The 104,296-nt window shown below is 39.6% G+C and overlaps 3 protein-coding genes across 8 annotated transcripts; 1 reads left to right on the plus strand and 2 right to left on the minus strand.

Annotated features, from left to right (window-relative positions):
- Nucleotides 1-6,811: 6,811 nt before the first annotated feature.
- Nucleotides 6,812-46,746, minus strand: LOC104058401 (uncharacterized). Of its 2 annotated transcripts, none has more exons than XM_054053988.1 (13): nt 46,607-46,746; nt 38,965-39,056; nt 35,509-37,983; nt 32,949-33,131; nt 29,682-29,849; nt 28,791-28,892; nt 26,708-26,818; nt 23,280-23,458; nt 13,553-13,710; nt 12,252-12,294; nt 9,362-9,548; nt 7,574-7,709; nt 6,812-7,063 (listed from the first exon to the last, which is right to left on the minus strand). In XM_054053988.1, the coding sequence occupies exons 2-13, from the start codon at nt 39,020-39,022 to the stop codon at nt 6,964-6,966; spliced, it is 3,900 nt and encodes a 1,299-aa protein (XP_053909963.1). In that variant the 5' UTR covers nt 39,023-39,056; nt 46,607-46,746; the 3' UTR covers nt 6,812-6,963. The 2 variants fall into 2 exon arrangements, with proteins under 2 accessions (XP_053909963.1, XP_053909964.1); XM_054053989.1 differs by having other exon boundaries at nt 38,965-39,053; nt 46,607-46,725.
- A 4,099-nt stretch (nt 46,747-50,845) lies between these two features.
- On the minus strand, nt 50,846-60,910 carry NUDT12 (nudix hydrolase 12). Of its 5 annotated transcripts, XM_054053990.1 has the most exons (8): nt 60,734-60,775; nt 60,303-60,439; nt 59,694-59,907; nt 57,166-57,761; nt 56,106-56,273; nt 54,180-54,293; nt 52,195-52,394; nt 50,846-50,984 (listed from the first exon to the last, which is right to left on the minus strand). In XM_054053990.1, the coding sequence occupies exons 3-8, from the start codon at nt 59,897-59,899 to the stop codon at nt 50,874-50,876; spliced, it is 1,395 nt and encodes a 464-aa protein (XP_053909965.1). In that variant the 5' UTR covers nt 59,900-59,907; nt 60,303-60,439; nt 60,734-60,775; the 3' UTR covers nt 50,846-50,873. The 5 variants fall into 5 exon arrangements, with proteins under 5 accessions (XP_053909965.1, XP_053909969.1, XP_009558185.1 ...); XM_054053994.1 differs by lacking the exons at nt 60,303-60,439; nt 60,734-60,775 and adding an exon at nt 60,778-60,910; XM_009559890.2 differs by lacking the exon at nt 60,303-60,439 and having other exon boundaries at nt 60,734-60,828.
- Nucleotides 60,911-92,127: 31,217 nt separating this feature from the next.
- Nucleotides 92,128-93,759, plus strand: LOC128850322 (probable serine/threonine-protein kinase kinX). Its single transcript, XM_054053407.1, has 2 exons — nt 92,128-93,510; nt 93,637-93,759. The coding sequence occupies exons 1-2, from the start codon at nt 93,288-93,290 to the stop codon at nt 93,708-93,710; spliced, it is 297 nt and encodes a 98-aa protein (XP_053909382.1). The 5' UTR covers nt 92,128-93,287; the 3' UTR covers nt 93,711-93,759.
- The last annotated feature ends 10,537 nt before the right edge of the window (nt 93,760-104,296 follow it).

Below are 104,296 nucleotides of genomic sequence, written 5' to 3' on the forward strand. Positions count from 1 at the left end.
GAATGTTTGCTTAACAGCTTTTGGGATCTCACGGGGGTCCTGTAGGAGCAGCTCTCCCCATCTTCGCATAAAGTCTGCAGAGGAGTTGTCAAGGTTTGACTTTATGATCTGATGTCTGTTGCTTGCTGTGTGATATTTGTACCAATGAAGGATGGCATCAGAGAGCCTTCAGGGGCTGAACTGAGGGTCCAGCACTACTAGTGGTTCCCAGGAACTTTGTCAGCTCCAGTTTATCTAGCTTGATAGAACTGAACCTATCTTAGCAGCAGAAACAATGAATCACCTTCCCTCTGATAAAATAGATGCATATTCAGTCTTTTGCAGTGGATAATGGATCCTCTGCTCTAAGATGATGTGTCAGTATACTGCTATACTTTGTCAGGTTCCCACTACAAGCAGGCTGATCCACCACAGCCAGAGACTTGCCCCATCCTTGTAAATCTCTCTGTAAGGGTTATTCATGCAGTGATTCTTCTGCTGCTTCTGTGTATTTGTTTGTGCTTCTCTGAGAAGAAAAGAGCCTCCTGCTGACTCTACTTTGTTCACTTGGTAAGGATCCTTCATTCAAATGAAGATCCTTGATCTGATTTATTTTTCTGTTTGATAAAGAGAGATGGCTGTTCTTGCATTTCTTTCATACTGAATAGATTCTGTGGGATTGCCTTGCTTGCACTAACCTGTTGTGGGTGGAACTCCTACACATCCACTCATTGTCAGCTCAAAGTGACAGTGTTGCCTTTCACTTTTCTGCTGTATTTACAGCCTACATTTCTTACCACGGATGGTCTCTAGAATGATCTTTAAAAGCATCTGGCCATATTTCTTCACTGTTATTAATGCTTATTTATACTGTTGGGATTATGCTGTACTTGGCTTGCAACCTAGACAAAACTATTAGTGACTGAATGATCTAACAGAGTAACGGCAAATAAGCAGCCTTTGCAGCAGTGATTGCAATCTGAATGCACAGGAAGACAGTCTATTGCATAAATAGGTAAACTTTTGGTTTGCTAACACAAGTCTTTACAATCATAAAGGCATACAGATTGGAATTCAGTTTCGTGTTGATTATGGGTATTTGTTCTGATTTCCAACTTATGCCTGTAGATGCCAGCTTATCTTCCGTCTGGTAATACTTAAAGTCAAACCAGGAGAGATTTTCCTACTCCTGCAATAACTACACTGTAAGAATCCTTCTCTCTCCTCATTGGATGTTTGTGTATCCACAGTCACTGTGTGTACTGCTGCTGTTTATTTAGTATGTGGTGATTACCTAATTTAATTTCTTTTTCCATCTAAGTTTGCAGTGTGGGTTGTAGCCAGGATATTTTTCATTCCAAGTTTCGTGCTGTCTCCTTGACAGTCGGTTATAATGAATGTAGTTTTGGCTTGGCCTACTTCTTGGGTTCTTGCAGACTGAGTTTAGAAATTTGTTTTCTGATGGCTCTTACTGTTTCCATTGTTTCCCTCATCAGATTGCTTTGCTCTTTCCCCAGAGTGAGGTCTGTTTCATCAGCAAAATCTAGGGTGTTTTTCAGACTTGTTTGTGAACCACAGCTGTTGTATCTCTCTCATACAAAGAAACACAAAGTACAAGTTTATATCCTGGCTTTCATGTGATATTGTGTGGATGCACATTGGACCTTGCTTCCAGCAGTCATAGAGCCTTACGCCAGTCACAATGCTACTTCCAGTAGTCAGTTGTTACTAGGTCTCATGCCTGCTCCCTTGTATGCGATTGATATACATGTAGGCACATACCCTTCCAGATCCACGCTTTTCCCTTCATGAATTTAGTACCTCACCTCCAATTAGTGGTTCCATTTGTGTTTCAAACCCATCTTTGCACGAGTAATGGCAATTGCTTACTTGGAGAAGCAGTTTCAGGACATTTACTTAATTAAAATTTACATGGTTTATGGGGATTTTTTCAGTGCCCAGTTCAGTGGGCCATCAGCAAGTTGTCTTTTTGCTCTCTGTAATTTGACCGACGCAAGCATGATGCCAAGTTTCTTTATAGGAAAGTCATTATCCGTGCTTATTGATCACTGGCAAATAGTAACATATTCAATATAAAATGTAGTTGTACATAAGCATGAAAGACCTGTCCTGTGGCTCGGCAAGGGACCTAGACGAAATACCCCAAACCTCAGTAGTTAAAATTTTCTTCCACTGAGAAGAATTTATTTGTTTCACTTCAGCAGAGAGTCCAGAACAGACAGCACCCTGTTTTCCCTCTATGGTGTATTCACTTTTCTGGGCTTCTTGTCATGTGGGGAGTCTGAGGAAGAGAGTGGCAGCACAGTGTATCCACTGATCTTTCTGTAGAAGTACTTCAGGTGTGAAGAAAGTGGAACCACACTTCATTGAGAGGCAGGTGCAAACTGAGGGAAGAAGTTGCCTGTGCATTCTTTAGTGGCTGCCCTCGGTAACTGCCCTTCTTTATCAAAAACTAATTTTCTTATTTCTCCCTGTGTAGACGAAAATGTCTTAATTGTAAGAACAGTCCCATGGAAGCTGACAAGTAGTAAAATAATTGGTTCATAATGGATCTGAGTATAATTATATGACATTATATTATCTTAGAACACCCATTGCTGTGGCGACTGGAGGGCAGTGAATAGTAGTTCTTGCCCTGTGTTAGGGAAACTTACTTTTAAGTTGAGAAAATGCAAATCAAAATAGTGAACTGAATTTGTTGAATGTAATGGTAAAGCTGCTAACGTCCTGAGGGCAGCTGTAAGTTCAGCAGCTATTCTGTATCTATTGAGTTATAGGTGTTTACCAGATTTTGCATTTTATCATTAGAGATTAGCTTTTAAAGAAAGAATGCTTAGCTAAAAATTCAGGCTGTTTCTAAAAATGTTGCATATCTTCCTATTTCAGAATTTGGAGCAGTGACACCATTTCGAAAAACATCCCAGCCTAAAGTTCAAAGATTTAAAAAAACCCAAGTAATTGATTGACATATTTACTTGTCAGTAATATTACAATTTTTGTTTTTCATTTCTAGATTGGACAAAGGCAAGTACATTTGAAACTTCTTGCAGAATAGCCTCTTTCAGATATTTGTTTCAGATAATTTTCATTTAGAAATGTAGAAATTAATCTATACTTGAAATATTTTATTATTTTTTAAAGTGTAAAAAGGCCTGTCAATTATTTTTTATTGAAATATATCTTCTTTTAAAACAGGTTTTCAAATATTTTTTCTGAATCACTGTGGCTGCTCTTTGTTGTAATGAAAACAAGATATTTCATCTGTTACTAGATAACAGCTGTACTCAGAGGTGTAAAATTAAGAATGCATGGTATTATACATTGCTACAACAGACATTTTATAATCTAATCTAATTTAACCTATGTAATATTAAAATGGAAAGAACACCAAATATTATTTTCAAATCCTCTAGCTGCCTTAGAGCGTTAAGAAAACACTTTGGGTTTTTTTCCTTTAATGTTATTTTCTTTAACAGGAAATCTTCTCCTAAGTAATGAAATCTTAGGAAATAGCATTTTTTTCCCCCAGAAAAATGAAAGTATTTCCTGGCTCTATCAGCATAAGGTGTTTTTCATTATAAAGTATCTGGCTCAAGTGGTATAAATTTCTTTTGGAAAGATCATCCTGAACAAGAGATGTTAAACTCTACACACTGCTGAAATTCTTCCCCTGTGCTCAAAAAATTAGCATATAGCATTGTGAATAGTCACAATGTCTGTGGAAGGAATTAGGCATAAGCATTCACATATTTGCAAGGCCTGGGCAATAGGCATTCAGTTTTCTGTCCCAGAGTGCTGCGTTGTTTCAGCTGTGGCTGATGTGTGTGTCATCATGGCTGTAGTTGAAAGGTGAATTAACTCTGGAAAATTCACAAATATTTTCCACTAAAAGAACTTTCAGCTTCTTGTAAATGAGTTTTCAGGGTCTGGGATAACAAAGGGGAAAAGTTAACTCTATCGCCTCTGTCATTCAGGAACACGATACAAAAAGGGAATTAGGCACTTCAAGAAATTGTTTTTGTTGCCTTGAAGTGTTTCCTGCTGAATAACTCAGTCATACATGGAAAATGCCTTGGTGACCTGTCGCTTTGCTTCTGCAGAATTTTGTACATAGTTTCTGCTAAGCAGGGTAGAAAAAAGCTCCACTTGGAGTGCAGCAAACCATCTGAATCAATCATGCTTCAAGTACGTGACCCGATTTCTTCTCAGTGGAAGATCATACTCTGCTAATGCAAGTATTCTGCTTTCAAATATAGTTCTTTTTTTCCTGGCAGTGAAAGGAAAACCTTGAATGCAGATGTATCTAGCAATAAATATAAAGCCTTCAATGCAAACAAATGAGCGATGGTGAGATACAAGCAATACAGTGATAGTACAGCTGTGCTGAGGCGTTGCTAACATGAAAAAGCAATAAAGAAGCATACCCCAGTTTCACCTTCCATGTATTCTTTTGAAGGAATTACAACAGAGGCTAAAATGGGGCTAAAATTTAGATTCCAAAAGGGAATTTTAAATGAAGTTTTAAACCTAAACTCTTCTGCCTTTGGATGACTCTGGATTTGGAGATGTCATGGCTGACTACTATTACTGTGTGGTAACTCAAAATTCTGTTCCATTTCATAGAAAAATATGTAGTTTTTAAAAAAAATTATATTATTTAAGATATGTCTAATTTCTGGGGGGTATCTCATCATGATTCTTGGGGAATATTTCCACCCTGGTTTCTTGAGTACCCATTTGAATCATTGAGGTTTGTTGTGTGAATATATATTTTTAAAACAGAAATAAGATTTGATTCTATTTTGTATAGATGTACACTTGCAGAATTTTTTATACATTTTTGACTTACACCAAATGGGAGGAAGTACATACCTTTTTAAGTTTTTGTACTTGTTGCTTACAACACTGAATAAAGTGTTGCTACATATTGCTACAGTAACACTATTATACTTTGAAAATTATTGCAGTTATGGGGGAAAATCATTTTAATTTATAAAGCACTTCATAACCATGAAAATTTAATGAGACCATAAAAGAAAAGACTCTATTTTGTAACCTTTGCACACATTGGACAGTTCGTTTCTTTTTGCACCTTGTTATTGATGTTAATGAATCCTCTATGGCTGTCAGTTCCTTTTGCTTTATATATTATCATATGTGCTTTGAAATGTTTATAAGAAGAACCTATTTGGTGTTCATGTCATTCTGTCTGAGGGTAGCTGCAAGGCCTTTTTTTAAAGGGAAAAACATGCTGAGTAAGCTAGTAACAACTGAAGGAACAACTGGGTATAAGAGAGATAACGGTTCATAAACTGCATAAAGAGATTACCATGGGGTGACTAATCTGTGAAAGGATCTGCTTATTTAAATATTTAGTTGGGGTGGTTTTAAATTCTTATTAAAAAAGATAGGAAGCATATTTGTTCTATTTAATTTTGTTTGAATTTGTTTTACCTGTTGCATGCTTTTCTGCTTCCTAGTTCTGAACTGTCAATCTGAATTGGATAACTGTTCCTTAGGAAATGTTAACAGTTCCTAATCTCATGTCAACAGTGTTTGTACTTGACGCATACATGTTTTTCTCTTCAGTGTGGAAAAGAGTAATAGTAAGAAATAGTTTATACCAACTTCATTACTTGTTCTCAGAGTTGTTAGCAAAAATGTGAATTTCATCTCTGAACATGACCATTTCAAAATTCTTGCAGTAAACGTAGAATGCAACTGTAAAGCTGCTTGCTTTCGAATGCGATTATACATTTTAGCTCAAAGCAAGTGTGCTAACATATTTGGGGTTGGAGGCCTACTTTCAGAAAATGCTTACACTGTTTAACTAACCATTCTTATTTTTTAGTTAAATTACTCAATTCATTGTAGCATGCCATTTGGACTGTTTAGCAGTTTTATTTGAAATACTATTACTTCAAGCATCTAAAGCTCTAATGAGTTCATCTCTTAAAAAATGCATTTGTGGTGGTTGGAGGAGTGCCACTTGCCTGTTAGCTTTTTATGACACTGCCATTAGTACTTTCCAGGCTAATAATAAAGGTAAGAGAGTAGCTGAGATTCTGATGTGTTCAAATGTTCTCAAGGTCTGAGGACCAAATATTGAAGTCTTTGTAATAAAACCTTACAAACTGTCAATTCTGTTTTTTATCTGTATTGCATGCTGTACTTTGCTGCAGTATTAAACCGTGAATTTCTTAGGAATAGATATTTAGTTAGCACATGACTTCAATAAATGAATGGAACTAACCTTTGTTATTTTACTTACAGTAGTATTTTGGGAAGCTTGGAAACTCAATACCCAGATTTATTCATAGGAGGAATTATTTTAATGTTAGAGAATAATGTCAAACACTATGTATACAACTAGCTGTAATAAACACAGATGTCTAACCAAGATGAAGATTGATAGTGTTGTCTTTTAATGCTAACTTTGGAAGAAACAGTGTCTTTGATTCTTGAATTGATTTCTCTCCACAAATGTTCAGTGCTGTGATCGCTAGTAGCCAAATCAAAACCACATTAAAATTAAAGTGTATGTTAATACAGAATGTACAAGAACAAACGTATTCATCCATATCATACAGAATTACTCCATTCCCTCAGATATGCTCTAAATAGTATGTAGCTGTGAACTTTCCAGTCATCCCAGCCTGTCACTAACTTAAGCTCCACGTAGAAGATTAAACCCACATATGAAAATTCTGGATGAAAAAGCTGTTGATGTCAGTTCGTTGCTATAAAACAGACTTCATACATGGTCTGAGCTAAAGTAGAAATACAAATTGAAGACATCCACAAAGAAGGCAACGTTGCTTTATGTTTATTTACTAATGCTTGCATGTATAGCAGTGCTAAACTGTACCTACAGCTAGAGCATCTTTTCAGATGAACCGTAAGACATAGTATAGAATTATAAAAGGAATACAGAAATTCAGGGGAAAAAAATGAATGTTCTTCTCACATCCTTGTTTCCTCCAGTGGTCTATTCATAAAATCTTGGATTGCCTGATGCAGGGGTAACCATTTACTTATTGAAGATTTCAAAGCTGTAATCCACCTAGAAGAAATGAAAGACCAACAACTGTCTCCAATCAAGTATTATGCATGCATTTTTATATTATTTGAAACACATCTTTTATAAATGGTGTTTGTACAGATGAGTTGCTACATACGTTGACAGATTTTAATTGTAACAGTCATTGTTCAAAGCAAAAAATTTTTAGGAAGGAGAATAGATATACTTCCCATTTTCCCTAATAAGAAGTACCATAGATTTTCTATTTAATGTAATCACCCACACATCGTTATGGAAAGCACCTTATCCAGGTTTTTTTCTGAACCCCTGCAAGCCAGTTTTGCTGTAGTTTCAGTATTGTCAGCAGAAGAACTGATGACTCACACGTGCCAGCATGCGGTACTGTAGTTTGACTAAAGCTATAATCAAAGGGAAATCTAGGGGGACAAGTGAAAACAGAGTGAAAGGTTGTCACTATATTTTCCCCAGCTTCGGTGTCCCTATTTTGCCCTTGTCTGGCAAGTAAAGCTGGAAAAAAAAGAGTTTGTTTACCTTTTGTTTTCATTTACATTTTCTGCACATAAATAGAAAGTTTTAAATTCTTCAGATGGAGGTTTGAGTTCAATTACAGATCTTTTGGAGCCTAGAGACTGTTCACTCACAGTATACCCCTGTAGGTAAAGGCCACCTGGACAGAATAAAATAACAGGCATCATGTATATTGCAGATACTGCTTATGAAATTACTGCCAGTTAGAAGCCTACCAACAATCTTGAAAAGCTGTATTTCACAGAGTTGTACAGAATCTAACACATACAACATATTATAAAATGTGAAAGTTCAGATGTTTTCTTTTTTTCTGCAAATTGATTTGTAAGTAGTGTAAAAGATGCTTCCTGTCCAGCAGGAGTATAATTTTACTTAGCTTTTCATTAAATAAGAAATGGCAAAATTTTTTTTTTTGCTTTTGATATTCTTTTTCTTTCCTTTAAAAGCTAAAGGGATACAATTTTTAACACTAAAAAAAAATATCCTGGAGTCAGCATTGATTCCCCTTGCTGCCATTAGTAATTGGAATGTCATTGCAGGCTACCCTAGCCAGCTCTGATGGAAAGGTGTTAGAATTTGGTCTTCATGACATTTTCACTTTAGCTATTTGTCCCCCTCTCTCCAGCATTAAGAACAATATCAAGGAATGAGAATTAGTAGTGAAATTGGAAAGAACAGTAGTTGCTATAACAACAGAAAACACTACCATATGCAAGAATTTGTATATAGTAGAATATTTGAACTCCTCAGTGACATATTTAGCAGTAGGACCTTGGGTGTCATAAACACATAATACCTAGTTTTTGTATTTCCACTAATTCATTACTTAGCTCCAGGCAAGTCTTAGCTTCAGTTTTGTGTAGAGGGGAAATTACTGGTCAATGCATATGTATGGTCCTAAGCAGATGAAAAGTGCTGTGTAAAAGGAATGTCTCTTGCCTGATTGTGTGGCAAATAGCATAAACTGTAAGAGAACAGTTTTCCTTTTTTTACTGGAAAGCTGGCTAGTAAGCAAGTGTACAACAGCATTTTCTTTCTGCTTCTTCTGCCTGCCAGCTTCCTTAGGCCAGGGAGTACATATTTGGAGCTCCTGACCCATCCTTTCTTCCTGGGGCATCTCTTTTATAAATATTGTCTTTCAGAGTTGTGCTTGCAGGGTCTCTTTAGTGCCTGAAACTCAGCTCCTCTTGCAATTGACCCTGGTAGCCTCATGTTCTTGCCTTCAGAGAGTTCCTCCCGTCTTTTGGTATGGGGAGAGCTGCTACATAGCTGCAAGTGACTATGGCCAAGCCCTGGAGCATGAGCCTCTGCTGGAGCAGGGAAGGTCTGCCTATTGATGGGTGAATCATCTTGCCATGTGAAAATCTGGAAACCTGGTAGTGGCAGAGAAACTAGTCTGAGTTTTTGATGTTCCTCCCTCTGAAGGTGCTACTTAACATGCAGGAGTTTTCAGCAGACTGCCATCAGTAGGACTGGCTCAAGGCACTATGAAGTGCTTTGGAAAAGCAGCTCTTGTCGCTGATGCTTAATCCTGAGTTAATGAGCACAGATCCTGACTAGCTTCATTCCAGAAAGAAAAATTCAGGCCATGGGAGGAAAAGAAAAGAAGAGGGAGTGAACAAGGTGACTATTTTATGAAAAGAGAATGAGTCTGGTTTTCTTTCACTCTTCTTAGCAGAATAGAGTGAGTTTCATGGTAAGAAACTCTCATTAATAGCAAAATTTCTGTTTGGAAACTGCTGTATAATGTTCTGCTTTAGTAATCAATTACAATACAGCAGCTGTACCTACCTTGGGCAGGTGTAGAACGGAGAGTGGCATAAAAGTACAGACAGCCATCCTTAAGAATGCAGTAGTGCTGAATCCAAATGTCTTTGCTTCTGTCCAGCTGGTGGAGGAGCCCCAGGCACTCTGGGTTTTTGATAGCCAGTGGTGGAAGTGTAGTGTTATGCAGCGTGACATCTACCCACACGTGGTTCTGTAAAGTAAGCACGTAATGACAACTTCTGGTAAGGAATTAAGTAGGACCTGCTAGCATGAAAAGACACAAGCTCTAGTCCACTGCCTTAGCAGCAAATTAGATTTTGTTGTGAAAATAGTTTCTAATCTCAATGCTGAAAATGCCACTAGAAAAACCTATAACTGATGGTGGATAGTGACCAACTTTTACTTTCTTTTTATAAGAAAAAGAATATTTTCTGGATCTATCTTGCTTCTCACTATACATTTTGCTAGTAGAAGCAAGATTATTTCAAAACTGTATGAAGAACCTTTTTTTCAATGAATTATCTTGCTGAATGACTGACTTCAGCAGACTTTACCGTGTGTAATCTGGCAAAATAAGGTTCATCGTGTACCCTTTGGATTCCAGAGAAAGTGTGGTGGTATCTGAGGCCAGAACACAGCAATCAGATTTGGATGGAAGAACTACTGCTCACACAATATTTAAAGATGTCTTCCCATTCCTTTCCAAAAAGCAGAGTCTTTTTTGATATTAAAATTATCTTACTGTCATTTACAGGTGAAGAAAAAGCTGAGCCCATGACACACTGCCATTGTATAGGCATTCAGAAAGAAAATCAGGAAAATCAGGTTGTTGTTTAATGACAACAAGTTATCTAAAGTGAGATTAAAGCATTTTTTCTTTTCCTTTAAATCTGAGACCTGTTAGGAACTCAGTCTTTTCTGATGTGTTTTCCTTATCTGCAATATCTATTTTAAATTCTACATCAATCAGTGTCATTGTTATTTGAAATCCATGGGGAGAATATGTGCAATATCAACAGCCTCCTGACCATTTCTGGAAATTTCACACTTATTTCTGATATTTCTTTAGTATCCTTGACAAAGCAATGACAGAAAAAAAGACCTGGCACAACATAACTAGCTGTAGTCTTTGCTATAAATGGGAGACCTGCTGAGACTTACTGTAGCAAAGTGCGGAAGAGGACCTCAGTAATGCTAGGTATATTCACAAAACAGTTATCCTTGTAGATTCATTAAGATGTTTGTCAAGTCATATTAAGTCAACACATGAAATCAAACATTTCTTTTAGATAAGTACATTATTTACTCAAAGTAACCCCTAAAATATAAAGCAGACAGCAATAAGATGCAGAAGGACAGAAAGGAGCCAGTATACTGTGTTGTTAAGGAGTGAATGCATGAGAGATTTTTCTGTATATATGATGTCAGAACCTTTTATCCAAGAAGTTATTTTTGCATGTTACACTAAATAATTATGCTTTTGATGTGCTTTCTTATGTGTATGTGTGTATTGCCCTCCTTTTTGGCTCAGGCTATTTTATTTCCTTTTGGCTAGGAATGACACTTTAAATTGTTAAATTTATTACTGCTGTTTTCAGATATGTGAGTTCTTTTGTATTCTTTCATGAAATACTGCCAGGTAGAATATACTTGGAAACAAATTTGGTTTTGCACTTAGAATCTCATCTGAAAGCTGAAGTCAAAAGAAATATTGATCAATTTTATTTCAGTGGAAAAGGGGGAGTTGGAACTAGGTGATCTTTAAGGTCCATTCCAAGCCATAGTGTTGTATGATTCTATGAAAAGGAATTAGAGTAACAACAAACACTTCCTTTCACTGTTTGGAAATCCATCACTAAAGCACAATGCTGAAGGAATCACTTTTGTTCACTGGGTTGAGAGGAAAAGGAAAGTGAATGTCTTTTTTATCTTTTTGTTTCTTTTGTTTTCCCCACTGCATTAATGCTGGTTATAATTTGTATCTTGCAATTTCCTTATTTGTTCACTGTTGATATTATTTTACCTGCAAAAAAGGTAGACTGATACTTGCTCTGCATTTGAGCCTCACATTCTTTCTGCTAACAAACCGCTGGTTCAGTAACTAAACATTTCTTAAAAAAGATTTTACAGATCAACATCATGTGTTCATAAAAGTGGTCTCCCTACTGAACGAGAGAATAAAATCATGGGGCCAGGAAAGGGTCAAAGGGTCAAAGTGGCTTTGACCTCTGTGCTTCCAACTGTTGAAGCACTATGATTAGGTTTGCGGTTCCCAGTTCAAGAGTCAGCCAGGAATGACTCATACTAAATTATGCTGAGCTGAGAAAGGGCTCTCTACAGCAGCTCAAGATCAATTATGACTATGTTTCTCTCAGCCATAAGGCCCAACAAAGCATATTGTTGTATAAAGAGACAGAAAGAGAAGTCCAATTTTATCAGAAAACTATTTTTTCATGTCTGAAAACGCAGAAAAGAACTAAACTAAAACACACACACACACATACAGCCACTGCGTAATATTCTATTGGAAAAAGCAGGTAGCTTGAAAACAAGGCAGATTTGCTGGGTATACTTGAGAAGTTATAGCCCTTCTCTGCCTTTAGTCCAAATAGTATTGCCAGAACAAGGCAGAACACCCCCTGCTCTCATTTTGGGTTATGTTTCTGAACCAGCTTAAAGCTGCTGATATCTGGAGAGGGAACACTTTGATTCATTCCACCATATGGCAGCAAAACATATTTGCTGAATCACGATAGTGTCTGTACATGGCTTTTAGACTGGAGCTGATTCACAATCCAGCAGCCTAGAACAAAAGCATGCAGCTTTCACGGTTGTTGCCTGCACCTGACCATGTACAAATATATCTACTGTCTGTCAGTCATCTGTACAATCTGCTATATAAATAAAGCTTTACCTGATGGACAGGATGCACTGCTTTATCCATTGCCTCCAGCCACCTGTAATATGAAAAAAAAATGCAAATAACTTAGTTTGATAGAGCAGAATAAATGTGCTTCACTGCCTCTTTTCACTGTTGTGGACATAGCATCTAAATGGATGTGTAATTTTCAGGACACATTCAAGGCTTCGAAAGAGAAAAGTAGTGAATTAAATCTGATTAAATAAATATTGCTAACTTTCAGAAAAGTAAGGCTCAAAGCTTGCTGTGTAACACATAATAGATAAAAGCAATATTGTAGACAATGGAATATTTTGAATATAGTTCAACATGTCAAGCTAAGTGATCACTCTAAATTCACTTTTCTTCTGAATTTGTTATAAAGTAGATAAGTTATCTGTAGGAAATATAAAGAATCCTAAAATCCAGAATAAAGCATGCTATTTGTTGGCAAAGCTATTCTTTCTGCCTTAAGAATAGTGCAGAATTTGAAAGTGAAAAATGTTTTGATAGTACAGTGGTAAGTGCTACGTTAAGTATTAAGACGTTACAAAAATATGGGTGGATAAGTACCAAATATCTACTTCATAGCTTTGTATTTTTGATAATTCACAATAAACTAAAGAGGAACATAACATTAGATTTTAGTATATTTTTAAAGTAAAGCTGAAAATATTATTACATGTGGTTTTGGTGATTTTTAATCTCTATTTTGTCATTTATAGTCTTTGGGAAATGCAAAAATAATACTTTTTAAGTCTTAACTGTGAGTCAACCCCAAACTTATTGCCTCTTATCAGTATCAATATGCTTTCTCGTATGACTGCATTTTAAAATTTTAAAATCATAACATGACAGAATGACAAAAAAGAAAACGAAAGCTGAGATTGTATTTATTAGTATTTACTGCCTTTGTTGGGCAGAGGAGGGATCATCCATGTGAAATGACCAATAAGCAATTTTACATCCACAAGAAGATCTACACTTCACTTTCAATACAGTAGTGGAGAGAAGGCATGAGAGTATGGGTGAAGATGTTTTTCTGAAAATAAATCAGGAATTCAAGGGTATCTTGAGCAAAGCATGACTATTAAAGACTTTATGAAAAAAAATACAATAAAAAAAGATGAAGCTGAAAATAATTTTTGAAACTCCTGCAAATGAAAACTCAAAACACCATCTTCCCATGGTAGCTGAAAGATTTTTTTTCCTACTGATTGAGGCAGGTATTGTGAAAAAATTGTGTAAAAAATTCAGACTACCTCCCCTTAAACTGGAATAACAAAATTGATCCTCTTAAATGAAAGATCACTTACCTCTTCATTTCTTGGTTGGAAGTTGCACAGAAGTAGAAAATCCTGTTTCCACTTTGAGGTATGCATTTAAAAACAAATGGTTTACCCAGACTGGTGTCAACACCAATTTCCGCTCCTTCCAGCTTTGTTACTTCCAGTGGTCTGCACTTCCCTTCATCCTGCAGTTAGAGAGAATGAGTGACAAAGTTCAGAACTGATATGAAACTGATCCCTGTGAGATGGAGATAAACTCAGGGAATATTCAAAGGAGTAGAAATTAATGATAAGCTCTTAGGCTTTTAGAACTATTCCAGTCATCATATGGTTTTAATGATCAGCAGCTCAGAAAATACAGTGCTGTCACAAAAGATAAACTAGTCAAACAATCTCTGAATATAAATCTCTATTTTTGATCTCTTAATTGGTTTTGGTTCATCAGAAATCTTATCTACATGCAGGAACTTTGCTAGCTATTTGTAAATATTCCAGCTTTTGAGGGTAAAGCAGAGCAAAACTGGGACTTTCAAAGTACACTTGAAGAGTTTAGGAGCCTGAGTCTGTTTACTAAGCAACACTACCTGCAGTCTGTGTTGACGCTGAAAACCTCACTTCATATCTGCAGATGGAGTGATCAAAGGCTTACATTCAGAAAAGAGGGAGCATAATTTAAAAGGCTGGATTTCAGTTCCTTTGCAAAATTACCCTAAATACCAGTATATTCATAACCCATCCCATTCATTTCCAACAACTTTCAATGGAGAATGTTTCAAAACTTTTTCTACCATATTTTTCATGATTGAATTAAAACTCTTTGAGATGGAAGGCTATTCCAGTGTCTTTCTCTCTGTTTGGTCATTAGAAACCAGTGAACTCCTTAATGTAAGTATGTAGGTGAAGCAGTTCCTCCTCCCACTTTCCCACCCTAGATTCTCTCCTCTCAAGTACATGTCTTAAAACAAAGGTTCTGGACAGTGAACTCTAGCTGTGTTTTAAATGATCTTCTTAGCCCCCTTGCTTTGAAAAATCTATGTCATCAAACTTGGCAGCAATAAAATGGAAAATACAAGTTACTGTGGGGACATATGGAAAGCATTAGTGCCATTTGCAAAATACACAGATGGTGGAGTCTCATAGAATACAATCAATTGATTACTGTGAGTTAACCAAACATCAGTACGTAGGAGGGCCACAAAGAGGGCTGGAGCACTTCCAGTGTGAGGACAGGCTAAAAGACTCGGGCTTATTCAGCCTAGAGACAGAAGGCTCCAGGGAGAGCTAGCAACCTTCGAGTACTTAATGGAGACCTAGAAGATAGCTGGGGAGGGGCTCTTTATCAGGGAGTGTTGTGATTGGACAAGGGGCAATGGTTTTAAGCTGAAAGAGGCTAGATTGAAATTAGATGCTAGGAAGAAATGTTTTGCTGTGAGAGTGCTGAGGCACAGGAACAGATTGTCCAGAGAAATCGTGGAAGACCCGTCCATGGAGGTGTTGAAGGCCAGGTTGGATGAGATGTTCAGCAACCTGATCTAGTGGAAGGTGTGCCTGTCCGTGGCAGAGGGGTAGGAACTAGGTGATTTTTAAGATCCCTTCCAGCCCAAACCATTCAATGATTCTATGATTCTCTGATCAGTAGGAGTAAACATCTCATGTGATGTTTTTCTTTAGCCTAAAAATAAACATACCTATCCTTCCATAAATAAAATATGCATCTGTGGGTATTAAACACTTAAATTCTTGCTTTTGTGCTCCCTGGCACACGTCATTATTCCTTTGTTATACATTAATTTTCTGTAGGAATAAAATAACCCCTCATAGTGAAAAGCAGTGTAAATAAACTTTTATTAATACATTTCCTAGAGTCTTCTGCTTCTTTTTTCTTTCTTTTTAAATGCAAAATTAACATCAGTACAGAAGATAAAGGTAATCCTAAAGTCATGAGTGCTGTGTGACCTACTTTATTTATAGTGCCTTCTGATACAAAACTACATTGCGAAGACAGCATAACCAAAACATGTATTCAGGCTCCAAATATCATTCCTAGTGTAAAGAATAGCAAGTGCTAGGTTGATAAAGTGTCCTAGGCTAATCCTGTCCATAGTCAGGGTTCTGACTGGCCTAGCCTGAAAGACAACAATCACTGCAGATAATGAAATGGCTGTGTGACAGCTATGTCTATATACTCCTCTCCGTGCTGTCTAGAATGAATGTAGATAGAACTCTGTGACATCTAGAATGATTTATGTTCACTCAATTTCAAATGAACACATGAATGGAATAAGATGAATCTCAAGTGTTCAAAGTGAGACCAAATATCCTTCATTGACTAATAGGCGCCATTTTCCTGTAAGTCTGATAAGACAAATGCAAGGGGCATTTCTTTTCACTCATGTGGCTTTCATAAACAGTATCTTGAGAGCTTTCGTTTGGTTAAACATCCCTTTACTACAAGAAATGGCAAAGATATATTGCTGAAACTGATTATAAAAGCAACTTCTTATGCCTGTGACTGGAGAGTAACCCACTGACAACACTACGACTATAGAACATAATATAACTATGTGATGCTGCTTGAGTTAGTGATACATATTGCACAGTTTTAAAATAAACTAACTGAGATTTTAGCTACTGTTGTTCCATTTTGCACTTAAGTAAAAAAGATTTTTCTTTCTCTTAGGGCTGCTTTCAGCTATTAAATAGTTTCTTGGTAGTCTGCAGCCTCCAACATGGATGGAATCCTCTGGGCAGAGGGCAGAAATTGTATACTGCTTTGGTAAATTCTATTCTAAGAATTGTAGAAATATCTGAAGTAACCCTTCCCTGGTTGATAGTCTTCTTAAGATGGCCTAAGTTTTAGGATAAAGGTTTCTGCAAAAAAAATAAAATATTTAACAATGTATAAATGTGAGAGATCGAAGTAAGGAACAAATAAGAATATTTATTGTATGAAATAGTCATTAAGGTGTTGCATATAGCCTGAGACATTCACAAATCAGTCCTATTTAATTTGGCACAAATACTTCAAGAAAATAAACAACATTCATAGCATTTCCTGAATGATTCATTGTGTTCGAAAAATTTTATTTGAGCAGAGTCGTATTTACTATTCTAGTTAAGCGTCTTTGCCTATTAGAAAGGAACAACTGAAAATATATATGAAAGTTTTGTGCTTTTTGTAGTGAATGAAATAAAAACCATTAACAGGAATAATTTTGAAGAGAGATTAAAATTAAGCTACACAAGACACTGCAAGTACTACAAAAATGGGATAAAAGTAACTTTATGGAGAACAAGATCAAATCCCAGAAGACAAAATAGAAAAGAATCTAAAATGCAGTGTGAAAACTGAGCAGTGCTAGAGAGCAGAAATGAAAGCCTGGCTAGCTCTGGAGACTGGCAGTAAAAGGTGTAAGGCAGTCACCCTTAGGTCACTGGTTCAGATTGGTTTCAGGTCACTAGTGGCATGACTGAATTTTTTACTGTTATTCAAAGATATCTTTCCAGATGTGTCCCTGTGTTCTTAAAATAAACACCTCATGAGACAGGAAAATGATTTTTTTTTCTTTTGGCTTCTTATTTATGATCTGTCTAAGTTGCTCCATCACAGCCATGACTCTCCCTGGTACTTAGGCTTGCAGCGTTTTCACTATCTGTTCTATCCTGGTTTTCTCTGACCAGCTTCTCCCTGAGGTCTGATGCTGCTTGCTTAGTAGTATCTCTAAGATCTTCCTTTTCCTTTTTTTTTTTTTTAATCACTGTGTTTTGTGGTAGGCCCATTGTTCGAATATTTAGAAAATTATAGCTAGACTATGTTTGCATTTCTTCTTTGAGCTGGGTACATTGGTGGAAGAGCTATTGATTGGATTAAAATTTTACACAACTTGAATCAGGTCAAATAATACATCTGATCATGACTCTTTCACTGGGTTAGGGTATGCAGTGTGTTAGTAGTCCAAAATCAACTTGCGTATAATATAAGCCAGTGTTATGTTTCATTTATTAACAAATATAATACAGTGGAAGTATTGGAAACCTTGGACTCAACAGCTCCTTAAATATAAATTGAAAAATATAACCTGGAGTCAAGGAAGTCATGGAAATCAAGAAGACATCAGATTATATACCAGGTCTAAATAATGTGGCAGCTCCCAGACTACGATGATAAAGTCTAAGCGAGAATGAAGAATAAACAGAGGTGGTATCTTTATGAGTGACGCAGACCTAAACCTATTTATAGCTAAGCCTTTTATATAAGCTGCTTAGGCTTAGAGATGAACACACAGGCTTGCTCAAGAGAACAGAGGACCGAATGTCATAGATTCAAATGATCTGAAGGGTCCACAATTGGCAGGCAGGGTTTTTCTTTCTTCTTATACTATTTGGACTCTATATACTACAGAAAGTAAGATGATTTGAAAATACTTTCTTCCCCTCTCTATTCTGTTCTACTGGGAACAGTCTTAAAGGTGAACACAAGAAAACAAAGCACGTATTTTAGTGTCTGAGTTACAGCATTTTTGTAAATACACTTTCTGTAAAATGTCCTGTTCCCATATACAGAGAAGGCAGATATAGAAAGTAAAGGGAAGATTTAAATCTGCATTTACTTATTTTTTTTTATTCTTTCTTTTTAATGGGTTTACAACTCCAGTATTTTTTTCACCCTAAAGGCTGCAGCATGTTGTAGTTTCCAAGTTAGCAGACAGATTCTAAAAGCCACTTGGTGATGGTTCATTGGAGATCTGTGTTAACTCCTCTAAAATGCTGAGTTGCTGCTCTACTGCTGAGACTATACTGCTTTTGTTATCTTACTGGTCTCATGTAAAGCTGATTAAGGATTCCCTATCCTACACTGCAGTCTTCACTCAGTCCAAAGAACAAAGCACCTAGCACTTTTGCAGGGAAGTGCGTGGCTCTACAGCACATGGCTCCACAGATAAGCACACCAGAGAGCTCCAGAGATGGTGTGCGTGTATGACATAGAGACCCTGCGGGAAGAGTGCACAGGAAGGACATAGACACCCTGCCAGCTTGAGAGATGAGTGCACTTGGTAGTCATCACCATCTTGGAAGCAGCCCAGGTATGGTATCTACCAAAAGGAAAGCTTTGCCCTCTGTACTTGCCAGAATGGGCGTGGCAACCCAGACAAAGGCCCCAGGTAAACATGCAACAGTCAAGGTCTCAGGCTGCTGAGAGTTTCTGAACTCCTCACTGGTATCAGAGCAGACAGCAGGCTGTAATTAGTGCCCAAGCTCTTCTCCCAGGGAAGAAGTAAGTACCTGCACAAGGTGTGCACAGGTGAGTGACCTGTTGCATCAAGTGGCTGAGTTACAGGAAGAAATAACTAGGCTGTGCAGCATTAGAGAACTGAGGATGAAGCACCCTGGACCCTGGTGTCCCACAAATGCAGATCTCCATCAAAGTCACCATGCTCCAGCATCACAAATAAAAACAGACTTGTAGCTTTAACAGTAGACACCCACAAGCAAGACCTCAAAGTCGCAATGGAACAAACCACAGATGGCAAATATGTAAGCTCATTGTCAGGGACTCTCTGTTAAAAGGCACTGAGGCACCCACCTGCTAACCAGACAGGGAGTCACGTGAGGTATGCTGCCTTCCTGGAGCTAAGATCTGGGATGTTGCTGAAAGGGTGCCAGAACCTGTCAAGAGCAAAGACTACTATCCACTGTTACTCTTTCATGTGGGCATGAATGACACCATAAGTCAAGAAGCGGAAAATTACCCCTTGAGAATTACAAGGCCATAAGCAGGATATGCAGAGGTGCAATTGGAAAAGCAGAAGTTCAGCTTGAGCTGCAGTCGGTGAGAGGTGTTAAAAAGTTCAAGAAAGGGTTCTTCAGTTATGTTAATAACAAGCAGAAACAGGAGAACGTTGGCCCACTGTGAAACAGGAGAGATGAACTAGTCTCCAACAATGTTGTAAAGGCAGAGGACCTCAGTATCTTCTTCACTTCTGTCTTTACCAGCATCGTTGGGCCCCATGTCATGGGAATAATCATCCAAGTCTGACACAGACCCACCATCTGCAAACAAAGAGTTACTGTGTGGACTATTACAAGAGCTTGATCTGTACAAATCCATGGGGCCAGATGCCACCCACTCAAGAGTGTTGAGAGAGCTGGTTTGTGTTGTTGCAAGGCCACTCTTCATAATCTTTGAGAGATTGTGGAGAGCCAGGGACATCCCCAAACACTGCAAGAAGGCTAATGTCATCCCTCATCCATAAGAAAGGCTCCAAGGAGGATCTGGCTAATTACACACCCACCAGCCTCATTTCGGTCCCTGGGAAAGTTATGGTGCAGATAATACTAGTAACTGTTACAAGTCAGCTGAAGCACATGACTGGAAAAAGCCAACATGGATTCACTAGGGGCAGATTGTCCTTAATGAACCCTATGTCTTCTATGGCAAAGTGAACCAATCAGTTGATGTGGGGTGAGCGGTGGACATTGTCTACCTGGACTTCTCCAAGGCTTGTGACATGGTTCCTCACAGTCTTCTCCTAAAGAAACTGAAGTGCTACAGCCTAGACAAGTGGTGGGTGAGGAATTGGCTGACAGGTTATACCCAGAGGGTGGTGGTAAATAGTTCGTTCTCAAACTGGCAAGCAGTCACAAGCAGGATCCCCCAGGGACTGATATTGAGACTGATGCTGTTTAATGTCTTCATAAGCAAACTGGATGCTGGAATCAAGAACATCCTCATGAAATCCGCAGACAACATCTAAGTTAGGTGGGGAGATTGTCATTCCAGAGGGAAGAGCTGCCCTCCAGGAAGACCTGAACACACAGGAAGAGTGGGCTAGCAGGAACTTTATGAAGTTCAGTGGAGGGAATACAGAAACCTGGAGTGCAGCTCAGACTGTGTTCCACCTGGCTAGAGAGCAGCTCTATGGAGAAGAACCTCGGGGTCTTGGTGGACAACAGACTCAACGTGAGTGAACAGTGTGCTGCAGCAGCAAACAAGGCTAACAGGATGCTAGAGTGCATCAAAAAAGGCTTCACCAGCAGACATAAAGTCATTATCCCACTCTAGAGCTTGTCAGCCTGTACCTGGAGTACTGTGTTCAGTTTTGGTCCCTGCTATATAAAAAGTATGTGGAGAGGCTGCAGAAGATCCAGAGATCAGAGCCACTGAGATGATCAGAGGACTAGGAAACCTACCATATGAAGTAAAGCTGAGAGAACTGGGTTTGTCCAGTCTTGAGAGGAGAAGTCTTTGGGGACACGATATTACCATGTACCAGTACATAAAGGGTGTCTACCAAGAGGATGGAGACTTCCTTTTACAAGGAGTCACATGGAAAAGACAAGGGGTAATGGGTATATGTTTCTTCTGGGGATCCAATTGGGTTCCAGAAGAAAATTTTTCAACATGAAAACAGTTAAAAATTGGAATAAGCTCCCCAGGGAAATGCTAGATTTCTCTACACTGGACATTTTTAAGGCTCAGCTTGACAGGGTGCTGGGCCATCTCATTTAAACTACAGATCACCTAGAAGGTTGGACCAGATGATCCCTAATGTCTCTTCCAATCTGGCATTCTGTGATTCTATGCTATTTTGTGTTGACTTTGCTGTCATCTTACTGTGTTGGGTTGCAAATGCCAGTTTTAGAAGAGGAAACACTGCTATTTGTAAAGAAAGGATCAATGCTTGAATATGCTGATACGTTTTCAGCTTTCCCTGAAAAAATATGTAAGTTCAAGCACCAGAAACTTGATTGTTTATACTTGCCTCAGGGTAGGACCTAAGTGTACATCATTGTTCATCATCTTCTTAAAATATCCAGACATCTTTGCTCTAGGAAAGAAGCTAAGCACCTTGGCAAAAAAGGAAACAGCACGTTTGAGAAGATCCAGTGATCTGAAAAATGGAGGATCAGAACTGTAGCACGTACAGTGGTGTTACAATGCTGCTAAGTGTAGGCAAAAGTACTATACATCACTACAGTTCCACTGATCTCAGCAATTTAGACAATACAAAGTTCTAACCTGATGTGCCAAATATTTCTGCTATGAGATGACAAACATAGCTATGTCCAATGAGTAAAAGATATGTTTTATTTACTTGTACAGATTGTAGAGTCAAGGTCAGAGGCAGCATCTCTATGAGGGAAAACAAAATCACCTTGTATGCAAAGTAACCAAGTCTGTTGCAAAAGCTATCACTTCATCAATATGTGATTGGATACAGATGAGTGTGACAGAGCAGCAATTACATGAGTGAGTCGATAGGTAAAAAGCTCTAGAAATATTGATCTCTTTTTTTTTTTTTTTAATATAGTCAGGAAAAGGAAACCTCAGGATGGATAGTTTCTGCTTCTAAATAGCAGTGATGGGGAAACACAGATCTCTGTGTTTGTTGATATGGACTAAAGCAGAACATGAAACACTTTTTCCTTTCTCACTGACAAAACATTACATACACCACTTTAGGCACAAATAGAAAGCCAGGTTGTCCTCTTACATAGATGGAAATCAGGTATGACCATGCTGATGTCACTGGAATTACGCCAGTGTAAGCTGCTTTTCTTAACGTCAGAACTGAGACCTGAAAAATCGATGACTCCAGATAGTTTGTTGGATACTGACATGCAGGTTATCGCAAAGTAATTTATTTCCCTGATTTATTCTTGCCTTCAACAAACTGTTTCAAAGAACATCTTATATCCAGTAAGTGGAAAAATTTTTCATCCTGAGTGACGCAAGGCATGGAACATTATATTTCCAGCTTAATAATGCAGTTGATATTACATAAATGCTGTGCTAAACTAGGGACATTATTTTTAATTCTGTTAGAAAAGAAATCGAGATGAGCAGCATCTGTATGCATTGTTCTTCTTAAGTCCTTATGGAAATCCCACCAAAACATAGAAATGCCAATGAATCTAATTCAGTTCCGTCTTACATAATTTGGGCAGGTCATTTCTCGCATGATGGAGAACGAAGTGCTGGGCAACGCTACTCTGAAGAAATCGAACCTTCTCAATAGCTCTCTTTAGCTTAATCACACACACAAAAAATTTCATGGCCATGTGTATTTAAGAAAATACATGTAACAGTAGATGGAATACAGAGCTCCTACACATCTGAAACTACTTTATCTCTTCCAAAGCCTGCTCAGAGTCTTCATAGACTTCTTGATGATCAGAAATAAGAGATTGAATATGAATCCACAAAAGCCTGACAGTGTCTGTGTCCCTGACTAGGACATAGGAAGGCAGAACTACGCAACAAGCCTCCACTATACACCACATACAAAAAAATCTTTAGGGCTAATGTTATTCTGTAAATATTACAAGACAAGATAATGATCTGCAAATTGGAGTACAATATTAGAATCATAGAATCATGAAATGTTTTGAGTTGGAAGGAACCTTAAAGGTCATCTAATTCTAACCCCCCTACCATGGGCAGGGACACCTCCCACAAGAACGGGACGCCAAGGCCCAGTCCAACCTGGCCTTGAGCACTTCCAGGGAAGGGGCATCCATAACTTCCCTGGGCAACCTGTGCCAGTTGCTCACCACCCTCATTGTGAAGAATTTCTTCCAGAAGTCTAGTCTAAATCTTCTCCTTTCCAATTTAAAGCCACTCCCCTTAGTCCTATCACGATATGCCTCTATAAGAAGTCCTTCCCCAGCTTTCCTGTAGACCCTCTTCAGGTACTGGAAGGCTGCTACAGTTCAGGACCCAGATTACTTCCTCATCAGCCTCTCTCCTTACCTTCTTGTGTTTGTAATAGTGTAGGTAGCCATCATGCTTCAGCACAAACCACCTCTTTCTCCAGCCCTTCAATATTGCTGACTGTGTTCGTTTGTGTAAATATCCTCGGCAGGTAGGTCTGGGGGTGTTAGGGTAACGGCTGATATCTGATCCCACCACCATAGTCAGGATATCAGGACCTAAAATATTACATGAAGAATGTGAAAACAGGTCAAAAATATAACCCACTCTGCCTAAAGGGTATGGAGCAGGAGAGCTGTATTCATAGAATCATAGAATTTTTTAGTTGGAAGAGACTTTTGAGATCATCAAGTCCAACTGTACCTGTCCACTACTAAACCATATCCCTGAGCCCCTCGTCTATCCATCTTTCAAGTACCTCCAGGGACGATGTCTCAACCACCTCCTTTGGGCAGCTTGTTCCAGTGCCTGATAACCCTTTTGGTGAAGAAATTTTTCCTGATGTCTAATCTGAATGTCCTCTGGTGCAACTTGAAGCCATTTCCTTCCATCTAATAGCCTGTCACTTGAGAGAAGAAACTAACACTCACCTAACTACATCCTCCTTTCAGGTATGTGTAGACAGTGATAAAATGTCCTTTCAGCTTCCTTTTCTCCAGGCTAAACAGCCCCAGTTCCCTCAGCCACCTCTCATAAAGCTTGTCCTCCAGCCCCTTCAACAGCTTTGTAGCCCTTCTCTGGACCTCCAGCACCCCAATGTCCTTGTAGTGAGAGGCCCAAAACTGAACACAGTATTCGAGGTGCATCCTCACCAATGCCAAGTACAGGGGCATAATCACTTCCCCCATCCTTCTGGCCATGCTGTGTCTGATAAAAGCCAAGATGCCACTGGCCTTCTTAGCCACCTGGGCACACTGCAGACTCAAATTCAGTCAGCTGTCAATCAGCACCCCCAGTCCTTCTCTGCCAGGCAGCTTTACAGCCACTCTTCCTCAAGCCTGTAGTGCTGCATGGGCTTCTTGTGTCCCAAGTGCAGGACTCAGCACTTGAACTTGTGGGATCTCATCCTCTTGGCCCCAGCCCATCAATCCAGTCTGTTCAGATCCCTCTGTAGAGCTTCCCTATCCTGAAGGAGATTGACATTTCCTCCCAGCTTAGTGTCATAGAATCATAGAACGAGTTGGAAGAGACTTTAAAGATCATATAATTCCAACCCCCCTGTCACAGGCAGGGACACCTCCCGCTATATCAGGCTGCCCAAGGTCCCATCCAACCTGGCCTTGAACACTTCCTGGCAGGGGGCAACCACAACTTCCTTAGGCAAACTATTCCAGTGCCTCACCACTCCCATGGTGAAGAAATTCCTCCTTATGTCTAGTATAAATCTGCCCTCTCCAGTTTATAGCCATTGCCCCTAGTCCTATCACTACATGCCCTTGTAAAAAGTCCCACTCCAGCTTTCTTGTATGACCCCTTTGGGTACTGGAAGCTCGCTGTAAGGTCTCCTCGGAGCCTTCTCTTCTCCAGGCTGAACAACCCCAACTCTCTCAGCCTGTCCTTGTATGGAAGGTACTCCAGCCCTTGGACAATCCTTGCAGCCCTCCTCTGGACTTGTTCCAGCAGTTCCATATCCTTCTTATGCTGAGGGTTCCAGAACTGGACACAATACTCAAGGTGAGGTCTCACCATTTCCTCTTAGATCACTCTGTTCCTCTTTCCCTTCCCTGTCTTCTGGCTCCAGAGGCTGAATACCAAGAAAACATCTTAACATACTATTAAAGACTGAGGCAAAGAAGGCACTAAGTACCTCAGCCTTATCCTCATTCTTTGTCACTATTACTCCCCGTGCAACCAGTAAAGGATGGAGATTCTCTTTGGCTTTCCTTTTCTTGTTTATTTGTAGAAATGTTTTTATTATCTTTCACAGAATTGGCCAATATATGTTCTAGTTGAGCTAGATTGATTTTGATTTTCTCTCTGCATGATCACACATCACCCCTGTAGCCCTCCTAAGGCTATCCCACACACTTCTCTCAACGTGCCTTCTAGAAGAAACAAGGTGCAAAGCAGCCTAGGAAATGAAGAATTAACAGGTTTTGGCCTTCTTTCAAGAGAAATTCAGGAAGGAATATTGTGTTGAAGGCTAGTAATGGAGCTACCTATCTGAAGGTGCCTCTTAAAATAGTTTTTGTGACCTACATTTGCAAGCAGCAGCTTAGGTGCTTGCATATTGTATCAGTTTAGAGAAGTGGCTGGATTTTATTGCTCAAATGGATGTACATAAATTGAGATCTATACAAAAACTGCTGAGAATGCTCTTAGGGACACCTTCAGTCTCTATTGTTTATGTATGCTCTTGGTTTCTTTTCCATGTCTTGGAATCTACTAATACTTCCTGCTATCTGCGTCCCTCACTTGAGGGAGTTTGCTGTCAGAGACTAAACTGTGCTGAAGTTGTCTACTTATCATTTGCAAAAGGTAACTGCTCAAAGGAGATGTTAGGTTGCAAGATTGTCTGAAAATGCATTATTGTTATCAACAGTGAGGTACAATTTCACAATATTGACTGATGCTATCAATACAAAGAGAACTGAGAAATGTGACTATGACATATTTCATTTGCAAAACATTCACTGAACTTCCCATTTGGGGACATTTAACTCTGGGCATGCTGTCCATGTGCCAGGATTTAGGCAATGAGGTCTTCTCTAAGGAGTTAAAAATACCAGTAATCAGAGATTTATCTGCTAAAAGACTCAACATATTTGTAAATATAACAGTGTGAATGGCACCTCTATAATTAAAGAACTTTGTATGTGTCACATTAAATTTATCATTGTCTGGTAAAAGCATTTTAACTTATTGAATTTCCTGTGAGTCCTTGTCAAATCCATATCTGGGGTAAATAAAAGAACTGCAGTAGATTAACTTTCAGCATGTAAACCTGGGTGTATTTGGGTCTTAGCCATCACAATTCTAAGAAGAATATGTATGATTAATATCACTGACTCCTTGTTTCTGTGGTGCTACAAAAGGATGCTTTATGAAACAACACCTCTAGTCTCCTGACTAGACTTCCAGCCTTGGTGACACAGATATAACCACTGGGTGCACTGAACCAAGCTGTAAAGTCTCTCCCTGAGGAAGCATGAGGCATAAATAAGGCACTGGGATCTCTGCTTTCACTTTCAGTACTTTCATAGTCACTTTCTTCAAGGCAGGAGTGCCAAAAATGTTGCTGTCAAATGTGCTCTTTGTGAAATATTTTGTATCTCCACTTTCTACCATGTTCCTAGCAAGGTCTAGATAAAAAAAGTGACAGGCTATACTACTATATTAAATGCTAATGCATTAAACTGTTAATTAAAACTTCCATTGTACCAATCACACAGCTTGTCTGGACATATTTGGAGCACTGTATAACAGTCCTGATCCACCCATTTAATTTATTGTGATCACAAACTTACCTTTCCTTGCCAAATTGGCAGCTTCTGAATGTGGCATGCTGGTGACATCAGTTCCATTGACTGCTATTAGAATATCCCCGATCTGAAGCCCTGCTTCTTCAGCTGCACTGTCTGGAACAAACAAAACCCATTATATTTAGAGTTAGGTTATCAAGCTTATCTATGTGACCAAGATTTTCTAGCATAACCCGTATCTGTCCACCCAGTCAACATTATACTTTGGTTCCTTTGTGGCATCAACTTCGAGGTGAAACAACTTTTTCTGGGCAACTTGTTAGTTGTCTGTAAATGAAAATTCAGGATTCAGGTACTGGTTCAACACTAGATAATCATTGACAGCAGAAAAATTTTCTTGAAAATGTCATTAGGACTTAAGTGCTTTAAGATACAAATAGGCATTTCAGTATTCGAGGGTTTTGGCAAAGATCTGGTGTAACGTTCAGTAAAGTCAGTAGCATAAAACACTATTTTGGTGAATAAAACACCATATTATAGTGAGCTTTGGATTTAAGAACAAAAGATTACTTTCTGTGCTGATGTTTCTCTTGATGGTTTCAGATGTTTTTCTGAAATTCAGGGTCCTGTCTTTACTCTTAGCTTGACCCATATCTCTCAGGACTGCAAACTCCACCAGTGTGTGATGGCTACATGCCCGGCAGCCTCCAACTTTGATGTTGCCTATTATTTCACTTGCACTGGTGATCACCAGCTTAAGTGTTATGCCTCCCTGGGTAGAAATGTCTATTACTTGGCTTTAAAAGTTGCCTTCAATGAATTCCACGAATCTCCTGGATTGCTTATAGCTTGCTGTGATATTCTTTCAACAGATGTCCAGGTGGTTGAAGACCCCCAGCAGGATGAGTGCCCGTGAGTGCAATGCCTCCTGAAGCTGGAGTAAGAAGGCTTCATCAATTGCCTCCTCTTGATCAGGTAGCCTGTAGCCACTCCAGACACTAGGTTCCCTTTGTGACCTTGGTCTCTGACTTTTAGCCATAGGCTTTCAACCTATTCACGGCTATTTGCCAGAGACAGCTCTTCATACTCTATCCATTCCTTGATGTAGAAGGCTACTTTTCCACCCCTCCTTCTTCAGCTGTCTCTTCTGAACAGCCTGTAGCCATTGATAGCTCCACTCCAGCCATGGGATTCATCCCATCAAGTTTCAGTAATGGCAACTAGGTCATAGCTTTCCAGAAGTACAATGGTTTCCAGCTCCTGTTTTGTTGCTGGACTGTCAGCTGTGAAGCCTTCTTAGAGGAGCAATTCTTTGTTCCTCTGAGATATTTCACTGGTTTCCCTGTTGAATAGTGCTATCTCAGCACCGCCTGTCTTTGAGTGTTCTGCTGTGCCCTGAGTACCTTTCTGAGCAGCAGGCTGAGGGCTCTTACTAGCACCCTGTCCTTTTAACCTTGACTTGTCCTCCCCCATCTTGTTGTGGCTAAGCCTGATATTTGCCTCCCTGCTACTTCCAATCTAGTTTAAAGACCCTCTTCCCTTTTTGAGGCAGGTGAATCAAATCTGAAGCTAGCAAGCCAGGCACTGTGAAGGCCTTCTTGTTGTCAAAAAACCCAAAATTCTGGTGGTAACAGCAGCCATGGAGCCATGTAGTAATAAACTGCACACATTTGTTTCTATCAATGTCACTGCCTACAACTTAAACAATAGAATATAAAATAACCTGTGCTTTTGGTTCCTTAACAAACCCTCCCAAGGCCCTGAAGTCCTTTTTTACTGTCCTCAGACTGACTATGCATTGCAGCTTTGTCATTACCCACATGGAAGAGCAGTAGTGGGTAGTACACCAGGTGCCTCACCAAGCTAGAAAGTTTTCTAGTGATGTCATTTACCCAAGCCCCAGGTAGGCAGCAGACCTCTCTTTGAGGAGGGTCTGTCCAATTCCGTTCCTCTGTTCCCCTCAGAAGTTATGTATACTACATTATACCACACAACTACACATTATGGTAGTACATGTTATTATATTATATGTTATTATATTTATTATAGTATAGTATATTACTAAATATTATATATTTATTTTCATGCATTTTCATAGGTGAGGTTAACTAGTACAAGCACGACTTACTTGTGTCAACTTCAGTCACAAGGATAGGCTTTGAGAACTGTATCCTGAAACCCCAAGGGTAATTGCCAGTTCCTTTAGCGATCTTCACTGTTCTTTCACGAACTGAAAAAAAGACATTCCTCATTCTGTACAAGTCGATTTCAATTTAACAAGCAGCAGCCTGTTTTAAAACTTTTTATCTTTAGGTACTGGGAGTTACTGATGCTGCAAATGACTGGGATGCTTTCAGTATCATTCCTAGCTGTTTGGTGCTGCTCTTCTGCCAGTGTGCACCCATCTCAGGCCACATCTGGTTGAATGTCATTCATGTTATTGTAAAGACAGATAGCATCAATGATGTGTATCAGCAGTTTAAGTTAAGTGCCTGTGCTTTGTAGTGAATAGGTGGAGAAGCATTCAGATATTCTGCTCTGCTGGTGGGGTTCTGGGAGAGAAAAGGGTTCCAGCTTCCTAAGTCAGTCCTCTAAGGTGCAAATACAAAATACATGCTAAATCCTCAAACGAGTTTAAACCTGTTTCTTTTATTTGCATTATTTTTAAATTTTAGAAGGTTTGTTTGTCCATAAATAGATCTCTATGATTTTACCATGCTTAAAGGGTCTATGCAATTACATTGCTTCTACCCTTATCAAGCAGCAAGGGATGAGATTTAATTATGACCTTCTAGAGGTATAATATTTTTTCAAGTGATCGTGAAATTTCAAGGCAGTAGCTAACTCAGAACTACCTATTTACATTTTTATAATCTTTTAGTTGCTTGGGTTGTGCTTTTTCCTGTCTTCAGCATGGGTGTTTAGCAGCTTTTCCAAAATATTGATCCCCTGGAATCCTCAGAGTTCCCAAATAAATATAGTTTTATGAATTTATTACCTTTCGCTTTAGCCAACTTACTTGCCACTGGTCTAGGCCTTTTGCTGAGACATCTAGGACTATTATCTGGAGAGACATCATCTCCTCTGAAAACCCAGGAAGCAGAGTGAAAGTTTTCTGTATAAAAACCTCTGTCTTCATTTTCAGAATGTAGTCCCAGATCTACTGACCGAGCATCCTCTGAATTTACTGTTCAGATAAAATGAGTAAAAGTAATGTCAGTGGGAAAAATGCATGAAGAATAACAGACCTCAGTCAATTAGCTGATTGATAGTATTGGATGCTCTTGCATGCTGTACTTGAATGCCAACTGAAGTCTTTAATGCAAATGGCCAAAACAGGAACTGTGCCTGGCTTTAGCCAATTACTAAAATTTTGTATGTGGCTCATTCAATCAGGCAACCAATGAGTTCAGTGCATATGGAACGACAGTTGAGGAGCTGAAAAGTAACTGGCATGGCTCAGGTATCAATGACCATATTTGCTGTTTGCTTAATATTAGCCCTTTCATACACGGCTATATAGTTACATTAAAAAGGAAATGAAATAATGTATATATATATAGATATTAATACATAACATCTGGCTTGTCCTAGGCTTTTGAATTTTGTATGATGATACATTTTTTATCATGAGGATTTTCAGATTGATATTTTGTATCAATTTACATTCACAATTTCTTGCAGTGAGTCCACTGAGTCAAGCCATGTCACCCAAATTGACCTGGGGTGGGAAGAGAACTCTATTTCTCTGTTAAAACAAAAAGCAGTTATGTTCAGTCTCACAAGGAGATAGGACAACAGGCAGCTGGCTGTGTGACAGAAGTATGACTGTGAAGAAAAAGGTTATGCAATAGCATGACAACTTCCCAAGCAGACCAGGAGCTGGTGGTTCATAAGTAAAACAGGGTGATGAAAGGTATATGAAAGTATAAACACCAGGGACTGCATAACACATGGATTCTTTCTACAGCTCTGTTAAATCCAGCTGCATTATACCAGGCACCTTGTACTGAAAGAAGCTCTGAGACAATTTATACTGAAGTGCTTTTTCAGTCTGTTTACTTCTTTTTATCCTGTGTTTGATGTGGCAATTATGCAGAATGATTTTCAGTTTCAAACCAGGTAAGACAAAATTGAACTTGATTTAGTTTTGTTTTCCCTTATTATGCAGAAACTATGAGATGGCATGATTAACTATATAAAAAGATGGCATGATTATCTGCACAAAAAGCTACTATTAAACAAATAAAGTTAAACAAACAAATAAATACTACTATGCTGATATGTTTAAAGCACATCTTAGCTTGCTACCATGTATTAGTAAATTAAGAAAATCTAGACTACGATCAAGCAATTCAGTACAGTATGGTATTTTGACAGTTTAATACTGAACTGTAATAATTTTAGTAGAGCTTAAAATGTGACAAGTAGGCAAAAGCACAGAAATAAATACCCCAATGCTGGCATCATGGAGTTATGCCAAGACATATCTTGAATGTTTTTTCACTTCTCCCCTCCTTGATCTTTTGGCACAGATATCAAACTGAGCAGTTTATGGGTGTCAGAGCAAACTGCACTTAGGTTCTCCATGGCTGCTGGAAATAAGCATGTAAAGAGGTGCTGCTTCTAAATATTAATTAGAATTGTCTGAAGTCTGCAAACAACAAGGAACAGCCTTGCTTCCAAAACAAAAGGAACAGAATTCTCAGGTGTGTAGCACATTATAAAAAATTATTAGATGCTAGGATTTGTGACAGAATTGTCTGCTCACTCGCCTGTCCTGGAGGCTACTTCAGGTTTATGCCATGTGCTACCAAAAGCTTTGTCTCAAGGAAAGCAATTCTACTTCTTGCAACTTACTCTTTATTTGTTTCACGTTTTTTGTTTGTTTCTTTGTAATGTATTTTCTCTATGAAACCAGTATGTCCCTCATCTAGTAAAATTTGTGGTCCAGCTTTATATTCAAGAGAGACCTTACTGTTGAAATCAATGAACAGTTTATCTTGGTGTAGGTTTTTTGAGATCTGGAGGTTTTAGATGGTGACTTTCTCTCCTTGCTGTGGTCTTGAATCTGTCATAGGAGCAAAGAATGGAAACTACTACCAATAAACAGCTTTTCCTGTGTGAAATAAGTCAGTTGTTCCTGCTGTTTTGTTAACAAGTATCAATAGTTTAGTTATTGACTCAGTTCTCTGAACACAGGTGGCTAATAATGTATTAGATGCCTTGCAGTATCTCACTTGCCATCCAGTTACTGCTTCAGAAAGCCATGAATCCTCTGTATGTCACATATTTCAGATGCTTGTTGATGTCCAGCCTGGCAACTGACATCTATGTTTAGTTTGTTGTTGAGTCTCTGCTGATGAAGGACTTACCTCTTCAGTACAGAGATAGAACATGTTTACAGTTTATCTTGGATTGGACCTGCACTGAACTTTACAGTCTTCTATAGTCTTCCATTTAACCTTCTCGAAAAAGGAGATTATGAATCTACAACTAAAACTTTCATCACCAAAAGTAGACATTACATCACAAAATATGTCCACAGGGAAGTGCGTATATCTTCATTTGTATAAAGTACTACTTACATTACTAAAACAGCAAAACAGAAGGCAAAGGAGTTGTGAGGTAAAAATTACCACATATGTTCTCTACTAGACCATGCAGACCTTGCTTGAAGACTCCATCTACGTAAAATGTACATTCATTAAGCAGTTCAGCTTTGAAATTCCTTCCCATGTGATTTAAGCTGGTGAGTTTGGTACAGGCTCAAGCACATTGGCAATGTGGCAGGTTTCTTAACAAGACAGTTATGGGACTAACTGTGCCCATACTGGAGGGGCAGTGAAGGATGATCTAGGCAATAAGTCTGAAGATAAAATGTGGAGTAGATGGTTATCTTAGTGAGGACAGAAGGATTCCCAACTCACCTACTTTGCTTTGACATAAGCAAAGTAGGTATTAGGATTATGATTTTTGTTACACCATCAAAGCTTCTCCCATAAGTTATTACCTGTTTGTCTGTGCCTAGAGCTTGTCTTAACATTGATTGTTTATGGACAAGGATGGTAAAATCAAGTTTTTTCAGTCAAATTGTTCTCTTGGTTATATGAAGGACAAAGAATACTAACTCTCACAGTGAGGAACAGTCCAATTAAATAAAATATGCTTGCTTATGATACAGACGAAGATAGACAGGCTATGAACTAGAGTTCAACATCCTTAGCTAAAAACCTAAGCTTCACAATTAGGTGAAAGACTACAGTTGTAAGACTAATGTACTCACTTGATCCTTCAGTGATCGTGCTGTTTATGGAGCTTCCTCCAGTTGAACTGCATTTTTTGCTGTCTTTGAACTGTTTCCGTCTCCTGGCCCACTGGTCTACTGCGTCTTCCTGGGAACTATCACTCGCTCTGGAGTCTTTCATCAAAGGTAGCTTTCTGGTTTTATTAATTTCTGATTTCAAGTCTAAATTATAACCAGACATTGTTTGTTAGGACTGTGTAAGACAAGCAATTATACTGTTTAAAATTTCCATATTCCAGATACAAGACTAACCTAACCAAACATTGAAATGAAAATACCAAATAATACTGAAGATATTAATAAAGTATATATTTTAGAGTAATGGAGGTCTTCATGCACAGAAAAGTACATATGATTACCTTGTGTTAGCTGTATCTGTACTGTAGTTAATTACCTACATCGCCATTTGTATGGCACCATATTTATGCAGAAATGTAAATTACTCATGGACTTTATATACAAGTGCTCAAACATTTTTAAGTGCTCGCTATGCAGATCATAAAGTGCTATTTAAACGTTAAAAATCTTTTAAGATACACATGCTGACAAAAAGAATATATACCTTTCTACTCTAGATCTCTTTTTAGTCACTGGCAAGGGCAGATAAAGAGAAAATTAGCCCAGCCTCAACAGGCTTCCTAGAGTATTGTTCAAATGCTCTCTTGGCTCAATAACTTCTTTCTGGCTTCAGCCAGATCTACATCACAGAGCTGTGTTACTGAGCCCAGTTTCCTGGGCAGCTGACTAGTGGTGAAAGCTTGTAGGGCCTTTTGTGTGAGTCTTTGACTGTCTGATAATAATTAAGGTCCCACAACACCAGCAAACTTCTAAGAGTACCGGTACTTCCCTCTCTCATCTCTCATCAACGTTTGCATCTATTTTTCTCCTCTTGTTCTACATGCTCTTATTCTTTGTTGAAAAATGCCATGTTTCCTTTCCAGCATCACTCGATTACTATGTACAGGAAGTCCCACACTGTGCATTGTGCTCAATGTCTTGACTAAGTAGGCTGGTATTCCCACATTACAAGGTGACTTTGATTCATGTCAAAGGGTCTTAAAACTTTAAATTCTTATGCTTCTTTCTGGATGTACACATTTATTCATTTATGGTAGGAGCGCCACAACATTTCTAAGAATAACATAGCTGGAAAATCAAAATAAAACCACAGACCAAAAGAGGGCCACAGTTACAGATTAAGTGAGGTAATAGGTAAAACAAATAACACATAGACAATTCTTATCAAGGGGCAAAAGGGAAAAGAATAAAATAAAAATGTAACAAAGAGCTGCACATCCCTTCTGTGCAGTATGTTTAACAACTGTGGTCTAATACATGAGAAGTCAAGGATTTTAGGCATATAGGCTTCCTTCTTCCTATAACTTGTTCTAAAGAGATTTGCATTTAGTTAATTCTCTCTTTAATTCAGATATTGCTCTATATAGTGTTATCTACCTATATAGTATATCTGTATATTCTGTATAGAGTTCAGGTACTTTCGAAATATTCGCTACCAGTGCTAAACAAGATAACCTTGGAGGACACAGAATAGACTATTTCAGCTGGAAAGGATCTAGAGTGACCATCCAGTCTGATTACCTGACCCCTTCAGGGCCAAAATTTAAAGCACACTATGAAGGGCATTGTTCAAATGCCTCTTAAACACTGATAGATAGGCTTGGGACATTGATCTCTCTAGGAAGACTGTTTCAGTGACTACCCTGATAGTACAGAAATGTTTCCTAATGTCCAGTTTAAACCTCCTCTGGTGCAGTTTTGAAACATTCCCAAGCATCCTATGCATATGTATAGGACACAGGTACATATGTGTGTACATACTCACAATTTTAAAAGCTTACATTGTACTGTTGATTTCTCAGTATGACTTCACGTGTTTATTATTCTAAACACTTCTTTTAAATGACCGGTTATGGATATGGGTAGATGGATTACAGAAGAGAAGACAATAAAGTTTGCAAGAGAATAGCATTCAAAAATAATTTTTCATATGCGGTTTTCTTTACTACTTAAAGGGAGGAGCAAAAGTTAAATGATGCACTGTGGTCATTCCATGACACATAAAGGCTCAGCCAGTATTAGGACCCAGTTGTACCTAGAATTCAGTATTTGATTAGATCACACGGATTCCAGAAATAGATTTATGTGGTCTTAATCACTGAGTAGAGCTCTGAGTTCATGCCATATTGTAACTGCAAAAAGCCTTTCCTGTTTTGGTGTTTGCTTCTCTGATTAGAAGCATAGTCTGGGTTGGCCCACTTCTTGGGCAAAACTGCATTAAAATTTCCCTTTTTTTTTTTTTTTTTTAAATTTAAGTTACTTGGCTCTACAAGATGGATCCTAAGATCCTCAACGCAATTACTGCATTTTAAAACAAAATGGCCAAACATACAAACACGATCCTTTTGTAGATTTATAATATACTTTTATTTTCCCACAAAAGCCATCACCAAAGTACTAACCCACAAATGCAAAAGGTGTGTAAAAGTGATATTAACTGCAGAAGTCTTATAACACCTACCTTTCTGACTAATCTGTTTTACTAATGGTGGGGGGTTATCCGTATTCTGATGAAAATCTCCCATTTCAATCAATTTCTCAACTTCATCAGAGTTGGATTTGGCTAACTGAGGCAGTTGATATGCTCCATGCTCTTTCCTTAAGCTACCATGAGTTGACTGTTCACTGCAAAAGTTCTCTGGTCTTTCCTCAACACGAGTGTGTTCTGTGAAATTCTCTTCTATATATGCTGAAGAGGTAGATAATATGGCAACTTGTGCTGAATCATAATGGCAATCGGATTCAACAAGCGTATTCCCTGATAAGTCCTGTATCTCAGAAGAGCTTTCTGATTCATTATTTATGTCATGCTCCTCAGGATCTAATAGCAAGGGTGACAGCAAGGATTTTTCTTGTCTACTACAGGGAAGTTTAGGCTCTTTTCTTACTGCAGAGCTGAAGGAATCAGGTATCAGTTTAGTGTCTCCTTGGATGAGTCTTCGTTCCAGTTCTCCAGTTATAACAGTCATTACTGACCCCCTCCTTTTCTTTATTACTTCAGGCATTGCAGGGGCTGAGTGAGCATTTTGCTGTAAAGCTGAAAGCTGTTTTGGGGCACTTTCTGTAGATGCATAATTAGTACTCTCCTTGTCATTAATAAGTTCACCTGAAGGACTTCTAAAATGTGGAGAGACCTGTATCAGCTGAGCTTTGTTCTGCAGTTCAGTGTGCTTTGCTGGAGAGTTGTACTCTGGTGTCCCTTCATTTAAAGCATCTTTGGTAGACTCAGAGTCTTCCTCCTGTATGGCTATGTTTCTCAGAGGCTCTGCATGCCCATTTTCTTTTTTCTCATTTACAGTACCACTGGAATGAAGACTCTCTATTACTGTTTCTTCTGTTTCTTCGCCTTGTCTCACATAGACTGCATAGCCATTTAGTAAAGAAGTGTCATCTAGACTTTCTTCAGGCTCAGATTGATAAATGGTAATATTATGATCGAATGATGTGAAAGCATACTGATAGGAAGACTTAAGGCCTCTCAGACTTCTCAGTGAGGAGGTCAAGTCAGGACACTTACAAAGTTCTGTATAGCTGGTGTGAACATGTGAGTTCCTATTATAGACATCTCCTGTTTTGGTCTCCTTAGGCAATACTTTTAAGGATGGCAATGAATAAAAGCCAGAATCTCTTCTAGGGTGAACTGGTGATGGTACCTCAAGGGCGGTGTCTGGGAAAGACTTTCTTCTTGTTGCTTTGTGTCCTGTGTCTCTGCATTTGTCACAGTTATTCCTTTCTTGACCCAATACATTGTTCTTACTGATGCACTTCTTCCCAGTGTTTGGGTTATTCAAAGTATTACTAGCTACAAGACAACTTGTGTTACTTCTTTGTGAAAGCAGTAATTTATCTTTTGAAAAATCTTCCTTTTCATTGGTATGGTCTTCATAGTCCTTATTGTTATGTTTACGGAAATAATTTTCTTCCTCCCACATTCTCAGGGCTGTAGACATGCTGTCAGATTCCTTTCTGTCATCAACAGGGTACAAAGATAACCCCTCTGCAATTGTATCCAAATGCATTTTTTCACAATCAGCAAATTCTTTAGGTGGAGGGAGAAGTGTACATCCATCTAGGAAAGTATAGTCTACTTTTTTATGAAATGTAAGAGATGACTCACAATCTGTATTGCCAGGCGCCTCTGTTGTAGAACAATCTGTTTCGTTCCAACATATATCTTCTTGTTCCCTGCTGCAAGTTTTGCTCCGTGTCTGTTCATCAGGTTTGATGTTAACCTTTAGATTTTTCTTTCTGCTAGTATATTCCACTTTAATTTCCTTTGCTTCAATGTTAATTTTCAGGGAGGCATTTTTATTAATGGCAGTTTGAAATTTATGTTTAGGGGATCCCTTATAATTTCCATTGTGTTCTGCTGAATGGTCAGTTGAAGGACACTGGTATTTTGAACATTTTGAACACTGGCTTTTCTGGTATTGTCTTTCGTGACAACATTTATTGTTCTTTGAACTTTTCCTTTTCTCATCTACAAGGTTTGTTCCTGAATCAAACAAAGAAGTGTTCTTAATTTCTACTTTCACATTAAAAGAACCACATTTTACTTCTGCAGTAATTTTTCCAGTAGGCAAACTAATGGACTCTGCAGTGTCTGGCTTGCCCCAGAGTGTAATTTTTCCTGTGGATGAGCCTTCTGACTCACCAAAGGTTACTGTTGCTAGGACTTCATCTTGCTGAGGAGAAAACATTTGAGGAGGGTAGTTCTTTTCTTTCTTTCCTTCTTTTTCACTGTCTGATACATTATCAAGGTCTCTATCTTCAGATGCATCTGAAGTACTCCGATTCTTGTTTTCATGATCTTTTCCATTTTCTTCAGTACCCTTTGCATCCAGTGGCTCAGTGAAGTGAGCCAGCGCCTCATCTGCTTTATTTTCAAGGCTTCCTACATTTTGCTGGCATTTACAAATGGCTGACAACCGTTCATCTAATTTAACGTGGAAAAAAGAAAAAAATATTTTTCCCATAATTTGATAAGCGGTATCACAAATGTACAATTAGATTTGAGATACTTTTAATATAAAATGCCTATTTGGTGTTTAAAGTGTAGCATATTTTCCATAACATTATTTTTTCATTTCAGTATTGACATATTTCTCTAAATAACCTGTTAAGTAATGAGAAGTCAGGTAAGCAGGGCAGGCCACATTAACCCACCCTGACTGGAGGAAATTACCACCTTTTTTTTTTTCTCAGAAACTGTTACAGTTGTTAAGGTATTCCACTTGCACTTAGAAAGATCTACCCTTTTTATTCCCATTACTCCTCTCAATATTTGCTTCACTCATGAACACACTGAGAGAATCAATACCCCATTGCGTGTTTGTAGTTTGGGGTAAATTAGGTAGAACTTGAATTTTCTAATACTTTTAGGGACGAACAAACAAAGGAATTAATATTGTCTCAGTCACACAGCAGATCAGTGGCACATTGCCAGGGCGTATGAGCCAGAGCTCCCCCACTGAAGCAGAAGAAAACATTGTTTCCGAGAAGGAGCTGTACTAGGCAAGATTTCATGGTGTTCCTACATATACATTAAGTTCTGCCTTGCTTGGGCTTTTTATAGACTAGGACCTGTGCATTAGAGGGCAAAAGTTTACAGTGAGACATCTACCTAAGCAGGATTAAAGAAACCAAGCTGTTAAATTTAGAAAGAGAAACTTAACAGCAAGAATGCTGAAAATGTGAGGCAATTAAATGTCAGCATATTTGGAAAGACTTTGTCAGATGTAAGTGGGATGGCAGCTCAACTAAAATAAAACAAGTAGACTCAGCAAGAGACAGCCTGTATTTACTTATGCTTCAGTCTAAATATTTCCAATTTGACAAACAGATTTATACACAAAGATGTATTTCTGGCTATGATTCTGATGTTTCTACTTCATATTGAACATATCTGTAAACTTACATTCTCTGGAATCAGAGGTCTTTCTGCCCTTGCAGCTTTTTCGTCTTTTTCTACTCATTTCCAAGAACTGAGGCCATCTGAGTTCCAGTCTTCTGTGTGGGAGGGAAAACATCAGATAATAAAAAAGTTTTTCTGCAATAATTTTAGTCTCTCATTCTCTCAGGCTCTCTCTCTTGGCTTTTCTTCTGTAAAAGAAGTGACTGGCAATAATGAAAAATAGAAAAATGCTAAAGCAGAAACTAATACATATATTATTTTCTCTTATTTATTTTGGACTAGGTTTTCAAATGTTTCTAAATAACAGCTTAAAATCAAGGCCTGATGATCTCAGGTATGAATCCTGAATCAATACTCTTTGAAGTCTGTGGGAGATTTGGGCCATGGCTGACCCTTTCCAGCCTAATGTTTTATCTGATTCTGATTAATAGAGATCAATATTTGCTGTTCTCTGCTGCACACAGAGACCAATGTATATCTCACAGTTTGAGTTATCCCTTGCATTTCTTTGTGGGAAGAAGAAAATTGTCTCAGACTCAGATTTTTTTCATCTTATAGGTGAACTTGTTAAATGTAAGGTTAACAGTTAATAATAATTAGTTAATAACAATTAGTTAATCAATAATTAATTTAAAATATTATTCTTTTCACACAATCAAGGAAATAAATATTTAAAAGTTCGTATAATCCACTGGCCTGGGAAATGTCACTATCTGACAGACCTAATGAAACAGTACCAAACACATGATCAGCCCAAGTGAAACACTATGGATGCTACTAATTGAGGCCTTTAATAATTTGAGACAAATGAAGAATCCCTGAATCCTCAACTATGAGCTTCGTACACGTTTAATTAGTCAATAAGTTTTCTACAGCTGATCACTGAAGTGACATCTTAAATTTATATTGAACTGAGCAGAACATCTAAAATCCAGATGTCACGGGAACACAGAATCATGGAGTGTTTTGGACTGAAAGGGATCATGAGGGTCACACAGGCCAACTTCCCTGCAGGAAGCAGGGACATCTTCAACTAAATCTGGTTGCTCAGAGGCCCATCCAACCTGACCTTGATTATTTCTGGGGGTGGGGCATCCACCATCTCTCTGAGTAATCTGTTCCAGTGCTTTACCACCATCAGTGTAAAAAATTTTCCCTAATATACAGTCTAAACTTCTCTTCTTTCAGTTTAAAACTATAACTAGGCCCTGCAAAAATGTTTTTCCCCATTATTCTTAAAAACCTGCTTTAAGTATAAAAAGGCCACCATAAGGTGTCCTTGGAGTCTTCTCTTCTCCAAGCTGAACAATCCCAACTCTCTCAGTCTGTCTTCATAGAGGAAGTGTTCCAGGCCTTTGATCATGTTAGTGGCCCTTCTCTCGACCTTCTCTAACAGGTCTGTGTCCTTCCTGTCCTGAAGGCTCTAGAGCTGCATGCAGTGTCCCAGGTGAGTTGTCAACAGAGCAGAGGGGCAGAATACTTCCCTCAACTTGCTGGCCAATGTTCTTTTGATACAGCTCAGCATATTGTTGGCCTTTGGGGCTGCAAGCACATTCCAGAGCCATCTATTATTTGCAGATGACTCTGGAAGATATTTTGCAGGTGACCGCAGTCATCTGCAAGTCATGTTATTCCTTTTGTACAGTGGAGCTGAGTGGATTTTGAAGGCATGGTGGAGCAGAAGAGGTCTGTATCCTATGCAGCAAGGTTACTATGTAGAAGCTATTTAATCAATTAGTACTGGTAGCATTTTCTGGGATTGATATTTCTTTGAAAATTTGACTAAAATTAATTTTTTTAAAGGATTAAAATATAATGAATATAGTAAACTTTCGAAAATACGTGTACCTGTTGGGATTTGCTTATGTTTATTTAATCCAGAGATTTTCCATTATATTTTAAATGACCTTGGAACAGATAATTCATAGTGTTTGAGATAGAAATATTTGAACCGCTAATACATCATTGGGATAGCATCCTGGTTCCAGCTAGCAAGGGCTAATTCCCTGGTTTTGGCAGCTAAAGTGTTAATTTTCATAAGAAGCTGGGGAAGGATGCAAAAATGGAGACATTCTCCCTTGTATATTTGGAAGATGCTCTAGGGAGATTGAGAAAGTTTTGTATTTATTGCACAGCAGACATTTTCAAAAGTTTGTCTACTTTCAGGAAGAAACTATACCTCTCTGTTTTTTCCAGGTGTTTTTAGTCAAAGCTTGACAGACAGACAATCCTTCCAGCTGAGATCTGTTCTCAGGGAGAAAATTATCCTAAATCCAAATACAGGGCCTCAAAGGATAAAGAGGCAAGGGCTAGGACTGATATTTCTCTCTAGTTTTGTATATGAGGCAGTGTCCTTCAATTTCAGATAAAAATCAATATTCTTTTTTTAAAGAGCTACATGTACAAGTATGCAAAGAGTATCAAACTCATATTTAGAGGTGTCTTACATTCTGAAAGATCTGCAGGCCAGTGTTCATATTTATGGCAATAAGAACAACAGTCTAACAGAGCTCCACAATCTGATTGTGCTATTTGATGTTTTCAGTAAGTTGTAACCAAGAAAACATTTATTCTTCTAGGAATTCTTGAAATTCAACCTAAGACAGATACCATATACTCAGTTCCTTCCCTTTCCCCTTTCCCTTCTTGATTTTCATGTTTGTCTTCCCCAAAAATTCTCTTTTGCTATACTTTTTCTTTGCCTTTCCCCAGGAATTCCACTTCCATTTTTTCCCCCCCTATCCTATGGTCAGTAATGAAATGGTTAATCTCAATACAGGAAATGTAATTACTAAGTTTCATCACTAACATGCTGCTTAAAATTATTTGCAGATCAAGAGGAGCTGTTTTACTTTAGTCTGTCTTTGTAATTGATAGATTACTTGAAAAAAAAAATCTGAATTTAACAGAATGCTGAATGAACCTTAGAGACCACGAATATATTTAGTACTTTAAGTGTTTAAGGCCTTTTCATTAGGGAAAAAATAATAGGCATGAGTAGAATCAGTTAGCAGTGGATTTGAATTATGATGGCTTTGGTGATAAAGGTTAGCATGCTGCAAAATGGGTGGAGGAGTAGAAAAGTGAAAAGAACATAGAACAATACCAAAAAGAAAAGAGGAAATACTGCAAGATAGGTGCTGGAATAGTAAGTAGAAAGTATTGTGGATAAATTTAAAGGAAAATCATATTCATTTATATTTCTCCTCATAGTCGTATGTTTTTGCCAGGTTTTGCCATGACAAAGCATCATAAAACTTTGCAGAATGAACTCTAGGTCTGAGAAGGTCACTAGTTCTCATTCAAATAGTGTGGGACAATCTGAAAGTTTTAAAGGTAGATAGCATTGGTTCTCTGCCTGCTACAATTGTGGGAAATGATACAGTACTTTCTAAAAATTACTAATCTGAGCACACAGCAGTGAAATCATCAGTAGAGTAGCCACAGGTCAAAGTTGCTCATAGTGGTAGAACTACAGTTTTTTCTATGTGGTCACAGATGTGAGATGTAGGTGAACAGGATGCTTAAATTGTGTTGTCTGGGATTTTTTTAGTTATTTCTGTAATTGGTAATTAGCAGATCAAAATTATAATTTAGAATATTTGCACTGTACGTTTGTGATTAAGATTACTATCTCTCAGATGTTAATTTTCTTATTTATATATTATTGATTTTAATTGCACATGCAGTGTGTTAAATTGTTGATATGTTAAAGCAATTTTCAAGTAAAAATTGGAAAGAACCTTTTGCGCAAATAATTCTGTTGTCTCTGCTGCACTTTGGTATGTTAATTTTTGCTTTCTCTGCTAAGGTTTACTACACCAGATAAAGCACCAGTTCCCCGCTATTCACTCATCTTTTCTATGAACTTTCCCCTTGCAATTACATTTGTGTGTTCTTGCTTTGTTGGCCCTACAGTTGAGATGTGCTAACAGAATTAGGAATATCATCACCTTCAATCCTTGTCACATGAAAAGAGCCATTGACTTGTGTAAGGATTAGTTGTATGTATCAGGACTGAAGGGTAAGACCCTGCATTAGGGACTATTTTGTGCACTGCTAGACACTGAACAAAAACCAGTCCGACTAAGCTAGATGAGAAAAGAGGTAATCAGCAATTCACTGGATGGAAGCTGACATCACATCCACTGACGTAATGCTCTATGGAATAGGTTATTTTTACTACACACACCAGTTAGGTCAGAATGACAACTTCTTAATTTTGAGTTAAAGATCACTCTCTACCATAACAATAGTTAGAACTCTGTCTAGAATATGTTTATTTACACTGTGAATAACATTTTTAGCAATATTTCTTTCAGAATAATTCAAGAGATATTCTCTCTCTCAAGCTCTGTGATAATAAGGGCAATAAAATACTTTTGTAACATATGCCTCTGAGATTATCTTGTTAGGCAGAAAAAGTTGCATTAAAAATGTTGAATGGAAGTATAATAAAAATATAGGAGTTATTTTACTTCATTCTTATTTATTTATATCATGAAGATTTTATGTCAAAATGTCTGTTGTTAAGTTTTATAAACAAGCATGTTCAGTCAACCTATACAGTAATGATGAGACACTAGCAGAAAAAAAAATTAAAAAAAGGAAAGGAAAATATGGAGAAAATATTTAATAATGTTGAATTGGAATGATGTGGTGGCCCAATAAATTTGCAAAATATTTAATTTTCTTTCAGGACAATATTAATTGCCCTTTTATATGACAAGTTTCTCTCCTATAATTTCCATACCTTATGTTGTAGAAGGCATGGCTATGAATATATTCAATGGCAGCTCTCTTAAGTTAATTTCCATTAAGTTCTATACCATTCACAGACTGTAAAACAACGATGTCACAGAACACCCAAACAAGCCTTTCTGAAACAAGAACCTGCTCTTTCCTTCTGTACATTTCAACTGCATCAACCTTTTCTGATTCACTTTGTGCCTCTCGATACAGAATCCTACCTGCTGTCTCCACTGCCCTAGATAACCTCGAACACACACAATTTTGTTCCCATTGACTTCCATGTGTCCCCTCTGGCATTGCTCAATATTTTTCTATTCTATACTAATTTTTGGTTCGACTTTGCTCCTCAAGTCACCAACTATATTTGGCCCAGTCTCTTACTGCTTAGTTCCTCTCCTTGCCTCCTTGATTTTAAATTGTGAATTCTTAATTTTACTCTTCTTACTGATTGTGTTTTGTGGCATACTACTTGTGCTGGCCTTTATGCATTGAGGCAGATATCCAGCAGACAATTTATTCTTAACAGAGACAACGCTATTAGAACGAAAAGTGTGTGAGAGACTAGTAGTTCCATACAGTGAGTAGGCAAAAAGGGGTCATCATTAATTTACCTCTTAGTCTTATTCAAGCATTTTCTGGATTTGCCCTTTTTTCTACAAAGATGCTCCATATGTCTTTATCAATCTCCCACTATTACCTTACAATTATATACCCTGAATAATTTCTGAATACCCATTTTGACAGTACCATTGCCAAAGAAATGAGAATGCAAGTGCCAGCAAATTCATAGAAATAAAATAGTTCAGCTATCATGGGCTCTTAATGCGTAAGCATTTCTACATTTTTAGCGAGAGGACAAGTCTCATAGGTCCAGCTTTCACTTCTTAAATTCTGCAAATCCACATATAAAACTAATTTTGTTATAAAGCTTCTACCTACTTAATAAGCTAACCTTGGTTTCTGTTTAATTATTTTGAGTTTTTGCAGCAAAAAGAAATAGTGTATCAATAAAGATAAGCATTTATTTAATATTTTGGAGATGTTTCACTTCTGTATCAGCATTGCTCATTTCTGCCCTCATTTAAAATATGCCCCTTTTTCCACCACAAAAAGTGGGGAACTAGTAGGTAGCCTGTGTGCTGTAAATGGTCCATATAAAGATCATGCGAAGATTTTAACACAAGTACTATACTGTGAATATTTCAACTTCAGATTTTTCCAGTGGTATCAGTTTAATGCCGAGCATATTTAACGTATTTATTATCATTTAGATAAAAAATTATTTCTAAAAACTGGCACAGAGGACATGCTTGATTGTGCACTATATCTGTGTTATACTGGATAAAATAATTTTGTCTTTAGTGAAAGTTCTGAATACATATTTAAAAAATATCCCATGTATTGCCATTTCTGTTTCTATTTTTCAACCTCTTCTATTTCTGTTTTAGAGACCAAAGGAAAAAGTGCTAATTTGAATGTTAGATGGATTAGCCCTTTTCTAGTCAGTGAGTTTGTCATTCTGATTTCTAGTGTGTTATCTTGTATTGTAGTCGCTTTTATTTCGGTTTCAGCATGTAATTCATGATTTGTCGCTATCAAATATGACAGCATGTAAACTAAATACCCTTCAGATGTGATGTGTTAGGTGGTCATGAAATTAGAAATCTCACTATAACACATGACCATTTCCAATAATGAAATATAATTTCTATAGTCAAAGATGCTACTGTCCATAAAGAACTGGAATTCTTTATTCAAGCCGATTTATTCAACATTTCTGAACTTCAGAATGTTCTTTCATCATAACAGAAATAATGTAAATCCAAAATCTTTGATTACACGTGAAACTCAGTTCACCAAAAGAGTAGTACACTATTTTAAAATGAGGTAGGTTTTATTTTGAGAATGTCTGTGACTACGAAATATAATTGACAAGTGAGAAAAATCCTTCATTTCTCATAGAAAGCAAAAAGGGTGAAAAACCCAATCCTAGCTTCCAGGATTTCAGTTCTTAAGCCTAAAATGGGGAAATTTAAAAAGCACATTTTCTGACTATGCAGTTGGTAGAGTCACTTTCTCTCAAAAAGTAATTTATGTATATAAATTAGGGGTAATTTGGCTTAGAATAACAAAAATTGGGATGTTTAATATTTCATAGGATATCTTTTAAATGTTTAATATTTCATAGGATATCTTTTAAAATTAGCAGACTTGTTGAGAAAATGTCTACATTTCTTCATTGAACTGGCAGAGCAACAGGGTTAGACTGTTTCTCTCCTTAAAGAGAAATAAATGCTTTACCACAGGTAGTTCAGTATGCAGGACAATGAAATGGTTGGAGAAAAAACTCTACTATCCAGCCTTATTTAATTGCTGCAAACAGAGTTTTTAAGCTCTGCTCAGCAATATGTAATATTTCTTTTTGATGAATAATCTTGTAGTCTTATCACAGCACCTGTCACATTCCACATCTCAAATATTAATTTGCATAAAGACAATAGAAATAACAAACTGAAGTTAATCTAGGTAGGCTTTATTTTTTAAAATTATGTATTACCACAATATAAGACCTTACATGATAAAATAAAATGACAGACAGTCTTATGAATCAAAAATCCATGTTAAATCCCTGTCATTCAGAAAAATGGTCTTATTTACTCACAATCAAAATCTATATGAAAAATTACTTCTATTTAGGAAACTATCATTCTTATTTATTCAGAAAAATAAACTATACACTGAGCTATAACTGAAATCCATTACAATATATCTACTGCGTAAAAGTGCAGAAATCCCATGCTTTATAAAAGTTATGATGAGTTAAAATAATTAGTATCTAATGACTACTACTTGACAGAGTGTCACTTAAAAAAAAAGGGAATTTTACACTTACAGTTACTAGGACCCAACATTAATTTTCCTCAGATACTTGCTTGCTGTTATGGATCCTGTGAACTGTTTGCTTTTCTAAGCTCATGAAGGATGTGCTGGCTGTTTTGCTAAGGCTTAATAGGATGAGAAGTTCAAATTTTTTTTTTTCTCGGACTTATCCACTTCCGTACTGTCAACCCCAGTCAGCAATGATATGCTCTCTATACACATATCCTTGCAGTCACTGAAGCAATAAAGGACTACTAGTTATTTAACAGCTAAAGCAGATAAAAAAAATAACAACTCAACTTACTGGGGCTTTATAAGATGTTTGTCTGAAAAGTCTTAATCAGATTACCTAATTAAAACTAAAGATAAAACAGGGAGCAATGTTTTTCATGGTCTTGCTCCACTTCTCTTTTCTATTTCTGTCTTCTAAGCTCAGAATCTGATTAGTATATTTAATTCCATGTAGCATTATGCCTGGTCTACCTCTAAGCAGCCCGTTGACATCCACTCCTTTTTCCTTTATGTTGTAGAATTCAAGATAATCATCTACCACCTTGACAATATTCCTACACAAAACACAATATAATGTGCATGCTATAGTATCAACACTGGAAAGATTTTATTTTTTCACACGCTTAGACATTTGCAATATGAAAAATGAGATAAAAGAAATGCACTTATAGGGACCAATGTAAAATTTGTAAAAAACTCATAATTAATATTGTATTACATGAGATGCCATTACATTTCATGAGTTTACAGCTTGGTTAGTTGCATAAGTTTTTTTTCTGTTTCAACACTGCATTTTTTTTTCCATTTTACTGAATTACTATTTCTATTATTTGTAAATTATTATAAGTCAAAAACCTGATAAAATACAGAATACTTAAAAACTAAATACTGAATAGAAATTAATTCTCATCAGTGCACAGGCAAATTGTGAGGAAAGGCATCTCCAGAATTTTCTGCTTTGGACATTTACATGTAATGAGTACTCTTTTTGCTCTGGTACCATTGTAGAAGCAACAGAGAAAAGATTGAGAAATCACTATTACAAAGCATGAAAAAAAACCCCTCTGTTTTTAGTGATTTAAGGAATACTATTTTCTTGCTGTACTGCATTAAGTTAGTGGCAAGAAATAGCCTGTTTGCAAAGCTGCAACCTTTTTGGATAAGGCATAGAACTCAAATCTTATGGAAGTGTTGCCCTGACCATATTTCAGCCAGAATCACTACACATTCACTTTAATTGTTGCTAAATTTAATTTGGCACTTTTCTAAAATTCTCTAATTACTAAATAACTGCAATTGCTGAATAACACATTTTTGCTCTCCAATTAGACATTTCATATGCAACCTGCAAACAATAACTATGCTTCAGAAAACTTCTATGCAGAGATATTTTCAACTGAAAATACAATCCTACAACCTGCAAATAGGTCAAATTAAACAATAAAAGGCCAGAAGCTCCACTTTAAATAACAGATTAAAACTACCAAATTTGTTTTCTTAAACAAGGGATATTTGCCATCTTGTCTGTGAACAGTTCACCTGCTGGGGAGGGGAAAAAAAGAAAAGAAAGCTTAAAATGGACTGCTGGTTTAGCTTTTAAAATGGGTACATGTCAAAAATTGTTGCAACACCAGAAGGTATAGGAGCTGAAAGATTACTAAAATATTATGTTCAGACTCGGGTATAATTCAAGTGCTGTTTTCTTCTTCAAATCATCCTTTTTCTGCTTTTTACGTATAGTAAAATGAAATGTTTCTAATAATTAATTAGCACTTTAACTGCAGATATACTTTGTTTGTACAGATTTTCAATTAAAAAAATAGTCTGATTCTTAATATCACACAATGTAAGAGACTGGAAGGGACCCCTAGAGATGCCCTAGTACCCCTATTGCTAAAGTAGGTTCACCTACAGCAGTTACACAGGAATACATGCGGGTGAGTTTTGAATATCTCCAGAGAAGGAGCTTCTACAGCCTCAACAGGCAGCCTGTTCCTGTGCTGTCACACTCATAGCAAAGAAGTTTTTTCTCAAGTTCAGGCAGAACTTCCTGTGTTCCAGTTGGTGCCCATTGACCCTTGTCCTGTTGCTGGGCACCACTGAGAAGAGTCTGGCCCCCAGAGTCTTGACACTCACTCTTTATGTACTTATAAGCCTTGATAAGATTCCCCTCTCAGCCTTCCAGCCTCCAGGCTAAACAGACCCAGGTCTCTCAGCCTTTCCTCAAAACAGAGATGCTCCAGTACTGGTTATGGATAATTTCTTCCGAGTTTCATTGCTACAAAGTCATTTTTACAGCAAGCCACCATGAAAAACTAATATTTGGATGGGTCTTATACATGTATTTTTAATTTCCTCAGTGTAATAAATTATTTCCTTTATGCTACTAGATTTGCTCTTTGCTTTATCCTCTCTTTTCCATCTGCTCCTCATTCCTTCCTTGTTAATCTCTCTTGATGTGTAGTGGTCATATGACTAGCCAAAAGTTCCTTGCATTTCCTAGCTTCCACCACTGCTTGCATTTTGACCAACGTTCTCGTTTGACTTGTACGAACAAACTGCAGCTAGGCTTCTTTTGTCCTACAATTTTTTTTAAAGATTAATTCCACTAACAACACATGGTCATGCTGGTAGTTGTAGTCCATGACAGCTTTCCATATTTCCCCTTCTATGCAAAAAGCAATTTTGAAAGGAAGTAGTGTATTGCTTCCTTTTTTCCAGATGGCTCAACAGATAACCTGATTTTCTTCATTTGTAGGTATAACTAAATAGAGAGAATGAAGCAATGTAATGATTTGACAACTGTTCCGAGACTGTCAGAAATGCTTCTTGCTTTAAAGTTTGATATGCAATGCCTTATAAAAAAGTTGCCGAGCATAGTATGACACTAGATGGAAGAAAAATAACTATTAAGATTTCTAAAATAATTTTATTGATACTAGTTTGCAAGGAATCTTGAAACAAATCTAATGTCACTAATTGATTTAGAAAATATTCAAATTACTCTGAATAAAAAAATTGCCATATGATATTAAGTTAATATTTAATTATAATATTATAATTTTATTAATTTAATATTTAATTATAATATTATAATTTTATTTCCTCCTGGTCATTTACATTTCCTTAATCATAGATTACTGAATCACCACATAACAACTTTAATAATAAATCAATATACTGCTATAACCTGCTATTTTGAAAGAATATTACATTATCATTTTTCTCAATAACACAAGAAATTAAGAAACAAATCTGAACTGCAGCATTAAATACACATAACAAAGTATTTTAATTCATATATTGTTTTCCTAGTCTTAAGAGCTGGGGTTCATGCCTTTCTTTCAACTGTGAAATTCCTATTTGCAGTAACAATCTTAGTGTCTCCATTTCCATAAAAGAACTTTGTACATATTTTGAGATATCACCTCTTGTGTAATTAATCTGCTTTTCACCTCCGTTACTCTACTGTTCCATTTCTAATTATCAGAGAATAAAAGAACTTACTCCTAGGGTAAATAAATACATTATTATTTTATAAAAATCTCTATAATTTATTCATTTTGGGATGGTTCTCCAATACTTTTGTCATAAACAGAGTATCATGTTATACTTTTAAATTCAGGCTGACATACAATTAGTAAGTGTGGGACAAATGAGACTGGAGGAGTAAACACTCCACTTAGAAGGCTATTAGTGTAAAAGATATGAAGTACTCCATAGTCACCATTTAAGTATGCTATGAGCTTTAACACAATCATTTTTTATAAGACTTTAAGCATTGAATGTTGATTTTTCTGCCAGGCAGAATTTAAAGAATGGAAATAGGAAAAAAAAAAAAAAGAGAAAGTAACAATTAAGACAAAATGGAAGGATGTAAATACAGAGATCATACAGCAGGTAACTCCAGGCCTCTTTGTAATGCTGTGATTTGTTCTAGTGGAGGACAGAAAAGACCAAACCAAACATTAAAAGCATAATAGCAAAAGGCATAACAATTTGATTCTGTAATGGAAAGGTAGCCCGTGCAAAACAAGGTACCAATTTTACCTATTTGTTGCTTGCTGGCTTAGAATAATCACGGGATTGTTGTTCAGTTCATATCTGAACAGATAAGAAAACACCTACAAAGGTTTCCGCAGTTTAGCTCAGGAACCAAAGGAAAGGCTCGAAAATTCATGTGGTTGAACATTTACTAAATAAACAATTCTTTTTAATTTCTACCTAAAATATCACTCACTAGAAGAAGTAATTAAAGAAATAAATCATTAAAGATTAGCATTCATTCCAATCCAATGTTTTATCAACTGGTGTGCAATAGCTTGACTTGGTGGTACAAAGAAAGAACGTTGATTTCCTTTAATAAGAACTTCCATGACCTGCAATAAAGAGATTTTTTTCTTTAGAAGATAATATTATAAACTATATGGAATCTAATGTTGTATTAATGCAGGAATTATCTTACTATGATGGTCCTTCAGTCTATTATAACTATAGCTATCAAAGAGCCACTATGAGATTCCTTAAAACAGATGCAGAGAATAAAAACTGCAGAGAATAAACCCTATATGATTCTGTGTGAATTCCAACATTTTTGAGCGCAGACATGCCCCAAAGGATACCTTCTTTGGAACACAACTATAGAGATTGACTTTTAATACAGTATTTAAGGTTTTTGTGAAACCTCCATATGGTAAGGACCACCAGATGGTGCTCTACGCTATTCCATAAATTAAGAAGTTTTTTCTACATGTAGTTCCAAAGGAAATGTCCTATGTTGGATTTATGAAGTTGTTGCAAGTAACATAGAAGTAAACTTCCAAAGTTTACTCTCTAAAGTACGTTTATTCCCAACTTTACGCCAATTTGCAAACGAGTAGCTGTATTCAGAACTGATGTTCACTCAGTAAAATAATGGTCTCAGTGTTGCCAGGAACACACTGAGATTGTAGGTGACTAATTTCACCTTCAGACTGACTTATAGAATTAACTGATAACTGCTAGGCAGAAGTACAGTGTTATTAAAAGTATAGCTTATAAGTAGGCTGTGGACAAACCTGTGAAAACTATGTTGTGTAAGCAACCTTTCTTTTTCCCACCCATGAACTTTACAGCCCTTTCTGTGAAAGTCTTTTTTACCTCTCTTTCATTTGACTACTTAGTAAAGCTAAGTGTATAATTTCCTATTAATGCATAGTAAACTGCATTCAATACCAGAATAGTAAGAAAGTACTCCACACAAACAGATGTTTAAACTAATGAGTTTCCAAAATTTTTACTTAAACCTACCCTTCCCACCAAATCTGGTAGTATGCTTGTTTGGAGAAACTTAAGATGATGAATGCTATTAAACACTACTTCTGCCAAAATAAAGAGCACAGGCTTGCTAAGGAAGTCGGCTAAAATAACAGTAACTTCGGTATCTCCCAAAAGGAAAAAGTAAAGAGCTAATTGGCAAAAATGTCATAAAATGGGCTTGCATGTGAATCAAATAACGATGACTAAAAAAAAAGCAAGTATCTATTGTATGCCAGAGCCAATACAGTCATAGGCTAATCAATACAGGAAGGAAATTAAACTGAACTTTACCTGTTCTCTAGTGAACCAACGGGCATCCTCTATTTCATTCTTGTCAACTTTAATTTCTGTAGACACTGCAACAGCTAAGCAGCCAATCATTAGAGAGGAGGGCATTGGCCAGGGTTGACAAGACACATACTGAACACGGCCAACTTTGACTCCAGCCTCTTCTTCTACTTCTCTTCGAACAGCATCTTCTATTGTTTCACCTAATCAAAAAGGGCAAAGAAAAAGCAGTTCATGAAAATACTCCAAGCAACAATTACATTGTGTGCTTCAAACTGACTTAAAAGATTTGAAACTGCATCAGAAAATTATCTATAGAGATCTAGTTCACAGATCAGGGCACAGACACTACAGGCAAAATGGACCTTTCAAAATAAAGTAAGATATTTTCTCCATCATAATGTTTATTTCCTGAAGTGATAATTTACATCAAGAATTAAGTAGGAAATATATTGCTCCTTTAATTAATTTTGAAATGCTGATCTGTTCATTTATTAAAAGCATTATGTTAACTTCTAGATTTTCAGTGTGATTGTAACAACATGTAATACGACTTGAAAATCAGTATTTACACGACAATAGAATCACAGAATCATAGAATCACCAGGTTGGAAAGGACCCACTGGATCATCGAGTCCAACCATTCCTAACACTCCCTTAAACCATGTCCCTAAGCACTTCATCAACCCGTTCCTTAAACACCTCCAGGGAAGGTGACTTGACCACCTCCCTGGGCAGCCTGTTCCAGTGCCCGATTACTCTTTCTGCGAAGAATTTTTTTCATCTGATATCCAGCCTGAACCTCCCCTGGCAGAGCTTCAGACCATTCCCCTTGTCCTGTTCTCAGTCACTTAGGAGAAGAGGCCAGCTCCCTCCTCTCCACAACCTCCTTTCAGGTAGTTGTAGAGAGTAATAAGGTCTCCCCTCAGCCTCCTCTTCTGCAGGCTAAACAACCCCAGCTCTCTCAGCCGCTCCTCATAAGACTTGTTCTCTAGCCCCCTCACCAGCTTCGTTGCTCTTCTCTGGACATGTTCCAGAGCCTCAACATCCTTCTTGTGGTGAGGGGCATAGAACTCAACACAGTACTTCAAGATGCAGTCTCACCAGTGCCAAGTACAGAGGGAGAACCACCTTCCTGGACCTGCTGGTCACACCGTTTCTGATACAAGCTAAGATGCCATTGGCCTTCTTGGCCACCTGGGCACACTGCTGGCTCATGTTCAGTCGGCTGTCAACCATTACCCCCAGGTCCTTCTCTTCTGTACAGCTCTACAGCCACTTTTCCCCCAGTCTGTAGCACTGCATAGGGTTGTTGTGCCCCGAGTGCAGGACCCGGCATTTGGCCTTGTTGAACCTCATGCCATTGGCCTCAGCCCAGCGGTCCAGCCTGTTAAGATCCCTTTGCAGGGCCTCCCTACCCTCCAGCAGTTCCACACTTCCACCCAGCTTAGTATCATCTGCAAACTTGCTAAGGGTGCACTCAATGCCTTCATCCAGGTCATTGATAAAGTTATTGAACAGGACTGGACCCAGCACTGAGCCCTGAGGAACCCCACTTGTAACTGGCCTCCAGCTGGAGTTAACTCCATTTACCACCACTCTCTGGGTTAATCAATAACCTGTAAGCATACATATAACTTTATGTCAACTTTAAGTTATGCTCTAACTCTTATTTTTGCCATGCTAAAATCCTTTGCTAAGTATTGCCAAAGAAATTGGTGATACTAACATGTGTTTTAAATTTTTATTTTTCACTTCAATATGTTATTTAAGAGGGTATGATGAGAAAGCTACTTTTAGATTATATTTGCTTAAGTTGCTTTTTGCTTCTTTTATAAATCAGCTGCTGGAAAGTAATGAACAGGCACATTTATTGTAACAACTTATCTAACAAAGCCACTTATTTGACATAACAAATATTTTATTTTCGATGTGAACTATTGATATGTGAGAAAAACTATTCATTAAGGGATAATGAAATCACTCACCAGGTTCTACAAATCCAGCAAGACAGGTAAACATTCCTGCGGGAGACCTCTTGTGCCTACCTAAAAGGCAGTGGTTCCCATCCGGATGGATAACTTGCATTATAACAACAGGATCTACAAAGGACATTAAAGCAATATATTTCAACATTGGCGAGGGGGAGAGGGGTCTTAAGAGCAGTAATAAACTTCAGCCTATTTGATAGTAATACATGTACATATAATTCAGATACCTTTAAGTGATTGAAATTAGAATTGTGTAGATGTCCAGAGCAAGTTGTTATTTTATTTCACTTGTTTTTTTTTTCCTGCAAGACATTTTGCTTTGTTTTGCAACATACGTACTTTCTAGAAGTTTACTAACCAAGGCTTGAAATGCAGTACATAAAATACCTGCAACCAAAGCACATAATCTGTTGAATGCCAGCAATACTAACCTAGCTATGCATTCAGTAGATAGCAAAAATTTCTGCAGCAAAAACTATTTACTGTAACCTCCTCCACACACATATCTCAAGAAGATCCTTTTGACTGAAACACAGTTACAATGTAAATACCGACTAAACTATCCACTTTTTACTTTGTTGACTGTTTGCTATCAATCTCTCATCTAATGTTGTGCTTCATCCACTTTCTCATTTCTGGTCATTTTATGTATTTGTTTTTTCTTATGTATCTTTTCTTTTTTGCTTAATACTTCTTTTCTAGGGGCATTACTCTTTGTCACACCTTTCTCCACACTGTTCATCTATGACCTTTTTCCCTTCTTTATTGTTATCTAGCTCTTGAATATCCCAATATTTTGGTTTTATATTTTTATATCTACCTCTGTCTTTATATATTTTTTCTCTTGCTCTTGTTTTTCATGGGATATTTTTGTCCAAAACATCAGTATTTTCTCTGTATGAAAAGACTTGATTCAGGAACTCCTATAATCAGTAATTTCAAAGGTTGCTGTCCGGCTCAAAGTTATCTGCCATGTGGCATAGTGTAGAATATTTACTGTTGCTACCTGTAAACTTTCTTCAGAGGAAGGCACAGTTAGAAAATCCTGGTTCATCAATCTTTCCTATATAATCCCATTTCTCCTCTAAGTTTGTTTTGATAGAGATTGTAAAGAAACAGCCACTAGTATTTTAGCAAATTTCACTATAGTCCATAAGACAGAAGAATATGGCAGCAGTGCTACGATTACTACAAATATATCTAGAGTATAAGAGAGAACATGAAATTCAGAAATGCAATACACATGCAACAACCAGAGCTACAAATGCAAAGAAAGGGCAGGGTAGGGAAAGGAAAGGTGATCAAAGAGCCACCAAATTATCCAGAAAATGGCAAAGTTTTTATCTGTCTTTGTTTTCCCATTAATAACATAGTACACTTCCATTGCGACACACAAACAAAAGCGATAAAAGACTGTCTATACAAGCTTATACACTGAGTAGAAATAGGCCTGGTCGTTTGTGACTGACAATGAATAATGAAAGCCAATGGAGATGCTAATGCAGTCAAAGTGTCACTATAGGAAAATGTGCACTGTATCAGAAATTTGATACAGAGCTATTTCAAGCTCAGAGGGATTGAAGAATGTCAGAAAACAATATGCGGGGGGGGGGGGAAAGTAAAATGTGACATTTTCTATTGTTAATATCTTACTTACATTATTGGATCTTCTAATTGATATTACTCCATTGCAATAAATATTGGCATAGACACAGTAATTCTTTGGTACAGACTACTTTAAGAAAGAGAAGCCTGAACTATTTGATTTTAAATAGAGCTGAGACAAACGTATTCTGGGGAGGGACAAGTATGTAAGACCTGGGGCTGAAGCAAGCAGCTGAAATAACTAAAAAGAAATTGATTTACATGTATAACAGTACAAACAGGCCACTTTTGACCAAGTTTATTCTACAATATTCTCACCAACTCTTGGATATGATGTGTTGTGAACACCTTGGAGACTGGGACAATCCTCTTTTAAGCAAGTTTTCTTGTAACCCCCTTCTTCAGTCTTGGTTGTGCTCCCACATGTTGGGCAGAATCGGTAGCGACTGTGCCATGCTAGAACAGATCTAGCCTGGGCTACTATTCCTTTAAAAGAATTCATTGAAAATACAACAAATCAAATACTAATTCATGAAAACTTTTAATAGTATAGAAAAAGGAAGCAGTAAAGTTTGACACAAAAATCAGAGTAAGACTATGGCTGAATGATAAGGTCCTACAAGATTAGTTAACGATACAAGTTATTCAGATCTTTTCCTTTGTAGCACAGTACATGGAATAGAACACATCACTATGTAGCTACAGACTAATTTGTATTCAGAAATAAATTAATCTGAATGAATATACCCTGCTTCTCTGTAAAGTTACTTTGTCTATGAAAAATGCCAGAATTATATACCACACCCTTTCCAGAGGACCAGTTTATAGCTACTACAGGTATTGACATAATAATTGTTCCATTCAAACTTCAGGTGCACGTCAAGTTTCCTCTTCATCCTTCTGTAAACGCAAAATTATTATAACAGCAGTTGTTAACAACATTTCCATAAAAACAATAATTCACTTGAACATCCTGTCTTTCCAACACTCAAACATACCATTTCCTTCTTAGATGAGTATCCAACACACTCTTCTTCAAGACTTAAAATCATTTCTTGTAATGAGATTTTTTTTCTCTGTTTTATACTAATGCACATGCACTAATATTTAAATAGTACCCTTCATAAAGCCATGATGATCAATAGATTTTACAGTCTAATACTTGTTATTGCAGATGCTGGCACTTGTAACCACACATGTTCTTACACACAAAATCCTTCACAAAATCCGACAGGCTTTTAAAATTAAAATATTTCTAAAGCCACTGAAAATACCTGATTCCTTTGCAAGAGTTTGTCCTTGCGTTATATATCAGTGAATCCCAAAGCCTGTCTTTCTGATTACACATTTGATAACTGGTGGATTTTAAGCAACTTACCAGCTTCTTTTTCAGGAAGCTGCAGTAGGGCTGGCATTGGTGGATGAAGGAAGTAACAGTCTTTATGCCTCTGTTTAAATTTTTCAGCAGAAGCAGAATCTATGCGAAAAGCAAACCAAGCAACTAACCCATCCTCTTCATCTTTTTGTAAAACTCTTCCAGTGCAAGTATCCAGCAGGTTCATGTGAGACTGAAGTTCAACTCCAAGAAAAATCAAGGTGCCTTCTTCACATTGGTTCATGTACTGATCCACATCCTTGTGGTACAGCCTACAAAGCTTTACTTCATTCTGCTGGGAGCTCTCAATTCCCCCACCTAAAGTAACCAAAGGACTTAGATCTGAGAAGAGGATGTATATGGTAGTTGGATGGCTTTGTTTCTTGCTTAGCCACTTGACATCTGTTCTTTTATCAGTCCTTCTGTCCAGAAGTGTCAATCCAAAATAATTTCCATATTCTTTCACTTCATTTGACAGAAAATTAGGCCTCTGCCCACTCTTTGCATTAGCCAACAAATCAGCTATGTGCTTGTACCCCCAAAATGTAGCAATGTCCAATGCTGTCTGCCTTGATTTATTAACAATGGATTTGTCACACCTAGAGAAACAGGAAAGTGAAATGGTTACCAGGGTCAATATGTTTGGGAAGAATCCCAATGCTATATCATTCTTATTTACAGCATAGACATCTGATACTACTAAGATGCAAGAACTTTTAGACATTCTTTGCATACTGGGGCACTCTTCAGGCTAAATACTTTGTATTACAGCACTGAAAACTAAACTTCAAATTCTTTTCTTTCTGCCAGATCCCACATTTTTGTTGATCTAATCCAGATATCATTTACTAAGGTTCATGCAGTTCTACAATAGCAATGAATTAATCAAAATCCCACACAATGCATCTTGCAAAAGGAAAAAAAAAAGGTTCAAGATCATTTAGAGATAGAATTTGCTATAGCCAGCCTACAGGTCTCTTCTGAATAACTTGTAGTAAAAAAAAAAGGGAGTTCAACTAGCATTTCTTTTTAGATGCTATTGAAAGTGGCATCAAAACACAAGAAAATATCATTGAATAAAAATCAAGAATACAGCTTCTGTTAGTGAGAGAAGTAGCATCCTTACAACTGTGGTGCTGGTCCCTGTATGGATCTCTTTGTTACCAAAATGTCTGCAAAATGACACAGATGAGGAAACATTGCCTCATGATATATACTTCAATATCAACAGAAAAATGCAAAATATATGAAATGGACTGGGGTTAACTCAGAGGTCAGATACAATGCACTTGTTATTTTTGTCAATTTTAACTCAAGTGGCTAGAGTAAAACAGAAATTTCACTGTAAACTATATATTATACAATAGATGTGTGGCCAGACTCAGCAGTTTTTAAAACCAGAAAACATCAGTATATTCACGTTGCTGATACACAGGTAACTGCACCATAGGCAAGACTGTTTTGTCTTAAGATTTTATATTAGCCTTAATAATTTCTGAGGGAGTTGGGAGTATATTGTAGAAAAGCATTCAAAACTTAATTTACATTAAGGTCCATGCTGAGCCCCCACAGAGGGACAGCATCTGGGTAGGAGTGAAAGAAAAAAAAAAGGCTGAGATTATCACTGGAGGCTGTGGAATGCTGTGCTTGAGATTACTCATAACCACAGAATGAACTAAACTTGCTTGGTTCTGTAATTAGGGGTGCAGTAAGGAATAAGTTGGTCTTGATCAATGTAGAGTTCAATCGAACTGCAATACCTGACTCTCACCCTCGATTTTGAACCCTTTTCTATTTGAAATTTTCAGATCCTGACTTTTTTCAGGCTTCAGAATAACTTTCTTTGGGGTCTCAAGAGAAGTTTGAAGCACTTTTTGCTCCTCTGAGTGTCTTGAAAAAATACAACAGTTGAAGACAGACAATACATATATATATATATGATAGCAAGTTTTTGACAGGCAATGAACATGCTTGGTGTCATACTGACCGAAGGAAATAACATGACTGCTCAAGCAGAAAGAAGAAAGCAAATTGTCTAAAAAATGAGAGACAAAATTAATTAATAAGTAACTTTTCCAAAGGTGTGCCTGTCATGTCCTACTTAATAGCCACTGTCAGTAAACATTCTGCACTATAAGGTAGATGCAAGCGGATTGCAAATAAAGTTTAGAGTAAAAGTACAGTGGAACAATAAATTAATACCAAATTTATACTCAGTACAGTGGTTGGAACAGGATACAAACTTTGTTCTATTCTGTTGGTTTCTGGGAGAAGTTACGATATATTCTTGAAGATAAAAGTAATAATTTTAGAGATGCTTATAACTTACAAGAGTTTCTTATCATATATATAACACATGATGCAATAGCCAAATTCAGTTATAAACAGACAGAGAATATACCTTCCTGCATTTTAACCCTGAACATTTTTCTACTATCTGCTAGGTAAATTTACTTTTCTGAAATCAAGTTGAGATAGGCAGAAAAGAATTCAGATTAGAGCTCTTCCATAGGATCTACTAAACCGCTTACCCTTTTGCAAGAAGAAGCTGCACAACCTGAAGGTGTCCATTTCTGGCACCATACATTAGAGCTGTCCAGCCGTTATCTGCTGTTGAATTGACAAGTGAAGGGGAATGACTGAGCAATGCTTTCAATTTGGCTGCATCTCCAATAGCAGCAAAATGATGCAGCTGAGTAATCATGTCCTGATGGAGGTTCTTTTCAAAGTCTGTCATTGTGTTACCTAAGTTAAAAAAAGAAACAAAAAAGACTGAAAACATATCCACCATTAGTAAAATGATTTAAGTAAAAGAATTATGTTTAATACCATGCAGACATCCAACCTTACTATCAAAAGTATGGATGCAACAGTCAAAGACTCAGAATCAGTATGACACTGCTATTTCCAACCAAATCCTAGTGCCTCGTATCTCCAAATACAGTTAAATTTTATGCAATAATCGACTAGTTTTAAAGAAGGTCAATAAGAGAAAGATTTTGCCATAAAAAAGGAAGCTCATTTCAGCATGAAAAATACATTCTGCTTTCCAGATTGAATGCACAGACACACACAAGACAGAATAGCGCAAAACTCTCTAAGAAATTAGTCTTGGATGCTTTGGAAACAGTGACACTCACAAGAGGGCAAGTCCACTTGCAGGCTCAAGGACTCATCTAAGCTCACTTCAGTAACTGCTTTTGTGCCTCCACCCAGCACCCGCGCAGAACAGCGGAAGCTTATATTCCGCGGTGAAGTGCTGCCCGCTCCATGGTCCCTTCACAGAAACAGACACAGACACAGACAGACAGACACACAGTCACACTCAGATACAGATACACACACAGAGACGTACAGACAGACGATATAGACACAGATACAGAGACTGCAGACTGAGTCTGCAGACTGAGACTGCAGACTGAATCCCACAGACTCAGACCCACAGACAGACCCAGAGCCAGACCCAGACCCACAGACAGACCCAGAGCCAGACCCAGACCCACAGACAGACCCAGAGCCAGACCCAGACCCACAGACAGTTCCAAAGTCAGATTCAGACCCGCAGACAGACCCAGAGTCACACCCACTCCTCCCGGGGCCCAAGCTCAGGACGACCTTGCCGCTGGTTCCGCCGCGCGGCCCCGCCCCAACTGGGTGTGCGCAGGCGCAGCCCGGCCTCTCTCTGAAAGGGGTGCCGCGGGGGGTGCCTTGTGGCGGGGCGGTTGTACGCGCTTCTGCGTCGCGCCCGAGAGAGGGGGAGGAGGAGCGGGGTGAGAGACCCCCTCGGGGCGATGGGCGCGGGCGGCGAGGTGCGAAGGTGGTGGGCGGTGTCCGAGCGCTGCCGCCGGCCCATCCAAGTCTCTGGGCGGCTTGAAGACTAAAGGTCGTCTTTCTGGCCGGACGCGCTGTGGTCACAGAGAGCAACGGAACTGTTGTTCAGTTTTGCCCCACTGGGCTATGGGAAAGCAAAAAGCAATAGAATATGCAAGCGCTTGTGAGAAAAGTTTAGTACGTGAGATGTCCTGGAAGGCGAGAGTGAGCTGAGGGAAGCTGAGGGAAGAAATGATTTGTTATGAGTTGCTAACCTATGATGTGTTTGAATATTATGTATAATTTTTTGTGAGTTTAGAACTAAAATACAGGATTAGCTTGAATAGTAACTTTTAGCTAGCCTGTGCCTGGATACTTGTGCTTAAGTGAGGAATTTTAACAAGGCTGCAATTAGAAAGAATGGGAAAGAATGTGACTATCTAATTAAGCCAGATAACAAGGACTAGTGAAGTGATAACAGAAAGAAGAACCAGCTAGGACCATATGCAGCCTTGAAGAGGTGCCCAGGGAGTCTAAGAGAGAGTTGAAAAGTTCAGCTGTGAGGAAGATTTGTGTCCTTCATCCCTGAAGAAGACTCCCAGAGAGCAGAGAGTGTACGCCAAGGGGACAAAACTTACGTAAATAAGTTCAGGGAACTGATTACAATAGACACCCCTGTTCCAGGAAAAGTGATGAATATCTGTGCTTTGACAGTACATAGCCTTTGTGAATTGATCTGGAAGTTGCATGCATATTAGGTGGAGTGATTCCCTGCATGCCTGACGTCCCATTAAAGGATATGTTACTTAATAATCAAATTGGCATTGATTATTGAGTCTGGCTTTTCATGGCATCAGAGCAAGGAGGTTGGGATGATTATACAAGCCAGAAGATACTTATATAAGCATGTGCTGAGTCTAAGAAAAGCTTAGGGAATTCAGAGCTATACCAGTCCTAGAGAAATGTCAGCAAAACCACTGCCATGGACATCTGGAGACCAGACTTTGCCTGTTCAGGTCACTGGTTGGGAGAGTCCCTTAGGAAGCAGTCCTGAGGAGCGAAGAGGCCCAGGAGCCGGCTGCCCCCAAGTGCTGTAAAACCTGTCCGGGAAGATGACCGCCGTAGCTGAACAGGGAGATTTTGCTGGGACTCAGGAAAAAAAAGGAAGGGTTATAACCTTTGGAAGAAAGGAAACTCAAAAGGAGTACAGAGATCTCTATGTCATACAGGGAGAAAATTGGAAAGGCAGAAGCCCAGCTCAAAGTCAACCTGGCCACTATTGTAAAAGGTAACAGAAAATGTTTTTACAAATACAGTAAGGAAAAGAGAGCCAGGAAGAATCTCCATCTTTTATTGGATACAGGGGGAGGGAGGAGAATATTGCCATTGAGGTTGAGGAAAAGGCTTAAGTGGTTAGTGGCTCAGTCTTTATGGGCCACTTATCTCCAGGGTGTTCAGCCCCCTGAGCTGGAAGACAAGGATGAAGAGCAGAGTAAACCTCTAATAATCCAGGAGGAAGCAGTCAGCAACCTGCTATGCCACCGGGACACTCAGGAGTCTATGGGGCCGGATGGGATCCACCTGAGAGTATTGAGAGGGTGAAGGAGCTTGCCAAGCCACTCTCCATCACTTATCAGCAGTCCTGGTTAACAGGGCAAGTTGCAGACCACTGAAGGCTTGGCAGTGTGATGTCTGTCTACAAGAAGGCTGGAAGGAGCATCCAGGGATCTACTGGGCTGTCTGACTGACCGCAGTACCAGGAGAGATTGTGGAGCAGTTCATCTTGGATGCACTCACCAGGCATATGCAGGACAACCAAGGAATAAGGCCCAGCTGACATGGGTTCATGAAAGGAAGGTCCTGCTTGACCAGCCTGATATCCTTCTGTAACCAGGTAACTCATGCCTAGTAGATGAGGAAAAGGCTGTGGATGTTATCTGCCTCTACTTCAGTAAAGCCCTTGGTGCCATTTCCCATGGCAATCTTCCAGAGAAGCTGGTGGCCTGTGGCTTTAGACAGATGTCTAAAGGATAAAAAAAGGCTTTAGACGGGTGTCTTGGTGGGTAAAAAAAATGGCTGGATAGGTGAGCCCAGAGAGTGGTGAACAGAGCTAAATCCATTTGGTGTCAAGTCACAAGTGGTGTTCCCCAGGCCTCACTGCTGGGGCCAGTTCTGTTTAATATCTCTACCAGTGATCTGCATGAAGGCATTACGTACTCCCTCAGTAAGTTTGCAGATGGTACCAGATTAGGCAGAAGTGTCAATCAGCTCAAGGGTAGGAAGGTTTTGCAGAGGGATGTGAGCAGGCTGGGTCGGTGGGTCTAGGTAAATTGCATGAGATTCAGCAAGGCCAAGTGCTGAGTCCTGCAGTTGGGTTACAACAACCCCATGCAACATTACAGGCTCGGGGAAGAAGGGTTGGAAATCTACCACATGGAAAAGGACGTGGGAGTGCTGGTTGACAGCTACCTGGCCATGAGCCAGCAGTGTGCCCAGGTAGCCAAGAAGGCCCACAGTATCCTGGCTTTTGTTAGGAATGGTGAGGCTGGCAGGACTGGGGAAGTGATCGTGCCTCTGTACTCAGTGCTGGTGAGGCTGCACGTCAAGTACTGTGTTCAGTTTTGTGCCTCTCATTGCAAGAATGACTTAGAGGTGCTAAAGCGTGTCTAGAGAAGGGCAACAAAGCTGATGAAGGGTCTGGAACACAACTGTTATGAGGAGTGGCTGAGGGAGCTGGGTTTGCTTAGTCTGGAGAAGGCTGAGGCGAGACCTTATTGCTCTTTAAAACTACCTGAAACGAGATTGTGGTGAGGTCGGTGCTAGTCTCTTCTCCCAAGTAATTAGTGATAGGTTGAGGGAAGACAACATCAAATTGTGCCAGGGGAAGTGTAGATTTGATATAATGAAAAATTCCTTTACCAAAAGAATGGTCAAGCGTTGGAACAGGTCAAGCGTTGGAACAGGCTGCCCAAGGACTCACTGTGGTGGACTCACTGCCCCTGGAGGTGTTAAAAAAACGTAGGTGTGGCACTTTGTGACATGGTTTAGTAGGCATGGTGGCATTGGGTTAACAGTGGGAGTTGGGAAGGACCTCTCATCATCAACCTTAATGATTCTATGAGCCTGGGACTGTTGTTAGAATGTGTTTTCTTCTGGTGAGTACTTAACAAGCTTTGTACTTGATTTCCAAAAATTGTTGGTGATATGCTTGAAAACATATAAATATTGGCATTTCTTTTACTTGTGTTTGGAATTTTTGAGTTAGAAAGATTCACATTGTCAAATTTCTTTGACACCATATGTCTTCAAAACCAGAATAATTGCCTTTGGTCCTGGTGCTTTAAGAAAACACAATGTATTCCCAAATCCATGTATTACCAAGGTGCCAAACATTTCTGGTACTGAGTGCAGCAGGTGAGAGGAAGTGTGTCTGTGTCCTCTCAGTCCCAGTAATGGCAGATCTAATTTCTGTGTGTCTTGTAAATCATGGATAGAAACCCTCAATCTAGCCTTAATTTTTAATACTTATAATAATATATCATAAGTTATTGTTTTTGTGCAAGTTATTTTTATGAGTTATAAAGTTTATGCAAGTCATTTTTGCAGCATTTGTGGTTCCAAATTGCTTTTAGATAGTCACCATTAAAAGTTACCTTAATACATCCTAGTAAGTGTTTTTTGAATATAATAGTCAAAAATTTATGCGTGTATTGTGTGGTTGTGAGAATATAGTGGAAGGTTGGTGAGGACAAATTGTAAAATAGACACAAGTGACCTTGCAGCTGGGATGGAGAAATACATATAAATCATGCTAATCATTGCTTTGTCTGGTGAGTTTAGCGAGCAGAATCCTTTACATTCAGATAACATAGGCCTGTGATAAAATTGGAGCCATCTTTGAAAACATGCTTGAGATTCCTTGCTGTGAGAAAGATCAAACCACAGTGGCAAACTACTCTGCTTTTCCCTCATAAATTTAGGCAAAGTGACAGGTTTTATGCACATGCTTTCTGACAAGGACAGAGCTCCACAGCGACCACATTCCCTCTACTTGGGTTCTGTATTGGAGTTGCCCCAGATTGTGTGGTTACGGAAATAAATGTATTCTTTTTATTTTATCTGTCGACTTGTGGTTGTTTCTGCATTCTGCGTCTGGTGCACACGGTGGTTTTCATAACTCCTTGATAAGCAAGCTTTAAAGTCCATAGTTGCTGCTCTTGAGTTCTGTACACTTATTAAAGCTTATTCAGCAGAGGGTCAGCCACATGAGACAAAACTCCCCTTAGAAATGATGCAGATGCTAACCAGTGAATGTACATGAAGAATTGACAAGAGTATTGTTCCAGATAGGAGCAAATGAAAAAGGTGAGGGATGTAATTTTAGTTTTATTTGCTCAGCTGGAAACTAAACTGTTTCGTATTCCAGCATTTATTCACTTGATTATTTTTTTTTCTTGTAATAAGTTTTGTTTTTAAAGGTTAAAAAAAAAATCAGTGGTAATTTTTGATATTGCTGGAACTTTTTTTTTTCTGCCTTAGATTTTTTTTCTGCCTCTGTGTGTGTGTCAAGTTACCTCTTCTAGCCTAGAAAAGGTAGAAAATGTTTGTAGATTTTGCATTATATCTATAAGGCACATAAAATCTTGTTTGTGCTATTAGGATATTATTGCTGTCAGAATTCTCCTGCTTCCCTTTTTTCCTTCTCCCCTAATTTACCTTCAAGTAGTTTTGACCATATGAGTTATGTATATGTTGGATACCACAGAAACTTTTGTTTCAGCCCCACCATAAGGAAGAGTCAGTTTGAAGAGACTGTCCTCGGGAACTTTCTTCTAAGTTTCTTTTTTTTTTCCTCTCCCTTTTCGAAATGTAAAAGGATTGTATTAGCTGTAGGCTCATTGAAAGCTTTCTCAATTTGCAAAATGTGAAAATGTGACACATAATTTTTTCTTGGTTAATAATCTATTTAGACAGAAGAGTTCTTGTTCTTAGTTTTCCAAGAGTTCTGTATCTTTTCCCAAAGTACAGTACAAAGTGACTAATTTTTTTTTATGCTTCTTTGTATTTTCTTTTGGAAGAAATATCTTGAAATAGAGCAAAGTTCTCTTTCTGTAGATGGTGTACTTTATTTATGAAGTTCAAAGTAGGTGTTATAATAAAAGTTGTGTAGTTTGAGCTTCTTTCATTCAAAATACAAAATACCAGTAGTGATACTGCTACAGTAAAATCCAGTTTTTCTGCCTGTATTCCTTTTTCAGATTGGTCATTTGCATTTGTATTAAAGAACGATAATTAATGCATAAGAATCTCTGTTTCAATATTTTATTTAAATTCCTTGCTGTGTTTTCAAATCCTAAATAAAATGACTGCTCATTAGTTTGATTTTAAACGTGGATCTCAGACGGTTCAATGTGCCCACATATCAAGGGGTTTTTTTTAGAAAAAGAGCTTTAACTGGAGATGCATAGATGCATATATATTGGTTTTAATATTTGTTTGACCTGTGGGTAGAAGGGTCCTTTATTCAGTAACAGAGATTATGCTATGCTGTTCCTGTGCTGCTTGCATGTACTTACTCAAGGGCAGTGTAATTTTAAAATCATAGAATTATATTAGAAGGCTGAGAATGTATGATCAGTAATAAATAATTAAAGGAAAAAGTTATTTTCTTACTGATGAGGTGGGGTGTACATTCTCCATGTCTCGACATGGTGTCAGCTGTGTCAAGCTTGCACAACTCTAAGTATTATACCCCAAGTGGAATTTGTGTGATCTCCTAGTGCATCATCGCAAAATTAACAGAATACCCCTTGTTTTAAATATCAATGAATTATAATAAAAAACAGAATGGGAATTTAAAATTAATATAATATACTAGCTCTTGAGTTTGAAAATGTTTTAGTTCTGCTAACAGGTATGTTTATTGTTATTATAGTAGTATTATAGTATAGTGCTGGATAAAATTTTACAAATTCTTGCCAGTATGTAGAAATTTACATTGAGCTGAATTTTTCTAAGAGCAATTTAATGATAGTTCAGAAGTAGTATATGCAGTGTTAACTTGCTTTAAAAGCTGTTTTTTCCTTTGAGGTATTCGACGTCTAAGTAAAGCTCTCTGAAAGGTGCCAGAATTGCCTGTGCTGTGATTCTTGGATTTTGTAATAAGCAAATAAATACCACCCAGTATAGGCTTTGACTTGACTGGGTCTGTTAGCTCTTTAGTAGTGTTGTGAAGGTGTATTTTTAAGGCTTCTGGAGTTTCAGTGAGGTGGTCAGTGTGTAAAGAATGGAAATGGATGCTGCGCCATTAATTTACTCTGATCCTGGAAGAGGCTCTGGTGGCTCTGTTAGTTAGTGACTACTAATAGTCTTCTCAAAATCTTGTTCATTACTGCAGGCAGCAAACAGGGTGGAGTATCTGAATGCCTTGATGTCTTTTTCATTTTCTGCTGTAGCCGGACAAAAAAAATTGCAAGTGCTGTAAAGAACATACAGAAGTGCCATTTGGGAGCATTGCAGTGTGCAGGCAAAATAGAGTTGGAATGCCTGCAAGAAGTAAGACAACACTGCTCCTAACAATATTAATCTAAAAGATGGCAAAATGATAGTATAAGTGGGTGAGAAGCAGTCTGCAGAGAAGAGTTGATCCCAGTTCTTTCACAACCTTACCTGCAAAAGCTTAGCATTACACAGTTACTGTGAAAACAAGCTCTTAGTGTTACTATGAGGAAGTTGCAGAACAGATCTCACTGAGCCAGTAACTACTGTAAGTTTAGGTTCTACCAGAGCTTGTAGCTATTTGGGGATTCCAAATGACTAAAGGGTTAAAAGAAGAGGAAATCTTAAGAGGAAGAAACTTGAAGAGAATACTCTGAACTCCCTCCCTCTGAAGAGGATGTTGTATATGTAAGGAAAAATAACATTTTAATGTTTGACTTGTGACCATCCCTCACTGAACATTCATTGAAGAATTATGTCTGCGATCTGACTGTTTCAGAGTCTCAAAGCCTGAATATCTCTTCCAAATTAGTAGTTAGAAGATGACTGCAAAAATAAAAGGCGATATGGACTACTGAATTTGGGACAAGTTTATTTGGAATTCATTCATACTGTCACATCTCACATATTAGCAGTAAACATTTTTCTGTGGTGGGTCAGGGTAACTGGATCTTGATGTGAGATGCAAATATTTCAATGATGTGAGATGCAAATATTTCAATGCCTTGCTGTTAACCCTGAAATTTAGCTGCCTGACACTAATGCTCTCAACATCATCACCAGAGGAGAGATGGCTCTGAGACTTGCAATGTCTTTAAACATCATTTATTAAATAAGATCATGGAGACATGTCAATCTGAGAGAATTATCACCTCCCTGTATGCAGAGGACATTATAAAGATCCTGCATCTGTAGAAGTCGCATGTTATGTGGAAACCAACAGGGCACAAGCATGAAAGGAATGTAACTGATTCTTCTGTGGTTTAACTTCCATAGATTGGTCTGCCTTTTTAAGCCTATTGACTGTTGAGCTGGCTGACCATGTAACAAGCACTATTCAGAGATCAGCTCTGCCTGGGCAGGTAAGATCTGTAAAGAAAGGGGTATCTCTTCCCACTTGGTGAGCAGGAGGAGGTGAACTTCTAATTCTCAGTGTGATAACCAGGAGTGACAACAGTCACTCGTGAGGTTCGACCAAATCAGAACTTTACTTAGTACTCACAGAACTATGAGCAGTGATAACTTGGCAAAAGTGACGTCCGTGAACGGCAATAGCTTAGTAAAATCTTTTAACATATAAACAATATTACTTTTGTGTGCCAGGAGTAGAGTCAGAGAGAGAAAAAAGAGAGAGAAAAAGATTGGAAAAGGGGGAAGAAAGAAAAGATATTACCACCCTTGGGACTAGCAATGGCCTCTCCTTGTAGTGATTTTTACACAGTTATGGTCCTAAGGTTGTGGGCATATACTGAGCTGTCTTGAACATGTTATTTATATATGAGGATCCTCATCCCATTTGCATATGTCTCCATGTTAGAGGGGAAGAGTTTTGGTGTGCTTGAGCAATGCTCCTTTTGGAAGATTCTGGAAATGAAACTGCAGTCTAGGAGGGGTCTGTAATGGTCTGTTAGTCCCACTGCTGAAGTAATCACTGGGTGACAGGCACAGTTTATGGTGATCTCTTCTTTCCTCACCAGGTTCAGGCGCAGTCAGCAGCTGCTTCTTGATTGCAAAGTCCTCTCCCTGTCTGACAGTGCCTTCCTGTCACCATGGCAATGGAGTGCAGACTGTTTGAAGCCTCAAGTTTGCAGCAGCTCCTTCTGAACATGAGCACTTTAGACATTTTAAACAAATTGTCTCTCGATAATTCAGTTCTGGGGAGGATTTTTTTTTTTAATTTTAGAAAAGAGTTTTAAGAATAAAATAAAGATGTAGAAATCCAGTATGTAGTTCAAGCCTATGTTATCAGGCAATATAGCTCTGGTTTGAGTTACAATTGAAGTCTTTGTCTATATTTGAATTAATAGACTGTACTGAGGGAAATGTCTGGGAAAGTCTTCAGTAACTATTATATCAGTTCTTTCTGGACTAGGGAAGATAGCTAGCTTAGTTACTTAGGTTAGTAGGTTTATTAAAAATAGTGTAAAATGTCATTATTTTTATGCTTATATTTTTTAGATTCTTTATGGCAAGAATATGGATTGTCCCCGCTTTAATGTTGGGGCTAGATTACACACAAGAATAATTTATTTTAATGTTTTTCAGACTCGTTGAACAGTAGCAATATCATAGAAGGTTGGCTAGTTCTTTATTTGGGCCTGTGCTTCATTCTGACCTCTTAATTTCAATATGTTTTATGAAGGCTTTGTTTTTCCCAGAGTCACTGTGCTAGGTCAGGGTTAAAAGACAGGTCTGATTTTAAGTTGTTCATTGACAATGAAACAAAATAAGATAATAGATGTGTGAAAGGAATGTGTTGCTAAACAGTTTATGTACAATGCATTATAATAGTTTAAGCTTTCAGCACTTACTTCTTGGTTACAAAATAAAGTTTTAATGCATATATAGCTTATCTTAGGGATTAGAAGATGTAATGAGGCAAGAAGTAATCAATATTATTTGTCAAGGTTTCTTGAATTGGCACTGCAGCATACCAGAACAGTCTCCATTGGTGTTTGCAACCAGGACTATGGCATGATTTAACTATTTTTTTTCCCCCAAGCATCTTTCTGATCCAAGGGCCTGATCTTGGGTCCATTGGTATAAATATGAGTCTCCTAGTGCTGAAAAGATGGAGTCAGTTAGGTGGGACTTTTCACTTTCCCCTAGGAAAGAGCTGTAGCCAAGCTTTGCAATGGTAATTATAATGAAAAAACCAATCCAGTTGCAGGTATCAATTAATGTCAGTTAAACTCCTCCAAATTAACATTAAGTGTTTTTAATACTAACCCTGTGCTAGCAGTCAGCAGAATTGAGAGAGTAAGAGTTCTTTCAACTCAAAATGCTTTCAGTCAGTTACACTGTCTTAATAGGAAGTTTCTTTCAGCTATGGTATGTGCTGAAATATATGCTGTATGTGAAAAGAAAGAAGGAATGCAGCAGTACCAATTTGCTCAGAATGTTTTCCTGAAAAGTGAATGGTTCATGATATGATGGTTAGTGAAGCAAATTTTCCCCAAACAATTAAGGTAATGAAGAGGGGCCGGGGATGAGTGTGGAAAGTTAATACATGTTCATGAGTTAAATTTGCAGAGATAGTGGAGTACAGGAAGGTGTGATCATCAGGACTGTCAACTGGGGAGGTATTAACTGTTCAGCAAGTGTCTTTTCAGAAGAGGTCCCGGCTCTAAAAGGTCCCAACTGTCTTATCCGTGAAATTGACCATTGCCTCATTTTTCTCTCCTTCACCTTGCCTAACTTGCTTGATTCATTGGAGAAACGCAAAGGCAATAAAAATGTAGCTGTTCAAAGATCTAACAAAAAGTGTAACCCGAAGAGGCAGCAAGAATATTTACAGTATAGTAATCTGCTGGACTCCACAGAACCTGATATGCTGTCGTAAGTCTACAGGGAAAAGAAGTAGTATCTCAGGGGTGGGGATGGGGGATAGGGTAGGAATAAGATTATTATGTTCACTTAAAGGGTAGCATTTGGAGATTTTTTATTTTTCTCTAAAATATTCTTGTATTTTTAGTTTTCTCTATCTTCAACTTTGACACCATTTGTTAAAAAGTTGTTTTTGATTGCTTATGGATATGGCAGCATGGCTTCCTTTGTAATACTCAGGTAATGTAGTTTCATGAGTTTCTAATGTCATGGCTAAGTTCATGTTTGAATTGCTTAATAAATGTTGATTAATAAGAGTGTATATGATAATCTGTCAGTGTTTGGTTTACAAATGCTTCCTTATGATTAATGAAATTCCTTTTGCAGCAATTTTGAGTTGAGAGAACCATTACACTTCCCTTTCTGTAGACTGCTAGCTGAGGCCCAGAGTTAGTTAAAACCATCTAATATTGTTTTCTTTTTAATTGGAATTAACTGATACCAGCAAATTACCTCTAATTAATTAATCACGATAATTACCTTCCTGTAGCCTTTTTTGAATTTAAAGGATGACTCCTCTTAAATTAAAGGGGAGTTTAAAAATAGGAAACTGGCTTTACTTGTTTTGGACAAAAACAGACGGTCTATGTATCTCTGGGAAACTGTGGAACTGACACAGGAATGAAGATTGACCTCTCTAAAGCAGCTTTCATGAAACCCTACATTGTCTGCTTAATTCTATGCCTTTACCATATTCCCCATCAATTTCCCAAATAAATAGGCAGGAAACATGCAAACTATTTTCTCGTAATGAAACCTTATTTTCTTCCCAGAACACAGAGAATGTACATACACTGTAACAAAAATATTACCATGAAAACACAGGAAGTGATTATGTGATGGGGGTCCTGTTATCATCTGTAAAATGAATGAAAGTGGCATTAATGATGACAGTTTCTTATTTTAGTGTTTTACTTTGCCGTATTCAAAATCTTATGACAGGGTTTTAGTTTCTTTTGGGTTTTTGTATCTATATGTGACAGTTGTTCAGCTTACTGTTTCTTTGGAGGAGTGGAAAGGAATACGGTTTGTGTTTTCAGTTGAGTTGACATCTTAAGATGCATGAGAAAGATTAATGCTGACTCGACTAATGATGTAGGTGGAAGTGATCATTGAATGGACTGGCATTAGAAAGAAAAGAAACAGGATTTTGTCCCAGAGTGCTCCCTGTAAATAGAGAAATAGTTTAAGTCAATTTTGGGAGAGTCCTCTGATACAGCTGTTAAGCGATGTAGGAAGTGTGGCCGTTTCCTCCAGCTGAGGCCTTTTTCTGCCAAGCTGCTGGAGCCCAGGCTGAGGGATGAGGGTGATGTTTTCCTGTTTGCAGGTTCAACCTGTAAGGAGGTTGAGCACGTGTCCCAGAGAGATACATGGGGACACACAAGACACTGCTGGTCACACAGGCTGCCACGATGGATGTGCAGCCTCTGACAGCATCCCTGTAGAGAACTCGCTCAAACTCAGGGACAGATGGCCCAGTGCCCTTCCACTTCTGGTCTGGCAGAGGCAGATGTCACTGTTGCAGCCTGCATGGGATACTCTCCAGATTCACAAGCACATGCATGTTGACAGAATCCCAGAGTATTGGCATCCCTATTCCAAGCCAAGGTCTTTTACTCACTGGCTGGTCCACCTTGAGGTTTGCTGGTGATTACACATGCGCCCTCCCCCTTGCCCCCATCCCATCCTGTCACCATTCCTGCACAGATTTAGGGATTTACAGACACTTGCCCCTCTTCCAGCGCTAAGCCCCTCATGGCCTACCTCGTACCAGTGCTCCCCAGTAGCTGGATTTGGGAATGCAGACTGTTCCTGCCCTGTGACTGGAGGTTAAAGACCTCCAGTAGTTCACACAAGGATTCCTATACTCTTTCTGGTCTCTGACACCACAGGCTGGGGGTACCCAAACCCAGTGACTCCAGTGGATGGCACTAAATTCCAGTGATGCATACGTTTTCTTTCTCAGATGTGTCTTGGCATATTCTGATTTCCAGCTTCTCCCTTTTCCCTTGGTTTCCCCACTGCCAAGGTTCACAATCAAGATAACCATGCTGTAATAAACATCCCTGTATTCTCCATCCTCTCTTCGATTAGTGTGATTGACCAGGTTTGCTTATCACTGCTTCCCTTATAATTTGTCAGTCAGGTTTGTGTCCTTGTTTGTTCCTGTTTATGGTTTCCTCCTTTTCTCATTTTCTTTTGCATCCCTTAAAGAAGCTGACATTTGCCTTCCACACACACCTACCACAGCGATCATGGAATGTAATTTTGTATCTGACAGCTTAAACCTTCTGCCCGTCTCCTGGATCTACTTATGTCAGCAGTCTTGATGCCTACCATATATTTCATACTCATTATTATTGTGGGACGTGTCCCTTCCCATGGCAGGGAGGTTGGAACTAGATGGTCTTTTAAGGTCCCTTCCAACCCAAACTATTCTATGATTATACTCCTTTCTCATTGTTCTTAATCTTGCCTCAACTTCTTTTCGTGTTTTTCTCCTGTGCAACCACAGTTAAGTCTTTGATATAGATACCCAAATTGCTACTTCCTGCCTGTCAACCTCCTGTTGTAATTTCCTATTCTCTTATCCTTCCTAGATATTTTGTTTTTTCTTGTTTTCATTGTGGTGCTTTCTCAGTTTGTTTAGTCCAAGATGTCTGTGACTTTGGCAGTGATTAAAAACCTATCTCATGTTAAAGAATGCAAGAACTTTTCCTCAGACCCGCTTTCAATAATTTTCAGAATACCTTAATGGTAGCAATGGGAGTTATTAACAGTATGGGAGTTTTTTCTAACAGAAGATTTAAATTTTTTATTTATTTTTTTCTAAGTTATTCAGTTCTAGCATCTGCAGCATTCTCTGGCAAGAAGATCCACAGCTCAACTGCAAACTGTTTGGAAAAAAAAGCTCTTTTTCTTTGTGTTGTTGATTTTGCTTTGAACCTCTCTTGATTCTTACTGTATTGGAAGAGAATGAACAATCATTTCTTGTTTACATATTTCACATTCTTGTCATACTTTCCTTTGTCTCTTCTCATTAAGAAACAGTTGAACCTAAGTATTGTCATCGTCATATTCACCTTTTATTCTACTTTTTTCTGACCAAATGTAATTTATATTCCTGTAGTGCCTTAATGTTGCCAGTTGTTGCGTCCCGCTTTAAAAGAAAGTGAGTTCTTTTTCCTGGCATGGCACCAGAGTAATTCAAAATCACTCAGAGGTAGAGATGTGCACTGTACCTTTTACTGAATAAGATGCATGCCCTTAAAACACTGGATTCTAACAATCAAACAACCCGCACGTGTCAATACAAACAGGAAAAGCTGCAGCTGCAAAAGGGACCGGAACAGCCGCCAGTCACCAACACTTTGCAGCACTGTAACAATCTGCTTAACTGAGCCCAAAACAGCACCAAGAGCCCTAATGCTTCCTGTAGTCAAACCCAAAATCAAACCAAACCCGCCAACTACAGATCGCTGCAGCTGCACGTATTGGAAAGAGGAAAGAAGAAAAGGAGAAAAGATAGGAAAGGATAGAAAAGTTACAAGAGAAATAGGAAAAATTGTCAACAACTTAGGAGATCTGCATGTAGCGGCATGTGTTTCTTTGTCCAGAAGATGGTGGGTGTCCACACACAACACACAAACACAAGACAAGACAAACAGAGAGGGTCAAACAACAGAGAGACAATACAAAACAGACAGCAGAGAGAACAGAGGAAACAGCAGGGATTTTTAAGTTCTCTGTCCCTGCCCCTCACCTGATCAGATCAGAGGGACAGGTAACAGGCTCAGGCATGTTCCTCCTCCCTAGGCAAGTCCAAACGTGCTCTCCAGCACTTCTGGCCTTGCCGCTGGGGGCAATCACCTGTTTGAGCCATTAACTCATGCCAGGCCGGGTCCATACACCAATGTTCTGTCCTGTCAGCCTCGTCCCTCTGCTGTCTTTCTACAATTCCTGATGCCTAGAGGGGAAGTAGTATACCTGAAGGATTCTTTATGTCAGCATAGTGACTAGAAAGAACTACGATAAAGAGTAGAAACAAATCCTAAATTTGATTCCTCAGATCTTCCCCAAAAGATTATCAGTTCCTTTTAATCCCATGGTCCATCTTTTTCTTTTCAACAATTTTAGTGATGGATTTTTTGTAAGTAAGCCTTCAAGATCAGGCTCTGGAGAAGGATGATTTCCCTTCCAACTCAATATTCTGAGCAGCAGTATAAGGCAGCAATCAGGATAGCCTGGCTAAGCTACTAACCCCTGAAATTTAGTCGTAGATTTAGGACAATATTATATGTTTATATATTTGCATGCATATCAAATATATATGTGTATATACATAGAAATATATGAAATCACACAAACCCACACATATATAAACATGAATAAAAGTAGAAAATGTATGTATGCCAAATTTGAATTTCAGAAATAAAATCATTCTTTAATTTTTCTCCATTTTTGTCTGTACAGAAAAGTAGGATAGTTCTAAGGACAGTTGCAAAGGAAAGGTTTATCAGTCTCTGTATCATCGGATACTGCCCTTCTCAGAGTAAATTCCTAGAATCATCAAATGGTTTAGGTTGGAAGGGACCTTGAAGATCATCCAGTTCCAACACCCTGTCATGGGGAGGGACACCTGCCACTAGTCCAGGCTGCTCAAAGCCTCATCCAACCTGGCCTTGAGCAACTTCAGGAGTGCGGCATCCATAATTTCTCTAGGTGACCTGTTCTAGTGCCTCACCACCCTCACAGTAAAATTTTTCTTTCTTAGCATTCTATTGATACTCTAAAGCTGAGGGTCTAACTTAAGAAATAATAAATCCCACAGCATGATCAGTGGATCTACATTCTAAGGAGCATTAGAACCTGTTTCTTTAACATTTCTTGAATTTCTGTGCTAAGTTTGTGGGATTTAAATTAATAAACCACTTACTTAAAATTTTACTAGATTTGTATTTAGTTGATATACTTTTAAATTTTTATTCCATTAAATCTATTAAGAAAACCATACAGAATCCTAAACAAACACCTCCCATGTATACAGAAGGTCTTTCTTCTTTATTGTGATTATTCTGTGTGCCTAAAAAACAGAGAAGAATATAATTATGTATCTGCTGCCAATAGAAACTAACAGCGATGCTTAAAATGGTTAAAGAATCAATGTCGGTTTTAGGGTTTTTTTATGGACTAGGTGAAATTAGCTGTACAAAATCAGTGTTTTAAAATGATTGAGCTGGAAACAAAATTAATATCACAGCAGGTGGCAGCGCTAGCAAGATCTGTGTTTCTGATGTGTATAATCAGCCAGTGTTTTTATAGTGTCGGCTTTTCAGCAAAACGTAAGTTAAATACCACAAAATCAATGGAGTCTTGTGATTTAGGGAAAGATAATAATGGTATATTTGTCATAACCTTTTTTAAAGTGTTTTTTTCCTGCTGCAAACGTGATATAGAATGTTTTGTGAACTTCTTTTCAGAAGCAAGATTGTATTTTATTGTTTAAGATAGGAAACTTATTCTGTGCTTGCTTTTAGATGGAATTGTGAATGATTGCATGCCATTTGCATAAGAATAAAGAGAGAAAATGAGTGAAAGTAAAAATTGAATGAATTAAATATGTTCATATATATTAAAATTTCAACTGCCATCATCCCAGTTCACAGTAATTTTGATGCCATTATTACATATTTATCATATCTTTGCTACCTCAATCCTCTTTGTCAAAGCTCATACGTCTACTGATGTTTTGAAGAGTATTTAAGAAAACATTACTGAAACAGTATATCTTAAAGACTGTATTTTCCTTCCCCTCATACTGTTGAGCTAAATTACATTTATACATTAAATTGCAGAACAAATTGCTAAGCTTGTTTATTCATTTTTTGCATAATTAGCCCTTGGTGCTATGTACTGTCGTTTATGGCATCTTCAACTTTTCCTAGTGGTTAGCATTTTGCAAGGAGCTATGCTGCTAGAGATGACATTGCTGAGGTTCAGCGTGCTTGAGTTTCTCTTGTTAGTCAGCCTAAAAATCATTCCAGCAGCAGAGAATAGCAGCAACCTAGGTAGAGAGAATATAAGACTGGTTATCGCTGGTGACTGTTCCCAGACACACTGCTAAAGAAGTTTCTGCAGAAGCCTGCGGTATGTTGTTGAAGTGTTCCCACCGTGCTTCTTAAGAGAGAAAATTAGTGAACTTAGGAGAAAATTCATAGGTAAGAAAAATGGAGTTTAGAATGTGATGTTCAGAAGTTACAGGCCCTTTTATGGCACTGGTTCAGAGTCACTCTAAGTTAATTAACTTTATTGAGTGTATTTTTATTGTCAGAATTTAACTAGGTCCAGTTTTTTTCTGGTCTGTCTGGTTGTATGACTTCCCAGTATCATCAGCTGTATGGACCCCTGAGTCTGCCTTGATTCTGTCTTGTCAAATATGAGGAAAAATATCGAAGAAACACAGAGGAAAGATGAGAAATAAAAATATTGTGTATAAATTGCAATCTTTGAAGGTTTTCATAAGTTGTCAGCTTATCTTTAATATTTTGCTTTGAATTCAAGTTGTCTTACAAGTTTTTAGTAGATGACAGGTTGCTATGATTAGCAGTAAGTGTTTAAGGGGCTTCCAATTGTTGCATCATTTAGAGAAGAAAAACGATATTAAGTAAGTGTCTTACAGGTGATTAAGTTTTCGGAAAAACTTACCCACTGAAATATAGGACTTTATCAACCCTGACCTTTGGTAATCTATGTATTAAATTAAAACACAACACATTTAAGGTCAATGCAATGAATCGATTTGTGCACATCTCAAGCAGGACTGCTTTCTTTGGGGTTTTGGTGTTGAATTTGCATTGCAGGCAAAGCATCTTTTCTATATAATTAAATTGACATTTTATTGGCTTCTTCACAGAGTTGAAACAGAGTTTAAAAGGCAGAAATGTAAGTGAAAGGGAAAATAAACAAGTTTATTACTTTTTTGAAAAAAGATATTGAGATACACTTGAATGAAATATAACAAATGAGAAAGCAGGGTATACTATGTTTTCATTTAAGCTTTTTTAGGTGTTTTAAATAAATATCTGAAAACAATCAATATTGTATTTAATGAATGTCAAGGTTTTCCCAGGAATAATAAGTTGCTTTCAGTCAGCACCTCCTGTTTTTTTACCCATTTCACAGAATCACAGAATCACAAGGTTGGAAAGGACCCATTGGATCTTCGAGTCCAACCATTCCTAACACTCCCTAAACCATGTCCCTAAGCACTTCATCCACCCGTTCCTTAAACACCTCCAGGGAAGGTGACTCGACCACCTCCCTGGGCAGCCTGTTCCAGTGCCTAATGACTCTTACTATGAAGAATTCAGGAATTCAGGGGGAAGAATACAGGGCCATTCTTCCCCCAGTCTGTAGCGCTGCATAGGGTTGTTGTGCCCCAAGTGCAGGACCCGGCATTTGGCCTTGTTAAACCTCATCCCATTGGTCTCGGCCCAGCAGTCCAGCCTGTTCAGATCCCTTTGCAGAGCCTCCCTACCCTCCAGCAGATCCACACTTCCTCCCAGCTTAGTGTATCTGCAAACTTGCTGAGGGTGCACTCAATGCCTTCATCCAGGTCATTGATAAAGACATTGAACAGAGCTGGACCCAGTACTGAGCCCTGAGGAACCCCACTTGTGACTGGCCTCCAGCTGGAGTTAACTCCATTGACCACCACTCTCTGGGCCCGGCCATCCAACCAGTTTTCAACCCAGGAGAGTGTGCGCCTGTCCAGAATGAACCTGAAGCAGAATGCTGTGAGAAACTGTGTCAAAGGCTTTACTGAAGTCCAAGAAGACTACATCCACAGCCTTTCCCCCATCCAGTAGTCGAGTGATTTTGTCGTAGAAGGTGATCAGGTTAGTTTGGCAAGATCTGCCTTTTGTAAACCCATGTTGACTGGGCCTGATCACCCGGTTCTCTTGCATGTGCTTCATGATAGCACACAAGATTACCTGTTCCATGACTTTCCCTGGCACTGAGGTGAGACTGACAGGCCTGTAGTTCCCCGGATCCTCTCTGCAATCCTTCTTGTATATGGGCACATCATCAGCCAGCCTCCAGTCTAGTGGAACTTCCCCAGTCAGCCAGGACCTCTGGAAGATGATGGATAGGGGTTTGGAAAGGACATCCGCCAGCTCCTTCAATACTCTTGGGTGGATCCCATCTGGCCGGATAGACTTGTGGGCGTCTAGCTGGGCAAGCAAGTCTCTAACCGCCTCCTCTTGGATCACAGGAGCCTCAATCTGCCCCTCTAACTCTTGGATTTGTAAACAGAAGGAACAACTTTCTTTGCTATTAAAGACTGAGGCGAAGAAGGCATTAAGTACCTCAGCCTTGTCCTTATCCCCTGTCACTGTTATTCCTTCTGCATCCAATAGAGACTGGATATTCTCCCTTGTCCTCCTTTTCCTGTTAATGTACTTGTAGAAAGACTTTTTGTTGTTTTTCACAGACTTAGCGAGTTTTATTTCTAGTTGGGCCTTGGCCCTCCTGATTTTTTCCCTGCACGATCTCACTTCGTCCCTGTAGTCCACCCAAGATGCCTATCCTTTCCTCCAAAGCATTTCTTTAGTAGTGCTTTTGTACAGGCAAAGAGTTTGCCTATACTTCCTTTTAAGTATTCCTCAGCTTTTAAATAGCTGTCTCTGTACTAGTAAACTCATAACTGCAGTAGCAAAACCCAACTGAGAGTTAGATTAAACTGTCTGGTTATGAACATGGCTCCAGTTAGAATGCTAGTACCCGAATAGCTCATATAAATCTGTTAGTGTAACCTAGTGATAGGTGTGTGTGATACTACTATTCCTGTGCATTTTGCAGTATGTATTGCAGTGTTGATTTGGATGCATGAAAGATTTGAGTTTACCTATTTGTGTCAAAGGAATTCTAGCAGCAAATAGAGTATATGAATCATTGAAAAAAACTGTCAGTTAATCATCCAGTTTTGTGGGGGTGTGGACAAGTTAGGAGAGAAGTTGTGAACATAAGTAATTCTTCACTGTTGCAAATTATCAGCATGATCTGAGAACCTCAGATTCTCTACTCAGAAATCAGTAGAGGGTGTTCATAAGACTTCAGAGTACAAACCAGTGGATCAGCCTGATTTCTGAAGAGCTTAAAACAAACAAAGATAACATCACATATAAAAGGATTTCACATGTAAACAAATAAATCTTTGTCATAATAGTTCTGTTTTATAACAAAATGCATGGTTTGCAATAAGCTAGAGAGTGCGTTTATGTGTTGCTGTGTATTTGTAAGGTAGTGACACCAAGAAAACTTCTATGCGTGCAATACAGAGGAATTGATTCTTTTGTCATCCTATAAAGCCAGCAAAACAGGCTGAGGGACAGCAAAGCAATATGTGTGTTTTTCTTCATCTGTATATATATGCACATATATATGATATGCATTTGCTTTGGATACATATATTAGTTCTAAATTTGTCATCTATAGTTGAAAGTCACTATCTTAACCATGTACAGAGTCTGTATAGTAGCTGCTCTTGATTGTGATTTACTCTTTCTTTGCACATACTAAATAGTGTTTTGGTTTTGAAATGTCAGTTCAAAATTACAAGAATTTTACCTGCTCAGTTACATCTGTCTTGACACCAGCTGCAACTTTTCCGTGTGTATCCACTGTAGGCACCCCTTGGCCCTCTGTAAGGCATCTACCAATCCGTGTGACTTCAGTAAGGATGTATTTGCTGTGAATATTTCAATCTGATTTGGAGGAGCAATTTGAATGTTCCTTTCATTGCTTCTATCTCACCTAGGATTTTAATTTGCTTGCAACTCCTTTTTTTCAGGTATACTCTTGTGGTTTTTTTTAATTTGTATGGTTAAGGTTAGTTCTTGGCTGATGAGTTTAGATTCTTTTTCGCTTCCTTTCTGTAACTTTTGGACTTCCTGGTTATCATTACCATGTGTTCTAAGTACATGAGAAAATCCAGAAAAAAACCCCATTCAGTAGTGTGCAAACTACATTTAATTTACACTAAGAAGAGTTATTGCAGTGTGTCCACAGCAGATGGACTGGGCTTTGACATTTCAGGTTCCTAAAAGAGCCATTTGTAGATTATGGGTAAGTAAGTATCATGTCATTGTAGAGATGACACGAGTGACCGTGATTACGAAAGAATTTTCAGGAAATCACTATCTACCTGCACAATCTACTTAAAATGTTAATACCTTAATTAAAAAAATCATATAAATGTGTTCAGCTGTTGTGTGGCATGAAGTAAAAGAGAGATGAAATACCTGCGAAAATAGTTAAAAATATGTTTAGTATAGGGTCTTGATTGCATTGACAGTAAACCTAAGGAAGCGTTTTAGTACTTAAAAATATGCCTCTTTGCCACTAGAGAGAGCACAATGCACAGGAATAGCAAAAGAGGCGGCGAATGGTTTCCTACTTGCATGCTCCCCACGAGGCCAGAAAAACACGTCTAAGGAACCTTATGTATTTAATATTTAAAGGAATTTTCGGGGTTTCCCACAGCATTTCTCTGAGTCTGCAGCTGACTGTACTCAGGGTGGATTTAATGGTAGCTTTCTTTACCCAAACCCTCCGAAAACCAAGTTGTTACTGTTTATTCTTGCAAACCTAAAATATGCTTAAGACTCTTCAGGAGTACTGGAAGCAAAGAAGAATTTAATTTACCATGATAGCTTTTGGTATTATTCCCTTTTGTGCTCGAAACTTTGTTGGCACTTTGCATAAAATATGACAAATCACTGAGTGATTAGAGCTTACCTATAAAGCTTCCATCACTTTTATTAGACATTGGAGTGCAGGTGTTGCATACCCATAGGGCACATTTGGTAGAATAAAAATGGAGGTGTAATAGCAGGTGATGCATATGGTTATGGACCATAACATACTCTACCTTTTTTAAATTACTGCGTAGTTTGATTTACTGAATGTGGTTAGTCTGATCTGTTTGATCTGATCCTCATCTGTGCTTGGTGTGCAAGTACATGTTATGTGGTGGTGTTCTCTGAATGGTGTTGCTTTTCTGAATTTAGTTTTGGGTTCCAGGAACACATGAAATAAAAAATTATGAATGAATTTGTTTAAAATACTAAGTTTGTATTGTTTCTTTACCATGGTTGACGTGAGGCATTTTAGGTGCCCTTTAAATACATAATTTTCTGTCTTTTAACTAATTAAAGAGCATCTGATGGATGCAAGACATATGTCTAGAACTGGTTGACCAAGTGGAGGATATGTGAAACATATGGCTACATGGAGTGCTTGTTTTCTTATGGTATTCTTCAGAGGCCAGTTTCTTTGTTCTGGGGACATCAGTGTAAATGTTATGAGAGCTGGTAGTCATAACCAGCCAGGGACTGAGATAATCTCTGTGCATTCTCTTCTACAATATTGTCAGGAGGGATAGTTGTGAGGGACCTGTGGCCAGATGTTTCAAGCACACACAAGCTGTATTTGCATCTTCCCCTTTACTGCCTCAGTCCCCTTTATATGTGTGTCTTGGCACTTTTGTTTTCCTGGAGCCATCTAGCAGGACTACTTTCTGGCAACACCTTTTGTAAAAAGAAGGAAGCACAATTTAAAAAAAAAAAAAACACCAAACATGAGAATACTCTGAGTAAACTATATTGCATAGTTTGATCCTTTGAGTGAAGATAAAGGTTATTACTTTCCCTCCCACTCCATCCTTTGTGTAGTTAAATTCCAAACCATCTGTTACAAAGAATATTCCTACTGTTAAACTCACAGAGGTCTCTCAGCACCAAAGAAGACATAAGCACTCTTGGAATTGATCCACATCCTTACCACTCTGCCATACTTAACACAGCTTTATGCAGTGTGTAAATTCTGACCTAGAAGAACAATTCCAGGGCTAAAAAAAGCAATTTTTCATAAAGCACTGGTTCTGCAGCCATTCTTTGGAGACTGCTGACTCCTGTTAACCATTGCCACACATAGTGTGTTTCTTGATATGGAATAAGTCAATGAGCGCAGTATGTTTCTCATATAAAATTATAGGACATAACTGCTTATGGCTTTCATCGCTATTATCTTATGATGCATTTTAATTTGTCTTACAGAGTTCAAAGGCTCTGTGTGCCCTTGCCTCAGTGATCTTGAATCATTCAGGGCACTTGTTGTTTGAAATACTTTGAAAGCAGTTGCAGGTACAAACTACAATGCGGAAAGATAATGAAAAAATAGTTCTTTAAAGACTGTTACTGTTATGCACCATCTTTTGAAACAAAGCAAACGTTGGGAAGGAGTAAAGACAAAGAAGATGAAAACAGGAGGCATATTTTCAGCATGTTAAAAAAAATGATTGAAGAGAATTCAAGAAAATCCTTCACTGCTGTGCTTCTCTCCCTGTTTGAAAGGTGGAGGGAAAAAATATTTCTTGGTCCCTTCTGAAAAGAGGCAGAAGTTGTCCTTTTACAGATTTTCTGTATTTTTTTTTAATGTTGAGATTTACATTAAAGTGTTTTAGGAGGGCCAAAGTAGCAGGAAAACAGAAAATAGCTCCCAAAAACCCTAGGACAAAGAGGGGGAAGCAAATGCAGTAATACCCTTTTCATCTATATACTTGTACCTTTTTCTTCTCTTATTTTTTCTGCTTTCACCTGCTTCACACTTATTTTCCTTGGTTTTGCTAGGATGATTCATGATCACCCTGTGCACCTTTTCAGGATAGCAGTAAGTGTCTTGCATGCAGACAGCACTTTAGAGCAATGGCTCTTTGGAAAAGAGCTGTGTCAGACTGGTGAAGTGTAGAGGTCATTCTTCTGATCTTTGTATTGTGTGGCTGTTGCAGCAGAAAGGGTACAGGGAAGAGTTGTCTTTCCGGGAATGAACTGCCTTGTGATTATGGAACTGATTAAGCTCTAGTGACCTCTTGACTATCTTTCTAGGAAGCCATGTCTGGCATTCCTAAATAGTACGAGGTCTAAACGGCGTGCGATTCTCAGAATCTGAAAAGCCATAGTAACTACAGTGTCTAAATTGAATGTAGTACTATGTGGATATATGTAATCTATTCTATGCGGTTTGTCCAAACAGTTCCAAATCAGAGACTCAAGAAGAGACTGAAGACAGAATGAAAGGAGGGATCTTTGTGAGTTTGTAATGGCCATTGAGAGGCCAGTTTATATTACAACAATTCAAAATGCAGCATGAGCAAAGTTGTCATAAACTTTTTCCTGTGTGCTTTGCCTCTGAGAAAGTGAACTATGACCTTCATAAAGCATAGCACATAGTTTAGCACAAAGGAGTCAGCTTGTCCAAAGTGAAGAATTTGTGGTTTTTTCTCTTTGTAAGAGAAGATGGTTTCAGAATTTTCATGCCATGTCTAGACACGAAACAAAATTGAAGGTAGTTGTCAACTAGGCCTGAGGCCTGCAGGACAGCCTGTCATTTAAAATGACTAGTGACTGCTTTGTGGCAACAGCGGGGCTGCAAAGTGTCTGCAGGATCACTGGAGAATTATAACCTGAGCTTCAAGATTTATTAGAAACCTCATATTTTTGATACATTGAAAACTTTTGCAGACAGCTGTTTCCCTAGTGCTTTAATGTAGGCTTTGATTTTGTTTTACAGAAACAAGATGGCTTCTTGGGTGTATTTTTGGACATGTGTTGGGGTTTTTACCCAATACAAATCAGGATGGTTCAAGAATGTCATCCATTGTACTCCTGTATTTTGTGCAGTTGATTCTATAATTAATTGTGCCATATGTACACCTAGTGAACCTGGTTTTTTGAAGTGCTTACCAGAAGCATGTGACTTATTGTGTCCTTATAAACCTGCAATATTGGAATGTGCTAGCAATTTAAGAGAGCTTTTGCAAGTTGACGGTGTTATGGTTAAATTACTAGTGTGATAATTGCATTAATGAGTTGTGGAATGTAAAAGTAACAAATACTGTGGCTAAGTGATTTTGCTAAGGTGAAAAGGACATGCATAGTCTACATTAATTCGAAATTTTAATTACTTTTAAGTCTATACCCTCTGTAGAGAACCACGTGTGTTTCTTGCCCCCCTCTTGCATAAATGTATGGGTTCTCTGAAGTCTTTTAGTGTCTGACTTTGTAAGGTCCTGAACAATCTACAAATGAATAACAGAGACTGTTGAGCATGTGGTAGAAAGAGACCCAAAGACTGAGACCATTCAGTCAGCTATTGCATTTCACATCGAAGGATAAGTTGTTTCGCTAGTGGCTGAAATGATGCTTATATAACTTTTGCTAAATTATGGGAAGATTGTTAGAATTAATTAGCTGGCAACTTGACTTTTTGAGATCCTCAGGTAAGGTACTGTAGAAGTGAAAAAATTACTTTGCACTTTTAAGAAATTTTGGTCATACTAAGTGATTAAAAGATTATGGTGAAACATTATGTAGCAATTCCATAAAATCATGATTACAGTAAAGGCATTAAAAATATATTTCCTTTAATATAATTAATAACTTGAGATTGTGATAGTTGATATCAAGATGGAATACTGTAGGTCCTTAGCGTAACAACACAGTTTAAAGTTTTACGTAGGAAAAAAAGAAGTTCTTTTTTGCTGAACACACCTGTTAACCATTTTATTTGAAAATGAAAAATTACAAAATTTACTGAAATCAGATCATTTCCATGATTGCTGATACTGTTTTTTTTTTAAGAATGCTTATAGTCAGAGTATCTAAATAGCATTATGATTAATGAGGAGAGACAAATGAATATGTTTGACTTGTATCTCCCTTCAGTAAACTCACATTTGCATTAAAATACCCATTGCAAACCTGTTACAGGACAATTTAATGTAAATGTACATGAATGATTCAAATAAGCTGTGTGTTAGAAGTGCAACCTGGATTAGAGCCAATCCCTAGCAAGTGGGAAGTAGAATAGAACTTAAAAAGAGGATATGTCAAACTGTCTCTTGAAAAGAGCTTTAAAACATTCTGTGGAATAAGAATCTCTTTGGAACAAAAATTGCACTGGATTGTTGTCAGGCATAAATGGGTATAATTAGTAGAAAAAGAAGCAAGCAATTTTGTTGACTCATTGCTGTAGTGATATAAGTAATTTTATTTAGGTTGTAATGAAAATCAAAACTTGGGTCCTCCCCTTCCTACTTCCTCCCAGGTAAGTTATGGTCAGAATAGTCAAAAGGAATATGTAATTCATTTGCATTCCTTTTAAGCTACTAATAAGGATTTTTCTGTTGCCTCATACATGTAAAGAAGGGAAACTGACAATTATCTCACTAAGCATCTTTAACTATGAAAAGAACACTTTAAAATCAGGACGTAGAGGTGGGTTCTGTACATAAAACAGTCTGAAGTTCTGATCAGAATAACAGAATAAAGATGGTCCAAACACATCCGCATACTTCTCAATTCTCATGACTGTATGGGAGCCTTATTGATTGTTGATCCAGCTGTGAACAGAATAGGACATTTGTTTTTGTCTTTAGATTATCAGCTTTTTTCTGTGCATGTCTGTGGCTGTAATGGCCTTCCAGGAGAAGGAAGTGAGGAGGAGTGTTTGCTTCTATATACACACTCATTCCATTTTGCATGGTGGGTGACATGGCAATAGCCCATGGGAGAAAAGACAGGAATCAGAACATCTTTACAAGAATGTTTCTTATATATTCTAGAATGTGTTTAATCTGGTACTATATATTTATTCATTTAATATACTGAGAATTTTATACCTATAATCTCTGTCTATTCCTTTTCTGGAGAGGTTTATGGAAGAAAGACTGGGAAGTGAAGAGGAAATTAGGTGCCTCATACCAACAGGCCCATTCATTATCCCTGCCTATGCTTTTTTATTATCAGATATGAGCCAAGTATTTAATCACGTGTACAATCCAAGCCAATTCTAAGCTTGTTGATACAAGGCTGCCCCAAAGCGAGTATGCTCTGATTTATTGTAAAGGCAGATTGTGACTAATGGTTTTGAACACATGGAAGATTTTGCAATAGGAGGAACACCTAAGTTGATATTCACGTTGATAGCTTGAAAATACTTGCTTATGGCCTGAACTAAAATCAAGAAGAACCAACCAAATACTGGAGAGTCTATTACTATTATGATAGAGTAATTCAGAGAATACTATTTAATTTAAGGGAGTTTTATTTGTTTGCTTTCTGTAATAATTGCAAGTACCTTGCAAACATACCACCCTTTTCATTCAATGTCTCTAATCCACACTTCAATAAATCCAATCCACTGGATCCAATCCTGGATCTTTCTTGCATTGATGTATGTCAGTGGAATGTAAGAAACAGGACTGAAAAGAATTCCTTAGGTTATCAAATACAAACCTCTGCTGTCACATCTGAGCACATCATTTAATCCTGTTCATCACCTTATCAAACTGTATTTTAAATGTAGGTTTATTTATTTTCCTGCTTCTGTAGGATAACTGTCCCGGAATGCTGTTCCAAGTTTGACTTTTCTGCAGGTCACAGAGTATGAATTGGAGAATCTGTCCTTTTATCCGATGAGTAACTATTACTAGTTTAAAATCACTCTTATAATACATATATTTCCACAGATACCTAAGTTTTGATTAAGGTTTTTTAAATTAATTTGGAAAATTAAGAGGTTTTCAGAACTTCTGAGATTCCCTGTCTGACACTTTTTTTCTAAGGTGGAGCTAATAGTAGCTTTTTTTCTCTCTGCTGACCTCTTATTCACTGATATACCTTCCCTCATAGCAATTTAAAACACTGCCAATAAAAGATGCTTTGCAAGGTATTGAATCTGTCAAGCTTTTAACTAGTTTCTCCTCAGGTGTCCATTGAAGATGAAGCAGATTTTGAACAAATATGTCATGGGGACTGTTTGTTAGCTAGTTTTTCATCTGGATTTCCAGCTGCAGCAGCAACCTGAGTAAGGAAAAAAAGGTGGTTTTCCAGATAAACCCTCTCTGCAACAGAATAAGCAATGCAGTGTCTGCTATTGGTCTTTTGAAATAAATTACTTTAACTAGCTACCTTTATCTGTTGCTTTGCTAGCTCTACGTTTAAGTCACTAGCAGTACAAAATTTTCCTAGAAATACAGGCACAGATCTTTAAAGCACGTTTTTTCTAGTACTTCTTTGAAATTTATGCCAAGACTGCTATTTCTGCTATAGGGAATTCCTAATTTTTAAACAGTCTTGGGACAAAGGTCATTCATAAGGAGTTGGTGGTGTCTGATAAATTTATAACCAGTTATGTTTCATTGTGAAGTAATGAAAGTAATCAGATTGGTTTCAGATGACTGTATGAGGAGATAAAATAGTAAGGTCATATTCAGACTATGCCTGCTAGTGCCTCCAGATGCTGACCTTTCATAATATTATTAAATCAACATTTTCTTACACTACCCATTAGACTGGTTAGAGAATTCCTGAAAATCACCCATATAGGACTATAGTATTCGGAAGTCTTGACATGAGGAGTCAAAATGATAGGTGATAGCATGTTTGCCATTCTGCTTGGCTGCAGAATGTGGCTTTTCTTGAGTACAGCTGCATGTGAGTGTTCTATTGTACTGTGGAAGATGGAAATCTTCAAACAGATTTCTTTGCCGTTTAAGGTGGGCATCTTTGAGTAGTGTAGTCAATTCATTTCGTGCTTTAGTTCTTTTATCTTAGAATTCTGAGATATCTAGTGGCTTTACCAAAAATGAAGATATTCGGGTTTTTTTCTTTTTTGTTGAAATGTTTGAGTTACATTGCGGAACAGGTTAGGCGACATGCTCATTTAATGTAAACTGTCAGATGGCTAGTAAACAGCAGCACTACTGATCAATAATCTAAGCTTCAATAAGCTCTTTTTATAGTCTTTATTTATTAATCTATTGTTATAGATTAGACTTCTGTAGATTGATTCCCATAATTTCTATGAACGTATGTGAATATTAGCAGTTTATTGTTCAGTAACCATCCTGCATTAGAAATTGTAATCACCTGTGTTTCTTGATGTTATTTAACATGTTTTCATCATGTTGCTACACCTTCATCAAAATCCCGAGTCTCAAAATAACAAGATTTCATTCTGTTTAGAACAGAAGTTGGACACAGGAAATTTTTTACTACTACTTGTCAAGCTCTACATATGGTATACGTTTTGTGTGGATGATTCATTTCCATTGTTTCCTACAACTCTTTTCACAAAGTCTAAAATTCAACTTTGAAAGCAGTTCTTTTTTTTACCCTCAGATGTGCTAGGAGGTAAAGTCTCCTAATGTTTTGACTTTAGTAAACAGGATGCTTATTCTCATCATATTTGCTTTCTTTTTTCAGTCAAAATAAAAGTGACGTTTCAGCATTCTGTATCAGATATTCTTTTGTAAAGTTGAAAATAAGTTACAGAAGGAGAAGCAAAGCTGTTTCAGGGATGCTGTGTCACAGAGCTGTTAAGAAATCTTTTCTCAGGTGGAGACCCGTGATTATGAACCAACAGTCTTTGAGATTCGGTAATTTAAAAGCAGAGTTCACATAAAGCTAGATTTTAGTGAACTGAGAGATGGTACCAGATTGAGTTAGTATGTACGAAGATAATGTAGTGCACTTCATTCTAGATAAATAATGAAAATTAGTGGGGGTAAGAATAAATTTTAGAAGTAATTTAGAAATAAATCATGTATTTAAAATTAAATATGTGCCTAAGTGCTTCCGCTAGACAGGCGAATACAATCCTTTGCCAGTTTTCTAACCAATGATTTTCTAGTTTTTCATAGCATTCTGAATGACTGAGTTTACAATTCAGAACATCCCAAGTTAAAAGAATCATAGAATCATAGAAGCATCAGTTAGAAAAGACCTCTTGGATTATCAAGTCCAATCATTCCTATCTGCCACTAAAACATGTCCCTGAGCACCGAGCCCTGGGGGAGCCCCACTTGTAACTGGCCCCTAGCTGGAGTTAACTCCATTTTCCATAACAGAGGCAAGGGAAGAGCAGAGCTCGCTCCCACTACAAACTTGCAATGGACAAGAGAGACAGAGGGAGCTAGGATGTGAGACATGAGTGGTGCCTTGGAGGTGCAAGAGCGGCAGGCAAGAAGCTAGCCAACAGGGCCTGGAGAAGCCCTGACAAGGAGCTGCACTCAGTTGTACAGAAGAGAAGAAACTCCCCCCAGGGCCTCTCTTGGAGCCCACCTGGGAAGTTTAAGAAAGCTTCCTTCCCCCGGATGCATGGCACAAGGGCCACATTCGTGGAGCACGAGCAGCAGGCACCCAGCCACAATGGCCCAAAGGAGCCCTGGCAAGGTGTAAGGGTCGGCCGAAGGATCGATTTCTGTCTCAACATTTCTCATCAGCTGCTAAGCCTCAGAACCTGACTGTATAAATCACAGATGCCGGCCTTGCGAAAACAGCCAAAGCTGGTACACAAAGAATGTCTTGCACCTGCCAAAGCTGGTACAGAACGAATGCTTTGTCCCTGTCTCCAAGTCCCCCTGCTACTCGTACCTACCTCCTTATTTCCCTGCTATTGTGAAAGACCCATGAAGCAAGACAGGAAAATTGATGATGAGACTTACCACAGACCCATACATCAACAGAGCATGCGCAGGGATAAGTTCATCCAGGGTTCAAGGTGATGGCGACTACTAGCCTTCATCAGGGACCGCAAGTTGAACACCGCTGCCAGGAGGAGCGCATGCGCAAGGGGAGGAGACCTGCCTTGATAGCCAAGCACGCCTGAGAATGTCCTCTCGTGGTATGTGTGACCTGCTAGTTGGAGATTGGCATATCTCCACAGGACTGAGGTGGAGCAAAGACGGATCGCAAGGAGGAACCAAGCGTATTGACTAGCATAACGGACAGCTCTGGAGCAGCTGAGTTTTGAAGGTATTCTCCACCGTGAGATCACATCGACCAAAGATAGAAGCAGTGGAACGCCTTCTGGACCGGGAGCCCCAGAGACATCGGCCATCTGTGGACCCGTGGTGGTAGCTATAAGCCCCTTTTTGATTCCCTTTTCTCCCCATCTTTCTTTTTATTCTCTCTCTCTTTCTATCACAAGCTGCTTTACAGGCACGATTAATAAAGTTCCTGTTTGGATTGAAATTTAACTCCCTTGACTTGTTGAGTTATTGCTTTTTTGCACTCCGAGATCATAGCCAAAATGAACCATCACACGTCCACGTATGAGTGGACCGTGACAAAAGGGGCTGTGCTGAGCGCTAGAGAGTAGGCACAACCCCCCCCAGGGACACTTGCTGTTTCATTGTGGGGGGAAAAAAAAGGTCATCCTTGTGGTGCATAAACAGCAGGCAGTAACCCAGCCAAAGTGGAGTAGAGGAGCCGTGAAAAGTGGTCATATCCTGTGCTGCAGAGGAAGGCAACCCACCCCCTCCCCCACCACGGGACCAGTGCCAATTTGCCCTGGGCGAAAATTCCTTCCTGACTCTAGAGTTGGTGATCAGCTATTCCCTGAGCATGTGAGCAAGGTCTGTCTTCTTGTCCCACAGGCTGGTCACGCCTCCCAGGAGATGCCACAGCCCTGTTCTCCCTGAACCTGGAGCCATCTCAGAGGTTTCCAAGAGTGGCCAAATGACCCCATCCTGATTGGCCTTGGGGGAAAGACTCCTTTCTGCACGTGCCAGGACACAAGTGGGTATTCCAAAGCACTGGGAACCCTTGCAACACGTCTGAATCCCATTTCTTACAGCTGCTGCCTTTGGCTGCATGGGGGAGGAGTATGGCAAGCTCTGCAGTGCTACTCAAGAAGGTTTCCCCTTTGTTACAAGAGGTTATGAGCCTCTTCGTGGTATTGCTAACCTGAAAAGACAGAGAGGTCTGCGTGGACTACTTTGGGCTTAGCTTATTACAGCAGGCATAGAAAAGCAGAGGGCTCAGCTCGGGCGAATGAGGCACCGGCTTCAGTGCCAGCGTGTACGTACACGCGCACAAATTCTCGTTTCCCTTGGGAAGTCCTATGCAGTGCGTCCACTTGTAGGTGAGGTCCCCAGCTGTCATTGCGAGGGATCCAGCTTTCGTAGCATTGAATAAACAAATCACATCACCGTAAAAAAGCAGAGTCTCTGGCCCCGCCTGCTTACTGACTTTCTTGCGCTCTCTGCACCAAGAACAGCACAGCACAATCCCACTGATAGCAGCAATGGGAGAGGAAACAGATGAAACAGTGCACATAGCAACATGACATGAATCATCCAGGGGTCACCTGTATCATTTTAGGCCTGTCTATAAAGCCCTGTCACTTCAGACACGTTAAAGAGAGAGCTGATGGCAGATATTTCTCCTTTTCTTGCCTTTCCTCCTCAGTTAGACTGGAGCCTGGAATACACACAGATGTTACTTTTTGCCCTGACAAGTTGTGGCAATTTGTTTCTGCCATCATCTTCAAAGCCTGCACGACACATTATGGTGCTGCAGCCTGCGTGCTGCAGGGCAGCCCTGGCTAAGCCGTCGCCAGGAACTGTTTGCAAGTGATCTTTCACTGAGGTACCCCTCGACTCCATTGAATGATGCTAAGAGAGCACAAAAGCCTGCTCGTCTTTTACATGACGTCCTTTCATGTGGGCTCACACCTTTCTCTCAGAGAAGCACAGGGTATAAAAGTAGAGGAAAAGCATCTCAACTGATAGAGCTGCTTCCTCTTTACCTTTAAGGAATTACATTTGACAGTCTCAAAGAAGAAATGAGGCCCAAGAAGATGCTGTGCTACTGTCAAACGTCTGCATGTTGCTGTGAAGCTGTGGAGAAGTACCACTGACTGCATAGGCTTTAGAAATACCATTGTTGGTGACACATGGAAAAGAGGCAGGCAAATGCAGCTCTCACATCCAGTGCTGCCAGGGGGATTACAAAGTCAGAGATGCCCCTGGTATTTCTACAATAGGTTCTCCTTTCTTTCCAAAGATTCAATCTCAAGTTTGTAGTGAGGAAGAAGTTCATGAAGAAGCAGGGCTCATTTACTGAAACAGTGATTGTCCTCAGCAATTTGTTAAATAACTTGAATCCCAAAAAGTTACCCATGCCTTTAAAAATTACATAACCTAGAACTGGACCCAAGAAGAGAAGAAAAGCCTCATGGAACCTGTCCAGCCACAGCACCTTTCATGGTGACATCATCAGCAGCACCCCTGCAGCTGGCCCACAGCTCCCTAGCAACCCCACACTTCACACCCAAACTTTCAAGGCAAAAGCAAGTATCTGATGCCCATGAAGCTCGGCCTGCCACTGAGTAGGGAAGAGTCGATGGAGATTGACTTCCCACTCGTTGTCGAGGAGCCCATGGAGGTCGACCTGCCCCTGAGCGATGAGGAGCCCATGGAGGTCGACCTGCCCCTGAGCGATGAGGAGCCCATGGAGGTCGACTCATCGCTCAGTGGCGAGGAGCCCATGGAGGTCGACCCGCCATCACTGCCAGCAAGCCCAGGTGGGTTGATCCGCCCCTCGGTGGCGAGGAGCCCCTGGAACTGGATCCACCTGCAGAGAAGAAAGAGCCCATGCAGGTGGATCCAATTCCTGTGGGCCTGATGGGGCACTCTACCACCATGTGCAGGGTACCTCCAGGCTCACCCCGTCGCAGCACCACCTGGGGCTCTGCCAGTCATCTTCAGAGCCAGCTTCCAGTAAGAGGCACCAGATCACCAGCATCCGGCAGTGAAGACAGCAGCACCCTCACCACCAGCCTGACAAAGCATCAGGAGCATCACCTCTGTTGTTTTATATATATATTATTATTATTATTATTGTTGTTGTTGTTGCTGTTGCTGATGTTGTTGTTATTATTACTATTACACAGAATTATCAAGAGTAGGAGTAGTAGAATCATTATTCTTTTTTTGTTGTGTTAATAAAACGGTTGTTATTTTACCCTGTGGGTTTTCCTTTCCTGGTGCAGCGTGGGGATGGGAGAGGGGCTGCCTGTAGTCTAGCTCTTGGCTAAGGGCTCAAGAGTGGCTCACGTGCTTGTTGGGGAAAGCAAACAGATCCATGAGGGGTGAGTGCCATGTGCAAGCAACCTGATCCCTGAAGTCACTCCCCAGGAATTGATACAGTATACCAATGAGGAATCGCCCCCCTTCTCTTTAAACCTCATAGAAGCGTCAGCAAGAAGTACGGACACGTGAAGCATTTTTCCAGCTAGGATCCTCTATCGTTTGCAGCTTAAAACATGAAAAAAATAGAAATGCAGCCCCCATGTCATTTCAAAAGTATAATTTAGTGCAAAGTGCTAAAACCAAGGTAAAAACGACACCCCCGACGTAAATAACAATGAAGATAGACAACATGCTTAAAAACATCTTATCACAGGAGTCACTTACTCTTATCCGCTTACTGAACGACATCCACCTTAGCATGCTGAAAGGCCAGGCATTCCTGTAGAAACCAAAAGAAAGGGTCACACTTACAGGGAGGCGTGGACAGGTGAGGTGACCCCTAACTGCCAAACAGAGTGCACGTCATACTCAGGATAACCAGCTGAGGGATTATGAGGGTCAAGCGTTCTTCTTTGGTAGCCAGCATGCAGTGAGGACCTCATCTGTCTTTCCCTTTATCCGAGGTCTCCACGTTCCTCAATCAAATTCCTGAGTGTGGCCTGGGACCTTTTCAAGAGAGCTGTACCCTTGTGATGCTGAAGTTTCATCCCGTGCATGAAGTATATGAAATGGAATACTGCGTTGGGCAGTTTGGGGTCACCTGTCCTGTGTGCTCCTCCCTCCCTGCCAGCGCAATTCTTTCTCACCCCTTTCCCTTACGGCATTCCATCAGCTCAAGGATGGACTTGGTTTCTAGAGGAATAAGCGTGCGCAGTGGCCTTTCTGCATACCAGTGCCCTGCTTTATCGCTGCTGGAGACAGAAAAACAGGCGCTTAACATTCAGAAAGTGGAGTTGCTTAGGCGAGGCTTAGCTGAAAACCTAGAAACCTGATTCTACTTCAGCCCAGAGCAGAACATAAGCTAAGCAGTTCCTTTTGAGTTTTACTTGAACTAAAGAGGAAGGAGTTTGACAAGGCTGAAATCCTGTGATGGCCCCTCCTCACACCTCGCACCCAGCAAGGCCAGACCAACGCTCTCAATCCCTGTCACCCTTCTCAGAGGAGAAGCTGTGAAGAAACACCTGGAAATTGTCATCCTGCAACATTTTGGCACAGAAAGATCAAGGAAACATTGTTTCCAAATACTGCCAGAGGAAAGGGGGCTCAGAGGGGCAAACCCGCAGTCAGAGTAACAGAAGGCAGCCTGCATTTAAACCTGCCGGCTCCAGGCTGGCAGCTGAAAAGCAGGGGATGGGCTGTGATGGCTTCAACGCTTGCACCATGTGCCCAGTTTATTTTGGGCCAACTTGGGACGGATCCCATTTGGATCAGCTGTGCTGCTTGGCTCCGCCCTTTACATGCGCACGGAGTCTACGAGGTACAAGAGGGGCAGTGCAGGCTGGGAGGACTATCCCATTTCCCAGAGAGCAGGCTTACGCTAATGGCTGCTAATTAGCATTAGCGTAACAATGTTTCATCTCTGTGGAAGAATCCCACGGAAATGCTTTCCAAAGCATCTCTGAATATCACTCTACAACCAGCAGAGTACGCAGATGTTATGCTGCGGGTTTGGAAGCCTAGAAGTTTGCCAGCTATCCGTGGGACCCGGAAGTCAGTGAACAAGAACTCTCAATTCTGCATTTTGAACAAGAGCCTGTCTTCCTTCAAGATGGCATCCAATGGTTTTTGTTCTAGCTTTGTGACAAGAACTCTTTATTTCTTCCTTAAATGTTTGAAACTAGTGGGTGTTATGAGCTGAATTATTAACCAACGTCATTCTCTGGGGTCTTGAAACTACCCTTTAAAGTGAGCACCAGCTCTTCATACTACAACCAGCCCTCTGATGAAGAGGTATGAAGGAAAGAGCTTCTCACAGACTTGGAGGCTGCATCAACTTTTCCTCTAGAATGGATAAGAGAACAACTCTTTGTGTTCTCTTACGGCTCTCTCATCTGGGAATGTGTAGGTTTTCCCCCTAGTTACCAGGCTGGTGAACTGCTTGGCCTCAGAGGTTCTGCTGCTTGTTTTCCTCCTGCCTTTCAGCACACGTATGAGCAGACTGGGACCGAATTCATTTAGTGACCTGAGAAAAATTTGCACTTCTACAGCAACCCCATCAGTGCGGTGAGATTTTTCCCCTGTTTTGTCAATAGTGACCTCATTGCTCAGGGCTTCCTTCATAGCCCTGTCGCCCTCCAGCCAACCTAGCGATGCAGTTCATCTCAATACTGTAACATCCACTTTTCTGACACAACTCGCTGAACTTCAGGCTTTCTGTACTGATATAATTTACTCCACTCACCACAGAAGAGTAATTGGCATAAGCTTATCTGTACAAGTGCATTGGGAAGTACACTGAGAGGTTGTAGAAGTACAATATTTTAACCAGAGCCACAATGTAGTACTTACACTGCAGACAATAGCTAAGCTGTTCTGGTCTCGCCTTTCTGTAATAGCTTCAGAGCATCTACCTTGGTAATCTCTAAATGAAAATGGAGAATCCCTTCCTACCAGGGGTCTTGTCATCCTGGGGTGAACATTGACTTCCTGCATCGAGGTCTTACTCATTTTGTCTCAGCCTGGTTGGCTGATGTGAATGGTCTCTCTACTCTCTCAGACATAATGAATTCCCACTTAACACCAGCCATCTCCTTAGACAAGCAATGAAGCAATCCAGCAGTGAAACAAGAGTCATAGAGTCATAGAAGCACTAGGTTGGAGAGGACCCACTGGATCATTGAGTCCAACCATTCCTAACAATCCCTATACTATGCCTCTCAGCACCTCTTGCACCTGCCCTTTAAACACCTCCAGGGAAGGTGACTCAACCCCTTCCCTGGGCAGCCTATTCCAGTGCCCATTCACCGTTTTCGTGAAATTTTTTTTCCTGACTTCCAGCCTTAACCCCCTGTGGCGGAGCTTGAGTCAATTCCCCCTTGTCCTGTCCCCTGTCACTTGGGAGAAGAGGTCACCTCCCTCCTCTCCACAACCTCCATTCAGCTAGCTGTAGAGAGCAATAAGGTCTCCCCTCAGCCTCCTCTTCTCGAGGCTAAACAACCCCAGCTTCCTCAGCCGCTCCTCGTAAGACTTGTTCTCCAGCACATTCATCAGCCCGGAACTGAACGCAGTATTCGAGGTGGGAGAATAACCGCCTTGGACCTGCTGGCCACGCCGTTTCTGATACAAACCAAGATGCCGTTGGCCTTCTTGGCCACATGGGCACACTGCTGGCTCATGTTCAATCGGCTGTCAACCAACACCCCCAGGTCCTTCTCCTCTAGGCAGCTTTCTAGCCAGACTTCTCCTAGTCTGTAGCACTGCACAGGGTTGCTGTGCCCCAAGTGCAGGACCCGGCATCTGGCCTTGTTAAAGCTCATGCCATTGGTCTCAGCCCAGCAGTCCAGCCTGTTCAGATCCCTTTGCAGAGCCTCCCTACCCTCCAGCAGACCCATGCTTCCACCCAGCCTAGTGTCGTCTGCGAACTTGCTAGGGGTGCACTCAATGTCTTCATCCAGGTTGTTGATAAAGACATTGAACAGGGCTGGACAGTACCGAGCCCTGGGGAACCCCACTTGTAACTGGCCCCTAGCTGGAGTTAACTCCATTTACCACCACTCTCTGGGCCCGGCCATCCAACCAGTTTTCAACTCAGGAGACTGTGCACCTGTCCAGGCCAGAGGATGACAGTTTCTGAAGCAGAATGCTGTGAGAAACTGTGTCAAAGGCTTTACTGAGGTCCAAGAAGACTGCATCCATAGCCTTTCTCTCATCCAGTAGTCGAGTCACTTTGTCATAGAAGGCAATCAGGTTAGTTTGGCAAGACCTGTCTTTTGTGAACCTGTGTTGACTGGGCCTGATCACCTGGTTCTCTTGCACGTGCTTCATGATAGCACTCAAGATCAGCTGTTCCATGACTTTCCCCAGCACTGAGCGCAGACTGACATGCCTGTAGCCAATTTGATTTCTAGTTGGGCCTTAGCCCTCCTGATTTTTTCCCTGCACAATCTCATTTCCTCCCTGTAGTCCACCCAAGACACCTGTCCCTTCTTCCAAAGCTCATAGACATTCCTCTTCTTTTTGATGCCTCTGAAGATCGCCCTACTTAACCAAGCTGTTTTTTTCCCCCACCAGCTCCTTTTCCGGAACATGGGGATGGCTTGCTCCTGAGCTGCTAGGATTTAATTTTTGAAGAGCACCCAGCCCTCGTGGGCTCCATTGCCCTTAAGGACTGTCTTCCATGGGACTTTGCCAACCAGCCTTCTGAGCAGTCCAAAGTCTGCCTTCTGGAAGTTTAATGTGACTGTTCTGCTAATCCCCCTCTTCATCTCACCTGGAACTGAAAACTCTATGATCGCTTTGTCCCACGCATCCTCCAACCGTCACATCCCCCACGAGGCCTTCTCTGTTCACAAACAGCAGGTCCAGGAGGACACCCTCCCTTGTCAGTTTACTCACCTGTTGTATGAGAAATAAAGAAGAAATAAACTCAAAGAACATTCAGTGTTTTCTTGTAAGCGCTTTAGGGAGACAATACTAACCATTCTTTCGAACTCCAAAAGGACTTCTAGCAAGTGCTCTACACTGCCGAGACGGCTTACATAATAACCTGTTTCAATTCAGAATTGAGGCTGTCAGATGGAAACTCAAGCTCTAACAAGATGTCACATTAAGCCAAACATGAAATCAGAAAACTGGAACATACAAAGCTGGCTCCACGTCCTCACAGTCTGAGCTTTCCCCTCAGTTAACAAACAGGCTGTAAGAAGTAAACTAGAAGAATCATAGAATCATAGAATCACCAGGTTGGAAAATACCTCTTGGATCATCGAGTCCAATGATTCCTGTGTGCCACTAAAACATGTCCCTAAGGAACTCCTGTACCCATCTTTTAAATACCTACAGGGATGGTGACACTAACACGTCCTTGGGCAGCTCTTCCGGCGCCTGATGACCCTTTCTGTGAAAAACATTTCCTCTGATATTCAGTCTGAACCCCCCCCGGTGCAGCTTGAGGCCATTCCCCCTTGTGCCATCCCCTGTCACTTGGGAGAAGAGACCAGAACCCACCTCTCTACAACCTCCTGCCAGGTAGTTGTAGAGAGCAATAAGGTCTGCCCTCAGCCTCATCTTCTTGAGGCTAAACAACCCCAGCTTCCTCAGCCGCTCCTCGTAAGACTTGTTCTCCAGCCCACTCATCAGCTTTGTTGCTCTTCTCTGGACACACTCCAGAGCGTCAACATCCTTCTTGTAGTGAGGGGCCCAGTACTGAACACTCTATTCAAAGTGTGGTCTCACCAGTGCAAAGTACGTGGGCAGAATAACCTCCCTGGACTTGCTGGCCAGGCTCTTTCTGATACAAGCCAAGATACCATTGGCCTTCTTGGCCACGCGGGGACACTGCTCGCTTGTATTCAGTTGGCTGTCAATCAACACTGCCAGGTCCTTCTCCTCCTAGCTTTCTAGCCATTCTTCCCCTACTCTATAGCACTGCACAGGGTTGTTGTGCTCCAAGCGCAGTACCCAGTGTTTGGCCTTGTTAAAGCTCATGCCATTGGTCTCAGCCCAGCAGTCCAGCCCGTTCAGTTCCCTTTGGAGAGCCTCCCTACACTCAAGCAGATCGACACTTCCTCCCAGCTTAGTGTCATCTGCAAACTTGCTAAGGGTGCACTCAATGCCTTCATCCGGGTCATTGATAAAGATATTGAACAGCACTGGACCCAGCACTGAGCCACGGGGAACACCACTTGTGACCGGCCTCCAGCTGGAGTTAACTCTATTTACCACAACTCTTTGGGCCTGGCCATCCAATCAGTCTTCCACCCAGGAGAGTGCACAACTACACATGCGAGCAACGCATCTCGTGTTGGAAACTTCCCCCCACCCAACTGTTAAGACGTTGAAGTATAATGTGTTGCTTGCTTTTTGGAGCCTTCTGTTGCTGCTCCAGATCTATTTTACAGGCAAACATTTCCTGAACTGTGACATTTCCATGGTCCTATTACCCCAACAATCCATGCCTTAAAGCTGAATGATATTTCAGAGCCTGCAATGTTTCCTTCTGTCACGGAAAAAAAGCTTTAGAGAACTGGCACATGTGAGTTTACAGACTGGAGAAGGTCATCACACTTGGTAATAAGACATTATGAATTCCCAAAATCACACTTTCCACCTCGACACTGCCATTCCTCATTGTTGGAAATAGGAAAGGCAATGGATATACACATTGATAGAAATACGTAGACATTCTTTGACAAAGTTGTACAATAATATTCAAAATGATCTGCAAATGCTGTAACTGAATCCTCCAGGGAGAGCCAGTTCCCCCCAATACTGCTCCTGCACTTGCTGTTTTGCACAAGTAAGGGAAAGAGAGGCAAGGGAAGAGCAGAGCTCGCTCCCACTACAAACTTGCAATGGACAAGAGAGACAGAGGGAGCTAGGATGTGAGACATGAGTGGTGCCTTGGAGGTGCAAGAGCGGCAGGCAAGAAGCTAGCCAACAGGGCCTGGAGAAGCCCTGACAAGGAGCTGCACTCAGTTGTACAGAAGAGAAGAAACTCCCCCCAGGGCCTCTCTTGGAGCCCACCTGGGAAGTTTAAGAAAGCTTCCTTCCCCCGGATGCATGGCACAAGGGCCACATTCGTGGAGCACGAGCAGCAGGCACCCAGCCACAATGGCCCAAAGGAGCCCTGGCAAGGTGTAAGGGTCGGCCGAAGGATCGATTTCTGTCTCAACATTTCTCATCAGCTGCTAAGCCTCAGAACCTGACTGTATAAATCACAGATGCCGGCCTTGCGAAAACAGCCAAAGCTGGTACACAAAGAATGTCTTGCACCTGCCAAAGCTGGTACAGAACGAATGCTTTGTCCCTGTCTCCAAGTCCCCCTGCTACTCGTACCTACCTCCTTATTTCCCTGCTATTGTGAAAGACCCATGAAGCAAGACAGGAAAATTGATGATGAGACTTACCACAGACCCATACATCAACAGAGCATGCGCAGGGATAAGTTCATCCAGGGTTCAAGGTGATGGCGACTACTAGCCTTCATCAGGGACCGCAAGTTGAACACCGCTGCCAGGAGGAGCGCATGCGCAAGGGGAGGAGACCTGCCTTGATAGCCAAGCACGCCTGAGAATGTCCTCTCGTGGTATGTGTGACCTGCTAGTTGGAGATTGGCATATCTCCACAGGACTGAGGTGGAGCAAAGACGGATCGCAAGGAGGAACCAAGCGTATTGACTAGCATAACGGACAGCTCTGGAGCAGCTGAGTTTTGAAGGTATTCTCCACCGTGAGATCACATCGACCAAAGATAGAAGCAGTGGAACGCCTTCTGGACCGGGAGCCCCAGAGACATCGGCCATCTGTGGACCCGTGGTGGTAGCTATAAGCCCCTTTTTGATTCCCTTTTCTCCCCATCTTTCTTTTTATTCTCTCTCTCTTTCTATCACAAGCTGCTTTACAGGCACGATTAATAAAGTTCCTGTTTGGATTGAAATTTAACTCCCTTGACTTGTTGAGTTATTGCTTTTTTGCACTCCGAGATCATAGCCAAAATGAACCATCACACGTCCACGTATGAGTGGACCGTGACAAAAGGGGCTGTGCTGAGCGCTAGAGAGTAGGCACAACCCCCCCCAGGGACACTTGCTGTTTCATTGTGGGGGGAAAAAAAAGGTCATCCTTGTGGTGCATAAACAGCAGGCAGTAACCCAGCCAAAGTGGAGTAGAGGAGCCGTGAAAAGTGGTCATATCCTGTGCTGCAGAGGAAGGCAACCCACCCCCACCCCCACCACGGGACCAGTGCCAATTTGCCCTGGGCGAAAATTCCTTCCTGACTCTAGAGTTGGTGATCAGCTATTCCCTGAGCATGTGAGCAAGGTCTGTCTTCTTGTCCCACAGGCTGGTCACGCCTCCCAGGAGATGCCACAGCCCTGTTCTCCCTGAACCTGGAGCCATCTCAGAGGTTTCCAAGAGTGGCCAAATGACCCCATCCTGATTGGCCTTGGGGGAAAGACTCCTTTCCGCACCTGCCAGGACACAAGTGGGTATTCCAAAGCACTGGGAACCCTTGCAACACGTCTGAATCCCATTTCTTACAGCTGCTGCCTTTGGCTGCATGGGGGAGGAGTATGGCAAGCTCTGCAGTGCTACTCAAGAAGGTTTCCCCTTTGTTACAAGAGGTTATGAGCCTCTTCGTGGTATTGCTAACCTGAAAAGACAGAGAGGTCTGCGTGGACTACTTTGGGCTTAGCTTATTACAGCAGGCATAGAAAAGCAGAGGGCTCAGCTCGGGCGAATGAGGCACCGGCTTCAGTGCCAGCGTGTACGTACACGCGCACAAATTCTCGTTTCCCTTGGGAAGTCCTATGCAGTGCGTCCACTTGTAGGTGAGGTCCCCAGCTGTCATTGCGAGGGATCCAGCTTTCGTAGCATTGAATAAACAAATCACATCACCGTAAAAAAGCAGAGTCTCTGGCCCCGCCTGCTTACTGACTTTCTTGCGCTCTCTGCACCAAGAACAGCACAGCACAGCACAATCCCACTGATAGCAGCAATGGGAGAGGAAACAGATGAAACAGTGCACATAGCAACATGACATGAATCATCCAGGGGTCACCTGTATCATTTTAGGCCTGTCTATAAAGCCCTGTCACTTCAGACACGTTAAAGAGAGAGCTGATGGCAGATATTTCTCCTTTTTCTTGCCTTTCCTCCTCAGTTAGACTGGAGCCTGGAATACACACAGATGTTACTTTTTGCCCTGACAAGTTGTGGCAATTTGTTTCTGCCATCATCTTCAAAGCCTGCACGACACATTATGGTGCTGCAGCCTGCGTGCTGCAGGGCAGCCCTGGCTAAGCCGTCGCCAGGAACTGTTTGCAAGTGATCTTTCACTGAGGTACCCCTCGACTCCATTGAATGATGCTAAGAGAGCACAAAAGCCTGCTCGTCTTTACATGACGTCCTTTCATGTGGGCTCACACCTTTCTCTCAGAGAAGCACAGGGTATAAAAGTAGAGGAAAAGCATCTCAACTGATAGAGCTGCTTCCTCTTTACCTTTAAGGAATTACATTTGACAGTCTCAAAGAAGAAATGAGGCCCAAGAAGATGCTGTGCTACTGTCAAACGTCTGCATGTTGCTGTGAAGCTGTGGAGAAGTACCACTGACTGCATAGGCTTTAGAAATACCATTGTTGGTGACACATGGAAAAGAGGCAGGCAAATGCAGCTCTCACATCCAGTGCTGCCAGGGGGATTACAAAGTCAGAGATGCCCCTGGTATTTCTACAATAGGTTCTCCTTTCTTTCCAAAGATTCAATCTCAAGTTTGTAGTGAGGAAGAAGTTCATGAAGAAGCAGGGCTCATTTACTGAAACAGTGATTGTCCTCAGCAATTTGTTAAATAACTTGAATCCCAAAAAGTTACCCATGCCTTTAAAAATTACATAACCTAGAACTGGACCCAAGAAGAGAAGAAAAGCCTCATGGAACCTGTCCAGCCACAGCACCTTTCATGGTGACATCATCAGCAGCACCCCTGCAGCTGGCCCACAGCTCCCTAGCAACCCCACACTTCACACCCAAACTTTCAAGGCAAAAGCAAGTATCTGATGCCCATGAAGCTCGGCCTGCCACTGAGTAGGGAAGAGTCGATGGAGATTGACTTCCCACTCGTTGTCGAGGAGCCCCATGGAGGTCGACCTGCCCCTGAGCGATGAGGAGCCCATGGAGGTCGACCTGCCCCCTGAGCGATGAGGAGCCCATGGAGGTCGACTCATCGCTCAGTGGCGAGGAGCCCATGGAGGTCGACCCGCCATCACTGCCAGCAAGCCCAGGTGGGTTGATCCGCCCCTCGGTGGCGAGGAGCCCCTGGAACTGGATCCACCTGCAGAGAAGAAAGAGCCCATGCAGGTGGATCCAATTCCTGTGGGCCTGATGGGGCACTCTACCACCATGTGCAGGGTACCTCCAGGCTCACCCCGTCGCAGCACCACCTGGGGCTCTGCCAGTCATCTTCAGAGCCAGCTTCCAGTAAGAGGCACCAGATCACCAGCATCCGGCAGTGAAGACAGCAGCACCCTCACCACCAGCCTGACAAAGCATCAGGAGCATCACCTCTGTTGTTTTATATATATATTATTATTATTATTATTGTTGTTGTTGTTGCTGTTGCTG

Source organism: Cuculus canorus, chromosome Z, assembly GCF_017976375.1.
Source record: "Cuculus canorus isolate bCucCan1 chromosome Z, bCucCan1.pri, whole genome shotgun sequence".
NCBI classification, from domain to species: Eukaryota; Metazoa; Chordata; class Aves; order Cuculiformes; family Cuculidae; genus Cuculus; species Cuculus canorus.

Excerpts from the sequence above, each read along its gene's own strand:
- LOC104058401 (XM_054053988.1), bottom strand. The coding sequence starts at position 39,022 with ATGAGTAGAAAAAGACGAAAAAGCTGCAAGGGCAGAAAGACCTCTGAT. Across the intron at positions 29,850-32,948 it reads CACGATCACTGAAGGATCAA|TAAATTCAGAGGATGCTCGG; the intron begins GTGAGTACATTA and ends TTATCTGAACAG. Across the intron at positions 12,295-13,552 it reads TCCAACCAAGAAATGAAGAG|GTGGCTGGAGGCAATGGATA; the intron begins GTAAGTGATCTT and ends TTCATATTACAG.
- NUDT12 (XM_054053994.1), bottom strand. The coding sequence starts at position 59,899 with ATGACAGACTTTGAAAAGAACCTCCATCAGGACATGATTACTCAGCTG. Across the intron at positions 57,762-59,693 it reads CAGCTTCTTCTTGCAAAAGG|GTGTGACAAATCCATTGTTA; the intron begins GTAAGCGGTTTA and ends CTGTTTCTCTAG. Across the intron at positions 50,985-52,194 it reads GTTGGTTCACTAGAGAACAG|GTCATGGAAGTTCTTATTAA; the intron begins GTAAAGTTCAGT and ends TCTTTATTGCAG.
- LOC128850322 (XM_054053407.1), top strand. The coding sequence starts at position 93,288 with ATGCCCATGAAGCTCGGCCTGCCACTGAGTAGGGAAGAGTCGATGGAG. Across the intron at positions 93,511-93,636 it reads ATCACTGCCAGCAAGCCCAG|GGTACCTCCAGGCTCACCCC; the intron begins GTGGGTTGATCC and ends CACCATGTGCAG.